This window comes from Mytilus galloprovincialis, chromosome 1, assembly GCF_965363235.1.
Source record: "Mytilus galloprovincialis chromosome 1, xbMytGall1.hap1.1, whole genome shotgun sequence".
Lineage (NCBI taxonomy): Eukaryota > Metazoa > Mollusca > Bivalvia > Mytilida > Mytilidae > Mytilus > Mytilus galloprovincialis.
The window spans coordinates 58,456,710-58,587,023 of NC_134838.1; the positions used below are offsets into that span (position 1 = coordinate 58,456,710).

Below are 130,314 nucleotides of genomic sequence, written 5' to 3' on the forward strand. Positions count from 1 at the left end.
ATACATGAGTCAATTGATGATTTCAGTTTTACTCGTTTATTGTTGATCAAGTTTATGCTAATCATTTTTGTCATACATGAGTCAATTGATGATTTTATTTTTACTTGTTTATTGTTGATCAGGTTTATGCTAATCATTTTTGTCATACAGGAGTCAATTGATGATTTTAGTTTTACTTGTTTATTGTTGAATAAGTTTATGCTAATCATTTTTGTCACACAGGAGTCAATTGATGATTTTAGTTTTACTTGTCTATTATTGATCAAGTTTATGCTTATCATTTTTGCTGACCTTCCTATCTTGAATTGTCAAGATAATAGGTGAATGTTTTAATTTTTGTCTTCTATGTTATAATAATCTCCTAGGATTTGACAATATTCTTTGTATTTTACCCTCATGTTATACTTTTCGCCATATTTGGGAAAGATACCAGAGGGACAGTCAAACTCATAAATCGAAATAAACTGACAAACGCCATGGCTAAAAAATAAAGACAAATAGACAAATAATAGTATAAAAGACCCAACATAGAAAACTTAAAACTAAGCAACACGAACCCCTCCAAAATCTGGGGGGATATCAGGTGCTCTGGAAGGGTAAGCAAATTCTGCTGCACATGTGACACCCATCGTGTTGCTCATGATGTTACAAACCCGGTAAATAGTCTAATTCGGTAGGTCACATATGAGGTGAAAATGGAAGTGGGTTGTAGTTACGACATAAGGAACATATCCGATATCAACTGTGAAACGGTTATTTCATAACGGTCAAACAACTCGTGATGGGGTCAGTAAATTTTACCAAGGAAGGATTTCAACTTCACCATTTGGAACTCTTGGTTTTATAGCTTCCTTGTGAGCAGCAACCCCTATCAAGGAAATCATAAAAGGAAATACAAGCCCAAGAATATCGCATCAACTGGGAGATATATGCTCCATATACAGGCGCTGCTGGAATGTTGCTACATAGAAATTCAACATAGTCACCAAATTTTGAATTATTTAGTGAGAGAACATCATCTATATAGCGGAAAGTAAAGTTAAAGGATATTGCTAACTTCTTATCTTTCTTCCTCAGAAGTTCCTGTTTGAAGTCAGCCTTATAATAGTAAAGAAACAAGGAGGCGAGAAGATGGTCACAATTGGTTCCCACTGGAATGCTGACAGTCTGTTGAAAAACATGTCTTCTAAACGTAACAAATATGTTGTCAATCAAGAAATCAAGCATCTTGATAATGTCAGTTTCAGAGATTTTTTTGTTTGAATCAGAGTGGTTCTTTAAAAAGTAGGATTTAATTTTCTGACCAAATTCTAATGAGATTTAGCATATTGGTTTCAAGGAAGAATTTTTCTAAAGTTACAGACATTATTAGACAACAGACGATAGCCTTTAGCAGTTCAACCTTTGGAAGTAGTAAATAAGCAGCCTGGTGAATCTCATTTAAAGTTTGTACGATCACGGGAAATAATTGAATTAAATCGGATTACAGACAGTCTACCCTCTCGGTGTTAATGATAATACAATGGGAATTTGCAATACATCAAGAACCGATTCTGTTAACATTTTGGAGATAGTTTCTAAAACTGTTCGAAAAAAAACGTTTTCATGGTCGTAGAAAAAATCGCAATCAAAGAAAATTTCGGACCAATCACACCAATATTTCGGACATAATTTCTATTTAAAAAAAGAACGGCAGACATTATCTGTTAACAAAGCTCTGTTCATTACCGATTAATAAGTTAAATAACATTTTAGAGGATTGCAACACAATTTCATATAGCAGTAATATCATCCACGACTCACTCCGTACTTACTGTTTGAAATGGATAAAACGGGAAAAAGCTGACAAAAAATCTTTGGACTCTTTTCTTAATTCAGTAATGAACATAGTTGATATACGTATTCAACATTTTAAAGAACATTTTACTCTTAACAATAACCACAATAAACCTATTTCTCGTATCAAACATAAACTAAAAGAACTAGCCAAGGAATTTGTTTTTGTCCCGGCCGATAAAGCTGCTAATAATATTATTATTGTTTGACGTAAATTTTACATTGAGGTTCTACAAAAAGAAATCACCAATTCACCAACATTCCAACTGACTCCATTTTCAGAAAACGACATCTGTAACAAACATAAACTTTTAGCTACCACTTTACAAGCAGAACCAAAAACAAGGAAAGTTTCAACTATGTATTGGCTTCCGAAGCTACACAAAACACCTTAAAAATATTGATTTAATTCGTCTTCAAGCCATTGTTCCACTACTAAATTATCTATTCTTCTTACCAGTACACTGCTGACATGAACTGTCATTGCATATGCAACTATTTCAGTCATAATTACGTTCGATAACTCTGCATATTACTGGTTTAATTAGGATGTAAAATTTACTGGTTCCCCTATGAATGGTTTAAAGAAAAATGAAAAATATAGTTATTTCACCTCGGTTAATTATGATATCCATTCGAGGTCTTCTTTTATAAATATAAAATAATTTCGTAATGAATTTCATTGAGAATAGGACACCACTAATTAATCTACATAGGTATTGTCAAGACTTACATATCGTGATCAGGTGCCATATTTGTTTTCTTTGATCACGTCGATGTTATGACTAAAATATCTCCTCAATCTACCTATGTCTTTGGCCATCATTATAGTTACAATAACGTGTCATATTTAATTGCAATATAAACAGTGAACTTAAATTGAATTATTTGCATGGACAAAATAAGTGTCGAACATCGTCTACGTTTGAAAATTATTTGGTTGCCATTTTTTTCAAAATAATATAAACAAAAACAGAAACAGCATGTATCAGCTATGCCTAAAGGAACAAATGTTAAATTCTAGAGGCTGCTTTAAGGTAAGACAATGACTTAAAACGCGAGCATTCAAAGTTATTTGATTTTCAATGTAACAATCTTACAAAATATATTTTTACCAAGTCGGCCCACGCTGTCAATGTGGTCGCCATTTTGAAAAATAATACCAGATTTTCTGAAAATATCTAATTTTCAAATCAATTTGGAAGGGACATAATAAAAAAATAAATTATTGCACCTACGATATTTCAAATATTTATGAATATAGTAATAAGAACATATTCCCACAATTATTCCATCTGTTTTGTTTAAGTCGCAATTTTATGTTTAACAAGACAGAAAATCAAATATTTATCGGAGTTGTATGATATAACATGGGAACTTATCGAGGCAACAAGATAAATTTTCAAAAGCATTTGGAAGGGAGAAGACCAAAAATTAAACTGTTCCAAAAGGCATAATTATCTTTCTAAATATATGAGGAATTAATATATATTCCCACACTTTTTGCATCATGAACTCAAAGTAATTTATTTTATCGATTCCTGAAAGCCCCTGTGCATTTCTATATATTTTACTTGGGCTTGATACGGGTGATGTGTGACGTCACGAAAGTCACGTGATGACTGCTATAGTTGGATATGATATGGTTATATTTATAAATTTACTGTTTACAAAATTTTGGAATTTTTTGAAATACTAAGGCTTTTCTACCTCAGGCATAGATTACCTTAGCTGTATTTGGCAACACTTTTAGGAATTTTGGTTCTCAATGCTCTTCAACTTCGTACTTTATTTGGCATCTTTAACTTTTTATTGGAGTCGAGCGTCACTGATGAGTCTTTTATAGACGAAACGCGCGTCTGGCGTATAAACAAAATTTAGTCCTGTATCTATGATGAGTTCATTTACAACCACTGGGTCGATGCCACTGCTGGTGGAGATTTTTTCCCCGAGGGTATCACAAGACCAGTAGTCAGCACTTTTTGTGCTGACATGAATTGTCATTGATATGGTTATATTTATAAATTTACTGTTTACAAAATTTTGGAATTTTTTGAAATACTAAGGCTTTTCTACCTCAGGCATATATTACCTTAGCTGTATTTGGCAAAACTTTTGGGAACTTTGGTTCTCAGTGCTCTTCAACTTCGTACTTTATTTGGCATTTTTAACTTTTTATTGGATTTGAGCGTCACTGATGAGTCTTTTATAGACGAAACGCGCGTCTGGCGTATATACAAAATTTAGTCCTGGTATCTACGATGAGTTTATTGGTAAAATCAAAAACCTGACAATAAATTGTTCAAATAAGGCCTTCGAAAATAGTGGAATTAATTACTTTTGGAGTGTCAAAAACTCGCTGGAAGTACTTGATAAATTGCATGCTTATATTGGTGGTTTTTAATCTGTTCAAAGTTTTGATTTTTCTACCCTATATACCACATTGCCTCACATTCTCATTAAGAAAAAATTCACACACATAATTAAATTGGTATTTAAAAAAGTCAGAATGTTCAAACTCTTTCAGGTCATTTTTTAATAGCAATAAACAAAAAAAAACTATGTGTGTCAATTGGACATGTTTTGATACTATATCTGCCCTTGAATTTTTACTAGATTACATTGTTGTTTGCTTTGGAGATTCCGTATATCGTCAGGTTATCGGAATTCCAATGGGGACTAACTGTGCACCACTTATTGCGGACCTGTTTTGTATTGTTATGAGTTACAATATATGACTAAAATCAGCAAAGACCCATTGAAACAACATCTGATACACAAATTTAATAATACTTTTAGATATTTGGATGATATTTTGGCTCTCAATATTGACGACTTCAGTATATATACTAAAGAAATTTATCCTGTTGAACTTACTTTAAGTAAAGCTAATACTAACAATGACCACTGCCCTTTCCTCGATCTTAATATCTATATCATTATCGGAGAGCTTAATACTAAAATCTATGATAAAAGAGATGATTTCTCATTTCCTACCGTTAATTATCCATTTTTTAGATGGTGACGTTCCCTTGTCACCATCTTACGGTGTTTATATATGCAACTTGTAGGATTTGCTCGTGTATGTAACAATGTTTTAGACTTTAACGAGAGTAATTTATGTATTACTGAAAAATTACAAACTAGTCAAAACATTTACTTAAATTTATCATCGGTATAAGGACACCATTCGTAAATATAGCTCAACATGCAGACTTCTATACGTTCAGGTATTTCGCATCAAATATTTTATGGAAATATTCTTTATAAAGCACAAAAATGTCAGTATTCAGCTCAGAAGCTAACAAAACCTTTAAATAGACTTATTAAGAAGGGATATAGTTACGATACTGTTGTCAGGTCATTTAAGATTGCATATTTTGGAATTAATATTGATTCACTAATAGGGTCTTTGCATCGGAACTAAACACATTTATTTAAAAACCAGTTGTTGGCATGACACTGGTTATGTTCTTCTCATATATGTTATGATGGTATGATACTAAACCCCTCATAGAAGGATTGTGCCTGATATTCATATGATGAAGACATAATCTTTCAAACAGTTTAATTGAAGTCTGGAGCTGGCATGTCAGTTAACTGCTAGTAGTCTGATGTTATTTATGTATTATTGTCATTTTGTTTATTTTCTTTGGTTACATCTTCTGACATCAGACTTGAACTTCTCTTTGACTGAATTTTAATTGCGTATTGTTATGCCTTTACTTTTCTGCATTGGCTAGAGGTATAGGGGGAGGGATGAGATCTCATAAACATGTTTAACCCTGCCGCATTTTTGCGCCTGTCCAAAGTCAGGAGCCTCTGGCCTTTGTTAGTCTTGTATTATTTTTAATTTTAGTTTCTTGTGTACAATTTGAAGTTTAGTATGGCGATCATTATCATTGAACTAGTATATATATTTGTTTAGGGGCCAGCTGAAGGACGCCTCTGGGTGCGGGAATTTCTTGCTGCATTGAAGACCTGTTGGTGGCCTTCTGCTGATGCCTGCTCTATGGTAGGGTTGTTGTCTCTTTGACACATTCCCCATTTCCATTCTCAATTTTATTCAAGTGATAGCAATAGATCATTTGGATCTATGGGCCTTAAAAGAGGCTTGCTATTAAGTCAAAATGTAAGTATGCATTATTCTTCCTCTACTTCGGATTGGAATTCTCAAAGGCAAATTTTTAACTTTCTCATTTCCCACCTACTATTATGAATGATCATCCAATAGAATAGTGTACTTTCCCTTTCCTGAAGTAAAACAAGGGAAATTCGTGGTGATGTTCCGTTGACATCTTTCTCAGCAAGAAAAAATCAGCAAAACATATGCAGTAGTGTCTTCTAATTTAATGATCCATTATTGTAGAGTGGCTGTCTCATGACCTTAACACAATTACTGCAATTATAGCATATCTTCTTTTAAATCATGAAGTCACAAGAAAAAACAAACGAACATTATAACCCAGTATATTATTTATTGTCTCTGATGAAGACATTACACAATAGAGAAAGATAGGTTATCATGAAATGCACCGGTTACTACATACACTCCATAGTAGTAAAATACTATTCAAAATACAGATTTTCCTGAGAAAGAAAAAAATATAGCTATTCCAGATTTAACTTAATTGGTGTGTAGTGCAGTAAAAGAGATTACATAACCATTGCTGAAGAGGAAACTATAAAATATTATATTAAAACATCCTTTAGTTTAAAAATAAATGTCTACATCATTTAAAATCATGCTTTATAAATTTATCTAATTAAAATGCCCTTGCACACACAGCTATCTGATAACTGAGATATTGATATTTTACTACATTTCTAATTATATGTATAATTTTCTAGCTGTCCTGATAAAAAAGTATACATACTTTACTCCTTGTAATAATTTATACATAACAGACACAACTTGTAATAAATACTTGCATAGATTTTGAAATAGAACTACCTTGTAAAATCTAAATAGGAAATTAAAATCATAGAAATCTTAATTTATCTTCATCAAATGTCTACTTTCTGCATCTTTTGGATATTTTATTATTAAAAGTTTTATAACCTGTTTTACAACTAATTATTGTTAAACAGTTTTAATTTTAGTCTACTTTTATCATTACATCTTAAAATATTCTAACTTATTTTTGCTCTGCATATGATAGATATATTGCATGTTTGACATATGTTAACTCATAATAGTTCTTTTATTCTAAACATCTTATAACCTTTTATTAGCTGTAACAGTTGTTTTAGGTGATTAACCATATTGTGTTATGTTTTAATGTAGTTAAACTTTTGTAACTGTTGTATAGTCTTCTGTGAAATGTCAATCAAATCTACAAATCACAAAAGTACAAGTTATAGAGGATGCTACAGACAGTCATATTTCACCAAGAATACCATATAAAACAAAAAGTTACTGTTACAGAAAACCAAGAGTACTATTCATATACTGTTAAGTAAAAACTTCTCCAAGAACAGGGCTTTGAATGTATAATCCAACATTAGAAAGACCATTTTTTGTTATTATTTTTACCAAGTTATGATGTTATGGTTTTAGAAAAATACTTTCTGATTCTTTAACTGATATACTTTTTATATAAAGATTGAAAGATAAAATGTTACAAATATAACTTAGCAAGTTGTTTGTAACCTTAAAATATATGAAAAATTCAAGGGAATGTTTGTGTTTACAATTTTTAATCTCAATGAATACAAAGTTTTGTTAGCTAAATTATTTGAGAGTTTGATTTCAGGAGAAAAGAAACAACTGTACATGTGAAAGAAACAAACAGATTGCAAATTCAACAAAAAACAAAAAATGACTAGAAAGATGAAAGAACAGAGAAAAAGAGGTATGTAAAATTGATGTGCAAGAATAACACTAGTGAGATAGGTGAACATATGTTTTATGAAATGATTTTAAAATCTTAAAAGTCTAACACATTCTACCAAATTAGTACTCGCTTCATGAACCATATTTTGAATACAGGTATTATTTAGGCATAAGGCAAACCAGTTGCAAATTATATGTTTTCTTATGCAAACAAATTTATAAAACAGAAATTTATCTGAACAATATAGCATGACTGTGTTACAAAATCAAATATGATAGTTTTTATTTACCACATCAGATTTACATCAACATATAAAATCTTTTAGTTTTATTTTATTTTTGATAAAAGCATAAATCTCTTGAAATGTAAAAAAAATTAAAAGATCAGTATCTTTATTCTATGATTTTATTTTTCATAATTTCTTTAAATCTTATTCTCTTTTCTCCTTTTACTTTGTTTGGCATTAAAAACTTCAAATAGTTTTTTGTTTGACATTAAAAACTTCAAACTGTTATTAGTTCACTGTCAATAACAGATCAGTGTGTTGGTTTTGTTTGTATAACAGATATATCAGACATAAAAAATAAATATATTTAACAGAGAATGAACAAATGAAAACATCTGTTGCTTCTGAAAGTGATTAAAATCAATGATATAACAATAAAGATAACAGTGTTCAGACTATCATCTCTTTACTTCTTAGGAAATGATTGTCCCATTAAAAAGAAAACAAATAAAATATGAAATGAAATGAAAAATGAACGAAAAAAAAACAAAATATGAAATAATTAGCAGCATATTATATGTTATTCAGTTCTCAGACAGGGTATATACTGTGACATTCCCGGCTTAGAGTTTATATCCCCTGAGCCGAAGGTGGTGGGGATATTAGCCCTAAGCCGGGAATGTCACAGTATATACCCTTTCTGAGACCTGAATTACACATATATTACGGATTACCCCTGACTTAATGTTATTTTCCAGTGCAGGTATTTGTTGACAACACATATATATTGAAAAACCCAACCTGATATGTTCGGCATACGTGAAGGATTTTCTAATTTGCTGTGAACATAATTTTATCGTGTATGTAATAATTTATAAGAACACTTTTAACATTAAATTTAAGTATTAAAAGTGTAAATTGCGTGATTTTGTATCAAAAATGTATTATTGACTGAAGCACGTCATTATTTTCCCTCAGTGAGCCTCTGACAGTCTGATAGCTTTTGACTACGTCACATAGTAACCGGTGTTATGATGACGTTTTTGAGGTTCCAATTGGGGACAAAAACGTCGTATATACCCCGGCAGTTTCCTGAATATATACTGACATCTCTGTGTTGTTATCCAATCACAAACCTCGACACATTTGTAATCCGTAATATAAATATATATGCTGTACATTTTCCTAACATTTGATTAAACAAATAAAACAGTATGCAAATTTCCCAAAAAATAATTCTTGGGTAGATAAATAAAACTTATTGACAGAAATTTATAATTCTTTTGGACATCATTTTGAGAAAATAAAAATAAAATTGGGGTACTTTCTTCAAATTAAAAAAAAATGCAACTTCTGACTTGCTGTAAAATACAGTTTTTACCTCCCCTTATTAAATAAAGCGTATTTGTACAAAAAGTGGTCAAGTCAATCATGTTTTCATGAAATGTCTGTAGTTCTGATATTTTTTTTAAAGACAGCTTTCAAATTTATTGAAAGCAATTGCATTTCTGCAATAATAAATTCTATTTCATCCAAATGTTTTCAGATTTCAAATCTAATGATAAAATGACAGATGTATACATAAAGATATTGGCGTATGAATGCTCTGTTTAACAGTGACTATCTACAGTAAAAAGTGAAAATAGGACAGATAGTAAAATAATAGTTCAATCATATCTTAAAACTCTAAGTTACACAATTAATCAAATTATTGAATGTAAAGGCCAAAATACTAGAAATAGCTTTTCTAGGTTGTTTTCTTTTTAAGGGAGGCTGGAAATTTGTAACAAGTTAAGATTTTGAAATTAAAATATTGATTTTGCTGCCAACACTCTAGAGATGAAAAATATTAGAGATGATATAACAATGAAATGGAACTAGTCTAACAACAGTTAAACTGGGAAAAAATGTATTGCTTAATTATAATTTATCTTAAAAAGTCTTTCATAAATAGAATCATAATATAATATTACGTTTTATCCCTAGAATGACTTCAGAAGTTCAATTCTATGAAAAAAAAGATGTATGTACAATGTATTTACAGAGTTCAATGAATAGTCAAAAGACTTAAACAGTAAAATATACATTAACAACTAACATTTATACAACAAGGACCAGAATGTACAAAAATACATGAACACAATCTTGTAAAATAAAAAATGTCATGCTTAATTTACCAATACTGAAACATAGAGTGAGAAACTAGTGAGATGATACAGTGTTCACTTATTTCCCATATAAAATTATAACCCAAAATCAACCTCGCCAATTTCACAAACAAATTGACTTACAGAAAAACTAAAAAATATAATGCTTAACAACTAACCAGATTTTATGGAAGTATTTATAACAATACTTTAAGAAATAGTTACTGGGGCCAAATTTATGGTTTCTTTAATTTTAATAATAAGTCTAGACTACCAGTAACAATCTGAAATATATCAAAGAATTCCAAACATTTACCATTGGTCTTAATATTTCTGTGAAATTAAATCTTATCTTGTATTTGTTTTAACTAGTGAGTAATTAGATGTTTGAAATAATAATGTTTCACAACTATAGTACTTCTCAATAACATGTTGCAAGGGATAATTAAAACAACCTAACAAAATAATCAGTATAAATACATAATAGAACTAACAATCATTTTTTTGGTCCTTCTGACTGTATGAATTGATGATTTTTACATTGATGATAATATTAACAGAATACACACATCTTCTGTCTACAGACATTGTCAACAAGATTAATATTTTTAAAAATACTCAGAAAATATGATGGTCCTTTCATAAAAAAACATGCTTCTGATCAAAATGTACAAAATGTAGTTAAGCACTAACTCCAGTTATATTTTCTCAAACATAGCTCCTCGTTGAAGCTGTGTTGTATTGCCTATTATTGCACATCAAACAAAACTTTTAAAACAAATTAATATGAAATCTACAATGCTTGATGCACTTGACTGTGGTAAAATTTTATACATTAAAATTATGCATATGAAGCACTGCATTCTGTTTTTAAATTAAAACTGCCCTAGAAGCTATGATTTCCAGATCTAAATATCTGCTAATTAAAATTAAAATTTGTAACACTTCAAATCTGCATGTCATCTGAATGGTCCAAAACAAGTAAACAATTAAAAGCTCTAAAAATAACAACAACAACATACAAACACAACATGTAAAGCACTAGAATAATAGAAGTTCTTAACAAAACATTTTTGATTAAAACTTTCCTGACACTCTTTACAAAAGATGTCCTATCCAGTTTAGATTTTTACAACCTTCAGATTCATTCTTTTATAATTAAGAGTTGTCCCCCTTATACAAGGCTGACATTGTAAATCAAAATCATAAAAAGTATTAAAGAAAATGTCAATCGCTTTCTTGTTTATGTATTAAATTAAAGCAGAACATTTACTCTAACAAATTGTTCTTATCAATAACTGTTTACAACTGTTATGGTCCTGTTCTTTATGATGCTATATGACTTGAAGCCGCTGACATTGATTCTTGTGCTTTCTGAAGCAAACTTGAAAATATTTCATGATTTGTAGGTACATGTGAAATGTCTTTCGGAGAATGCACAGAAATCTGATCCTCAGTTTTCACTTCAATCATCTCCTGTGAGATACTGTCTATTTCACTGTCATTCATATCTTCATCTTTATCAATCCTATCACCCAGATGACCCTCATTGTCATTTTCATTGTAAGCATCATCTTGAGCCTCTTCTTTCATCATCATGTGATATTCTTCCCTGAAAAAAATAAAATCATAAAAATAAATATTTAAATGAATCAAATCAAATACCATTTCTACTAAGTATGCATAATATTATATTGTTTGTTCATATATGTTTTATTCATTTATTTATGTTTTTAGTGGGGGTTTTTTAATGGGGGGGATTCAAAATGTTTTTGTCTTTCAATAAATCCATGTTGTGTAGTATCTACATTGTTTTACAGGAAGTTATTTTGTTCTTTTTCAATGCGACTATGATTAATATACAAAGCTAACCATTTCTTTTTCTCTTATTAAAAAACAAAAATTACTCAACCTCGACATATCTACATAAAAAATATCAAGATTGACCTATTTCACCACATCCTTTTCTCTATATTTATCAATGCCTACAAAAACTCCTTCCAAATGTCTTTGGTTTTTGTATATCATTAGATTACTGTCTCATTTATGTGTACCCAACACCTGTTTAAATCTTTATTTTTTATTTTTCATAATTCCTAAGGGCAAACTTACTCAGCAGATCGTGATATTAGTTTACTAATTGATTTATGGAAAACAAATAATTAGTTTTCTCAAATTCAAGAATCTTTCCCTTATAAGGAAGTGTCAAACAAAATCATTTTTTCTAATTAAAACAGCACATAATAAATATGTATTTCATTGTAATCAACAAATTACCAAATACATAGGTGCAGAAAAAATAACATAAGTTGACATATTAATAAGGTAATATAAAATCTGTCTGACATATCTAATCAATCTTTTATCGATACATGTCAATGTTTATATTATTTTAAAACATGTGCATGAGAAGAATTTCAATTTTGAAAAAGAAAAAAATTGACATTTATGTCACTAGGACTGTTAGATTTGTAACCTGTTTTACCAGGTGTGTACATTTTACCACACAAGTGTATTTATGTATTCATTTAATATTTCTTCATTACATTTAGTTGCAAATAAGGATAAGTATGAAAAGATGTGGTATGATTGCCAATGAGACAACTATCCACCAAACTAAAAACCATGGGGAGGTTAGCAGCTATAGGTCACTGAGAATTCACCAATAAGAAATGTTTTTTCATAATCAAAACAAGAATGTGTCCGTATAACACATATATACTGGTACTATCATTTTCCATGTTTAGTGGACCGTGAGTCAAAACTTAATTGGCATTAAAATTAGAAAGATCACATCATAAGGAACATTTGTACTCAGTCTTAAGTTGATTAGACTTCAACTTCATCCAAAACTACCTTGACCAAAAACTTTTACATGAATAGGAACACAGACGGAAGCAGAGAGCAAAAAAATCACAATGCTACTAAGTGGGGCATAAAAATATTTTCCTTTTAGTTGGATCGAAGTCTCATTGGCAATCATACCTCATCTTTCTATTTAATGCCATCATTGAATACAATTTTGACCTACAATAAACCAGAATTGTAGACTTATAAAGGACAGATGCACACACAGACACAATGCTCCATCTAAATCTTGCATATAGATGTTTTCTTGGTACTAGTACATCCTACCTGATAAGATAAATGTATTCATTTAATCATGAACTTAACAGGTATAATTCAACATCACACAACAACAAAATAAATTTGCTTACCTAGAAGGAAAATCAAATTTTGAAAGGCTTTCTGAACTGTCATTTCTGTTTGACTTCATAGAGAGATCTTCAGCTCCATCTAACGATTCACCATTGGAATAATTCTGATTGTTCATAAAGTGAATATTAGCTTGCTCTATTGCTGCCTGTTAACAGAAAATAGTCAAATAAAGCATATCTATTAAACAGAAATGTGTGAACAAAAATGAGTGCATATGGATTAAAATTAGAAGTTCAAATAAGGTGCATCTTCATTTAAAAAATGGTCTATGTAATAAACACAGAAAACCAAGGGAGTTTACTCAATACAAATTACTATAAACCAACTAGTTTCATGATCAACTTATTTTCAGGTGTCAAGAGATGGGACAAATAAACTTGTTGAGAACTTGTAACCAGGTGCTCCGCAGGGCACAGCTTTATACGACCGCAGAGGTCGAACCCTGAACAGTTGGGGCAAGTATGGACAAAACATTCAAGCGTGATACAGCTCTGAATTTGGATTGTGATCAAATTTTTGACATTACATGGGGTTTTTTTTTACACAAAACAAATGTCAAGATTTTACAAATCAATTAAAGATTTTTTCTTCAAACTTTTTAAATCTAAAATTAAATAGTTGACACAGCATAGGTTTCTGACACAGAATGAATGTGGTCTAATGAACTTAAAAGTTTTTTTTTGCCTTTGAGCAATTCACTATGCTGTTGAATATTAATCCTCTCAAAAAAATGTTTGAAGAAATTTTCTTTTTATTTATGAAATCTGAAATGAGAAAAATTTACCCCCCCCCTTTTTTTTCACATCCCCGTTTCCCTTTTTCCAAAACTGATATCAATTCAAATTTCTAATGGAGTTTGCAACAATAACTACTCTTTTAAATACATCATAAAATATTAAAATGTAAAATAAAGTGCTTGTTATCACTGAATGGTAAAGATTGGTTGGTAGTAAAAGTGAATATACATTGTTTATTGTATAAAACAATAAAAAAAACTTCATCAGCAACATTTTATATTGGCAAATTTCCAATGAAGTTATTTACATAAAGTTATTGGCAAATAAAAATAGAAAATGACATCATAGTCATGTCTGGCAAATGTCCAACATACATTATCTAAAAACATTTTAGATAAGATAAGGAAAAAAAGCTTCATCAGCAACATTTTATATTGGCAAATTTCCAATGAAGTTATTTACATAAAGTTATTGGCAAATAAAAATAGAAAATGACATCATAGTCATGTCTGGCAAATTTCCAACATATATTATCAACTACTATTCTATACAAAGAAAGATAACTCCAACTGAAAATGAATTGCTATTGCACAATATTGTGCAATTAGATATTTCTTGCTATTGTGCAATACTGTGCAATTGAAAATTTCTTGCTATTGCACAATACTTGATATGGAATCCGGATTTGGACCAACTTGAAAACTGGGCCCATAATCAAAAATCAAAGTACATATTTAGATGAAGCATATCAAATAAGCCCAATAATTTAATTTTTGTTAACCCTTTCGCCGATGAGTCCCTGTTTACCGGGATTCACGCTTCAGACAGCTGACGATGAGTCCCGTTTTACCGGGATCAGAATACATCTTTTATATTTCCCGCTCAAAACAGTGCAAACATGAGTTATCTTTCTTTGATGAATACCCGGATGAAAGTGTAAACATGTCGCTTCCGTTTGTTGAAAACCTTGTCAAAATCGAAGGAAATTTACGGAATTTACGAGAATTTGAAATGAGGGAACATTTTTTTTGAAAGAATATGGAAGAATTGAAGCCAAACTAGTATACTTTTTTGACATAAAATGTCGTTTTATGTACAAAACACTTGGAATGGACATCGTTCAGTGTGATTTAATTTAGGACCCTTTGGACCTTAATGTAGACCAATTTGAAAACTGGACCAAAAATTAAGAACCTACATACACAGTTAGATTTGGCATATCAAAGAACCCATTTATTCAATTTTTGATGAAATCAAACAAAGTTTAATTTTGGACCCCCATTTGGACCAACTTGAAAACTAGGCCAATAATTAAAAATCTAAGTACATTTTTAAATTCAGCACATCAAAGAACCCCAAGGATTCAATTTTTGTTAAAATCAAACTAAGTTTAATTTTGGACCCTTTGGACCTTAATGTATACCAATTTGAAAACGGGACCAAAAATTAAGAATCTACATACATAGTTAGATTCGGCATATCAAAGAACCCCAATTATTCAATTTTTGATGGAATCACACAAAGTTCAATTTTGGACCCTTTGGGCCCCTTATTCCTAAACTGTTAGGACCAAAACTCTCAAAATCAAACCCAACCTTCCTTTTATGGTCATAAACCTTGTGTTTAAATTTCATAGATTTCTATTTACTTATACTAAAGTTATGGTGCAAAAACCAAAAATAATGCTGATTTGGGCTCCTTTTTGGCCCCTAATTCATAAACTGTTGTGACCTTAACTCCAAAAATCAATCCCAACCTTCCTTTTGTGGTCATAAACCTTGTGTTAAAATTTCATTGATTTCTATTTACTTATACTAAAGTTATTGTGCGAAAACCAAGAATAATGCTTATTTGGGCCCTTTTTTGGCCCTTAATTCCTAAACTGTTGGAACCAAAACTCCCAAAATCAATCCCAACCTTCCTTTTGTGGTCATAAACCTTGTGTCAAAATTTCATAGATTTCTATTCACTTAAACTAAAGTTATAGTGCGAAAACCAAGAAAATGCTTATTTGGGCCCTTTTTGGCCTCTAATTCCTAAAATGTTGGGACCAAAACTCCCAAAATCAATCCCAACCTTCCTTTTGTGGTCATAAACCTTGTGTTAAAATTTCATTGATTTCTATTCACTTTTACTTAAGTTAGAGTGCGAAAACTAAAAGTATTCGGACGACGACGACGCCAACGTGATAGCAATATACGACCAAAAAATTTAAATTTTTGCGGTCTATAAAAACTAGGAAATTTCCTTACATGAAAATATAAAAAAAAGTGAGACAAATCACCCCCAAGCAGATTAATGATAATGTTCATTACATCCCAGCTCCTTTGTTCTAACAGGGGTGATCTGAGGTAGCAATACACAGTTAGGAAAAAAACTTAAAATTGACACTCATAATTTTTAAACACCCTCTTTCCCCTCCTCACTAACAAAGAAGGCTTTATACGTGTGTTATGCATGTATAAACTTATAGAAAGAGAATCTTCCATAGATTTAATTTCTAATGGTCATAAGGGTGAAATATAATCCCTTTTGGGTGTAACCATGACAACAATCTGCATTTCTTAGATACAAAATATAGCAAAAAAGGGGGTGAACATGTCACAAAAGTCTCCAAAATTTGGTCTAAAGGAAAATTTCAATCAATTACAGTGATATCTTTCCTGAATCCATAGGTTTATTTCTATCAAATGGTCCAAAAAAATCATATGCATTTCTGCTCGTTTTTCCATAAAATTGAATTGAAAAGATCGAGCGCAAAATCTTTGTTGATAAACACTACAATAATTTATGGACCTATGGACGGTACAGATAGGAAAATACAGACTGTCAATCATATAAATGGCCTATAAAACATGTTAAAAACAATCTAAATGATCATATAAACCCACTAAGAAGGCTATATTATTCTTCAATTATTTAAAAATCAATTTTATTGTACAAAACTTTCATATTTAAAAAATTCACAGGGGGCATAATGTGAAACTAAACTTCTAACTGTGTATTGCCAACTGAGCCGGATCACCCCTACCAGATCACCCCAGTTTGAGTTTCTTTGTTATGCATGCTTTCCTTTGTTCTGTAACATTTTGGTGGGAATGTCAAATCCACTATAAAACTTATAATTAATTATACGGAAAAAACTATCTATCAGAATTCAAGTAGAAAAAATCCAGTGTATATGCAGGGATTCAAACTCAAGACATTTAGCATATCAAGCCATGACACAACCACTACACCAGGACGACTGGATACAAACTGTCAGTAATTTAACATACTTAAAGGAAGCAAGATCTTTTTATAAGTGGGGCGAGTTGGCAGACCTTTATTCAGTGGGGTTTAAACCTTTTTTGTTAATAAGTGAGTTGTCAGACTAATTGTTCAATTGGATTTTACACTTCAAAAGTGGGAAGAGTTGGTAAACAAGAGTGGGGCGATTTTTTTTATAAAGTGGCCATATAGTGTAGGCCGATTGGCAAGTGGGGCGAGTTGACATTGTCTGATATCTACTCATCGTGTTCGGGGGTCATAAAGGGTATACATCATATAGTAATATATAAAGTATATTATAATGGTTGTGTGGTGTTCTTAACTCGATTTTATGAATTGTAGACTGTTTTTCGTCTAACCTAAAACAGCTGGGATGTAAAATAGTTATCCCATTCGGACTTGGTGTGTCAGTGTTAGATACCCCTCTCACCTCCGGCCATCGGGGTGATCTTACACTGACACACCGCGTCCTTGTGGGATAACTATTAAATGATAAAACAAAGGAAAAGGGATTTAAATAAAGCAAATTTGATTTGAACTTATGTAATAGTTTCAATATTGTATGTATGATAAAGAATGGAGTATTAAATTAATATAAGATGATTTATTTCAAACAAAATACTAATTCATAAAACAGCTGGTTTAAGTTTTTAAGTAATTACAAATATATATCACGCAAACACAAAGAGACCAGAAAAATTGTATTCTCTGTTTTAAATGTCATAGATGAAGGTTAAAGGCAGTGTGTCAAACAAAATCAGCATTATAAACAGATTCAGAACTTTCTCGGAATTCAGTATTTTTGTGATTTTACTTTTTTCAAGAATTGATAAAAATATCAAATGACATTAATTTTATTTTTTACCAGCTTTGTTTTATTTCATTAAGACCTCATTGTTGAATACATTTTACACTTTCTTAATCAGTTTTCCCCCAAACATAGGTAAAAATAAAATTTTGTTTATTGTATAGCCTTTTCTTTTTTTTAATTTTTAACATCATATTTGAAGAGGGATTATTTCCTCACTTATATCTAACTAACAACAGCAGACAACTTACCCTAAGACTTGCATTTAAACTATCACCAAACACTGAAGGATCAGATCCAGGACTTGGTATCTCTCTCATTCCCATACTCCTAAAATGATAACAATAAAATACTCTCTAGTATTTATTATCTTTTAATTTGGTACAAGTCCCTTAACATTTAATACAAGATGTGCAATGAACTGTTAAAAGATCTCCAGTTTGTCTACCATTGAAGAAAATAAAACTTATCAAACTTATTTCTTTACACAACAGAAAATGCAATGACAAAGATAAAAAGTGATCATTTGCGAATTTAAGCTATATCTTAGTAAAATCTGTATGAAGCAGTTTACCCTTTTTTATATTGAAGAGTGGACTTAAGATAATAACAATCTGGGAAGGCACAGATACCTCAATAATAACTCTTAAAAAAATATTCAGGATAAAAACAAAAATGTATTGCCAGTACACGGATGACCCATCGGCACTATCATTTTCTATGTTCAGTGGACTGTGAAAATGGGGGGAAATCTCTAATTTGGCATTGATATTAGAAAGATCATATCATAGGGAACATTAGTACCGAGTTTCAAGTTGATTGGACTTCAAATTCATCAAAAACTACTTCGAACAAAAACTTTAACCTGAAGCGGGACAGACAGACGAATGGATGGATGAACCAATGGACGGATGCACAGACCAGAAAACAATAAAATAAAATAAATGGGGCATAAAAAAAAGTAAAGAATCATGAAAATGCTTTAGGAAAAGAAGAGAGTTTTCAGTTTCAAAAGAGATTAAAAAAAAGGTTTTTTTTCTCAATGAAGAGCTTTTTTTTCTACTTGTTCAGTTACAATAAAATAAATAAAAGTATAATTTTGCAGTTCGTCTGGACATGTATTTCAATTTTTATTTATTTCAAAACTTTACATGCAGTATGCTCCTGTCAATGAAGATTTATTAAATATCACTCTCCAATTTTGTTTTATCCTATTCTTGTCATTTAACGGTTTTATTTGATATGTTTTTAAATGTATAAAAGAAAATCACACCAACTGAAGAAATCTCCATATTTATGCAACAATTTAATCATGTGATCAATAAGACATATATGACATACCCTCCCAATTTTTGAGGCCGTCTCTTGTAGAATTCTATTTCATCAACAGTCCAAACTGCTCCTTTAACATTCTCAACTCTCATAAAACATTTGTGAAGGCTAAGGTTATGTCGAACAGCATTCTACCAACAAAAGAGAAACCAAAAATTACTAAGCATAAGAGCATTAAAGTCAAATAATAAACTGTTATCACAGAGACATGTCTCGCCTTTTTGTAATTTTGATTATGCAAATGTTGAAATCCAAATAGTAATACTCTGACATCTTACACAAGTTATGCAAATATTCAAAGCCGAGTTATATGGCTAAACAATCTCCATGTAAATGAAATGTGCCAATGCTAATACAACTGCATACCAAATACCATTGACTTATTATAAGTCGTTCCCAAATCTAAATACAAACATTAACTTGTAAACTATGTAAAAGTTTCAAAGTCAATGAACCATGAAGAGGGGGTGAGGCTATATAATCTCCATGGAAACAATACTTGCAAATGCCAATAAATTTGCTTACCAAATATCATTGACTTAAAATAAGCAGTTCATCTTAAACTGATCTAATCACAAACTAATACATGTAAACTAAGATAAGTTTCAAAGTCATTAGACTGTGACTGAGGCCAAATATTCTCCATGGAAATGAGATGTGCCAAAGCTTGTACAACTGAGTACCAATTAACATTGGACTACCACTTAAGGGTTCCCCTTGAACTGACCTAATCACAAACTAATATATGATAACTTAGAAAAATTTTCAAAGTCGATAGACCATGACTAAGGGGGCAGAGCCAAATTATCTCCATGGAAACGAGATATGCCAATGCTTATACAACTTCATACCAAATATCATTGACCTACCACTTGTGGTTCCCCTTAAACTGACCTGATCACAAACTAATACATGTAAAATAAGCAAAAGTTTCGAAGTCAATAGACCATGACTAAGGGGACAGGGCAAAATAATCTCCATGGAAATGAGATGTGCCAATGCTTATACAACTGCATACCAAATATGATTGACATACCACTTGCCGTTCACCATAAACTAGACCTAATCACAAACTAATACATTGTTGACGCCGTCGCCGCCGACGCCAGAAACAACATACCTATGTCTCACTTTTTGACTCTGTCAAGGCGAGACAAAAATCAAAACATATGCCTGATATAAAGTCCAAAAAGCAACACAAATATTTCTTTCAAAATGTTAGTGGAATAAAACAAATAAATGAAATGCTACAAAAATTGAGAGCAGGTAAAACATCACTTTAATGAAAAAGATTGTATTGTTTATATAATTTTTGTTTACATTCACCTTTTTTATGGTAAGAAGAGTCATAAACATAACCTATAACACCAGCATACGTATAACATATCTTTCTCCTCAATTTACTGTACACACATTTTCATTTGATTTCAGCAGTATAACATTCTTAGATTCATTGTGAATGCTTTGTGTGTCACAAGTAAAGTTTCTCATTTATAAACATAACCAAACAAAATTTTCTTGGATTAATTTTAAAATTCATTGGTAAATTCAACTTTCTTCCCTTTATTGGTCACTGCTGTGCAATAATTTTAAATCTAACAAATCAAATAATTTTTTTTGCAGGAATTGTCCAGGACATAGTACAAATGCTTAATAAATCTTTATCACTTTTTTCTACATGACTTTTATTTTCCATGTTTATATAGCAAGTGAACTGTTTTATTCAATATTAATAATATATTTAACATACCTTCCATGTGGCTTCATTTCGTCTAAAATATGAAAATGTATTTTGGAACCACTGATAGATTTCATTTAATGTCAGCTGTTTGTGTTGAGATTCTATAATAGCCTAAAATATATAAAATAAAGAATTATCTCCCTTTGATCATATGATGTTGTACAGTGTACTGTTAAATAGTTTAAGATGCATTACTAACTACCTTTGTCAGATTTACTTGGAATAAATAAAAAGATTATAAACTATATAAAATTGAAAAATTTCAGCAAAATTAAATACCAAGACTTACCTGTCTTATTAAAGAGGCATAGGTAAAAGGTGGGCGGACATCTGTATTCTTGTAAAATTCTCGGTTTCTTTGGATTTCTAAAAAATAAAAAAATAAATATGCCTCTATTTAAAATGAAAAACTTAAAATTCATACTTAATTTCTCAGTCAATTCTATTACTACTTATCATTTCTATAAAAAAAAATCAGACAAAAGTTTGTTTTATAAAAATGGCACTTTGAATCTTGATTTTTTTTTTTTTTTTTTTTTAAATACAAAATTCCTCAACTTAAAATTGTGAGAATTACAGAAAATTCTTTGATGTTTCTATTGGTATGAAAATTTGACAAAAATAAACGCACAATCATTTTCTGAATACTCTCATTTCAAGGCACAGTAAAGGATTGAGTTAATTAATGCTTAACTTTTAAATTAATAAATTACCTGCTGATATTGGTAAATTACATTTATCTGACACTCGTCGTCTCATTGGACCAATACTGGTAGGAGTAGAAGGCTGTGACATGGAATGGGACTGAGGAGTGGGCGGTTTTGATATCGATGTATGTCCCATCTGTGGAGGGATGACAATCGGCAATGAGATTGGGTGGGATACCAATGACACTGGAGTAGGTGGTGCTGATGCAGACATGTGTAAACTAGGTAGGATCTTTGTTGGGCTTGTTATCACTGATGTCATCTTTGGAGGGCTTGGCACTGATAAGCTTGAAAGTGTCGATGTTGATTGTGGGGATGTAGGCATTTCTGTTGCTGCTGTGCTGATAATTACTGGAGCCCTCTGTAAAATAACAGATACTACATGAATTTCAAAACTATTAAGATATGGAAGGCAAATTGTAATTAAGCACCATAAAAATAAGGTTACTCAATTTGTTTGAAGGTTGTTTGCATAAATGCAAGTCAAAGTTTTGTCTGTGATTAAATATTATTCCTATTAGAAACCGTAATTTATCAAAAAATAGGCAATCACTTTGGTCATGTGGTTATCCTGCTGAAGATATATATTGAGTTACAAATTTTCTATTTAAAAAAAAAATCAATTAAAAATATTTCAAATAATATTTCAAATAAAATAAGTAAGAAATACTATACCGGCTTCTGAACTTCAGCCACAGAGCTATTTTTATCATTTGGTTTCATATGAAGATGTCTCATCATTTCTTGTAAAAGTTCTTTTTCTCTTGTTAACTGGAAATAGAAATCACTATTATAGCTTATCATAAAAAAAAACCTGAAGACGTAAATAAATACTCAAATTCCTGAAGCTTCTAAAACCACAAAATGTAATGTCAACTTCAGTTTTGGTTCAAAATCAAGATTTCCTCATTTAATACCCAACAGCATATTTGTGGGGTCCACTGCTTATTAGGCCCTGCTAATTTCAATATGGTTGTATTTTTATTTTAATTCTACCAATCTAATTATCAATTACATATTTTGTTATTCATGGCACAGTATTTGATCTTTTTCCATTGTTTAATTGCACAATTTATGGATGAAAAGAGTGAATGAATTCTGAATGAAACGAAACAAAATTTTAAGGGATAGACTGCTACAAATATTTTGGTTTAGACTCCCATAAATACAAGTGTCTAAAAATCAAAATTTAATTATAAATAAATAGTTAACTAACTAACAATGGCAAACATTTCATGCCTATTTAAGATAATATCAGAAAAGGAAAATAAATGAATGATTCCTATGTACTGTTTCAGAGTAAGAGGACTTTTGAACAAATTTTGATTTGACGAACAATTTTTACATGATGTGCTAGACCAATGGCAATTTGTGGATTATAAACTCTACCAAGATTTTTTATCTTAAAATTTATTCTTAATATTAAAGTTAAAAATACCTTTTCACAACAAAAGAAATAAAGTTAGAATCAGCTCTTTATTTGAGCCAAATATGTAGATCCTAAAGAAAAACAATACAAAGATTTTTTATAGCATCAAACAACAAGCAACATTTATTTATCAACTTGATCCTACTTAGACTTGTGTTTTCTTCCCACTCACAACGATTCCTATTGCAACAGATTTCTGTCATCTTCATAACACAGATATTTCATAAAAATCAATACTTCATCCCTGTTTATTTCTGTCTATATAAGTGCACCATCCTACGCAATCAAGTCAACATACTGACCTAAATCCAATATTTTTTCCCCAATCATGTTCTTAACACCTTGTGACACTATTACATTTGTATAAAGCCAATACATTCATGTAATTATCACCTGCCTATAGGTATAACATGTAACTACTGTATGTTGGAGCTATTAAATATTTTCCATTGCATAAATCACAATAAAAAAAGAAAATTAATGACAGTAAATACTGGCTCATCTTTGACCTTTTTTTTAAGTTGTTTATATACTAATTGCATTCACACTTTTTTTATATAAAATACATGAAGCCTACATGACAGAACTTACTTACTCAAAGACAAAAAAATTTAAAAGAAAATAAATAAATATGGATCAGCAGTTTAAGTAAAACCCAATTGAAACGGACCATTTTAACCTTTCAATTGAAATCAGAGGCAAAATCTCACTTCATTTCAATCATGTAAGAACCTATTTCTAATTCAATTCCAGAACTCTTTAAACATTTCTCACACTGTCCTTCGGCTCTCTGGTTTCAAGCAGGACAAGTCAAATTTAAACCAGATTATAGTTTAAGGTAAATAATTAACCCAAGATCACATACACATCTTTACCCTTTAGAATAAGCTAACAAATTTAATTCAGTACCAAAAGTGACAATAATTATTTCACTACAATCCTACGCAAATATACTTACCGTAGATAAAAAAAAATATCACTTAAATCTATTAATAGCATACTTTATTTCATTCTTGATTGGATAGATAATCCATTTTACTTACTGTACCAGTACTTCAAAATTCTCAAGTTTCTGGCCAGTATTTCTAAAGTTTTCACCGTGCAATGTATGTCAATGGTACAGAATAATATTTACAAGTAGAAGTGGAAAGAAACAATTGCATGTTAACAACATCCTCTTAATTCAAATGAGAACAATAAAGAAATATCAGGATGGAGCTACAATTGTAAACAAATTTCCTTTCTTTAATTAGAGGAAATACTTGAAATAAAGTAACTGATTCAGCAGGCTAAATAAGATACAATGACCTAAATATGATTTGGGGCATTCTGTTACACTACAAAAGTCATGTACTACTTTTACAGTGAAAAACCTTGTATGAACATTTGGTCAACTCTATTCTGTTCATCATAGACACTATTTCAAAAAGCTGGAATAAAACAAACCAGTAGTTGCACCCACGCAATGCTGTCTATGATTAGTGCTAAAAATGGATTCCAAAACTAAGCATCCTAATTTCATCAAGTAATCATCACTTCAATTACAAAATGAGCAGGTTAAACATATTGATATGAAAATTTTGGGAGCAAGTGATAATTATAATAGGATTTTTTGTATCTTACAAAAACATATTGGAATATGTTTGCAAAAATAGTGAAACAATTCATCCTGTATTCCTAACCACATGATGATTTAGAGCTTGTCATATTGTATAAAAACCTTCTTTTGTTGAAGAAGTTGATCTCTAGATGTCTTTTCTTTTTTTTTTTTGTTGATGGGTTTTTGCCTAATTGATGTATAACTAACATCTGATTTTTTCATAAAGAACAGAATTGATCATTTTCATAAAAAACTTTTATGTGTAAAGTTCAGAGGTTTCTGTGGTTTTACTTTCCTATCTAATTTATCCTACCTTACTGTACCTGGATAAATTGACTTCAAAATTGATATGCATATCAACAACTACGTGACAATAAGGAAATCTGAGACGTATTTTTTTTAGTTTACAAAGATAATATGGAACTAATCTAGTTTCATCTGATAGTACAAAAGAATTGACTTTTGCTTTCATAGAATATTAATACCTCTTATATCAGATGTATATGATGATTGCATGATTTGTTATTACAATATCAAAACAATGTATCCAGTTTCCTTTTTCTTAATGTAAAGGACTTTATATAAAGTAATTTTCAATGGTATCTGTAATATGCTTACTTCATCATATATCAGGCTATTATCATTGGATATGCTATAACTATTGTTACTGAACTTTAAAGATAAATGGCTTTTCCTTCTTTTTTGCTCATTTTACATATGAATTATGCATCAAAATATTTTAACAAACAAAAAAAAAAAGCAAGTGGTCATGATAAACAGAGCTAGAAATTCATGAAGTCTATTTTTGATGCTGATCCCTATTTTTGGCAGTCTTCCTTAACCTTGAGCTCTATTATTTTTTTTAATGATATTTTATAAATTTAGCTTATAAGATAAGTCTACAGGACTGTAAAACTATTCTTAAAAGTTGAAGGCTTTTGTAGATATATTTATACTGGGTATCAGAAGACATTTTTCAATTTATTCCATCTATAAAATTCTTTTTATTACTGTCATTTTGTAAGTATAGATTATTTTCTACATGTTCCAAGGTAATACTAAGAAGCAGATACCACTAATTCTTTTTTTTATTTGAGATGCATTTAGAATTAAGTAAGGTTGTAATCCATTATAACAAATTTAAGTACACATTCCCCAACTGCTTTTCTGCATTTTTAAAAATATTTATTTTAGGAAGCTATGGCCTTAACCTTATGTGGTGACCTCAAAATCAATACAGTCACCATCTCATTTTATGACTACTTTTCAAAGTAATGTTGCAATCCCCTGTGAATCTGGTTTAGCATTCATCAACAACTTTCCTGCATATTTGATTAATTTACAGTAACTATGATCTTGACCTTTGACATTGTGACATGAATATTAAAATTGTGATCTTCCTTTCATTATATATGATCTGATATCCAAACATATTTGTAACCTGAAATTCAGTATTTCAGTTATCATCCATCGTGACTGATGAATGGGTCAAACCAATAACACCAACTACTAAAAAACTTACCTGCATTGAATATGAATAACAACCAAAAGATGTATATACTTGTATTGGATATGAATAACCACCAGAAGATGAATGTACCTGTATTGAATATGAATAACAACCAGAAGATGAATGTACCTGTATTGAATATGAATAACAACTAGGAGATGGATGTATCTGTATTGAATATGAATAACAACCAGAAGATGTATAATACCTGTATTGAATATGAATAACAACCAGAAGATGTACTTACCTGTATTGAATATGAATAACAACCAGAAGATGAATGTACCTGTATTGAATATGAATAACAACCAGAAGATGAATATACCTGTATTGAATATGAATAAGAACCAGAAGATGTACATACCTGTATTGAATATGAATAACAACCAGAAGATGTACAAACCTGTATTGGATATGAATAACAACCAGAAGATGTACATACCTGATTGAATGTGAATAACAACCAGAAGATGAATGTACCTGTATTGAATATGAATAACAACCAGAAGATGTACATACCTGTATTGAATATGAATAACAACCAGAAGATGAATGTACCTGTATTGAATATGAATAACAACCAGAAGATGAATGTACCTGTATTGAATATGAATAACAACCAGAATATGTACATACCTGTATTGAATATGAATAACAACCAGAAGATGAATGTACCTGTATTGAATATGAATAACAACCAGAAGATGAATGTACCTGTATTGAATATGAATAACAACCAGAAGATGTACATACCTGTATTGAATATGAATAACAACCAGAAGATGTACATACCTGTATTGAATATGAATAACAACCAGATGAATGTACCTGTATTGAATATGAATAACAACCAGAAGATGAATGTACCTGTATTGAATATGAATAACAACCAGAAGATGTACATACCTGTATTGAATATGAATAACAAGCAGAAGATGTACATACCTGTATTGAATATGAATAACAACCAGAAGATGTACATAACGGTATAGAATATGAATAACAACCAGAAGTTGTACATACCTGTACTGAATAAGAATAACAAACAGAAGATGAATGTACCTGTATCAAATATGAATAACAACCAGAAGATGTACATACCTGTATTTCTAGTTGACTAACAACTTGCATCTGTACTCTTGCTTGAGCTGTACTTCTATCATCAAGATGGTGTTCTTCATTAATATGTCTGTAAAAATAGGTTTTTAATTTGTACAAAAAAAAGAGATAAGGGAGGATTGCCAATAAGACAACAACCTAACAACACATAAACAACTTGGATGACACAATACATAAAAAATGAATAACATTATTAACCAAAACATGTTTCATCTTCCTAATTTAGATAGCTGTGAATACATTTAAACAAAGGCTACACATGATCTGTCATCAACATCAATTCTTCAAGTGACAATCAGTAAAGATAATCACTTTATCAAAATGAATCAGGAGGATAGCAGTTTTCACTCCTAGTGCCTTACAGCATCAAGTGTGGTGATATCTAAATATATTTAATCATTGAATATCTTAGAAAAGTGCGGCTTATCCTGTGATCATATTTTAAAATACTGAGGTGAACATTAAGAATAGACAAGAGCAAAGAATTGAGACAATCCACCAAAAAGGGGCATCTGAATAGGAATTTTCTAGTTGGATCAATTAGATAGTACAAGTATGATGGGTTGAATTTCTTTTTAAATAATATTTATGTATCTAAATACCAGTCTACAACACTTGTGTTAAAACAAAGTGTTAATACTGTCATATACTACTACACAAGTGATGCTTTGAAAATATCCATGGGTTAATAGTCAAATAATAAGTAGTATCCTTATACTAGGAGATAAGTATATTTTATAAGACCAACTTCAAAGCTATTAAATAAACAAGAATTTCCCATATAAATGATTTTATACATGCAATTTCAACTGGAGTAAACATATACACAACTTGCTTAAGCCTTTATAATAAGACTTTTTAAAACAAGAATGTGTATGAATAGGACATTACAACTTTGTACTATCGCATTTCCAAGTTCAGGGAACCACAAAATCTAGGTCAAACCATAATAATTTGGTGCACATTTCATGAAGTTCATTTAAGTGTACATTATATGTTCTTTATAGGTACCAGTCTTGTATTACAACTCCAGTTTCCGGTGCATGACAAAACATGGAGGGAAACAAAATAGTGCATTTTTTTCTGAATTTTTTTCTGAACTCAATTTTTTTCTGTTTGATTATAGGTTTATGCTGAATTGAAACATATATATAGACTTTAAAAAAATCTTGCATCTTTTGGAGGATATCAATCCAGGAAAGTGGAAGGATGTCATGTTTACTGGAAGTGGTGCGGCCTAGTAAAAACAGCAAACAGAAAGTAGAAAAAAAATGTTTTGACTTCAGGATTACGTAACTTTTTATTCTTCGTGGCATGACCCTCTTTTTTTCCGATTAAATCACAATTTCACATTAGTACATACATGATATGAACATGAAAAAAATTTTCTATGTAGCATTTTTTATTTTTTTATTTTCAAAGATCAGCTGTTTTGCATGTAAGCCTATGGAGCAGTCAATTACAGGACTGCAACCTATATTAAGTACATTGGAAACAGATAGACAGCCTACTAATTTTTTAACTACAACTTTTTTTAGGATAACAACATCTATATTTAGGATGAATTATGAGTGCGTGATAAATGTATATAATAGCTTTGACTTTGACTTAAATATTAACCTGAAAAATACTTTGTAGTTTTCACACTGAATATCACAACCCGGCCATTTACACAGTCCCTGTCTGTATAATGTGGTAAATTTTGGTTCATCATCTTCCTCTTCTGGTGGAGGTCGACTTGGTTGACCTAAAGTACAAAATATATAAAATTTGATTTATTCATCTTATAGAAAAGAAAACTACCAGTACATATGTGGAAGATGATAGTGTATTTTCAAATCAAATGAATATCTGATAACAGTTGGTAAGCTTATGTGAAAATAAAATTGACAATGGAAATGGAGAATGTGTTAAAGAGACAACAACCCGAACAAAGAGCAGAACACAGACATAGGCCACCAATGGGTCTTCTTTTTAACAAGACACATCATTGTATAAATAAATCTGATCATATATAATATGATAAATTGTAAGTTTTACTTATTACTTCCTTCATCCAGAGATGTCTCAAAAAATTCCACCAAAGAAACATTTCAAATAGTTATTTGGAAGTTGTAAATGAAATGTGCTTTTTTCCTAATATTTTCCTCAACATAACATAACATAATTTTTCATATTATTCTCAATAACCATAAATATTAGCACATATGATTTTGAATTTCACCTGAGATATTGTGTTGAGACAGGTGGTTAGCTACACCATTGGTCCATGTGGGCAGTGCCTGAGAAGTAGGGGTTTGAGATCGGGTGGGGTTGAGACCATTAAAGTGAGCTTTGGACTCATCTTGTAGACCAGACTGTGCTGCCACTTCTTTCCATAATTGTTGAATCTCAACAGGAGACATCATCCCTGTAATTATAATGGAACAATATTATATCATTTAAGTTTGACATCAAATGAAATGTTGAGTACAGAAACGTGATATACTGAAACAACGTGGTGTACTGAAATGACAACCGCAAAACCTAAAACAAAATAAACCAACAAGGTATCTACAGATTAATTTGTGCCACCTTCAACAATAGACATGTGTCAAAACATTTGACCAATTAAAGGCTTACATTTACTGCTCGGCTGTGTCCTTGACCTTAGACCTAATAACCTTTAATTTATTAGGGGTCTTTTTCACTTCAAGCTGAGATTTGTGGATCAAAAGATATTGGATGGAAACAAAAAAAAATATTAAAATTTTCTATTATTTATAGGGACTAATTCCTTGATCTCTTACCCACTAACAAAAAGTCAAATGGTAAATTGGAGACTTATACTACCCAAGGAATATTTTCAAACTACGTTTGGGGAAGGTTTCAACCATTGATCAAAAGATATTCTTTAAAACCAAAATTTAACTATCTTTTATCCCCTTGAGCTTATTACATGTTCCATGAGTTATAAAAATAGATATTTTTTTTTCCATTTTACTTAAACAGAAAAATTCTGATCATAAACATTAATCCGTTTAATTTGTATAATGAGAGAAGAGGGGGTAGAACTACACAAAATAACTATTTCAGTCGGAGTTATTTACAAGATGTTATTTAATACGATATTCTTGTTATCCAGCCTGTATGTTTTCTTATTCCACAATCAAAATAGCTAATGAGTGAAGTTGAGTGAAACAAAAGATGTGAAAGCTTTTAAGATAATTCACAACAGATACTTTAATCCATATAAAAAATCTGCAAATCAACAAAAAACAAAGCCACTTGATATGTAAACAGACCAGAACATAATAAACACTAACTAGCTATGTTAAACCATTAATATGAAGATCTGTTCTGAATTAAGTCATGTGCAAATCCTAACAAATTAATAATAGACAATTTCCTGTTTGTCTGACTTCACCATCAGCTGTTTATGTGTATTTTTTTTTAGAAATCCAATTCAGTTTTCAAAAAGACTGTGTTGCTGATATTTTTTGTTGATATACTTTTCAAAAATCAAACAGGAACAAATAAAGGGCTTATCAAAAAAACAAATCTGCATATTGCCTTTTAATTCAAAATATAGTCTTTGACACAAACAAATTGAATAATCATCTTTTTTCAAATTGAGTATATTACTGAAAATTCAGATATTATTGTGAGCTTTTTTTTTATTGGAATAATGCAACATTATGAGTATTGCAACAATAAGAATACACAATCTGATTATATGACACATACACATTGCATCAGTATGTAGCTTCTTCTAAAATTCAAATAAGTAATCTTGCATTCACTTCAGGGAAACTGAAAATCTAGTCAATTAAGATCAATTAAGATTGGAGTTGAGGCACCTGTCTTGTGCCACTGTGTCTAATAAAAGGCTCAAGTGATATAATAGATGAACTGCTAAGACCATTTGGCCACTTGGGTCTCTTTTTTTACTATAGATATACTTATGAAAGTACAATAATATGTATAGCAATCTAGCCCTTTGAACCATATATATTTCCAATCCCACCCCACTTTTGATACACATCAATATTTTACAATATTCTGAACATGTTAATTGTTGCTATTCATTCTTGATCCTGTCATTTTATGCCATTTTCTCATTTCTTGTATAAATATTACATATTTTACTCAAAACTGATGGGAGGATTCCAGATCTATCAAGATTTGTTCCCTACAAAGAACCTTAACCCCAGAAGCAAGATTTAGTCAACTTAAAGAAAATTGAACTAACTAACCTGTTAAAAAACTGTAATAAGGATGCATCACTGGTATAAAATCTTTGAAAAAGGCAGACATTTTGAATACACAAAAGAAAAAAATTGTTTTAAAATGTGTTTACTTTTCTTTCCTGCATTATTTACTTGCTCTAAACAGGAAACTGTTTTGTTAGAAATTAATGGCCTTTGTATATGAAAACTTTGGTTGTGTACATAAACGTGTAAACAATCCCTGGGAATTTAATAAACTAAGTAAACAAACATCATGGCCACCCCAGGGTTGTTGTAAACAAACTAGATTAAAAATAGATCTTTTTATCTCTAAACAGCTGAAGAAATAAATAAAATTTATCTCAAACTTATTAAATGATCACCTGCAAAATCCATTGGACATAATTGAGTTAAACAGCAATTTACACCTAAAAAATATGTCAAATAACACTAGTTTATATTAACTACAAATAAAAACATGTGTTTCAATTGTATTTATACATGTATGTATTTACATAAAGTGTCATTAAAGTTTATACAACATATGTTCAAAATGGTACAGCAGCTGAGAACATTATTACAGTACAAATTTTTATTTCTTCAAAAGAAAACTTTCTGACCATAAAACAGTTTCTGAGTTCAAATGTGACAAATTTTACAAGGACCAATGCTTTCGTTAATTCTATTGATAACTTTAAAACACCTTTAGAATTTATTGCTAACTGACTTTAGTTTTAGCTGATGTAACCAAAAAATCAAGTTCAAAAATTCAAATGAAAATTCCACATCAAGATTCAAATTTAACTAGTGTTATATTTTGTAAAAAAAACCAAACAAGACAGCATTGACTTTTACAGACTAAGAAGTCACACTTCCTATCTGTATCCATACTTATTTTTTTCTAAATGTAATATCATTTAAAAGTTTAGAAACAAGTATCACTTGGAATTGTTTTTATTAGAAAACATTTCATTTGTTTCTCAAAATTAATTTAATATACCGCTTTATCTTATTATAAAATTCTAAAAGTAATCTTAAGAACAATCAAGAACAGTGAAACATGTAATATTTTCCCATTTATTTTTCAAACCCACGCAAATTAAAAATGATTTTATTAATGCATAAAGAAACACTGTCAATATTTGTTTATATTTTTCCACCAATTTATGATAAATTAGAACGAAAAGCTTAATTCAACATCATTTAATTCTTCTTCTAAAACAAATAACAGAGTCAGCACAAAATCAATAGGTCCACAGTCTAAAAGAAACACAGTTGTTTGTTTTAGTTAAAAGAATGGGAGCTTTTCATCCACATTGGATCACTATTTTGTTTACTCTTTTCTTCTGTTAAATATCATCAATCAACAATTTGTAAATACTCATTTCTTTTTAACTGAAGCCTAATACCCTTTAACTGGTATATATACCATTGTCTTAATTATATAGAAAAACTACGGATGATGTTTCTTAAAACTTTCAGTCAAGATTATATTGTGATTAAAAATGTATATTTGTTTTGGAATTTTTTTTTTCGCAACTCACTGCAAAGTTATGTCAAAACCAAGCTAAAATATTGTCATATATAACTTATTCATTAATTTAGCTCTTTCTAGTATTCCCTGTAAATACATGAAATCTTAATTGATTCAAACTAAAAACAAGTTATTCCCCTTCCTATGAATAAGTAGCTCTTGTTTAAATTTATAAGTTCATCTGTTTTCAAATTTATTTGCTTTACATTTTCCTCTAATTTCTATTTTTCCTCTTAAATCTATAAGGAAGAAAGGAGGGTTTCAGCCCCAAGAACATCCACTTCCAGAATCCAGATCAGTCAAATAGCTGTCCCTCAAGATTCAGGAATGAGTACACTACCCTAATGTTACTCTTTACACCTTAAAAGTCTGTTCTTTAAAAACAGTGTTTGTTAATGTAATGGACAGACTTAAAATACTTGACTGTTTGCAATATGTTACTTTAAAAAAAGTTAATCCATAATGTAACATCTTATACTATAGAGTCAGCTATCTCTTAAAAAGTATCAATGAACATTAATGGTGGAATTCATAATGTAACATCTTATACTATAGAGTCAGCTATCTCTTAAAAAGTATCAATGAACATTAATGGTGGAATCCATAATGTAACATCTTATACTATAGAGTCAGCTATCTCTTAAAAAGTATCAATGAACATTAATGGTGGAATCCATGGTGGAATCCATAATGTTACATCTTATACTACAGAGTCAGCTATCTCTTAACTAGAGGCTCTAAAGAGCCTGTGTCGCTCACCTTGGTATATGTGAATATTAAACAAAGGAAGCAGATGGATTCATGACAAAATTGTGTTTAGGTGATGGTGATGTGTTTGTACATCTTACTTTACTGAACATTCTTGCTCCTTACAATTATCTCTAGCTATAATGATCTTGGCCCAGTAGTTTCAGTGGAAAATGTTAGTAAAAATTTACAAATTTTATGAAAATTGTTAAAAATTGACTATAAAGGACAATAACTCCTTAGGGGGTCAACTGACCATTTTTGTCATGTTTGACTTATCTTTAGGTCTTACTTTGCTGTACATTATTGCTGTTTACAGTTTATCTCTATCTATAATAATATTCAAGATAATAACAAAAAACGTCAAAATTTTCTAAAAATTACCAATTATGGGGCAGCAACCCAACAACCGGTTGTCGGATCCATCTGAAAATTTCAGGGCAGATAGATCTTGACATGATAAACAATTTCACTCCGTCAGATTTGCTCTAAATGCTTTGATTTTTGAGTTATAAGCCAAAAACTGCATTTTACCCCTATGTCCTATATTTAGCCATGGCAGCCATCTTGGTTGGATGGCCGGGTCACCGGACACATTTTTTAAACTACATACCCCAAAGATGATTGTGGCCAAGTTTGGATTAATTTAGCCCAGTAGTTTCAGAGGAGAAGATTTTTGTAAAAGATCACTAAGATTTACGAAAAATGGTTAAAAATTGACTATAAAGGGCAATAACTCCTTAAGGGGTCAACTGACCATTTCGGTCATGTTGACTTATTTGTAAATCTTACTTTGCTGAACATTATTGCTGTTTACAGTTTATCTCTATCTATAATAATATTCAAGATAATAACCAAAAACAGCAAAATTTCCATAAAATTACCAATTCAGGGGCAGCAACCCATTAACGGGTTGTCCGATTCATCTGAAAATTTCTGGGCAGATAGATCTTGACCTGATAAACAATTTTACCCCATGTCAGATTTGCTCTAAATGCTTTGATTTTTGAGTTATAAGCCAAAAACTGCATTTTACCCCATTGTCCTATATTTAGCCTTGGCAGCCATCTTGGTTGGATGGCCGGGTCACCGGACACCTTTTTTAAACTACATACCCCAAAGATGATTGTGGCCAAGTTTGGATTAATTTAGCCCAGTAGTTTCAGAGGAGAAGATTTTTGTAAAAGATTACTAAGATTTACGAAAAATGGTTAAAAATTGACTATAAAGGGCAATAACTCCTTAAGGGGTCAACTGACCATTTCGGTCATGTTGACTTATTTGTAAATCTTACTTTGCTGAACATTATGGCTGTTTACAGTTTATCTCTATCTATAATAATATTCAAGATAATAACCAAAAACAGCAAAATTTCCATAAAATTACCAATTCAGGGGCAGCAACCCATCAACGGGTTGTCCGATTCATCTGAAAATTTCTGGGCAGATAGATCTTGACCTGATAAACAATTTTACCCCATGTCAGATTTGCTCTAAATGCTTTGGTTTTTGAGTTATAAGCCAAAAACTGCATTTTACCCCTATGTTCTATTTTTAGCCATGGCGGCCATCTTGGTTGGTTGGCGGGGTCACCGGACACATTTTTTAAACTAGATACCCCAATGATGATTGTGGCCAAGTTTGATTAAATTTGGCTTAGTAGTTTCAGAGGAGAAGATTTTTGTAAAAGTTAACGACGACGGACGCCGGACGCAAAGTGATGGGAAAAGCTCACTTGGCCCTTCGGGCCAGGTGAGCTAAAAAGTATCAATGAACATTAATGGTGGAATCCATGGTGGAATCCATAATGTAACATCTTATACTATAGAGTCAGCTATCTCTTAAAAGTATCAATGAACATTAATGGTGAAATCCATAATGTAACATCTTATACTACAGAGTCAGCTATCTCTTAACTAGAGGCTCTAAAGAGCCTGTGTCGCTCACCTTGGTCTATGTTAATATTAAACATTGTACACAAATGAATTCATGACAAAATTGTGTTTTGGTGATAGTGATGTGTTTGAAGATCTTACTTTACTAAACATTTTTGCTGCTTACAATTATCTCTATCTATAACAGTAGTTTCTGTGGAAAATGTTAGTGAAAATCTACAAATTTTGTGAAAATTGTTAAAAAATGACTATGAAGTGCAATAACTCCTCAGGGGGTCAATTGACTATTTTGGTCATGTTGACTCATTTTTAGTTCTTACTTTACTGTACATTATTGCTGTTTACAGTTTATCTCTATCTATAATAATATTCAAGATAATAACAAAAAAACAGCAAAATTTCCTCAAAATTACCAATTTAGGGGCAGCAACCTAACAACCGATGATCCAATTCATCTGAAAATTCCTGGGCAGATAGATCTTGACCTGATCAACAATTTCAACTCTGTCAGATTTGCTCTTAATGCTTTGTTTTTTGGGTTATAAGCCAAAAACTGCATTTTACTCCCATGTTCTATTTTTAGCCATGGCCGCCATCTTGGTTGGTTGGCCAAGTTACCGGACACAATTTTTATACTAGATACCCCAAAGATGATTGTGGCCAAGTTTCAATTAATTTGGCCCAGTAGTTTCAGAGGAGAAGATTTTTCTAAAAGATAACTAAGATTTACGTAAAATGGTTAAAAATTGACTATAAAGGGCAATAACTCCTACAGTGGTCAACTGACCATTTTGGTCATGTTGACTTATTTGTAGATCTTACTTTGCTGAACATTATTGCTGTTTACAGTTTTTCTCTATCTATAATAATATTCAAGATAATAACCAAAAACAGCAAAATTTCCTTAAAATTACTGATTCAGGGGCAGCAACCTAACAACGGAATGTCAGATTCATCTGAAAATTTCAAGGCAGATAGATCTTAACCTGATAAACAATTTTACCCCATGTCAGATTTGCTCTAAATGCTTTGGTTTTTGAGTTATAAGCCAAAAACTGCATTTTACCCCTATGTTCTATTTTTAGCCATGGCGGCCATCTTGGTTGGTTGGCAAGGTCACCGGACACAATTTTCAAACTAGATACCTCAATGATGATTGTGGCCAAGTTTGGTTAAATTTGGCCCAGTAGTTTCAGAGGAGAAGATTTTTGTAAAAGTTAACGCCGGACGCAGGACGACGACGGACGACGACGACGACGGACGACGACAGACGACGGACGCCAAGTGATGAGAAAAGCTCACTTGGCCCTTCGGGCCAGGTGAGCTAAAAAGTATTAATGAACATTAATGGTGGAATCCATGGTGGAATCCATAACGTAACATCTTATACTATAGAGTCAGCTATCTCTTAAAAGTATCAATGAACATTAATGGTGGAATCCATAATGTAACATCTTATACTACAGAGTCAACTATCTCTTAAAAAGTATTAATGAACATTAATGGTGGAATCCATGGTGGAATCCATAACGTAACATCTTATACTATAGAGTCAGCTATCTCTTAAAAGTATCAATGAACATTAATGGTGGAATCCATAATGTAACATCTTATACTATAGAGTCAGCTATCTCTTAAAAGTATCAATGAACATTAATGGTGGAATCCATAATGTAACATCTTATACTACAGAGTCAGCTATCTCTTAAAAGTACCAATGAACATTAATGGTGGAATCCATAATGTAACATCTTATACTATAGAGTCAGCTATCTCTTAAAAAGTATTAATGAACATTAATGGTGGAATCCATAATGTAACATCTTATACTACAGAGTCAGCTATCTCTTAAAAAGTATCAATGAACATTAATGGTGGAATCCATGGTGGAATCCATAATATAGGGTTATTGCATGCATTTTGGGGAATATTGTCCCGAGTAGAATTTTATATTGCACGAGCTTGTGAGTACAATATATGTTCTACGAGGGACAATATTCCCCAATATTCATGCAATAACCCTTTTATTGTATAGAAATATAATATTTGAAAGTAAAAATTGGTGTAAACTAAGATTTTGTCGTTGATGACGTCATGAATTTTGAAGATTTATTGCACTAGTGCAATATTAGAATTTATTGCACGCTAACTTTTGGTTACTTTCTGTGGGTAATATTATATTGCTATGCAATAAGGCCAGACTTTTTTTATCATCTGTTTAACGAGATCCGCCGACTCCACCTTTCCCGATTTTAGAATAAAAATAAAAGTAGTGCTTCTTACTTTTATTATTATTTTTCCCGCCGACTGTTACGAAATCCTCAGAAAAAAATAAAATGTGTTGTTCACGATACTCGCTTTCAGTCAATTTCGTTATCGGTAATATCTCATTTTTACCAAGTCAATAAAACAGCAATTTTCATTTAAAAGTAAAGAAATTCAAGGCATACACGATATATTTCCTTCTAAAAGATTTTTAAGCTGGTGGCATGCTTTTCATACTTGTTACACGAGAGCGTACATCAAATCATTCTAACTTTCGGCAAAATCAGTTATTACTTCATCAGAACTTGATGAAATTAGCCTAAAGTAAACTTGTCATCCATGTATTGCATTAGAAACGTCATATTCCTTCCCAAATAGCGTATCAAACATCGTTTATTTTTGTAAATTTTTCTTCATCCGACATTTAAATTTGTAGAACTACGGATCGGAATCGGGATTTCATCGGAAACGGACCCGCTATGACCGAAATGCGGATTCTTGCGATAATGACTACAGACGCATGAATGGCACTGCTGACAGACAAAAAATGATCCCAAAAGGGAAAATTACGCATTCCACACGCATTAACATACTTTTGGTTAGATCTTCTTGATTAATGTATATATTTCTATGTATAAGCATTGTTTCAATTTATAGGTTAAAGTTGCTTAACTCTGGGACTATTACACCAGAGACATATATACACATGTGTATATATGTCTCTGCATACACTAAGAGGTTCCTGACTGGGTGACTGGTATATACATATATAGTGTATATGCAGCGAGGTTGATATATTTGAGTGGTGCCATGGATCTATATTAGTGGAAATACAGAATAAAAAAAAACATAGTTTTTATGTTTATATTAATAGAAGGGTTAACCAGAGACATATATAAACTATATGTATTTATATTTCTCTGGGTTAATATACTGGTCTGTTCTCATTTCATTGTTCTTGTATTTTGATAAATTCTAAAAAAAAAAAAAAAAAAAAAAGTCACTAATAATGGTTTTATTTTTATTTTTAGTGTCGACTGGACCAATTTTGCACTTTTATTTTTTTTTTTTATTTCGCCCCCTCGACCCTAATCTTTTACAAATTTTCTCGTTAAACAGATAAAATAAAAAGTCTGGCCTAATGTAACATCTTATACTATAGAGTCAGCTATCTCTTAAAAAGTATTGATGAACATTAATGGTGGAAAGAACAAAAAATTATCTAATCAAAAAAGACACAAAATTATTCAAGAAATTGTCGGAATATGTACATCAGTTAAATTTCTCAGAAGTGAAATATTTGGTGCTTAATTATAACAGTGTTATTGCACATATATGTCAAGAATTCCTGTCCCTCAGTGTGACCATATCCTCCTAGTATACTTCTGGTAAATATAGTATATTGATCTCAAAAATATTCTTCAATGTAAGGGCAACAACATAACAAGTTGCTTTCTTTAAAAAAAGAAATGCAATCGTAAACCCAAATGCTTGTTTGGCATTATATATATATTAGATAATTGTTTAATAAAGATGTATTGTCTTATATTACTTTTGTTGTGCATAAGAATTAGAAACTGACATTGCCTGTTTACTTGATGTAATACCGGCTTCACACATCAACGTATAGATCCGACGTACGTCGGCCGTGGTAAAAAAATCATGCACGCTACCAATACGCTAGTAATTTTGATGCATTCGACCTGTCAATCATATCTGTATCGTGTGCACAACGAGCTTAAAGCGTGTATTGGGTGTGCGTAAAGCGTACCGAGGGGTTTCTCCTAGTCTTTCTACATTCCCAACTGCAGGTCTGTCTATATGTGAATGTTTGTCAATAAGTCTGTCACATTCGCCCGTCTGTTTACATGTTTACCAGTCCGTCTATGTCCACTGGTTCGTCTACATGTTCACTAGCTTTGAAATAGCTTTCGGTAAGTGCGATTATTTCAGTGATTTGTGTCTATTGTTTTTATGTAAATGATTATTGTGCACCGTACCCATATTTTTAGGGACGCGAATTGCAACTGATAATTTACAGTTTTTTCTTGCGATATGTTGTCCTTAGGGTTTCAAATTGATTCATTTGGGAGGGTTGGGTTTATGGCCACCACATTGTTTATGTGCCAATGTCCATTCTAAAGCCAGGAACATGTAGTACAGTGGTTGTTGTTCATAATTCATGTCGGTCAAGTTTTTTTCGTAAATTATTTTGTTATCATGCAGTAAGGCTGTTTAGTTTTGTTTGATTTTTGTTTTTAAATCTTAATGGTCGGGGCATTTAATAGCCGACTAAATAGTGTTTTTTTTTCATTTTTGGAGGCCGCTCGGTTGCCTTTAAAGACTTACTACCACGTCATTGTAACTCTGGTTGGTACTTGTATCATTAGTGCTGGACCAAGGTCGATCCTATGCACCTTTGAGGCAGGCGGGATATTTTGGTAGATCTTGTACAGCTCAAACTAATAGTAGTTCCTGTACTTCTATGTTTAGTCCCATGTTGCATGGTTGGAGAGGGTGTAATATCTTCTGTAGGTTTGATGAAGTTTCACCCGTATCGGACTTCTTCTCCTGAATGAAAGCTTTAAGGCGACGAGTATTTGTGTATGCAATGTGCCCTTAACGTGTCTCAAACTTATCTGTAGCGTTTTCAACGCTCGTGTAGCGTGTATATTATGTGCGTGCAGTTTACAGGTATACGCTTGACAAACGCTTGAGCTGAATGAAAGTTTTTATGTTCCATTAAAATTTTCCTGAAGTAAAAGCGTTCCCCAAGCGTATACCTTTGCATTTCGACGTACTTCAAACTTATGGAACGCGGGTTTAAACGCTTGCGTAGCGTTCCTTTGGTGAGAAACTAAGTTACGCATACGATGATACGGACTTTGTTAATTTTCTTTTTTGACTGATTGTTTTACATTGTCATTTCGGGCCTTTTATAGCCGACTATGCGGTACGTGCTTTGCCTGTTGTTGAAGGCCGTACGGTGACCCATAGTTTGTATTTCAGTGTTATTTTGGTTTCTTGTAGATAGTTGTCTCATTGACGCCAACCCATATCTTCTTTTTTATATTCGATATCTTATCGCCGACCTGGTTAAGTCTGCTAAAAATGCATGCATGATTCATTTTTAGGTTATCAGTCGTAGTTAAAGTGGCACATTTAATTCGTTGTTTCATTGAAGTATCATTTCTTACATCTGCATGGTCAAATGTGTATTTTTTTTAAATAAATTTTAGATTTAGATTTCAGTCACGGTTATTTTTTCCCCCTTCATATTGAATATCTATACTTATCAGTCGCATTTTAATGACGAAAAGGATTCAGAGGTTATTATGTGACCTCTTTGTTTTTAAAAAAAGTAAATAATGTTGCAATATTTAAACAAAAAAAATAACTTTAAATTTGCAATTTTAATGAAAATAAATACGGACATAACTTTCATAATTAATTTTAACGTTATTTACTATAAACGATTTTTTTTTGGAAAAATCCTCGTTTTTACACCTATTTGAGGCACGTATTTATGATTATATTTCCATGTCCTTGGTCTATCCTAGACGTAAAATTTCAAAAAGTGCTAATACTTTTTTTTAAAGATTTTAGTTTTAATTGTTCTCGTTCAAAATATTTTATTTTTTCATGTTCAATATCTATTTAATTTTATTTTTAATAACCATTTTTTTTAATTAAAGTTGCAATATTTAACCAAAAAAAATAACTGTTATTTAATCATATGCAAGAAAGACTTCCCTTTAATTTCAGTATAAAAAAATAAATAGCTTGCTTTTTACAACATGTACATCTTCACTAAACGTAAAATCTAAAATAAATGCTACTAAAACTCTTTCTAAACATTTTATTTTTAATTATTTTCGTTCAGAATATAAAGCGCATTGTTTACATGAAATCTTATCTCATATCTTAACACAGCTGGTTACATCGTTTGATTAAAATACTACGCATGTAGGTTAATATTAGCAGCTTGTAGTCGTGTGCAACAAAATATTATATCATAATAAATTTCAGATCATACGTAAAATATCTCTATAGCAACTTAAGATGCTAATGCATATTCAACAGATTAGTAAGCTATTGCGCATGTATTTGAAAGGTGGTCATAGAAAGAACAGAAGTGTTCCGAATAACATCCGGTGTTCCGAAAGACTACACCACTCGTCCAATATATACTGCGTAAACCCTCAGGGGTTTACGCAATAACATTCATAGGTGTACACTAATCCCCATGAAATAAATATATGGATCTAACCTTGGCTGACACCAACAAAAGGCTGGGCTAGACATGCTAACAAGAACTGTCTCTGTTGTAACTGTATTTGTTGTATCTGTTGTACAAGCTGTTGTTGTTGTACTGCCAACTGAGTCAGCTGTTGTTGTGATTTGCTGTTTTTCACTTTGTCTGGTTGCTGCATTAGCTTTGACTGTTGTAACATGTTCATCTGTAACTGTTCATTGAGTTCTTGAAGAACTTGCTCTTGGAGTTTTTGCTGTTGCTAAAATAACCAAAAACAAACTAAACATGAAGAACATCAACAACAAATTATATTTATGAAATAATGTAATTTAACATTGAAAGTAAAACACTCAAGGTACAATTTTTGCTTTGGACAATTAAAAAATTGAAACCTTTTAATAAAATAAATACCTTTTTCTTCTTACATTATTATTTTTCTAAAAGTTGCATAATAGATTCGTGTACACTTTGTGGCTTTTAAAAATATGTTTTAAAAAAAAAGTTTAATTAGTAAATATGCTTTATTTCGAAGGTTGCATACTCATAAGGACACCTTGATAAACAAAGAACCATTGCATGAGAAAGCTCTTTTTTATGTCTGGGTTATTTTAGTATTTCTTAGACAGATTTAGACATGATTGTTAATTTATACACCTATGGACACCAAAATAAATCTATCTCAAAATCAATAAAACAAATTATTGACAAATATTTATTTTTAAGATTAACAACTTTTTAAATATGTTTTAAAAAATAAGACCTTTCAAATGATTTCAACACTATCAATAGTAATGTCAGTTTTAAAATTCACCCCTACAGAAATATGAGTCAACATTTTGGATAACTATTTTGTGATTTTAAAATTCAAATAAGGTGCACTTGAAAATGGTCTCAACAAACATTATCTCAGAATTATTTTTTATAATTGACACCCACATCTTATAACTGTTTTGTCGTAATATCTGAAGCTTTGCAATAGAAATATAGAACTTGTTGTCAATATTACTTTCCATAACTAGATTGTCTTCAAGGAAAATTCCAGCTTTATTTTTAGGTCATCTTTAGTGTAATTGATGGCGTGGGAGTTAAAAAAAAATGATATAATGCAGGTTACAATCACTGATTTCATCAAAGTATTTATTACAATACATGCATAACACTCTAAGATGTAAGACATGATAACAGTTAATGAAATCTATCAAATATGTCCTAAAGGAAGGTGAAACAAAATACATATTCAACACGGTCATCAAAACAACAAATAGATGTTTATGTGACATCGGAAGTGTCTTTTTCCCTAGGCTTTATGTACTAACACTATTATCCTGAAGAAGATCAAGGGCTGTTATATTGTGTCCCTCTTGTCAACATTACAACATTTTCAACAGCTACCACTGAGGCATGATCATAATACATGTGAAATTCATGTTTCTTTTTGACAATTTTGATAATTGTTATATTAATATCAGCAACGAGGTTATAACCTATTAGTTGAAAATTACAAAAGTAATTCATCATTTGAAGTAAGATGTTCCTCTAAAATGTTTTGTTGCTTTTATTACATTATTTTTATGTAATTTATGTAAGGATATTTTTTCAAACAAATCAACATCACGCTTACACTTTAATCTAAAGAAATTTTTTCTGTAACTAGACATAAAATTTTCAAAAACATGCTGACATTAAATGTGAGTTTTGTTTTTTTCTTTTTCAGTCTATTGGAGCCATACAATTTTGTTTATCGTTTAAAAAAAACAGTATTTTATGAAATATTATTTAATTTTAATCAGTTATACTTTATTCTAATTGAAAACTCTACGAAAAAGAGTTGCAGTAAGAGAATAGCAATGAAGCATGTTATTTGTATAGAAAGATTGATATGGACTATATATAAAAGATTCAAATGATGGTGTCTTTTAACTCAAATTCAAAATTATCTAAAGCTGATAAGACTTTGACCTTTGATATAATGACCTTGCATTTGTAGATGTCTTCCTTTTCTCAAGGCATTTTACAACCAAGTTTGGTATAAGTTAGGTGTATGAATCCAAGATAGTACCAGAAAAAATACAGCTTTCACTAAAATTCAGCCTCTTTTTTTTTTGCTAATCTTTTACTTTATGTATTAGAAAAAAAAAGTTTTTCTGCCAATAGGTAATCTATGGGAACCTAATAGCATACAAAATTATAATATTAATAACAGACATCATTAAAGATACAGGAGTCCAATTGTTTTTTTTTTAACATTAATGCAAGGGAAAAGGTTAAAAGTAAATAAATGCCCATGCTTGCATAGAACATTATAGAGGGACATAAAAAACTGTTGAAGTGACACGACCCAAATTCATACTTCATCTGAGTTTTGTGGTAGTACTCATTGTGTTCAAATTTCATAACATTTGATTGAACCAAACTTCAGTTCAATAACAGAAACGAAAATCTTTAGCAATTTTTCATTTATAAAGCTGCTTTGCTTGGGAAAGATATAAGTGACACCAAAATTCAAATTGAATATGTGTTATGTGGTAATAAGCATTGTGTTAGAGATTGGTAACCAATTTTTGGAACTTATGCTTAGCAAATGAATAAACTTTACATATGTAAAAACAAGAATGTGTCGACAGTACACGGATGCCCCAATCACACTGTTATTTTCTATGTTCAGTGGACCGTGAAATTGGGGTTAAAACTCTAATTTGGAATTAAAATTAGAAAGATCATATCATAGGGAACATGTGTACTAAGTGTCAAGTTGATTGGACTTTAACTTCATCAAAAACTACCTCAACTTAAAAAACTTTAACCTGAAGTGTCATATATGCAGGAACAAACTAACAGATGGACGGACGAATGAACAAATGAACAGATGCACAGACCACAAAACATAATGCCCATAAATGTGGCATAAAAAACTAATTGTGATGGTTAATTTAATGGTATCCAGTGTTAAGTATTAACACTTTATAAAAATTCCATGTATTATTTATACTTCAAATTTTAACTTATGCCAATTTACCCAGAAAAAAACTGCAATTATTTTAAGGGACTTTGCCAAACATAAACAAATTTGCCAATTTCTGGAAAGCTTATGCAACTTATTGTTATATAAATCAAAGTATAAGCTGCATTCCTTATGTAAGTTAGGCACTTCTTCTGCCACATGCTGTTCAGACACAATTTGTAAGCCTATATCAAAACAAAATAGCTGCATGTAATGCTTCATGATTTATATCCTTAAATTATCAAGACATAAACTAGTCATAAGGAACAGCATACTAAATGTTGTACAATTTAAGGATGGAAAGACATTAAAGGGGAATAATGCCAAAAACATAATATTCAGATAAATATACAGCAGTCTGTCAAAAATTCAAAATTTCACTGACTTTCAATAACATTTTTAAACTAACAAGTATTTGTGTCATTGCTTAAAAAAAAGTAATTCATTTCTCCTTGAATTACAGTATAAATAACAATTTCTATGTCAAAGAGACAATACATCTTTTTTCACCACAGACATAATTGTGTAACCCGGTCATGAAATTCTCCAGACCATTTGATGGTTACTATCTTGATCTAATGAATGAAACAAGTTCACAAAAAACTCATAATTATGTCAGTACTTTCTCATTGTCAATAGCCTAAGGGTATCAGACAGGCTTTTGGCTATCAATCAACGGAGTGATCTCCCTTATTTTTCACACCTGTCAACAAGTAAGGCCATTTACCTATTGCTTTTTTAGCAACAAATATTTTTTCTAAAGACAGGTGAGATGATTTTTATGACCCAATTGAAAGACAAAAACAATGTTGATGTGCAGGTAGTCATTATATTGTTAACAACAAAGGCAATAAACAACATCTTTGATGTACACCTAGCGGTAAATGTGCCAAGGAAGGTGTAATCTTAACAAATAATATATAAGTCTGCAGATATCTTTATGCATGTCATGTATAATTTTATATAAGGATATACAAAATTTTGTACATGTCAAATTTACGAGAAACAAACAAGCAAGGGTTAATCTAACAGTTGTATCTTAGCACAATAGTTATAATATGTTATATAATATATCATACAAAATCTCCACAGCTAATCATATGCTGTTTCTTTTTTATGGAACAATTTGCTTTGAAGTTGCCAACTCATAATGATCGAGATGACACCATTTTAAATTTAACTTTCATTACTTTTTAAAAATATTATTAAAGGGTTGAGCTTTTGAAATCCTTTTTTTTTTTTTTATCTACTGGGCTCTAGGTAAATAGAAGAATCGTTAGCTATTTTTGAAATTTAATAATTACACTTACTGGTATATTACATGTATTATAAGAACCAATGAACATGGATAAAAATGTAGTTGTTACTATGAGGTGAGAACAAACAAATCTAAAACTACTTTAGGTTCAGATGTTCAGAAAGAATTCTAAATCAAACTTAATATATAGAAAACTTCAACGCTAGCTCAATGCTAGCAACAGTACCATTCTGGGAAAATCTTGATAGTATATGCTACTTCAGAGGGCAAATTTTGATATTACTTCAAGTAGAAACAACTCTTTACAGGGATTAAAATAAACCATAGAGAAACACTGACTTGACTTCAATAGTAACTTCTGTTACATTTTATATATAGAAATAGAATTATAAATAAAACCGACCTGATGTTGCATAACCATTGACTGATGTTGCATCAACTGTTGAAGTTGAGTTGGGTTAATAGCAGGAGTTGTTTGTTGCTGTAAGAATTGCTGAAGCTGTTGTGCTGTCAAACCATGCTGAGCAGCCATTGCCATCTGTTGTCCCAGTAATCCACCCATTCCCATACCTGTTTCTATGGTACTGTTTGACTTCACCTTTCTTTTTGCTGCCACTGGAAGATCATGGGGAGATTGATGCCCAGTTTCCTGGATTTTCAATAAAAAAAAAATTGACTGTTGACTGTTCAATTCTTAAATATTATACCCATGTTCAAGTGAAATAAAAATAAAATTTAATAAATCACAAATGGCAGTCAAGAGATATGTGCTCTGAAAATACAATATTTGTCTATATCTTCATTTCAGTGTGACATACAAAATTCTTTTTCATCCCACTTTTTAATAACTTGTACAATGAATCATAAATTCCAAAAAACTTATAGCAGTAAGTCACTAATACTACACTTTGGAAGATGAAATACAGGTTTGCTGAAATGACATTATGTGGACCTAATATTTTAAAAAATGGTGTAAAAACTGCTACTCATCAACTCTTAAGAATTAAATCCATGATAATCAACAGAAGGAAATAACTGTTAGATAAACATTAAGGATTAATTCGGGATGAAGGAAAAGAATAGTGAAAAAAAGATCAAGTACCTGAGATTCTTCTGTCATGTCACCATTTCTCAGAATTTCACCATTTTGCAAACTTTCTGTACTTTCACGAACCGATGTTAAGTTGATTGCCCCTTGATGTTCAGTTTTATCCATTATGCCATTGCTCTGAAATACAAAAAAAAAATCAAATCAAAATATTAATAATGAACATAGACAGACTAGTTACCACTGTATACTCAATGAATAAAAAGTATACTCTTTCCTTATCTTAGTATCTTCTAGTTAAAAAACATTTTTTACATACCATTTTTTCCCCTGTAAAATTTATCAAAATATTAAGGACTTGTTTCGCAAGTTTTGTTCAAAAACTTCTTTCCTATCTTGACTGTTTGAAATTCTAAAATAAGTTGACCTTGATTATCACAAGAATTTACATATTTTAAAAAGACAAGTGAAAGTTAGGTATAGTTTTCCAAATCAGTTATTAAATGCTGCATAGTGAATAAAGGCTAGAATAGTAGCAGCATATACGGTAGACTGCAGCACAAAAAAACACAAACCAATATTTGTTCAATATCAAGGCTCAATTCATCTGTAGGAAAAATTGAAGCCAGTTATATTATTGTTATCACTTTTAAGACTTAATTTCTGTTGTCATCCCTCTCCAAGATACTTCATTGAAACTAACAAACAAAAATCAAGATATCACCAAGGTCACAATTTGTGTAAGCAATATTAACTGATTGCTTTTTTAGTATGAAAACAAAAACATAATAAACTGTGGAAAAAAAGATAATGCAAAACAATCTTTTTTAACTGAAAAAATATTAAAACCATTGCATAATTTAATACTTTAATGTTGATAACAAGTCTTGTACAGTTATTACTTTACATATCTTAAATTTTTTAACCAAAAATAAAGAAATATGCAAAATGACAACACAAGCTCACATAACAATATGATATATAGGTCAGGCAAAAAGTGAAAAAATGGGCACTTTTATATTTTATTCATTCCTTTTTTTTCTTTTTTTGTTATTTAGTGTGACTGCATTGTCTTTTGTATGGGTATTGGACAGTATATGTGAATTGAGAAGAAAAGAGTACTTTCAATGATAATAGATATTTGAAGAAACTATTTGCAATTTTTTAATATACCCAGCTGACCTTAATTCTAACAAAATATAAGCAAATGAACATTTTGACCTTAAATTTAAACAGAATTTACAAACTTCAGATATATATTAAGGTAAGCCAATAAGCTGTTTAACAATAACCTATAAATATAAAAGTATAACAGAACAATACACATTTATATTTTGATCTGTTTTGTTTAGCAATAAATAAAAGTTCTAATTCAAATCTAATGAATGAATAAGGAGGTTAACTTAACCACACTAAGTAACTTATACCTCTGCCATTGTTCAAAAGAACATTTTCATAAAACTGTTTACGTATTAAATTCTCTTAATCGGGATTAATGTATATTCACACCTTGGAAATATTTGTAACAATTCCATGCAAACAATCTATAATATTAGATTTAAGTAAAAGGTAATGTGCTCAGTTGTGCGTAATGTCTGGTGAAAAACAATATGCGAATAAAGAATAAAGCCGATTCGTGTCAATAATAACATTCTTCTTGATTACCCTGGCTTTTTAACTAAGTAACAACCTTATAAATTATGTCAGTAGGTCAGATTCTGTTATAGAAACCTTTAATAAGAACAGGAGATGGTTATGACACAAACTGTGACATTTCAGGAACCCAAACAAATTAATGTAAATAAGTTATCTCCAAAGAAGTCCACATTAATCTGATCAATACCAAAAGAAGGGATTAATCCAGATGATAGAAATTAAATCTATGAGTTAACTATAAGACATGACAATGTTTTTAATCAATCAAAATTAACAGTGTAAGTAATAACAATATGCAAGATGATTCAAAAAAAAAATCTTGATTTTTTTTAATTTTTTTAAATCTTGAAAAAAAGCCAGTCAAGTCTGAAGCTGGAATTCAATATCAGCTAAAAATTATAAAAAATAATGTATAATGTTATCTTTATGAAATATGACATCAATCTTTCTGGAAAATAATTCCAAAAAAGTTTATTTGCATAAATTTTGCATATAGTTTTAAAAGTTCCATCATAATCAACATGTGTACTAAGTTTCAAGTTGATGTACCCAAAAATTCATTGTAAACTACCATGACCAATTATTTTAACATGATACAGGAAATACAGACTAACTGATTTTTTTTTACATATGGACCTACAGACTTGATCAGAATGCCCCTCAAAACTTGTTGGCACTGCCCCTGAAATCAGATGTGGGTCCAGTTTTTTGAAAAAAGGGGAGTCTGCAGGCCCAAACTATGCAACATTTAAAATGGAACAGATGCATAAAGTCGACATTAACCATAAATGAAGCTCCATAAGGAAAGCCTGGGCACCACTATAAATCCACCTCTGGAAATAATTTTTAAGAAACATTTTATAGTATTGTAAATGGTACTTTACACCTTTTTGATCATTATATAAATCTATCAACTATACTTTAGTTGAAATAAAATGACAAGTGACATAGCCCTGATGAAACACTAGGTCTGTGTCCTTTTTGGAATCCATGCAATTAGAATGATGTATTTTTTAAATCTTAGTTTGGTTATTCAACATGAATTTATAAGAGTTGAACATCCATAAAGTATTGTTGCCTCTTAATAAGTTGGAATTTGTTCGATATTAGCAAGGGCATTTAACACCAGACTGAATAATCTTTGCATTCTTACTGAATACAATGCGATGTCCCATACCATGATAATTTATCTGGTATACATCTTTTTAACTGACATGACAGTACACAACAACTTTATCCAAATCAGCATAATTTGTTCATATAAAATAAATATAAATGTCATCCCGATGAATATCTGACAAATAAAAGATCTCGGACAATAAAACAGTTTAATTCATAAATATACCAACTGAGGCATATATTAATTAATTGATAATCTAAAGTACTTTTAACATTAATATCTACAAAGTAATTGTTTTTGTTTACAATAGGGTTGGTAGATATAATGTGTGATAAAGAAAATATTATTGCTATTTCACAGTTACATATAAAAATTATTTATTATTTAGATTAATCTAAGTATTTGATCTTACTAATTAATCTGTTTAATCCATTTTTCATATAATATTTGGTCCTCATAAAAAGGTTTTATTTCTTCTTAGTGACCAAAATAAAAGACTCATTAATAATGGATAAATAAACATCTTATTGTAAACAACAACAAACTGATTAGGAAAAATTGTTAGGGCTAAAATGATGCCTTACTCAATGCATTAAAATCCAAAATGATGCCTTACTCAATGCATTAAAATCCACTAACAACCAGATTAATATTGAGTTATTATAAGATAACTGTAACCTCCTGAGCAATAGAAACTTGTTACTCTTCTATGTGCAGAAACAAAAGTATAATGCTTGCTCAATGCCAAATTAAATATTTTCCAATCAATGTGACAAAACAGTTTCTTTTTGTTTGTTCATAAAGCAAATTCTGAAATGATCTCCACTTAATATTTCCTATCTTTATTGAATTAAAGTGTTTCATCATAAAAGATAAAAAAAAAAAAAAAAGAATAATGAAAAAAATATAAAAAATAAATAACAAGAAAGAACAAAAAATAAAAACAACAACAAAAAACTATTTCTTTTCAACACGTTAACACGCTATTATGACTGAAAATATTTTTTTAACTCAACTCTCATTCAGGGCTCTGTCTCCAATTATGTATTCAAGACATCAAAATATATCAATTTTAATACTTTGAACATAAAACAGAAAGTTGATCTGTTGGAAAGGTTAATATACACAAATCAATCTTCCATTCAAACACATAAAAAACAAAGTATAAAATTACATTAATTTCTAATATTTATATACATTTATTTCCACTTTAGTGAATACTTTCCAAACAAATGAATATTATACAACATATTTATTTTGACAACAATTACCATTAATTCAAGCATTCCAACTCAAAAGTATGTAAAGAACCCTTAATGATTGTTTGTTATTGTTATAAAAATATTCCACCAATATAAGGTTTTCCCATAAGTAAACAATATAATGTTTTGTGTAATTCTGGGATCCAGTTCAAAGAACTTTTATAGAGTGAATGATTGAAGCTTTCCATTCAAGTTCACTTTTATGTTTCTTTCAATCCTATATTTCTGTACACATGTGGTAACTCTGAATTTTTCTGAATCTTGGATGGTTAATCAAAGACATTTCCATTATCTTTAAATCAGAATGCTGATCAACTTCATGCAATCATTTCAAAATTTTAATCAAACTTCTATTAACTACTTCTATCAAGAATTAACAAATAATATTCATATTTATGTAAAAACAAACTTGAATTAAATATTTTCTAGTATAAAAGACAAATAAAAAATGTATGTTTTAGATATTAACTGTACCCTCAGTAATCTTAATAAAATATAGATGTACATGTATAGGCAGACATGGATACCAAGTTTTCCTACAACCTACTTCTACCAAAACTAAAAAAAAATTGTTTGTTATGTTCTTTTGTTTTATACAGTAGTGATCTTATTTATCTTTTTCTCTAGGATTTCCAGCCTATATGTGCTTGATGAAGGAGCATCTGTGTTGCTACTAGCTGAGAGATCTGTACCATTGTTACAATCCTTACTATAAAGTCATTAGGAACTCACATAATATATATAATATATATATATTATCAACAATAAACTTTATAATTAGGTCTTTCCACTTTTCTGTGGAAAGACCTATTGTTTTTCTTCTGATTATTTTTTTTTTTTTTTTTTTTTTCTTCCGCCTAATTTTGTTCTTGCGATAAACATTTGTTTCGCAATATGTCGCTTAGATATTTGGTATATGATATCGAACAGTTTATGCGCTTTTGAAATTTACCCTGCGTAAACGAATACTTTTCTTTGTAGGAGTTATCTCCCCAAACACTGTTTTCCTTGTTAGCGCATCTCCTTCGCAACCGTAAAAGATTATGACAAATTTATTTTACAAAATTGCTCGTTATATCCTTCGCATGATTTGTCCTATTTTGACCGAAGCGATATGACCGCTCCATATGAGAGTTATTTCCCCTTATGCATCTGATATAAGTGATATGAATTTCTATCTTATAAATCATAAGTGATAGAGACCTAGGATTTTTTGATTTGAGGTCCTTGGTCCCAAAAAATGAAAATTAGGTCAAGGTCAAAGGTCAAGGTCATATTCTAATATTTGAATTTGGCTTATTTTCACTTATATCCAAAGACTGTATAAGATATCAACAAATTATTTTTACTTAATTGTTAGTTGCGACATGTCGTAAGATGTAAATTTTGATTGCAAGCGTACGTTGAATGTAAAAGGGAGTTTTCTCCCCTCTTGTATTTAAAAATACGCGTTTGGTGATATAACTCATTAACTAAATATAATAAAGACCTATGGTCTTTTGATTTGAGGTCCTTGGTTTATGACCTTGAAATTGATCTCAAGGTCATAGCTTAATTTGACGTTCTAGATTTTGACCTTTGCTTTTATTCTATATGTATACATGATAAAGATATACAACTTTTAGAAAAAGGTATCAAACCATTTAACCTTGTAAAAAACAACCGGAAGTGACCTTTTGTAAACCGGAAATAGCAAATTTTTTGTACTTTATTAATATAAAAGTATATAGAACCAGATATTTTTGGAATCAGTGTCAAGTAAATATTCAAATATAATCGGAAGTAACATTTTTCAAACCGGAAGTAACAAATTATCTCCCTTATTTAAAAAAAAATGTATGGAAACAATATATTTTTGGAATCAGCTTACCAGGAGCTATCATTTGACGATTGAAATGACATTTTAAACTTAGTTTCACAACTTTTCATATCAAAATACATTGTTTTGATGGAAAGACCTTCAATTGTTCTCTGAACAATTGGTTTTTAATTTTTAAAATGTTTTTATTTCATGACTTTTGGTTATGATCACTTTAGTCAATTTTAAGTTCTAGTAAACCTTTTTAAGTATATTATCATAAATTGAGAATGGAAATGGGGAATATGTCAAAGAGACAACAACCCAACCAAAGAGCTTTTTTAACAATAAAATGGTCATATTAAATAAATATTGCTTACATAAGCATAAGCAATTACTACGCCAACATGTCTATATTATCTGATGTAGTAGTTTCTAATTAACAAATATGGAAATTGTGCTATTTCAAGTATTAAAGAAAGCCGATTACCATCGATTTTATCTGATCATGATGATAACCCAAAAACATCCTGTTAACTTACAGAAAATATAGGTTATTTATATTTAATGATTTTTAAAATTAGTAATTTCTGGGTTGATGTGTCAATTTGATAACTTATTTTGTACTTTCAAATGACTTCAAAGGTATGTTAGCTTTTTTTTTATAAAGAAAATATTTGTTTAAAAACTTAATTGGATAGGTGAAGACGCGGAAAACAGATTTGTAAATGCATGGAAGGATGAAGGCTAAATCACAGTGAAAAAAATCCAAGAATAAATGTTCCAGTTAAATTTCTTATTTTTTTTCATGTAAAAAAATAAAATATTGAATGACCATCAAGTAACTTGTCATTGGTCAGCAGTCAGGTTGCAGTTTTAGCAGAAATACCTCGCTTCATCATGATGTGCTATAAAATCTCTAATCCTGCTCACCTTCTGTCTCCCTCAATTTGTTATCTCACAATTCTCACATATTTTCTCTAAACATTGAATTAGATAAAGTAACACAAAAAGGGTTCATTTCATTTTAAGATTCAATTTAAAAGTTAGAATAATGAAAATTAAAAGTTTTTACATACATAAAGAAAGTTTAGAAAAATTAAATTAAAAAAAAACAAAACATGAGGTCAGAAAATTCAAATACATGTATTAGATGTATTATATATATTGATTGAATAAATTTGACATACACTAATGGTTTGTCTGTCTGTAATGTGTGGGCTCATTTGAATGAAAAGGACTCTAGAATAATTGTCAGTTTCTTGAACTTCCTTCAATGAACACTCATTTACAATCTGTCTAATTTATACATATTGTTCTATTGGTAAATTCTAATGGATTAAAAAAAATTCTGAGGTTCAATATACATTAAAAATGTTGATAAATTTTGATTTTGAAGTGATTCAGTTCATCTAAATTCTGCTTATTATAAAAAAAAATGGCAAAACAAAAAGACAGAAAAAACAAAGTGTACTTAAATTACTTAATGCACATAAGGAAAGCATATCCTGTTTTATCAAACTCATTTCAATATAAATACATCAGTTTATGTTTTACATTGAACAGTCTTACATTCCAAAATATGTAAACCATATGGAAATGATAAATACATAATGAAAGCATGTTTCTAAACCTTTCAAGTGACAAACTATTAAGACTAAATTAGAGAAAACAGTAATATTCTGAAGCTGATGGAGTGCAATACTTCTCATTCTCTAAAAATAGACTATTTCCATTACGCTTCAAGTTAGAGCAATCAGTGCACAGTAAACATTTAAAGTTAAGAAGATCTGCATTTCATTAAATAAATAAAAACATGATGTAACATATGAAAAAGGACACTAATCAAAAGTATTTATAACAATGTCCCTGACAATCTGAAACTCCTTTAAAAGATAAAACAGAAATCTTAGTTGAGGAAATGACACCTGTTTGAGAAATTTGAAATCTGTTGACATAATTTTATCCACCAAATCCTACCTGCTGTCTGACATATATATAAAATTAGACCTAACTTACCTGTACTGAAGAAGATGTATAGTACGAACTTTTCCTCAGTCTTTCATCCAATCCTGGAGGTGACACGGAGTGAGACTTAATAGAATAATCTGTTTCACTCTCCCGTTCTTTCTCTACTAGACTGTTGTAGTAATACCGTGGACTGTGACGACTGTAGTCCTCCACCTGATTCCTGTGTCCTGTAGTTGTCAAGTCAATTTCTGTGGGTCTGATTTCCTCTGACATTTGTTTCGGAGGAGATATTCTCTGGAAATATTTGTCTTCTTGGTATCGTTCCATGATTTTTCTCTCAGCAAGTCTTGAATTCCACAGATCTTCGTCAAATCTGGTCATATGGCTGTATATATCAGGATGAAATAAAGTCGGAAGATGGGGAGGATGTGAATAGAATGGAGAGATCGGAGTATCTCTCATATACCTTGAACTGTCAAACTGAATGCTCATCATAAAATGATAATCCTATCTGTGTCATATGTTCAACTCCTGAACAATTATCAAGTCACAATTCAAAGAGTCTTGAGAATATATAATAGTGAATAATACAACTACAATCTAAAATAAAATTAATGAGCTAAACAATTATATGCAGGAAATGTTTTTTGTCTAAATTTAGAATCACAAAGTTTTTTCACAGGAAGCCAACTGAGTATCTATAATCCAAGTCTGTTGATTCTGATGTACTACAGTTTCTTATTAAATTGGCCCACTGACCTGGATACACCTACTTCATTCATAAAGTCCATCAGCTTCAGCAGCTTACAACAAAATCCATTAATAGATGTATTCAAACTGCATAATTACAAACAAATTTATTGCTGGAGAAACAATTTTTCCAAGTTACACCAACATTATTTTAATAATGTTCTGTGCTACATAGGTAAAAAATCATTAATAAAAATTAAAGTGTTTCCCAGTTCTCCTTTGCTAAACACAACCTGTCAATCAGCTGTTAGAAAACAACTGAAATGTAAACATACAAATGCTATTGGTTTGTTTCTACTGGGGTCATAGTTCAATATGAGGTAGTCCATATTGATAAAACACATGTTAAGTTGCTTATCATTGTGTTTGAAGGTTTAATGACCCATATAGATCACTCTGATTACCTGATCACATGATCATTATTATTACAGATACTTGTCAGATGACATAATGTAACTAGTAATACCATTTTCTTTTATTAAATGGACTTAATATTTTCATAAATTCATAATTTGACCAAATATATTTAACATGTGGGTCACTTCAAAAAATGGAAGAAAACACACTTTAAAATAAAAATAAAAGATTCTGATTGATGTTCCATTATTAATACAAGCAAGGATTTGTATAGTTAACTATACAAATCCTTGATACAAGTATTGTAGTATATAAACATTCATTGATAAAATAAATTTACTTCAATGACATAAATGAAGATGATTACATGTGTTTTGTCATGCTCTCATTTATAGTTAATACATGGGCATGTCTCATAGACTGTCATTTAAATTGAAAAAAATGATACATTTCAAATTAAACTATACACTAATACATTGATAACCTCAAGGCATAATTTTGAAACCTTTAAAAATAAATAAAAGATTTCCTTCTGCTTAAATAGAACAATCAATTGATGCCAATGGTTTATGAACATGTACATCCTCATATAATTTTTCAAAGAACCAGTGTAAAGTGAACATAATAACAATATATATACTTCTGCAATATCATACTGATTAACATATCAATCATACGGAATCGAAACAAAATACAGGTTACTGTAATGTGGGACTCTAGACATGTTTTAGTCACAGTAATAAAATATACAAATTTGGTAAAAATACAAAAAGAAAGCAAAACATAAAAATACTCACAAATATTTTTTTTTAATAAAACAGCTAGCAAGCAGCACTGATGCCATTGTGCATTTTCATTGGTATTAATTTTATATACAATTAACGCATTTGTACTGCATTTATTGCAATAGAAAATATTTAGTAGGAATTTCACTTATTCATTAATTAGATCTCATACATTACAATAAATAGCCTCCTTAGTGACATCTCCTAAGTCAATTGGATCTGATTTTTATGCTATGAATAATAATCCATATTAAAAATTTATACAAAAACTGGTTAGACAAATCCTCCAACACACTGTCAAACATTTTGAGACTCAATATGAATGAATACATGTATAACTTGAAATTAGGAAATACATTTAGAGGGTTTAGAATTTATGAAAAATGGTATTAAAAGTATAATATAAGAAAAAGAAGATGTGGTATGATTGCCAATTAGACAACTCTCAACACGAGACCAAAATTATACAGAAATTAACAACTATAGGTCACTGTACGGCTTTCAACAATGAGCAAAGCCCATACCCCATAGTCTGCTATAATTTGCCCATTATATATATAGATTCGGCATTAACCTATAACAATCATTCTAAGGTTAAAATAATAAATATGGACACAACACCTCTTACGAGTGCAGGTATTTTATTTTTCCAAATCGACATAGACATCAGGAACTACAATGAGAACTTTTCTTCCTGATGAATCAAGGTACCTAAGTAAATGCGATTTCTTTAATCAATAAACATTTTATAAGATATATCTGATCACTCAAATTATGAAAAGGTAAAAACATGGATAATGTTGCATTCTATTGGGTTTTTATGCTTATTTCCTCATTAAACTCTCAGTACATCTGTGATTTCAAAGAAATTAGATCTTCAATTTAAAAAAATAACTGAAATTAAGTAAGCAACTGCAACAAAATACTAACTTTTGATGAAAATGTTTTTGGAAGTAATTCATAAGGTGAAATATCAGTCAATTGTTAAAGCTAAAACTGTACCAACCCAACATACTTTTTATTAAGAAAAATACATGTACATGTATATCTTTTATCACTAATATGAGTCCAATTATAGTCTCATCAATCTAGATTATACTTTAAACAGAAGACATTTGAAATAAAATTATTTGATGCTAAAATGGATTTCTTTTATTTCAACGATAATTTCAGATTTCATTGGATTATTTCATACAATCCCAGAAACTATCAGGATATTTACTTACAGTTGTAAGAAACTTTTAAATACCATAAAAAAAAACAAAAAAAAAAACAACATTTAAACAATGAAACATACATCAAATAAATTAATTTATTGAAAAGTGATAATATGAAACATAAAAATTATGTAATTGCCTGATTCCATTCAATAATTTACAACATAAGGTCATAAAACATACATGATATATTAAACTACCAAGCAATGTTATTTTCATTAATAATGTCAGAACATTGTAAGGGAAATAACTCTAACAAATTTATACTACTTGAACTAAATTTTTGTCATAAGAAATTGTATGAGACACAATCTATAAAATAAGATTTCCATCCAGTAGGAGTAAAGAAAACGCTTTTGTATCTGTGAGTTGTAGATTAGGATTGAATTTTTTGGTGAGTGAATACAAAAGATTTTCAGAGAAATAATGTAATAAATCAAAATTTGATGGAAAAAAATTATTTATATAAATAGGAAGATGTGGTATGAGCGCCAACAAGACAACTTTCCATCAAAGATACAATAAATGAAAAGTAAACAAATATAGGTCAAAGTACTGCCTTCAACCTGGAGCCTTGGCTCACACTTAAAAGCAAGCTATAACCATCTCGGTACAAATGTACTAGATATTCAACACATCTGAGCAAATCTGATTCAGTTAACAATAAGTTCTAATTCAGTTAGCAATATTTCAGTTAACAACAACCTGATTTATGTAACTATTTACAGGTAAGCCATAAAGAAATTGGCTTTAAAAATGAAGTTTAATAGTTTTATTAGAATCAATTCTGTGATTAAACAACTCATGATGCCCATGGAAATATATCCAAATATATATCTAAAATTTTAAAATGTATTACATCTATTTTTTCAAGAAACAGCTTTGTTGATCATCTGCAAAAATTAGTTTAAGTCTTTCATAAATGTATTTTTGCATGTACCTTTTCATCATAAATGTATAAAATATTGAGAATTTTTTTTTTTAACAAAACAGTATTTAAGACAAATTTACTTGGGTTTTCTTGTGAAATACCGTCTCAATATATTTATATTTCACTAAGTCAAAGCAGAAGCGCCATTTCCCATGATGTACATTAGTTATGATTAGATTTAATTTTAAAATAGACTTAAATGGAAATCTTGAATTTAAACATTGCCATCTCAGTGAAAATTGGGTTGAATATGACCCTTATTGAACCATGTTCTTTTCAATAAGTAAAACTTTTGTATAAGTATTCCAAGAGATTTCTGTATTTTTTTTCAATTGGATATTCAATTCAGGTTTTGTCAAGCAAAATTATACAATAGTTATTTTAGGAAGATTTTTTGTTTATAACTAAAAGTCTGTGGTGCAATACATACTGCACATGATAACAATCTCAGTAACTATACATTTTGCAAGTATTCTTAAATTAAACCGGAAAATGGAAATAGTTCAAAAAAAATAATAAAACAAAAAAACACCAAATAAACTGAATTTATGAAATATGTGAAAAAGAGCTACTGGAGAAACAACACATCAAGCATTTATTGTAATTTGTGTACGAAAATATAATTAATACTTCAGCAGTCCTTCTGGGCATAATGACACATGGCTGACAAATATAAACACATATTTAGTTGTGTCAAAGTGTCAATAAACAAGAAATAATTTGTCACAATTAGCTTTTTCACTAGACATAACATGTGTCCCAAAAAAAATAACACTTGTTCAACGGGGAAAAAAATGTTGAGAAAGCATCTTTTTCAACAGTTCATGCATTTATTAAAACTACCTTCCAAAAAATAATCTTCACATTTTCCCTGAGCTTTTAGTTAAACCCATTTCATCTACATTCATTTACAGTATATATTGGATGAAACTATTAAAAACAAAGGTAACATATATACAGTTTAAAACTTTAAATTTGTATCATACAACCGTCACAGCACACAAGAGTGCCACTTCTAGACAAATGGATTTAGAGCAGCCAATCTTAGTTATAAATTATTTTAGAAAGTATTTTCTTAATTATATCTGGTTCTTGGGTTAATGTACTGAATGTCCCAATAATTTAGAAAAATAATGTCCTGCTTACTCTTATCATTTTAGAACATAACTGTATTTGATTACATCCAGTGGCAAACATTTCACTTCTTGTTGAGAAAGATTAAGATCGATATTTATGCATTAGGATTTATAATTAGACCTCATGAAATCTTGAAGAATCCTTAATTTTTTAGCAGCCAACTTTTTTACCCTTAAGCGAAAGGTAAAATTTAACTTCTTTTCAAAGTAATTGGTGAAATGCTTTTATAGAATTTTTTAAGAAACATTGGCTAAACAAAAATGAGGGACACTGTGTACCAGAAAAATCCATGAAAATGTCAGCATTGTCAGAGAAATCACAAGTAAGTTACTGTAGTACAATCTACTTTATGTGACATATTTTTTCATTATTAAACCCTACCTTTTTTTTTTTATTTTGTATAAAAAACTATGTTGTCAAGAAAAGGTCCAGATCAACTTTTCAAGGTCAAATATTATATATATTTGATTGTATGGGAAGCCATAAGAGACATCAAGAGGGAAGATAGTTCTAATGCATGGATGATGGACATATGTTTTTTTTTCGTTTATGAGATAAAAGATAGGCTAAAAGCAACAACAGTTACAAAACACAATGTAGAAAATCAAGGACTTAGGAAAAGAACCCCACCAAAAACCAGAGGTGATCTCAGGTGCTCTGTTGTCGTATTAAATCAATTGATTGGTATTGGGATCTACTGGGTGTGTATTCCTATTGAAGAAGATCAATCCTGTAAGTTTGTAAATAGAGAGTATATAACAAGAATTAAAATTAGAAAGATCTTTTCATAGGGAACATATGTACTAAGTTTCAAGTTGATGTGACTTCAACTTCATCAAAAACTACCTTGACCAAAAACTTGAACCTGAACTTCACACAAGCATTTTCTATGTTCAGTGGACTGTGAAAATGGGGTCAAAACTTTAATTTGGCATTAAAATTAGAAAGATTATATTATGGGGAACATGTGTACTAAGTTTCAAGTTGATTGGACTTCAACTTCATAAAAAATTCCCTTGACCAAAAACTTTAACCTGAAGCAGGACGAATGGACGGACACACAAACGAACGAACGGACCCACAGACCAGAAAACATAATGCCCCTCTACTATCATAGGTGGGGCATAAATGGGGCATAAAAATATATTTATCTAAATGAACTAACTACCTTTCAGCTATCTTCAAATCTTTCTTTTAAGTCTACTTCCATTCACTGAATGTTGTCCCTGAAATTAGAAAGTCATATCTTAATTACTGTCATCAACTGTTAAAAATTGCATAAGATACTCATGATACATCAGCTACCATGTCAATTGGATTGTTTGCTTTTTTTTTTTTAAATTCTTTGAAAATTTGTATTAAAAACAGAAGTGACCCTTTGTGTACATGTGATGCATACCACTTTCAAAGAATTCTGCATTTAGTAAACATGAGAGTTAAAAATAAAAAGGTATTCAAAAATTGTTTTGCTTGAAATTTTCTCAGCAGTAGTCCAAATTTTCGAGAAAAAAAAACAAACACTTTTTTATCGAATTTTTAACCCCATTCTGATGTAAACTTCACCTAATTTTACCGTCATAATTACAAATCATTTGTTCCTGAGATTTGGAATATTAAATTATTATTCATTAGCAAATTAATACTTTCTGAAATGCTATAAGAAACACCACTTTTTTTACAGGTAATAAATTCTCCTGAATCAAAAAACTGCAGATGAGTCATTGTAAATGATATCATTATGATATAAGGAAATTATTAGGTCTAAAACATAAATGATCTCGCAGTTTGCTGATTGACAAGCTAAACAAATTCAAGCACCTGATTAACAATAAATTTCAAATGGAATTACAACATGTCAATATATATTGAAAGTAATCAAATTTCATAAATAGAAAAATACATATATCACTCATAAATTTGTCAATAATAGGTCATATTATGTATTCATAAACATTCAACAAATCAGACTAAATTTTTAAATAATATTTATTACTATATCAAGGCTTTGGCATTAAAATTTGAATAATATTTAGACATCCATCTCATTAAAGACTGACACCCACTTGCAGTATGCAAATAAATCTGTGTGGGGATATCCCTCAGATGCACTCAGAACTAGGCACTACACAAGTTTAACAAAGGAAACTTTCACGGATTTCAAAATAAAATGCATCCTTTCTGAAAAGTTTTACACAACACAACTTTATTATAATTATTGACTCCATTTAGCAGGTATAACTGAAGTGTACCCTTTATTAGATTCTGTAGACTATTCCTCATAGAGAGTCATACAAGGAACAGTTTGACAGAGGAAAAGGTTTAAATCCGGTCTATGTTTTCATTAGTAATTTATGACTGAAGGCATGCACTGTGCAATGCATAAACTTTGCAACTTAATCATTGTTAATAACTTTGAATGTGTCAGTATAAAGACCACATCAACATTGTCTTTCATTGGAAAGTTGGTTTACCAGCAAATATGCATTTTTTTAAAAGGAAAGTGAAAGTTGGGATAAAGACCACGTGTATGTTTTAGTACTAGTATTCTATAAATAGTTCTCTCAAAATCTACTTGCCACTGACTTAATAAGCAGTTTAGGTAGAATATATCACAGCAGGATCACATGCTTTAGCATGTTCAATAAACCATACCAAACCCCCAATGTGTCATAATGAAAGAATAAATTATAAGTTATTTATCATTATAGCAAAGTTAAAATGTCTATCATCAAAAATTTAATGATTTAATATAAATAACTTGCATTTTTGCAAGTCAAATTTGTTCCAGTGACACAATTAAGAATTCTGGTGTATTTATAACATATTCATTTTTAACGACATCTAATATTGTTTTTTTTCAAAAGATATTTCCCATTTTTCCTTTCTAATGAATTTCCTTATACTATATCATCTATGGTTACATTTGGATATTTTAAGTGACACCTTGTTGGAAATTACAGTCAGTCTATGTGGTTTACAAGACTGAAGAGGAAAAGAAGAAGGAATCCTGTTAATAGTGTGATGAAATAAGCCCTATTTTAACAAAATAGTTCTTCAGGCCTGTTGTATTTACACATTTCATTACTGACATTACATCGGAAAATGGACTGACAAATTGTTTATAGTAGCACCTGCATATTTTGACAAATGAATGGAGAAAAGCATATGTGAGCACAAACACCATTGAGATATGTATGCATTTACTACAAAACACTCTATAACTTACCACCCTCCCTTATTTCATAAATGCAACTAATTAACACCTGTTTATATAATGGTATAAATAAATATAAAAAAAGTCTAATATTTTTTCAAACGTCTGCCTTTTAAAATCCATAAAAAACATTTATGCATGAAAATACAAACAAAAATCCAGCAGTTAAATCAAATTTTATTGGATCAATTATAGCAATAACCAGCTCATGCCCTTAGTTCTGTAAAAACTTTAAAATAAACAAACCTTGACCTATAAAGCTACATCAATAAATAATGCTCATGGGGAGAGTTGTTTACAATATCTTGTTTAGATTTTCCTCTTTTTTCCTAATGGTTTATATGCATGAATTAATAAAACTCTCCAATACTTGGAACATCAACACTATCTTATAACACAATTTTTGTAATTTAAAGGTTAGTAAACACAGAACCTCAATTCTTATTTTTTAAGATCTGTTCTTTACAACGCTCTAGAAATATTTATATGAAAGTTAATTAATAAAAAATTGCACTGATGAATGGGCATATATATATAATTTGCAAACCCACTAGCCACAGTCAAGTCAGTTATGTAGCTAAAGCCATATATAGTCTTTAAACTTGAAATATTCATGTATCTTTAAAAAAAATATCAATTCGATATTGTGTTTCAAATATTCACAGACATCTGAATTGAAATTTGGGGTCAAGAAATGAATGAAATATTTGACACTGAACATAAGAATCAAACATGGAACAAGGAATTAAATACAAAAAAGTCTGTAGTCTTTTATTAGTGTTTTGATCTGGTGTAACAGAGTTCAGTACAACAAATTTGGTCAAGGACAACGTCAAGGGCTTCTATTTAGTAGATATCTTGTATCATTACATGTGATCTTACTAATAACCAAAGATTTTGAGGAAAGGTAAACATGCTGCATGCTGCTGCATTTAAGTTAAGAGATTGTATATTTAACTTAATTGAAAAAACTACAAAGTTACAAACCTTAAATTTTAAGAATCAAATTGCTCTTGTGGCATGACCTTACTTATTGTACCAAATATTTTTTTTATATAGAAACAAAACACCAAATTCAGATGCTCATACCAGCATGAAAAGTGAAAATAATATTTAACAAGAATGTGTCCATAGTACACGGATGCCCCACTCCCACTATCATTTTCTATGTTCAGTGGACCGTGAAATTGGGGTCAAAACTTTAATTTGGAATTAAAATTAGAAAGATCATATCATAGGGAACATGTGTACTAAGTTTCAAGTTGATGTAACTTTAACTTCATCAAAAACTACCTTGACCAAAAACTTTAACCTGAACTTTGCACTATCATTTTCTATGTTCAGTGGACCATGAAATTGGGGTCAAAACTATAATTTGGCATTAAAATTAGAAAGATCATATCATGGGGAACATGTGTATTAAGTTTCAAGTTGATTGGACTTCAGCTTCATCAAAAACTACCTCGACCAAAAACTTTAACCGGACGGACGAACGGAGGCACAGACGGACGGACTGACGAACAGAGGCACAGACCAGAAAACATAATGCCCCTCTACTATCGTAGGTGGGGCATAAAAATCATTGGGGACAGTTTTATGCTACTAAAATGAATAAATATGTAACTTTCAATATGGAAAAGCTAAAAGAATTGTATCAGTTGCCTGATATTTTTGTTTACTGTTGTTGGTAAAAACAGGCAATCTGATTATAATACAATTTGAGGGTCTAAGCTATGGCCTATGCTAAGACAAGCTTTTACACAGGATCTATATTTTAATTAGATTGATAGTCACTGTTAAATATAGGCACATTCTTCCTAGACTTTGGGCAATTATCATACTGTATTTAAGAACAGGTTGATATCTCATGACACTTGTTTAATCCCCAAGTCAGCAGCCTCTGGCCTTTGTTAGTGGCTTGTATAATGTTTAATTTAAGTTCATTTGTAGGTTTTGGAATTAAGTATGATGTCCATTATTACAAAAATAGTACACATTTTTATTTAGGGGCCAGCTGAAGCATGCCTCCAGATGAAGATGTAAATTATCAAAGGAGGTTACATAAGATTTAAACTTCATGGTAAAGTGGCTTCATATTGGTGAAGGGCAGTAAATTTTGAACTGTCACTGTAAATAGAGGGTGTGGTTGGATATGGGTACTTTTTTTTGCTACAGACCACTTTTTGAAATTGTTGCAATCAATCTGTAATTGCAGAAACTTAAGCACTCTTTTAATAAAAGTTTTTTTTATATGTCTCTTATGTATATATACATTATGCAAGTTTTCAAAGATTTTTTGGTTGCTCACATTTTGCTGTCAGGCATTGAAAGCTTAAAAACTGCATTTTTTAAATGGAAAGAACAAGTTCACAGGTCAGTTCAAATAATTTTATCATTAAATCTTATATATATAGAAGTGAATTATACTTTTAATTATTTGTCAACTGCTTTGATGACCTAGTAAGTACGAGCTTATAAAAGTATACAAATATATATGGTAAAGTATAAATACCCTTAATTATTATTTTCATAAAGGATATATAATCCATAGATCAATCAATAAAAACATAGCACAACAAATACCCATAAAATCCAGGTCATTGATTGTTTACAAAATCGGTAAACAACACACTTCGACATTATTTATTAAAGCACATAGTTACAGGCTGATATATGAACAAGTTTATAACACTTCAAAATTTAATGTTTGTCGTTTCTCTGTTTCAATGTTCTAAATAGGGTAATGTTTATATTTTAGGCCACAGGTATTCTAAAATACAATTGTCAGTCAAAACTTATCTTGTCCTAAATAATCCAATGCATATAATTTTAATAATGAACCTTGCAACTCTATTTCATGATTATTCTTAAGTTACCATTTGTCATGGATTCAGTATGTTTTAACATGCTGATTGTATGTAAATTATTTATACATGTATTCTAAATTATACAATATTCTCCCATTTTTGTGCAGAAGGCTCTAGGCTTAAAAAGCTCATTATTTCAAAAAGAAATCTTGCAAATTTATACATAAATATAAAATTGAGAATGAATACCACATTTTGTCTATTTTTTTTTAATTTTAAATTTAATAAACCATTTGCCTCAGAAACATACAGGAGTATGTAGAAATGGAGAAAACATCAAGCAGAAAACAAAATCCAAAAAGAATTATGAGGTCATTTAAAAAAAATACCAATAAAGGAAACCAAGACTGTATGCTGACTTCTGAACTTCTTGTAGATTTTAGTGAAATTGGGATGCAGCCTTAATTTAATTTGGCAGTTATCATGTCTCTTTTAATTCATATAAACTAGCATTCTGTGAGTATTGCATGGCATCAGTTGTACATAGTCCACTACTGGTTAAAATATCATTGTAATGCAACAAAATTCTAACTTGATCTATAACTTGTCATAATTATTAGTGTAAACTAAATCAAATAACAAACAACCTACCACTAAATTCTTCAAACAATTTACTAAAAAAAAACTTGTCATGTTAAAACAATATACCAAATATCAAATCGATATCTTCAAGCAAGAAGAAAAAAGTTTGGAACTGACAAATGGACAGACAGACGGACAGAGTGCAAACCTAAAGTCCTCTTTGACTTCATTGGTAGGGGACTAATTAAATCAAGATTTTTGTAGAAGTCTAGAGTAGATGTAATTTAGTTTACTGTCAGTCAGTGAATGCATTAAAACAAAATATTTTGCAGGAATTAATATTGTATCAACACTGCTAATTTGTAAAGGAATATATTTGTACATTATTTTATTTGCTTCATTTTTCTTTATCAAAAACATATTCATTTAAAAAGCTGTAAATGAAATAAATATATGTGTCCTTAGTTAAAACATTATTTGGTTACTGGTATGAGTAAGTTTTCCATTTAGTTAAAACAAATAAACCGAACCTAGGTGTTTTTTAACGAAAAGTAAACAAACATTTATACCTGGGACAAACAATGAGGACTAGGCTGTTTACCAGGTCGCATCAAGGCCTTCTTCAACTTTCAACCCAAGTCTGCTGATCTAAAAACAAAAAGGCAGTAAATTTGTTAAAAGTAAACTGGATGAGTCTACTCAAAAGAACAATAAGTTTACTGAAGTTTTATTATTACTGGGTACATGAAGGCTAGAATTTTTATCACACACAAAATACAAATAATTTTCATAACTAAAACATTCTAAAAAACTGGGCTTGCCTACAGACAAACTGAAAGAATATTATTTTCACAGTTTTAACTCCAGTAACTTTATCTTCAGATAAATGTGTGAATATGCAATGATTTGTAAACAGCATTTGTTTTTAAAATGAGATTTAATAAAAAGTAACACATATTATCTCCCCTGTGTTATCACATAATTTCACCAAGTATGCTGTCAGATTGAGAACTTTTTCAATTTTTTCTACACAAGGGGAGAGAAATTAACAATAGGCATTTACAATATTAAGGCATTTACATATACACAAAGTCTGAAAAAGCAAACCTATACTGTATTAACAGTAAATAGTTATCAAAGGTAAAATCACAAAAATACTCAACTCTGAGGAAAATTCAAAACGAAAATTTCCTGATCAAATTGCAAAATCAAAAACGAATGATTAACAATTGTCCTATTCCTGACTTGGTACAGACATTTTCTTATGTAGAAACTGGTGGATTACACCTAGCTTAATCTCTCAAAAGCTGTTTGATTGACAATGACAAGCCAGGAATTTTTAATTTATGCTATTTTTAACAGAAATAATTTATAACTAAAATAGAATTAGTACGGCTGGTTGTACAGTGGGGATAACATTATCATAATTTTAAGACTTCACCTATGTATAACTTACATTTTAGACATTTAGTCCCAAATATATTTGTTTGCTTAGCTAGATGCTACATTCATGATATTTCATAAGGGTACCTCAATTTGTGAGAATAAATCAAACTATAAAAATATATGTCTACTACGCAAATTCTGCTAAAAATGTAGTCTTTCTTTTCAAGCACATAATCAGAAATTACAAAATAATAAGTGAATAAATATGCTCGGGGCAACAAACAGTTTTTTTCTGGACTGTATAGAAGTATAAACAAAAGAATCCATTGTGAAAGTATTTAAGCATTTGTTTTTAAGTAGTGTCAATAACTTGACATTTAAACCATGTTAATGAAAAGATGCAACATTTCCCTCTTTGCATGTATTATAATTGTCGATCAGCAAGACTTTCTTCCCTTTTGGGCAGGACTTAGACATATTCAGCCAGGGGGACAACTGGAAAGCGACCAAGCAATTATCCCCCCTTAAATCAGAAAAATATTTTGGCATAAAAAAATGTTTAAAAGTCTTAGTGTTATGCATCACTTTAACTCAAAGCCTGGATCTGCAACCATTTATACATGTATCATCCCAGTGCTATTTGCAATTTGAATTTTAAAAATATATTTGTAGCTCTCAATTCAACTTTCTGTTCAGTGACTAGACTTTTGTTGAGTTTAAGTGTTCAGCAATATTCTCAGTAATTGCACAGAAAGAAATGTTTATATACCCTCAAAATACAAAAATCCTCCAATTCATATTAAAATACAAGTGTGTTACTTTAATATATATATGTATGCAACAATGCCAACATGTCTTTCCAGAAGAGAAACAACAGGGTCAACTAGGAAAAAAATAATTTGGGACACCCTCATAAATGTAATACGCAAACACATACACAAAAAGGGGGAACCAACATTATACATGTATATTTGAGAAAATAGTTGCATTTAGAAAATTGTATCATATAACTTTAAATAACTTAATTCCCATGACTTAACATGATGACAAACATACTTTGTATGCATTATTTTTACCTTTTAAAACTTTCAAAAATATGTGGCTCAAAAATTATACATTTCCACCTTTCCCCCTTTTTTCTTTCCTGCATATTATTTTTACCTTCTAAAAAATGTGCAGTAGTGATGTTATCTGTATTTTTAATTTAATAAAGAACTCATGCATTAGCCAATATGTTTACAAATCTATTATTGGTTTCAAATAGTTAAAAAGAAAAACTATTTGGATATTTATCATTTAAAAATGCAAATTTATCAATTTTAAGAATATCATAGTCTCTCAAACTCATAATTGATTACATGGGTTAATCAGTTGAAAGCTTCATTTGCTATGCAAAATTGTTTACTTAGGAGGCAAGAACAGAAGAAATCAGGTTTGAAAATTGTGGTGTTAAAATATTAAAATTGACCATGACAGTCAAAAACTTGTGATGATTAATAATCTTTAACGATAAAAAAACAATTATTTTCAATTCTTACCTTTAAATACCGCTACTGTTTTAAATATACAACAGATATTCGATATTATCAGCAGACAAGAAAGACAACATTGGGCGGGCGAATTACATCGGTAAATACAAACATATTCTTGCGCACAAACATCTGTTTATTTAAATAGACCCGCTCTTATGTGGTTGATTGAGTATTTTCGTATGATTTTGGTAAAGTGCAATTAAATATGTATGGTTATTTTTTAGATGAGGATATGATTCAATTAAAAATAAATTATTTAAATATAGAAATCAACTTTTCTTTTGGATGAAATCGCAAAGATTTTCCAAGGTGACGTCACTCGCACCTGCTGTGTAAACATAAACTTACAAACAATGGCAGACGAAGCCAAGCTTACCGAACCAGTGTTTTCTTTAAATTGAACAGCATTTCTTTGTTTGTTTGTTTATTTTATACGCCCGATTACGCAGCAATGTGCTATTTGTGATAAAAAGAATGAGTTTTCCAAAACTTGTGCAGAGTTTGCACTGCTGCGAGTGCCGAGTCGTTCTCGTAACTCTACGGCTTTTGTCAAATTTCCTGTCCTTTCACATTGATGTATATTATGACAGCGAAATAAAAAGCTATGACAATTATTATTAATGATTTTGATTTGATTGATATAGTCTCATAAAATTAATCTGCCCTTGAAAATATTTTTTAATTTTCACACGTGTAGCAGACGAAAATAAGCGGAAGTTGATAGTTACAAAAAGAGTCATAGTCGGCATTATCGCGAATGTTTACGGATTATCTTTAGCCTTTGGACTATCTTTACCTCGGTTCTAGCTCAGTTTTGATTACTTACAATGATTGGGTCAGGATGCCAGGCTATCTTGATCTACTTTGAATTTATTAATCAGAAATAACAAACCACCCCTTTCCCGTAATGCAACAATTACCGAATTTATATTTTATATTGTATTGGCCTACTATAAAATATGCTTAACTTGACTACAATTATATTTTTCAAATTATAATGTAGAAAAATATAGAAAGTCAAAGAGTTTTACTTAAACCTGCTTTGAGCTAGCCTTCTGTAGTTGCGAAATCATTAACAAATATGAAATTTGGAGTAACAAAACGGGGAGCATACGGCTAACAACCCATTCTTTTACACTAGCCAGTAAAACTTTTTTCCAATGAATACAAGTTCTGTCATGATGTCTATACCTAGCTTCACATTAAAAGTAAAACAAAAATAATACACAGTGGCGTAGCTGGGTCATTTTTACGTGTACGCCCGAATCTTGGCGAGGGATATGAGGGGTGCCAACCGCTCAATGTTAAAGCACCTGCTGGTAGTGGGTTCGAAAGGGACGAAGCCCCCTAAAGCTATCGAGAATGAGATACTGTAATGATTCCTGTCAGTAAAAAATCATTGATAGCAACATACTTTTGAATCTAAATGGTTTGTTTGTTTTGGTTAAATCTTGTGATATGTAACTTATTCATCGTGTTAAACTGGAAGTTAGCCTAATGGTCATTGGTTTTAGAGAAAACGTCCAAACCAATATTACTTTTAAATAAGTTTAAATGGTGCCGTGAGTGAGCATACAATCCACAAAACGTCACCTTTTAATAAACACGAAAAAAAAAAATTTCTAAGAGGTGCAATATAAAAAATATTCTGGAACACCTATGATTTCTTCTTACAAAAAGTGAATCAATTTATCGTTCCTTTAAAGGGATTTAAAAAAATTCTAAAATTTTCTTTTGATATTTTTTTCTTGATCTGGAATATTTCACGACAATCTATGAATATTTATAAATTGAGCATGTAAAACAATTAATTGCGTAAAAAAGAGTCCGGCTATCCGGCTGTCTATCAGAAAAGAACTGAAAAATGAACGAAAAAAATGCTTTCAAAATTTTAGCTTTAGACATACAGCCCGTAACAGAGAAGTGATCGAATTGATGTTTCTTTACCATCAAAATTTGCTACGTTATCGACAAACTTAATTGAGTAGTGACCGAACTATTGGTACTTTAACGTTAAAAAGATTGACAATGCTGACAAACTTTCATGTGTCGATAATCAAGTTTAATACCGATAATATTGAAAATAATTCTAATAATATGAAACAAAATATGTCCATGCACCATTTCGATTGGGCGAAAAGTAGTCATTTCTTCAAAGTCAGAACAGAAAAAAAAAAGATTTATGGAAGGACGTCTTGATAGTATTATTTCCTTTACAATTTTACCCAAAACTAAAAGAAATATACTGGTAAACAATTAAAAAGGTGTTTGATAGGAATGAAGTCCTTTATTTTTTCGGACTACAATGTGTACCGTATGTGTGATGGATTTGAATTCAATCAATAACTTTGAAATGTTTTCTCATATGTATACACAAAAGGGAGGGCTGGTATTTGTACTTCTGTTAGAATATGTTCGTCCGTTTCACATGCCAAACTTTTTTCTAGTACAGTTTAAACGGGAAAATTTTGTTGACATCTTTTTTTAATATGACAAAATAACGAGCAAAACTATTTCTTGCAATGGCACACACAGAGAATATTTTTTTTAGTGAAAATCAGTAAAAAAACATTTCTCCAAAATATACCATGGCCAGGACCTGACAGTTTTTAGCAGTGTACAAATGAAAATCGTCCGGAAAACTGCGCTTGCTGTCATTTTGAGGGATCATGCAACATTTCACCTATTACCCATAAACAACATAGGTTCTCAATTACTAAAAAAAGTTCTAAAAGATAATTTCAAATCAGAGTAAACATATTAACTTCCTTGTATCCAGTCGAATTTGTCTATAAGTTACACAAAGCTGGTTCTTAAAACGTTTGTATCAGGGAAAACAGTTTTCTTTGACTTTTAAAACATGTAGGGGAAACGGATTTCCTAACCATTCACATATAATATTCCGTATTTCTGATTTTTTTTTTTCGAAAACGTAAATTATACGACTTTTTTTTATGATTACGTGAACTTGTGCCATTTATTTTTGCTGGTCTTTAGGAAGACAATTTACAATTGTGCAGTGAACGGAGGCACTTATACATAACCTTATAATTCTGTTTGGAAACAAAAATAAATTCCCAATATATAAATATACATGTATGAATATACATGTATTATATGTCGTGTACATGATTGGATTTTGTAGATATAACTACCGCACAGAAAAAGTATCATGGATTTCGAGGCTTTCATATTCAAGGTTTTGAATTCTACCCTTGTTGAAAACCTGTGGAGACCTCTACAGTTCCTTAAAACATCAATTATTTTTTTGTTAATTGAGTGCCGTCTCCCAGAACATGCTAACACTTAAAGTCATATCTTTTCATTTTCATATTTTTTCCCTGTTTGTCTCTGTTGTCTTGATTGTTGGAACGATTAGTGGTATCTAACAATATTTATGAAAACTTTCTGAGAATTATGAATATTTCTTCTCTGTCAGATATGGATCATTACCAATGATAAAATGAAATGCCGTACATCACATCTTATAGAGGTTTCAATTTCAAATATTCGTCAATAACTTAAGATATAGAGCAATTTTGTCTTCAACATTTTAAATGTTAAAGGGTACATTTGTATTTTTTACTTCGATTTGAAGGAAATTTATTTCAGTTTTTTCTGTGACAAAGTACAAGCATGTCGGTATTGCAACAATGTACGATTGACATAATCCCGGGGACATAATAAACAGATAGGTATGAAAAAGAAAAGATATTGGGTATTCTGTATCAGACGAAAGAAAAACTATTACAGTGTTGAATCCCATAAATATTCACAGTGCAAGCAGTATATAATATCTACATTGAGCAAATCGATGAGGTCATGTTTATTGTAGAAACGATGGATGCGACCCCGATAAAGTCATGATCAATGTCATCGATTCGCATGACGAAGCCATTGTTTATGACAGAACACACATTCTAGATTATATATTTTTGTTTCCGTCAGTTCGAAAGTATTCAACTCCTTTGTATTTCATAATATGTGTCATGAACAAAGACATATGTTCGATTGAATAATGATTTCCTCGTAAAAAATGATAGAAATTTCGGAGATCCCGTATTTGATTCTTTACCGTTAAAATGAAAATCCCAATGACAGAGGTTGATTATACAAATACTGTGTTAAAAAAACTTCGACTTAAACAATGAAAACTTACACGTTGGACATGAAATATTTTGTCGATGAAGAAAATTAAATTATGTCACTTCTGAAATAAGTTTGTCGATAACGTTACTTATTCTGACGGTAAAGAAACGCGAACTCGATCACTACTCTGTTACGGGCTGTAAGTAATAGAAAAAGCTTCTTCGGCATTTTCATAAAATTCGATGAAGGTTCAACAAGTAGTTAATGTAATTGAGAAATAACAAAATGTAAGCCAAACTGCGACCACTTATTAATTGCAGAAAGAAATATATTTTGTCCTTAAAATGTCGGGAAATTAAAGATACAATTGCATTATTATATTGCTCTTGCATATCGAATCTGAGCAGATAGTGAATTGCTTTAAATATAAGAAAAGTATGTAGAATTCATAGTAGATTCAGACTTTTACAAAAGATTCGAACAAATATATTAAATGATCTATTTCAGTAAATTTAGTCCCTTTTTATTCAAAATTACAATCCATTGAAGAAAAAAAAGCACAAGGCTGATGTTCTCTTGACCAGTTTTTCTTATTCTATGTCGAATATTTGTTTTATTTTCAAAATGCAAGTGTACGTCCGGGCGTTTTGACGTAAACCGCGTAGCTACGCACATGATTTAGTCTTGTTTTTTTAATTTTGTACATATTGTCAAATGATTTTGTTACTTTGTTTGCATTCAGATTTGCATATGACCGTCAAAACTATTCCCGATACATGTCAGTCTATTTGCTTCATATGCAAAATATCCATCCTGATGCGCATGAATATCTTTCATCTGGTTGTTTTTGTGTTCAGAGAAGCTCTCATGGATTTTCTAGATCGCCAGTTGACCAAACAATAGAGCAAACATTGAACAGAGATACAAAACAAGAGGTGGCATTGTTGGTTTCGGTTAAAATCAAAATTTTACTAAATGTTGGTTGTTAAATGCACATGAAACAGCTTCAATATCATTAAAATGTCGAGATTTGGCAGGAATTGTTAACCCTGAAACATCCGCACAAAAAGAACTTGAAACACTCAAATGAAGCGAGAAGAAACTGACTATTAAAATTGGTTCAGACACTGCAAAGGTGGACAAATCCATTTGAAACATCTAAGCAGTTATTTGGCTTTTCCTCGGGTACTGTTGTTTCTTCGAAAATAAGGTGCGACCTTCCAAACGCGTATGAAAAGGGAAAGTCGGCATCAGAAAATGTCATTAATGAACGGCTTATTCAAAAGTCAACCAATATCTTCAAACAAATCAAAAGACAATCATTGCTTACATTTTCAACAAGGAAATAAAAGGTTAACAGTTAATGGGTGTTAAGAACAGCATCATATTGAAAGCAGATAAAAATCTTTTTGGTAGCCTGCCTGTCATAGCCCAGACTAGACAGTTAGATATACGAGAGGTAGTCCAGTTTTGATTTATGTCCTCTTCCATGGTCTCTTGCAAACGTTGATGATACACCTGTAAAGACAAATAAATCTGTCCTAGGTGGTCTTTAAGAAAAGGACGTTGAACAAATGCAAGCCATTTCTGAGGAAAGCATGTCGATATTTGATGGTACGGCAGTTATTCAATCAGGGGTGTGGAAATGCTATGCCCGACTCGCCCGACTCGTACATTTTAACACCAGGACAAGTAATTATTTTTATCTTGGTTGCCCGTGGACAAGTAAAATAATATACAAGACAAAGTTCAAATTCAGCAAAAATATAGGATTAATTTCAAAACGTATAAAGATGTTTAATTTATGTAAAAGAAACCAAGTAAAAACATATATTTAAAAGTATAAACATCAATGTTCATGACGATAAATATTACATAACTCCGGAAATAGATCGATTACCAAAATGAGTAAAAATAAGTATGCAAACCCGAGTCGCGTAATATTGAGTTCGTGGTCTAGTGGTTAAGACCGATGGCTACAGTGCTGAAGGTCGCGAGTTCGATTCTCACTCGGGGTGCTAAAAATATCAGTACATCAGAAGGGTAATTTTCACCCTCTCACACACATCTCTGGTACCCAGACCGGAGTTTAAACTAGAATGGGTACTTTGGGGGCCTCGGTTGTTCAAAGTTGTCCCCTACTTTGACCTGGAGATCAATCTTCTGATATCTCTCTGGTTTGTCTGTTTCCACCGAGTGGCCCGGTGGTTCTCTCCGAGTACTTCGGCTTCCTCCACCATAACAGACTTCCCGGTGTCCTACACGCTCCCTTGGGCGGTGTTGGGTGGGGATTGTTCTGGTGGTGGGATAATATTGTAAAGGACACATCTCCATTAATCCTTAGGGAGTGTACATGGATCCACTGTACCCTTGCAGTCAATCAAGGGGTGCGTCTAAATTGGCGGAATCTCGAGTACATACATACATACATTGGCTTTGTCCATTGACCCGCCGGGATCGTCGATTATGTTTTATCTACTATTCACCGGAAGTGTCATTTCTTAAGAGTTTGAATCGAGATTCAGATTGATGAATACTTTTAAAATAAAACATCGGGCAAGCAAGACAATAAGAATGACGAGTCTAGTCGAAAGCATGAAACGCAAACGGAGATGGTCAAGGTGTATATGAAAAAAATACGGAAGCGAGAATATCAGACATCGTGAATATCAGATTACCCCTTGGAAAGAAATTCAGATAATAAGTTTTGTGTTTGTCTTATTTATAGATCAAAGGCAACCTTATGTGTTGTCTAAGTGGTAAATAGAAGTGTTCAACTACCAAGAAAAAACCAAGTGTGTCAGTTGATAGAAATAATTAGTTAATCTATTATTTAGTTTCCATTTCACTCACTATCCTCTAAATTTAGTATATGTAGTGTACCTACTGGCTACAATTTTTATTAAAAAACAATGCTGCAAACTTGTCCTTTACATGTCATTTCATTTAGTTGATTTGCTTTTGAGTTTCTGTACCATTGATGTAATAAAACCATTTCCAACATTCCTAAATTTTTACACATATCAGTGGCGGATCCAGAAATTTTCATAAGTGGGGGCCCACTGACTGACCTAAGAGGGGGCCCGCTCCGGTCACGCTTCAGTGATTCCCTATATAAGCAACCAAATTTTTTTCCAAAAAGGGGGGGGCCCGGGCCCTCTGCCCCCCCCCCCCCTAAATCCGCCTCTGCATATAAACCAATTGATTTCACTGATTTGTTTGGGATGCAAAACCGTGCTTAGAATCATATATTAGCTAACAATAAAATACTACAATATTTATTTGGACCATCAGGACAAGTAACTTTTTTTACGGACAAGTAAAATTTACAGTTTTACTTGCCCAGGGACAAGTGCTCACAACAAATATTTCCACACCCCTGTCAATCCTTTACTAGGATACCAAGTACTTTTTCTGATTTGGCAATTGTTGTTTAATAAAACACCCTTTTAGTTTCAGAAAGAGCTCCCCGTATTGATTTTGTCACTGATCAGCATCCCACAATATCCATAAAAAATTAAGAACGGGATCACAGGTCCTTGGGAGGTCAAATCATTACGTCAATTTCTAGATCAAAACAATCTTGTCCTCGGCACTTGAAGAAATTTTTGTCAGTTGGTAGACTAAGACTAATACTATTAGTATAATAGTCCCAGTTTATTTGTATCATATGGAAGTATGTGCCACAAAATATATGTTGAAAATGAAACAGTGACAAGTATAGAATGCATTGAGCTTCTAAGCATACAGGAAGAAGCCGACACAAAGATGTTTCTTCATGCAAAAGACGTAGCTGACAAAGGTTACGATTCCATTGGTATAAAATCGTCTGACACGGATGTGGAAGTATTGGGCTGCTATTTTCAGAATTATATCAGTTCTAATATTATTATTCCAAATGCAGATTAATAGATGCGCAATTATAATCTACTGCCCCCAACAAAAGATGCAATGTTAAAGCACATCAAACAAGCCAACTTTCAGGCAAAGATTTGGAAATCTGCTCTTCAACACAACACTGTTCCATCGCCAAACAACCATGGTTGGATTGTTAAGAACGATTTGATCAGCATCAATTGGCTAGACCAACCGCCAGTATTAGATGCTTTATTGATACTGGTAAGCTGTTCATGTAAAGCTGGTTGTGCTACCAAAAGATGTTCATGTGTTCGACCAGGTTTATCCTGTACAGATGGCTGCAAATGTACGAATGCTTCTAGCAACAAGAATAATCAAATCGTTGATATGGCTGACGATGACGACGAAGATGATGAAGATGATGGTGATGATAATTCGGTAGAAAATTAAGATGATTCTATGGATTGACCTTCTTCATGACCTTAAAATGTGGTGATTCTTTTGCTACACGAACTTTAGTATAGATCTTGAAATCCTGACAATTCTTTTATTTTTTTTAGTACTATGTGTGTTTTTAATGACTGTGATGTACATTGCTTATGTTTGTGTTTGTCCTTGATCAGTCCATGTTTTTTTCTCTTTCTTACCTTTGAATTTTGTTCAACTGCCTTTAGTTAATTGATGCTCTATGTTTCAATGTAAAACATATACCTTTTGTTATCAAGAAAACTAGTATGTATGCTTTGTTTCATTCAAAATCATGAATTTTGGATATTACCCTCCCCCTTTTTTTCTTGGTCCTATACGATTTAAAAATTAAATAAAAATTAGCCTCCCGGCGTATAAATAAGATATGATTTGTTCAATTTGATAAGAGAAATAGTACCGAATACTTGGTTACATTTTCTTTTTTCTGTATATATGGGTTAAACAGAGATTTTGATATACTCTTAAATAAGACCCCTTTTAACCCCTTTTGGACACTTTTTCAAAAGTCTAACACCTCTTCAAGTATTTCTTCAGACAATACTCTTTAGATTTATACAAAAACAAAAAGCGGTACCCTGTGTGTAACACAGAACTGAAATTTTACCTTACCAGCTGATGGATGGACTAATATTCAATATCTCGGTTTGTTTATGAGCCACTCAACCAAATGTTCTGTTGATACAAAATTAAAGAAAAGTCGCGGGTTGACTGATGTTATACACTTGATGGGGAAATAATAGTTTAAACATATTTATTTATAGTGGATTGGGAAACTAGTTTTGCAACTTATATTAATCCCTTTCCACTTTGTGGGTGCGAGTGCTGCCTTGTAGAGGCATTAGCCTGCTCTTTTTCGAAATCTGCAAGGGTGTCTTTAACGTGCAAGAGATATGTCTCTCTCTTAACACGGGTCAGCCATTTATCGTCCCCTTCCGACGGACTATCATCGTTTCCTCAAGACCATACTCGCAAATGGTGTCAGGGAAATAATATCCGATTCACATAAAAAAATAAAAGAATAGAATATGCTTTATTCTATAAGATGAAGGGCAGCATGATTGTTTTCAATCCAGGGACTCTTAGTTAGTTGTACTTGTATATAATAATATGATATTCAAAGATTCTGACGACATCCTCACGTCACCCTTCTTACATCTTTCGGCTTTTATTCTCTGAGTACTATAGTTATGTTGTCGTATTTTCAAAACTGGTTCGTTTTTGTTTTACAAGAAAATGTCATTGTGAAATAAGGTATCTAGAAACCTTAAATTCAAAACTGTCTTTTTTTGTTTAAATTCGCTACTGCACTCAATAATAAAGCTTGTAAGTTCCTTTATTGGTAACTTTTGTGTGCATAAACCAGGCCATTAATTTTCTCGTATTGTTTTAAATTTGTCATTCAGTCGATACCTTTAATAGGTTGCAATGAGGTATGGGTTTTATTCATTGTGAAGTATGTACGGTTACTGATTGCTTACTTCAACATCCTTGGTTTCTGGTGTAGAGTTGTCTTATTTGGCAAGAATAATATAACACATCTTCTTGCTTTTTTATTCACAATAAAACAAAGTTATCAGCTTTTATAACGGAGTTATTAATAATAAAAAAAAATAATGAAAACTGCATCAAATTTATAAACAAAAAAATCTTTGTAAATTGAAAAAATTAAAAAAGAAGACATGGACGGACAATACAGTTCTGAGTCCTATAAATAAACAATGTCGAAAGCGCGAAATATTTTTTTTCCGTTTTCGCGTTTTCTTCTTCGCCTATTCGACCTTAAGGTTTCGCGTTTTCGACTTGGCGTTTTCGTGTTTTCGTCCTTTAGAATATGTAGGACTAAAACACGAAATGGCCTGAACCGGCCACCATAGAAAAATGCCTGTACCAAGTCAGGAATATGACAGTTGCTTTTCATTCGTATGATGTGTTTCAGCTTTTGATTTTGCCATTTTGGTTATGGACTCTCCGTACTGAATTTTCCTCGTAGTTCAGTAATTTTGTGATCAAGTTTACTTTTTCATATCCTTGAATCAACTAAATATTTTAAAATTTGTTATATGCTTTTATAACGAAAACGTAAAATAGAACATATATATATATATATATATATATATATATATATTTCGCTCGAAATCTGGATTGCTTGCATTTTAAGTTGAACCAAACTTGACAAACTGTTCTTATCTGAATGAAACATGGCTCTAGGCAATTTGTGCGAGAAAAATATTTGTATGCCTAAACTCTGGTTTGTGTCATTTCGGGTTTCAGACTGGTTCGACACTAAGGAACTGCAATTCTGATTGAAGTTTTCTGATTTTTACTTAGAAATAGTACGTAGTAATATCCTTTTTTGATTTTGTCTCGCGAAATTTGAAATAAAGCACAGTATCAATTTAATTTACCCATAATTAGGAACTGTTCCCATGCACAATGGAGAACAAAATTTCACCCGAAAATAGAAAAAATGATAGATATTTAATCACTTTTATCTTGCCAGTATATCAATTATGCTGAATTGAGGTGGTATTTGGAAGAAGAAAATTCTGATCCCGACTTTATGTATACACACAGAGGCATATGACTAGTATAATGGTATAGGGTATCATATAAATCAAATCAAATCAAAACAAATAATTTTATTGGTGTAAATTCCTTTACAGAAATGATACCAGCTGACATTTACAAAATACAAATACAAATACAAATACAAAAAGAAACAAACAAACAAAAAAACAAAAAACAACAACATATTTTCTCAATGATAAGAGATACATATTTTATTTCTACATTGCGTATATGTCATATACGTCTAGGGCTGATTCGCCCAAATCTATGTTTTTTTTATATTTTCCATGAGAACTGAGGGTCAAGTTAAAACGCTCCCCCTGAACACAGATAGTTGTCTCTAAAACTGAAAACCTATATGCTTTAATACAATGTATATATTATATATAATTCAACAAATTCTATAGACAACTGCACGTGCTCCTGATCCCATCCATCCCCACCCACCGTCTAAATTTGCATTTGGCTATTGAACATGTGACATACTATATTGAACTGTAACATAATATATTTAACTGTGACATAATATATTGAACTGTGACATAATATATCATGAACGGTGAAATAGTGAACTGTGACATATAATATATCGAACATATTTCACGGCCGACACTCGGCTAACCGAGAGATTGGTCGGTTAATCTATATTGAGTATGTGGCTATATGGGCGATTGGTCTGTTAATCGGGTTGGTCATACGTCTGTTAAGAGTAAAACGCTTAATTTAACGTTATAAGAACCAAATCAAAAAAAAAAGAAAAGTGTCTGACAAAATGATATCTATCATAGAACATTTTGCACTTGTAAAAACATTTCTTTTTCACGGAAACGGAAAGGAGCGAATGCAGCTACATTTGGTTATTTTAAGTTTCAATTCATTTTATTACGTTTAGTTCCTTTCTTCATAAGTGCAGAGGAGAACTACAGTTGTCTATGGTGGCCGGTGAAGTCCATTCGCGTTTTCGCGTTTTCGCCTTTTATATTCTATAGGGCAAAAACGCGAAAACGCGACATCGCGAAGTGGAAAAGGCGAAAATGCGAAATCGCGAAGTCGAAAACGCGAAACCGATTTCGCGTTTTCGACTTCGTAATTTCGCGTTTTCGTCATATAGAATATGAAAGGCAGAAACGCAAAATGGCATTAACCTGCCACCATAGTTGTCCGCATGTAAACTTCTAGAATTTGTCACCAATATAAGTACATCTCAATCCGTTACTGTATCAACAGCCATCGGTGTTTCATGTGTGTATTCTTAAAAAAAGTATTATTTTTTCTCTCGTTTTAGCAATGTATCACTCTCTTGTGTCCTTATCTATTATTCTATGATTCTGCGTTTCCATCCAGATTCTCGTGTATACTATGATGGTCCGGATTGGGGGTATTGTTTTTTTCTGTATTCTTTAAATTGTTATGTCATTTTTTTCTACATTTTATTTATCTTACTTATAATTCTTTCTTTATTTTTCATATTTTGTCATCCCAATATATTTTACTTACTGATGTTTAGTTGCATTACGACGTTTATCTCTGATTTATATACTGGTTACCAATGTAGATGACAAATCTGTGTCATTCGTGACAATTAAACAGAATAAACATGATATATGCGATCATTCTTGGATGAAATTAATATTACTTTAGTATTACACCTTTTGAAACCATTTTTATCAATTTTCAATTTCATGTGTTGTTTCCGTATATGTTATGTTTCATTGCTCATGTGTCGTTTTCGTATATTTTAGCCGCTCGTCTTGAGCCTACCCATTTGATCCGATAATACCCCATATAGCAATGAAATTATACATGTACCTGACTGTATTGCGATTCATAACTCTTAACAGACCAATTAACAGACCGGGTTTTATACATCCAACCCATTAACAGACCAGGTTTTAAATAAAGATTGATTTATGTCACCAAAATGCCTTTCTTTTTTCGATGTTCAAAATATTGAATGCAAGTAAATTTAACCAATGTGTCATTTTGTGTACATTTTATGTGTGTAAAATGTGTATAAATTTATTGATGAGTAACCCGCCTTTTCATTTTATAGATCGTACATTGAAGCTAGGAAAATAATAATTACACCACTGAATTCAGTACATTGAATTGTTTTGTTAGATATGAATACTTTTTATGATGAAAATATATTTTGAAAGTTATACAATGAAACATTCTAAACTTTCAATGATTTTCTCGATAACACCTGATTAACAGACTTTAGCCCAACCCGATTAACAGACCAACCGCCGATATAGCCGCATGCTCAATATAGATTAACCGACCAATCTCTCGGTTAGCCGAGTGTCGGCCGTGTATTTTATACTATTTTCAGATTGAACGATGAAGGTCTAGTTTAAGATATTGTTTTTTTTTAGTTCATTGATAAAACCAATGAGTTGTATCAAGGATTTGTATAGTAAGTCTTACTTTGCAAATACGTCTTGATTGCATGTCTAGATAGACTTAAATTTAACCTACTCGAGCAATAAAATTGAAGACTCAGTATTCTGTGACTCAGCTCACTGTGCGCTATTTTTAAACTGTATATACTCCATCGGTCTTATAAGTAGTCATTACATTCAAAGATCAACGAAAGTGATTTATGAAGAAAAGTTGTCATGTTTCTTGTCTTCTAAAAAGAAACTAAAACTATTAGTAGTGCACCATATATGGGAGATACATCCATAGGAAAATTAGAAGACATAGATGCAAGTGTTGCATTCCCCATTCCTAAGAGGATCCAGTCATCGAAGATTGTTGAAATATTATTTTATGGTAACAGCATCATTATAAAAGGATAACTCACTATTAATGAGCGTTAAAGATAAACTTAAGACTTATTTTAAAAGCAATCACTGTATTAAAGCAGAAACATTGTGCTTACAAACACAAAACAAGAAGCCTAGGTCCACACAGGTGAGCTAGGACTTATCCTGTTATCTTAGTCCTTTAACATATGACTTCGCATTCTTGTTCAATTTTAATGTTTTTATACTGATATTTTCATATATTTTTTTTTGGCACATTGATAGTTGGGTAGGAGAAGATCCTCATTATTGGATATACTTGCATGACAATATAAGAAGATGAGGTATGAGTGTCAATGAGACAACTCTCCATCCAAGTCACAATATATAAAAGTAAACCATTATAGGTCAAAGTATGGCCTACAACCCAGAGTCTTGGCTCAAACCAAACAGCAAGCTATAAAGGGCCCTTAAAATATTTCTAGTGTAAAACTATTCAAACAGGAAAATCAACGGTCTAAGTAATCTGTATAAAAAAATGAGAACAGAGGACAATATATAAACCACATCAACAAACCACAACTACTGAAGATCAGATTCCTGACTTAGGACAGGTGCAAAAAAATTGCAGTGGGTTTAAACGTTTTAATAGTTCCAAACCTTCACCCTTTAGCCTTACCTGAAAAAATAGTGTAACATCACAACATAGAAAGACACACTATAAAATATCAACTGAAATGGCTCAACTCAAAAAGATGTAGTAACACAAATGAACATACACATAACGAATAAATTTGATCTATGATTACATCTCTATTTATGGGTTTCCAACCATCCCTTAAAATTAGCCATTACCAAAAATTGGCCACATTTTGGGAATTACATTTTACAAGTGTAAGAAGTTAAAGTTTTATTTCCATTTAATAATGGACTTAAAAGGAGCTTCAACCAATAATATTGTAGAAAAAAAAAACCACAACATTATTATTAATATTATATATGTACATTGTATGTACAAATGTACAAACAGTATGACAGCTCAATCAAAGGGCACACCCAAAATAAAAAAAAGCATTTAATAAATTGGCAAAACAGTGGTGGAAAAAAATTTACTGTTACATGTAAAGGTAACATGGGACAGTGCTGCATGGCAAGGTGCATTATAGAAAATGATAGATGCAAATTATATGTGTATGTGGATCATGGTGGATAAACAGTAGCAATTTGATTAGATATCATAAGAAGATGCAAAATACTGGCATGTTAGCAATATAAAAATAAGAGATGTGGTCATGGTGGTATGAATGTGAATGAGACAACTATCCACCGAACTTCAGAGCAAATAAAGAATGCGGTGGAATTAAACATATATGAGAGTGCTCAACCTTCCCTTAACCTGGGACAGTTGTGTAACAGCATTAGCACAGTATAAGAACATGCTATAAAAATCCATTGAAAAAGGCTTAACTTATGAGATTGATGAAGGAAAAAAACATCAAACAAAAACACAAAATCATTTCACATTCAAAACACTGCAGAGAGATACATCTTTACAGTACACATTCCTTTCCTATGCATATTAAAACAGGGTTTTTGCAATATCACTGTGCTTAAACGGCTGTGGGTAACTTAAGTTACTTAAGTTACCCACAGCCCAAGATGGCGGACTCTAAACTCGTTGATTTTTAATTCATACAAAATGTACCTTTTGCGACGTTTTTCATGCAGAATGTAAATATTTATAGGATTATGGAATAAAGAAATAACTAACAATTACCATAAACTTGTTAATATAGAGTTCACTAAAGCGCAAGGCCGAACTTTACAAAATACATAAGACGTCCGTAACTTTTTGATCAAAATTAAGCAGACTGTCCGTAACTTTATTTTCAGATGTGGGTAACTTTTGATTTAAAATTTTAAGAATTATAATTTCAACAATTAGAAGACAATTAACATCATATTTGTAACCTTCATGGCCGTTTATACTACTCATTCACCACCAAATGTGATTTTATTAACGCATCATACTTACACCACAGAGGTTTTATGTGGGGTTTGTGGTACTCGATCCTGGTTATGGTTTGAACTTTTATTAACTGACATGCGTCTTATCGACGTTTTCGATTCGCACCATGGCTTTGTCATACTCTTCAATTTTGTTAGTTTAATTATCTGTTTGCGGTTTATTTTCACCTCTGTTTCTTTTTATCATGTTTATGTGTATTTTGATGAATACTCTTTGACGCGGCTCGGTATTTATACATCCCACCAGTAAGTTATAGTGTTATCTTTTTTTGAATATGTTTCCTAGTATGTTTTTTTTTCTCTTTGTATGTTACCAGGAATTGTTAAACTATTAAATTACCCTGTTGTCTTAGTTATTTATATTTTCATATATTATTTCTTATTGTTACACTATGTTGATTGCTCTATTCCTTTTATTTCACTGAATTTTAACTATTGTGTCTTTTAGTTTAGTTCAATTTAATGAAATTTAATGCAACTTGCATACAAGTGAAATATGCAGCTAGCTTTAAAACTAGGTCTTATACATTTTTACAAAATGTCCTTTCTTCAAGTTTTCTCATTTACTGCAAATCTATAAAGTTCGAGCATCGAATGCAACAGGCCACTATAAATTCTAATCGAATCGTAATGTCATTGGACTTAGAATTAAGTGATTTTTTTTTTAAATCAATTGAAATGAATGTCTTTTGAATATAATCGTTTTTGGCTGAACCTTTGATAATTGTCATGTGATTGAGCAATTTTGCCCCCCCCCCCCCCCCCCAAAAAAAAAAATAATCCCAGATTTACACATGATCTACTCTTGTCATTGCTGGCAGAAAATCAGTTAGTGCATACACGCCACATGCATGTGTAAAAAATACTTGTGTAGTCTACTTGTTCAAAAATAAAAATCAACAGTGATGTTTCAACAGATTATCTGCAATGGTAAGAGACCACCCTCCGAACTGGGCGATTTGGGTATCACGACGTTATAAAAAATCAGAACCGAGTTTAACAGATTTATCGTTATTTTTTTCATATTATTCTCAATTTTGTCTTCCATTCTAATTCAAATGAATTATATCATACTAGAGATCTACTTCATTTCTGATTATGCATGTTATGTATTCGATGCAATCTCTATCATAAGTAAAACATTACATCCACGTATGTCGATTCTTTGAAAGTTACGGACACTCCTATTGGTATAATGAAAAAAGTTACGGACAAGTTGTTTTTAAGTTACGGACAGCCTAAGCGTTTTTTCAAATCGTGCTGTGATCGTTTATTTTGTAGAATTTTATCACCTGTTAAGTTTAGGGGTTTCCCTAAACGATTAATACAACTTTTTAATTCAGTGGTTTAATTGATGCATCCATGGTATTGTTATTCTATAGAATAGAAGTCCCTAACCGACGCAAGGCGGCTCCATCTTGGGCTGTGGGTAACTTAAGTTACCCACAGCCGTTTAAGCACAGTGAATATAGTACATGTAGTCTGGAAAATAATTTTTTTTACAGTTTGAAAGTGCTACATGTATATTCCTACACATTTTATTGAGTGATGACAGGATATCCTATCTAAACACTAAAAAAATGGCAATTTGTATTGCTATTTAGATTGAGTTTTACACATGTTGTAAATACTTTGATATTTAGTGTATGGTATTGGTATTGAAACTGGTTTCTTGTTAAGATTTCATGCTTGTACTATTATTTTTAGTAACCAAACATTTACTTTTATTCACTATAGACTTTCACATAAATGTAGAGTGATTAAAATCAAAATAAACAAAAAAACACAATCCTTTTATATATTTTCTTTTCTTTAATCAGGTACATCTAACTTGTGGTTTGTAGCAATATTTAACATGGCAGGAAGTTCTTAAAAACAGGAAAGTACAAATAACTAAAGATGGATAGTGAAAAGGAGGAACATCTCAGATTAGCAGCTATTATCAAAGGTGTACATGCAGATTTAAGAAAAAAGTACAAGAATGGTAAGGTACTTCTACTGTCCATCTCTTGAGAGGCAAGGATTTTTTAGTGTGACAGAACATAGCTTGAACAAAACTTTTTTTATTAAATACATGAACCAATTTTTTTTTACAAAAGATATATTAATCCTAACGCTTCCAAGCAAATTAAGCAGATTTATGTTTTTCCCATACTATAATTGCCCCTTCAGGAAAATTATAATTAATGAGGTTAAGACTTTTTGACTTTTCAATTCTATGGTCTGATTTATATATAAAAAAAAAGAGTTAATGAAATGCATATTTAATTAAAAAATAACTATATTGTTTTCAGTTGCATGACATGTGCATATATACATTTGGATTGAAAGCTAAGTAAATAATATGAATGTATTTTTTGTAAAGGTTCAAATGATTTGGATGGAATATGGAAAACTCACTGTTCTGATCAGTCAGTTTTAAAAGAATATGCTGATGCCATGTATAATCTATCTTGTAACCACTGGTCAAAACTACCTAAAACCAGAATAGATTGGTGTCGTGAAACAATTATGGAATATTTCTACAATGATGGATTGAAGAAAGCACTTGAAAAGGAACAGAGAAGAGATGCACACAGACTGAAAATAAAACTAGCCTGCCAAGACAGCAACTTGTTAGATAGATCTGACGAGAATAGAAAAAGGATTAGTGAAACCGATAGCAGAGCAGCCTCAAATTTAGTCAGTGATGTACAAGCGGAGGTATTGTCTACACTAGATTTTCAGTAAGTCACCACTATAATCTCAATTGTTTGTCTATCCATTTTGGAATAAAAATTTTGTCTTATATTTCACCTGCATGTGCATCTGTATTAACCAAATGCTTTAAAGCAAGCATATAACATTCTTTTAATATTTAAACAATTGAGTGTTTTGGCTCACCTTGATTTATAGTACCAGTGGTCTGGATAAGCAATAATTGGCTAAATTACCAGTAGGTTTATACAGGGAGAAACTCTTGCTTGTCTTGCTTGCAACAAACGTGGCAGCATGAGCAACCTCTTCGTAAACCATTTGTACATTTTGTATAAAGCGTTATATTTTAGAATATAGAATACTTTGTAGCTTCATACTTATAATTGAAGATGCCTTATGTTCCAAAGTTTTTTTCTGTTGACCAAACCTAGAAATCAGCATCAGCAATCACATGCTAGACACAGGGTTCTGTTGAAATCTTAACAAATTTTTATGAATATATGATTTCAAATTTTCTTTTGATAATGAGAAACAATGTTTTTGACAATCTAAACTAAAACCAACAGTTAAGCAAAACAACCAGCCTTTCAATTGGACTTAAAACATAAATCAAGGTGACCCACATCTAAGATTGCCAGGTGTGTAATAAGGATACACTGTATGCTTTCAAGTTATGCAGAAGTAGTCTAATGTTGGTAGTTTTGCTGATTGAGGATAATAAAGTACATAACAGAAATAATAGGTCACCTGAGGGTCTTCAACAATGAGAAAAAAATAAACGAATTTAGTCAGATATAAAAGGGACCTAACTTGAGTAAGGCACATAAAGAATGTGGCAGGGTTAAACATGTTTGTGAGAGCTGAACCTAACCTGGGATAGTGGTGTAACAGCACAGCATAAGAACAAAGTTTAAAAATCAATTGGCATTACTCTTAGGGCTATTCCAGAAAAAAATGTATGGGGGGGTTGGAAGGCAGTTTTTGTCAGCACCCGCCACCCAGACAATTGTAATTGAGTATTATAGTGCATTATAGTGTGAAAAGTTGCTCTGATTCCCATCACCCATGTATTATTAATATAATATGCCTTCCAACCCCCCCATACATTTTTTTCTGGAATAGCCCTTACATATTATCTTGAAAAATATTTTAGACAATTTTATTAAATAATAGTAAAAATGATCACCCTTTCTATCTGTCTGAATTTGGTGTAATGTCCAGTTTCAAATCAAGTTAGAATTTTGGTCTGATCTGATGATTTCTTTTGCAGAGTTTAAAAAGTGTCATCAACCATTGTCAACATTAGAAAATACACATAAATTATAGTTTTTTTTTGTTATGCTTGAAATTTTGTTTTAATATAAAATGTGTTAAATAATTTAGACTATGACAACTGATATCTATAAAGTTAGCTTTTTTGTTCCAGTACAATGAATTTTTAAATGTTAGGGGACTATATATTTAGATGCAATACTCTCAAATGCTTGTTAAATTCAAGTAACCAAATCTATTTGTATAAGAAACTGGCACTGCAATATTGTAGAATTAAGTAGTGTGATAGTGATATTGAAATCACCAATAGATGATAGGTTCTTTGTCCTACTTTCTATCACCCTCAGTTTTGCTGCTAAATCTGCCTTTCATCAGTGATATTTTTTTCGGCTTTTTTATTTGGCATTGAAGTAAGTGAGTTGCATCAATGATATTGAGCTTTTCCACTAATAGCTGCCACTGTTGAATTTATAGACCAAGGCTCTTAGTCAGAAAACTTTACTCATTACTCAGAGTACAAAATGTGTGCTTGTGACACTAAATCCAGTATTTTGATTGGTTAATTTCGGAGTCTGAGTACAAAAATCATGTTACAAAGTTTTATGACCACAAGGCCCAGTTATAGATTTAAACATTAAAAACTACAGGAGTTGATATGTAATGGGATGGTCTGTGCAGACCAATTCGAAAGATTAAATTTTTGTTCTTCTGAATCATACATAAATTCTTGATTTGTTTATGACTCATTATATACCTCTGGATGATATTAGATCATAACCTGGCACAGATTTTCATCAATTATAGATTTTCAGATAACAGTGTTTACAAGTAAACATTGCAAACATAAAGAAGTTTTCTGTTTGTTTATTTTTCCACAACAGCAAATGGCATTGTATAAATTATTGACTTGCTACAAAGTTTTTGTGTTTGATGAAATGCAATTATATTTTGTAGGATCCATTACATGTATGACAATAAAAAATTGTCTTTTCTTACAATTATTAAAATGGGTAAATGAAGTTTGAAAAAAGCCATTTTTGGTCATTTTTGTGCATGGGTCTTGTAAACGGACAATTAATAAAAATATTATGTAAAATATTTTTGTTAACCATTCCAGAAAATATTTCGAATTGAATTGCGATATGAGGCTTATTTAATTTGGGTTTGATTATTTGCCTGAAATAAAATAGTTTTGACTTGATACAAATTTTGAAAGTAATGGTATGGGATTGTAACATTTTTCCCCATGCACCATATTTTCCAAAACTGCTTCAACTACTATTTAATTATTAATTGTTGTTGGCTTGCTGTCCATCAATATATTGAAACACTCAAATTTATTAACCTGATAAATATTTAAATGGCTGATGATACTAAAAATAGCAAAATAAAAAAGATCACTAGCTAAATATCACAAATATACAACAATCATCATTTGCAGTATGCCTGTCTGATCAGAACAAAATTGGTATCTAGAATTACTGCATTAGACTTTTGTTTGGATTGATTTGCATTCTGCATACAGCTGCTAGAACATTGTTTGCTTAATAAACAGATTGTCTGAACTTTTGTTTACTGTTTGTATGATTTCCTTTCCAGAAGAGTTCTAAGTTGGTTTGTTTCCATAGTAACTGCAAGATTGAAGAATTATTCCATCTGTGCTTAATTTTAATTATCTTTTATCTGTTGATTTGTTTAGAATTATGACACTTATGAAATGTTTTTTTATAAGAACAAATATTACATGCGGAAATCATATATTGATAACTCATCTATTTATATTGACATCTGTCCTAGTTTAGAAACCAAGATCCTCTGACCTGATTTAAGGAGATAGTCTAATTAGTATAATTTTTATTGGATTTGAAAGCAAACTATGACAGTTCAATTTACTTTTATAATCTTTCTAGTTACAGTTTCAAAACTTTGGATACATTAAACTTGCATAATGCTAGACTGATGAGACTTAAGGTGTATAAACAAATACATATGAACTGTTGCCTTTAAAGAAATGGTGAATGAAATCAAGGTCTTTGGCAGGTATTAGACTGGTCACAGAAACCTTTCATATTCAATACCAAAACTAATTCAATGAAATGACAGAATGCACTATTTCATTAAATTAGAATTGAATGCCTCTTTCTGTTGTCTTTTGAGTGTTAGATATTAGTCAAATTACATTTAATATAATACATAGAAGCTGTTTATACAAAAAAAAATGTCTATGGTCAATTATCATACATCCTATAATACTAAGATAAATTAAAAACCGATTCTTCAGAGAACAATTGAAGGTCTTTCCACCTCGATAATAAGAATGAAATTTAAAAAATCGATGTTAGAAAATGTCACTCCTTGTTGATGTAATTTGGTTCTTCAAATTGATATAAAAAAATAAGATTAATAGGTATATGCAGAAGACTTAATTGTTTTATTATGAACAGAAAATAATTTTTAGCAAAGGTCCAAATCTAGAACGTCAAATTGACCTTTGATCTTGACATCAATTTCAAGGTCATAGATCAGTGATCTCAAATCAAAAGACCCCAGGTCAATCATTTGTATGGTTGTGGAGAAATACTGATTTCAAATACATAAGGGGAGAAAACTCCTATAAGGGTTAACCAAAACACTTTGACTGAAATAGGTTGAAGTTGCGCCTTATTGTAAACAGTTATTTGGCAAACACATCATATCATTTACTGTCACAGTTTCTGTGGAATAACGATAACAAGCAAAATTCACAAAATTTAGAACATGACCTTCACCTTTGACCTTGACCTCAATTTCCTTCAAATGGACCAAGGACTTCATATCAAAAGACTGTAGGCCTCTACGACTTATAACATATGAATTTATCCAACAAATCGCCTATCTTAAATTTTAAAGGGAAATAACTACCTAAGATGTCTTCCGATCACTCAAGTAAAAATAAACCAAATCATTCTCAAGAGTAGACAAACAATTTGGCAAAAACAGTTTACTAAAATCTTTTACGGTTTTAGAGATATAGCGATAACAAGAAAAAGGGGACGCGGGGAGATAACTCCTATAAGAATAAGTGTTCGGTAACACAGGGTTAGTTTTGAAACACCCATTACTGTACAACATCTTTGGCCAAAAAATCCATTCGATAAGACAAAAAAGCATCTCAGACGGCAAATTTCCTGAAAAATCATCTACTGTGGATTCATTATTATTCTTTGGATACCAATTTTCGTGGATTTCGTGGGAACTGGTGAACCACCAAATTAAATGTTAAACGAATACCCAATTTTCTAAAGGCTTGTATGGGGATTTCCGCAAAACCATGAAATTAAATATCTAGGAACATATTAATTTTCCTTAATCCACGGAAATTGGTACCCACGAAAATAAATGTGATAGTTTTTCATATCATGCCACTTGACTGAAAATAGTTTTTCTTGGTTGAGGTTGTGTAAAGTGATAACACTATGGGGTCATAAGTCTATGTCATTGATGTTGCTATTGAAGGATAACATCTTTAAACAGATTTTCAATGGTCTTTGGAACTTGAGGATGTTTCAAAGCGACATCTCATCTCAGGACTGTCCCCTGTGATGAGGCTGTATCTGAGAAACATCCTCTTGTTAAAAAAACCCATTGATATTCTATAATTATCTTAGGTTATTGCCATATGCAATTGGTACTGTCTGTCAAATTATCTCTTAATGCCAGCTTGAAGAAAATAAAACAATCACCAAATGATGAGGCCTTAAGAAAAACAATTTCATTTAGCCTTGAAATTATTTACAACCTTTAATGGTTGTTATGCTGATAGATTGTTAGGAATAAAAAACCACAGAATGAAAAATAAAGATTAACGGTCTTGTCAAATTTCATAAATAAATATAAATTGTATGTAAAATGGCATGTATTGAAACACTAAATGTTTTCATTTTGTTTTGATACCTATGTGGTAAATAGCTTTGCTACTCGACAATGAAAATACAAAAATGTTATTTATTAAACCTAATATCTAACATGTTTGTGAAATTTATATGAAACCAATCAATATCTATAAATTACTTTGATGGTTTTGTCAGGAATATCAATGATGGTTTATTTTTGTTTGCTGATTACAACAAAGAATATTTACAAATAATCTTTGTGTGTTTGTTGATGCTCCACATCAAAAGTGTACTGATATTGGGTATTGACTGAGAAAAAAAAAATAAAAGGTCAAATGGTGAAATTAAAAATAGAATTAAAAAAAAAGTATTGGAATGTTGTTACAGTAACATACATAATACATTGTACTTAACAATAAAATACTTGAAATTGATTTTTTATATCTCGTATATTATATATATATCAAGTGTTACATTTTTAATTAAAACCTTTATACTTTCAAGTTAAAAACAAGTTTTAAATGATCTTAAATCTTTGATTTTAACTTTTGTCCACATTTGGTGACCTTATAACGTTATATTTAGTTGAGAAAGAACCTTGTTATTTGTCTAATATTTATTCTTTTAATAAGTACAACTGTTTTTATTAATCCATATGGGGGTTATTTGCATATACATGTCTATTATCTGTATAATTATACATACAGCTAGATCTGAGAAGTTCAGGAAAAAATACTAAATAATCAATTGTTATGCAGCAAAGATTAACACTTTTTTCACTAATTAAATTCAAAAGAATCATATCCTGGGGTTCAGGTCATAAAACTTTGCTCAGTGCTCAGAGTACAAAAAGCATGCTCGAAACATGAAATCTAACATTTTGATTGGTTGATTTTGGAGTATGAGTACAAAAATCTGAAAGTGACTTTAAGGCCTGATGTAAATATTCAATGCGAACACAATAAGAAGACCAAACAAACATGAAAAAATTAAGATGACCAGATTTTCCCAATATCTTAATATGGTTTTAAATTTTGAAGAAAAAAAAATGATTGATAGGGTCGAAAAACAAAAAGAAAATTTCTGACTCAGACAAAAACTATAATCCCCCTGGAAGTTAAATGTTTTTTCCATAAGAAAATAATAAAAATTTTACCTAGTTGCTTTACTGCAGCTTTGAATGCCTCTTGGTCATATATTGATTTTAAATTTTTTGGAAGCACATTCCAATCTTTGAGGTAATGGGATAAAAATTAATAAACTTTGCTTAAAATTTGTGAAACAGCAAGACACTAAATACAGATGCCAAGTTCTAATATAAAAAATACCTTTGACCTATAGTATATTAATGTATGTACCTTAAAAGTCAAAAGTCTCTAAACCTACTGAGCTCTACCCCATAGCCATTACCTTTGTTAAGATTTCAGTGCTACATTGAAGTAGAAAACGTTATACCTGCTATGCTAAGGAAAAAATAAATCCTCTTTTTTCGAGAATGTAATGTTTAGAACAGGTTTAGAAAGTCAAATGTCAGATTGGACTCAAATATGTTTGATAACGTTATATATTTATCTTTTGTTACTAAAAAAACATATATTTTATTTTTAAAGCTGAATTATTCAAATCCTGATGAATCGTAATTCCTATTGATTTCTCTATCCTTGTTGAAATTAATTAAGGTACAATACATCAAAATATAACATCTATGGAATTATCAGTTGCTTCAGCCCTGTTGTCAAAGCTATAAAATTGAAGCATTTATTCTTGATAAATATTTTCATTTGTTACAAACAAACATTTATTTGCAGCCAAGTTGGTAAAGTTATTGATCAGCTTGGTTTAATGTTGTTTACCCCACTGTAAAAACATTTCAATTTGTTTGGGTAGAAAATAAACATGGCATAAAATCAATAAATGTTATTTGTTTTTACAAAATAAATCAAGATCATTCCATCAATCCATGTTGAAAGTTAAGCCTTTATGTGAAATTTGATAAAATTGTTCCTATAATTCAAACCTCATTTATTAGATGGTATTTTGGCACTTCAATTTATAACAAAAAGCTATTGTTTATGTTTGTAACAACCGAGTGCCAAAAGCCTGATTGTATAGCTTTGTAGCAATTATTCAGAACTGTATAACAAGTTCTTCGAAAGTGAGAAAATAAAAACACTGGTGTTAATTTTTTTGTGTGATATGCTCCAAAAGGGATCCAAAAGGGAGCATAACTAATTGTAGAGTTGTCATACTTATATGTTGAGCAAAAGACAACATGGCAGTTGCTAAATCTATTGTCTTTTCAGTAGAGTTGAAAAAAGTGTTGACTAATGTGTGATGTTTCTGGCTGCAGCAACATGGGCTTCAACAATGTATAAGTTTTTGATTAGGTCAGTTTATGGGGAACCACTAGTCCAGCTGTATTAGAATTGGCACATCATATTTCCATGGAGATAATTTAACCCCAATCCCTGAGTCATAATTTATTGACTTTGAAATTTTTGCTTAGTTTACATGTACATGATTGCGATTAGGTCAGTTAAAGGGGAACCACTTATGATTAATCTACGGTATTTGGTATTCAGTTTTATAAGCATTGGGATGTTTCATTTCCATGGTGGTTGTTTGGCCCTGCACCTTCCGTCATGGTTCATTATAACTGAATGTTTTGTATAGTTTTCATGTTATAGTTAAATGCCAATTTAATCTCAAATTCCTGAATCATACTATCAAAATTACAGAAGGGCAAGACATATCTCTGTGTCAACATTTTATTCATTCTTTTTGAGGATTTTCCCTAACATATCATAAAACATAGAGGAGCATAGTCTCATATTAATATTTGTTTTATTTATTTATTCTAGGAATTTAAAGTTTTCATTTCACATTGTGTAATAAACAAACTCCTTAATATTTCTTGTGTACTGTGACTGCATGCAGTATTCAAAGGGTTTAATATGTATGTTGTTCAAATCATTGGCTCTTCCCCTGTCTCCTCTACTGTTAATACCAACACTACTGCTAGACTTTGATAAGGATAAAACAATGGGTCAAGTTATTTAGATTTTAGACATTAACAAGGTGTATTATGTAAATGCCAGACGATGAAGTCACATCTTGGATTAAATAATTAGGTCTTTCCACTTTTCTGTGGAAAGACCTATTGTTTTTCTATCCTTCGCATGATTTGTCCTATTTTGACCGAAGGAATATGAACGCTCCATATGAGAGTTATTTCCCCTTATGCATTTGATATAAGTGATATGCATTTCTATCTTGTAAACCATAAGTGATAGAGACCTAGGATCTTTTGACTTGAGGTCCTTTGTCCAAAAAAATGAAAATTAGGTCAAGGTCATATTCTAATTTTTGAATTTGGCTTATTTTCACTTATTCCAAAAACCGTATAAGATATCAACAAATTATTTTTACTAAATTGTTAATAGTGAAATGTTGTAACACGTAAATTTTGATTGCAAGGGTAGGTTGAACGTAAAAGGGAGTTTTCTCCCCTCTTGTATTTAAAAATATGCATATGGTGATATAACTCATTAACCAAATATAATTAGGACCTATATATGGTCTTTTGATTTGAGGTCCTTGGTTTATGACCTTGAAATTGATCTCAAGGTCATAGATTTTGACCTTTGCCTTTACCTCCTATGTATACATGATAAAGCCATGAGACTTTTGGCAAAAGGTATCAAACCATTTAACCTTGAAAAAAACAACCGGAAGTGACCTTGTGTAAACCAGAAGTAGCTTTTTTTTGGACTTTATTAATATAAAAGTATATAGAACCAGATATTTTTGGAATCATTGTCAAGTAAATATTCAAATACTCTCGGAAGTAACATTTTTCAAACCGGAAGTAACAAATTATCTCCCTTATTTAAAAAATATTATATAGAAACCATATATTTTTGGAATCAGCGTACAATAAGCTATCATTTGACGATTGAAATGACATTTTAAACTTAATTTTTTTCAACTTTCATATTAAAATACTTTGTTTTTGGTGGAAAGACCTTCAATTGTTCTGTGAACAATTGGTTTTTAATGTGGATTATTTCTTTGTATTATGGATTGAGGAAAAATTGTATTTTGTTGATATTTGATTAAGTGTGCATACGGTACATCCTGTAAGATTGTTATTCATTCAAGTATGACGTGCTTCTTTTGCTTTGTGAATAATCCCATGCTCTAAATCCAATAAAATTTGTTTGCACATGCATATATTGACTACTGCAGAATAATGAGTTTATCAAATGTCATGCATTTGATATATTTCATTAATTTAAAACACTTCCAAACTCTTAAATGGTGCACATGTTGTTGCTTATTCATTTGTTATGACTGTAATGTGTTGCATTTGGAAATTGACATATTTGACCTAGATACGACAACCGTTCATGCTGGCTGTTCAAACTCCTCCCTCTGAAAAATCACATTGCTAGGCGTTTGCTGGTTTACAAAAAAAGGGAGGTTCATGGAAGAGCCTTCAACACGCTACACTTATAGCAATCGGACATAAAAATTACTCTATTTGTCCTAATCAGAATAAAAATAATTGATGCAAGATAGTACTTTATTGTAGTTTTAACATGGGTAGGCATTATATTCGTGTTATTTTAGTCCTTACTATCGCTCGGGCAAAAATAAGGACGAATATAATGCCTACCCATGTTAAAACTACAAAAAAGTATAGCTTGCATCAATTATTTCTTAATTTAACTTTGTGGTTCACCATGAAATCCAGGAAAATTGGTTTCAAACAAATAATAATAATTCAAAAGAAAGGATAAAATTTATTGTTAATTATGTATATATTGTATTTTATTTTAATTAATTGAATAATACATTGTAATTAGGAATTGTAAAAAATCTTGATTCTTATTAAATCTAGCAAATTATTGTCTAATGTTTTTAGAATTTTATAGAGATATAGATTTTTGCCTTCCTCAAATGTTATATTAACCCTGCTTTCAGTGGTATTGCATCATACAAGGATAATTTCTAACATTTTTGGCTACATTGTACAAATTCTAGTATACAAATGAGTTAATTAAACATATTTTTATTTTCAGGGAATCACAAATAGAAGGTAAAATCAGATTATTAGATGTAGGAAGTTGCTTCAATCCTTTTGCCCGTTATGATGATTTCCTGGCTGTTGGGATAGATATTGGTCCCGCTACTTCAGTAAGTTTGTCATGTTTACCTTATGATCATTTCCTGGCTGTTGGGATAGATATTGGTCCCTCTTGTCATGTTTACGTTATGATAATTTCCTGGTTGTTGGGATAGATATTGGTCCCGCTACTTCAGTAATTTTGTCATGTTTACGTTATTATAATTTCCTGGCTGTTGGGATAGATATTGGTCCGCTACTTCAGTAAGTTTGTCATGTTTAGAATTCAACATTAATAATTTTTAAAGTAAAGACATTGTACTTTTAATCTTTCTTTTTAGCACCATGGATTTTTTTTATAACAGATACACATATACTGTTGTTGTTGAGTTATTGTGTCTGGTTTTAATAAATATAGAACAAAGCGGTATGGGTTTTGCTTATTGTCGAAGGCCGTATGTTGACCTATCATGTATAGTTGTCAATTTTGTGTAATTTGGTCTCTTTTGAAGAGATGTCTCATTGGCAATCATACCAAATCTTCTTTTATATAGATTCCCTTATTTATTGTTTGAAGCCAGACTTAAAATGTTATTTCATTTTTATGAATTGACATTCTGCACTAATATTTGTTTTTTATACTACCGCAACAATTTTTGGCGTTTGTATAATGCTATGATGTCATCGTTTTCATTTGGAGACACATTTGGTTTCCGGATAATAACTTTAGTTTTTAAGTGAATGGATCTCTATGAAATTTTACAGAAAGGTTCAATCAAAAGGAAGGTTGGGGGTTATGGTACCAACAGTTTAAGAATGAGGGTCCAAAAACCAGAAGTTTTGTTGTTTCCAGACAATATCTTGTGTGTAGGTGTATGGCTATCTCTGAAATTGTACCACAAGGTTACCTATCACAAAGGGAAGGCTGGGATTGAGTCTTGGTGGTTATTGCCTCAGACATACAGGAATTAGGGGCCAAAACAAACATTTTTCTAGTAAAAAGACAAAATTAAACTTGTGTTAAAGTGTATGGATTTCTCTAAAATTGCACTACAAGATTCCATACTTCAAAAGGCATTCTGGGATTGAGTCTTGAGGGTAATTGCTCCATTGTTTGGGGCTGGGGGAGTCAAAAAGTTTGGAGGGGGGGGGATTTTTTTTCCATTTTTTTTTCTTCAAATTTCATATTTTGATAAACTGAAAAAGGATTGAGATGTCTGAAATGAATTTGTTTTAGATGTGATATGATTGCCAATGAAACAGCAAAGACCAAAGACAAAAGCACAAGGATCCTTCAACAATGAGCAAGAAAAGGTTTTCTCAGGTACTACTGAACAGAATGAATTGATGTTTGTTCAGCAGCTTATAAGTGATGGTTTGTAAATTTTAGCTATTTTTGTGATCATGTATACCCCTTACCACTTTCAATTTTACCAAAAGGAGTAAGAAATGCAAATATAAAACTAACAATAAAAAATAAGCACTCTACTCGATAATACTGGTATCATGTAGTACAAAAACACTTGTAACATTACTGGTTTTCTTAATTTTATCAATTATTCTTGATTTACTATGAGGTAAAGTTTCATTTTAATTTTTAATTTTTTTTCAGACAAAAGTAATAGACCATAGTTATAATCTCTTGACATCAATATTTACCCATAGTTCAAATAGAAATTTGATCTTTTGTCGATAAATAAATCTTGGGGGGATATTATTTGTTTGTCCCTTGTGCAAATAGTTATGGCTAACAAAAAATGCAACATATCTATTTCTCATTTTCCATCATTATATGCATTAATATTTTATATCATGTCATTTTCTAATCTTTTATCAAGGACAATTGTGTAAGATTTGATCAAAATTTAAATAAATAATTGCCTTTTTATTTCATTCTTTTTATACAGTGAAATTATATTTTTGGATACAGTTTGTGCTTGTTGACAAGTTATAGACGATTAAGTGAAAAATATTTTATAACAAAGAATATGTGAAAGGAAAATGACCTCGTCAAATATATGAAAAGGAAATCTGCAGACGATATTGTTGGGAAAATTTTTTTGTTTGCATAATTTGGACGAAACTTTGTACAAAAATAATTTGAAGGGTTTTGAATTGTTTATTTACCTCAGCAAAGAAAATAACAAGGTCTCAATCTTTTATAATTGTAACATATTTGATAAAATTGTTTAAATTAAACAAGGCTAAATTAGAATTTAATATGAAGCAATAGAGAAAAATGTTTACTCCCATGAAGAATTGATATTGAGTTAAAAAGAGATATTTAAGGAACTGTCATAGGTCAATGTGACATCATTGAATACCTTTTTTATTGATATTTTAAATTGTAAAATGATTTAAGTGAAAAAGATTATCTACTAAATCTTAGGTTAGATAAGTATATACTTCATGAAGTAAATTCTATCGATTATAATACTATTCACTGTAAGAATAATATCAAATTATTGTCATTTGATAATAAAAGTTGTTGTCAACTTGCATTCAATTGTTTGTGAAAACCTCCCAAAAAAATATACCAAAGGTTTTTATAGACTTTGCATACAATTTTTACATGTGACACACAAATTTGAAGAAAAAAATATTCATTTCATTTTTAAATAGAATTGATTAAATTGTCTCTTACTCTGAATTCCTCCAGAATCAATCGCTTACTTTTTTTTTAATTTCATATTATTGGCAGATATTTTCTTTAAGTTAGGGTCAACAAATTCTTTGGTGCTACTATTATTTTTAATGAAGTTCTAGATGATAAAAAGTATGCAACAATCAACAAAAATTTGACTTGAATCAACCTTTTGCATGTGGATTTTCTTATAATCTAGCTTCTCACAGTACAAGCTGAATTATAAATTGACAATATTTAAAAGTTTATGTTTAAAGTGAACCATAATATCTAAATAGTATTCCAAATATGATAATCTCATAGAGACCAATAAAAAAAGAGATTGTAATAGGCGGATCCAAGGGGCCCCCCTTTTCGTGGGAAAAATTTGGTTGATAATAAAGGGAATCATTGAAGCATGACTGGAGCGGGTGCCCCCCCCCCCCTTTTAGGAAAAGTTCTGGATCCGTCACTGATTGTGTTATAAATGCCAATGAAACAACTCTTCACTAGAAACCAAATGACACAAAAGTTAGCAACTTTTATATTCATGTTACATTATGGTTTTGTTTAATTTCAGAATGTTTTATGTTGTGATTTTCTACAGTTGGAGACTACTAGTCCTTTGGAGATTGACATTATAAAGTCATATTTACAGAATTTAAAAAGCCCTGTGACTGAGTTACCGAAGAACAGCTTTCATGTTATTGTATTTTCTTTATTATTGGAGTATCTTCCTTCTCCAGATCAAAGATGGACATGTTGTCTGAAGGCAAATGAGTTACTTAATACCAATGGGCTTCTGCTAATAATAACACCAGATTCACATAAACAGCACAGAAATGCAGCCATGATAAAAAGTTGGAAAGAAGCTATAGAATCTATAGGTTTCAAACAGTGGCGTTATGTAAAACTCGAGCATCTCCACTGCTTGGCATTTTGTAAAAGTGCCAAGACAGAAGAATTATCAGTAGATTTAAATGTTCCTTCAGGCATGCTGTATATTCCACAAGATTTTCATGAGTTAAGTGACAGCACTAATATGTGTGAGTACAGTGAAGAAGATGAGAAGTTTTTCATGGATTCTGCTGGTGAATTACCTTGCTTTCATAGTTTTGATGAAAATTAAACCAATATATAAAACAAAATTTTAATCATACATGTATAGTTTTATTGTATCTTTGCTCTTTATGCAAACATCAAAACGATTTTCTCTGACAATTTTGAATGACCCAAAAATCCAGAAAAAATGATTTACCTAGGCTTATGGTATATTAAAGGGATATAAGGAATAACAAAAAAATGTTTGACTGTGCTTAATACACCAACAACCAGCATCTGTCTCCAATGCTCCAACAAAAGACTTTACAAACAACACATGGTTCAGACTAAACACACATCTACTTTTGTTTAAAAGTCATGCACAATAAAACAGCCCAGCTACCAACAGGATGGCCACTAACTTGAACAGGAAAATAAGATCTGGCACATAATTTTAAAAAGCATGGTTAAAATGACTTATGCAGCAAAAGAAAAACAATGAGACAAAAAAAACCTCAAACAGTTTTCACAAAAAGAAGAGGTCAAAGATGCCAAAGGAACATTCAAACTGGTAGGTGAATAAAACTGACAACGCCATGCCCAAAAAATTCAATAACCAAAAGACAATCAATTGTACACAAAACACAACATAGAAATCTGAAGACTGAGCAACACAAATCCCACAAAAAATCGGGAGGGGGTGATAGCAGATGCTCCTAAAAGGTAAGTAATGGAAAAAAAGCAGTATTTGTTTAAAATTATCACATTATCATAAGAAAGAACCATGTTATGCACTACATTATTGCATCAGTAATGAAATTTAAAATGTATGGTATAGGCTTTGCTCATTGTTGAAGGCTGCACGGTGACCTATAATTGTTAATTTCTGTGTCATTTTGATCTCTAGTGGACAGTTGTCTCATTGGCAATCATACCACATCTTCTTTTTTTTATATAAATGGGGAATATTTCAAAGAGACAAGTTAACCTAACCAAAGAGCAGTTGAAAACAGCCAAAGGCCACCAATGGGTCTTCAACACAGTGAGAAAATCCTGCACCTGGGGGCGCTCTTCAGCTGTCGTATAAACAAAAATGTGTATTAGTTCAGTTATAATGGAAGTCATACTCAACTCCAAATATATAAATTAACTAAAATTAAAAATCATACAAGACTAACAAAGGCCAGATGCATGCATCAGAAGGTAAAAACCTACACAAATATTCAAGTTATAGTTTACACTTCTGTGATATTCTGTCAAAGGAACTCCTTTTACAGCTGGCTGAAACTGTGCCAACTTCACTATGAAGCTTTGTAAAAATCTTATCCTGGAATAGAATGTTCATATGCACTTTTATTTTTTAGCAAAGGTCATATTATAGGGTTGTGTGCATATTTACAACATTTATATGCCTTAAACCTCAAAGAGGTAATACTTATACTAAAATTCTGCACTTCCCCTACCTTCACTTTGAGTCATCCTACAAATTCAATTTGTCTGCTATCTAACAGTATTTATACTGGTAAAAAAAGGTTGTGTCTCTAAGAGCTGAACATTGAGATTATTATATCTGGGAACCAGAAGTAAACAAAACAAATTATATGTGAATATCAAATATCTTCCCATATGAGGAAAATCAGTTGTATCTACAAATTGCAACCTAGAATGTTGAAAATTCAAGATGGTCATCATGATGTGACATAAAGTTATAAAAGAGGGGCAAAAGATACCAGCGGGACAATCAAAGTCATAGATCCGAATTTACTTATCATTTTCCTTCTTACCATGATTTCTTCGTTGCAACTAAATAAAGAAGTAAAAATATATGAATGCATCCCAATCAAAAACAAATTAGGCAATGAAGTTACTGATTACTTTACTTTTACAGAAGTCTCTTTGGTTATGATAATTAATTCCATGTGAAGATTTGGTCCCCTTGAAGCAGAGACTAAAAGTTAGTTATATCTGGTCTTTTGGACAATAATAAAAATTAACTACACTAAAAGAAAGTTCTTTTTTTAATTATAGTTATCAAAAGTACCAGGATTATTATTTAGTACGCCAGACGCTCGTTTCGGTTACACAAGACTCATCAGTGACGCTCATATCAAAATAGTTATAAAGCCAAACAATACAAAGTTGAAGAGCACAAAGGATCCAAAATTCCAAAAAGTTGTGCCAAATACGGCTAAGGTAATCTATTCCTGGGACAAGAAAATCCTTAGTTTTTCAAAAATTTAAAGTTTTGTATCAGGAAATTTATAAAAATGATCACATAATTGATATTCATGTCAACACCGAAGTGCTGACTACTGGGCTGGTGATACCCTCGGGGACGAAACGTCCACCAGCAGTGGCATCGACCCAGTGGTGTAAATAGTTATCAAAAGTACCAGGATTATTATTTAGTACGCCAGACGCGCGTTTCGTCTACATAAGACTCGTCAGTGACGCTCATATCAAAATAGTTATAAAGCCAAACAATACAAAGTTGAAGACCATAAAGGATCAAAAATTCCAAAAAGATGTGCCAAATACGGCTAAGGTAATCTATTCCTGGGACAAGAAAATCCTTAGTTTTTCAAAAATTTAAAGTTTTGTATCAGGAAATTTATAAAAATTACCAAAAAATTATACTCCTCTTTGGTTTAAACAACATTTAAACCAAAGAGGAGAATAATATTGTTTGCTAGATTCTTAGCATGACTTGTATTTACCTTTTGATTTTAATAACTGTAACTTAAACCATTACTTTATTTTATTCTTATTACATGTATATATTCAAAATAGCCACTTTGAAACATTTATTTTGTTATTTATTAAACTGTCAAAACGTTCAATTCCCTGTAATAAGCATCATTATTCTTAACAAAGAAATGTAATTCTGGAGGACAAGATAGTTAAAGTGAAATGTAATTTAATATTCACTTCTTCTTTGTGGGAGTAAAATTTTATTTTAATTTGTGTTATCTTGGGATAGAAAACACAATCAAGTCAATAAATAATCTACCACAATCACCAATATGGGTTTATTAGTTATACTTCGTGATTTTTTTATGCTATTTTTAAATTAAAGAAAAGCGATGTCTCCCTTAGATGCAACAAATATTTATATTTTCTCTTCTTTGTTTGGGGAATTATACTAAATTGTTATGAACTCTTATAATTTACGATATTTCTATAAATGTTTACAACCACATTTGTCAAAAGGCCTTTTAAATTTCAAGTTTCATTTTTACTGAAAACAAAGTGATAGAATCGTTAATTTCAATACCAGTGTGGTGTTACAAAAACTGCAATTATGTATTTAAGTATTTACATTCAAAATAAATAGAAAATGAAATTATCTCAAATTACATTCACTTGCTTTTGATAAAATCAAATGCACCTCCCCAGTGCAGTCTGTAGTTGGTACAATTAGATACTACTATTAAATGTAAGGAAGACTGTCGAAGGTTAATTTGTTAAGTCAAAATACATCTGCTTGGTTCATTAAAGTGCATTAAAAAGAGTATCCTATATAACTTGGCAACCGGAGCTGGTCACTTTTTAGCTCACCTGGCCCGAAGGGCCAAGTGAGCTTTTCTCATCACTTGGCGTCCGTCGTCCGTCGTCGTCCGTCGTCCGTCGTCGTCCGTCGTCGTTAACTTTTACAAAAATCTTCTCCTCTGAAACTACTGGGCCAAATCAAACCAAACTTGGCCACAATCATCATTGGGGTATCTAGTTTAAAAAATGTGTGGCGTGACCCGGTCAACCAACCAAGATGGCCGCCATTGCTAAAAATAGAACATAGGGGTAAAATGCAGTTTTTGGCTTATAACTCAAAAACCAAAGCATTTAGAGCAAATCTGACATGGGGTAAAAATGTTTATCAGGTCAAGATCTATCTGCCCTGAAATTTTCAGATGAATCGGTCAATCGGTTGTTGGGTTGCTGCCCCTGAATTGGTAATTTTGAGGAAATTTTGCTGTTTTTGGTTATTATCTTGAATATTATTATAGATAGAGATAAACTGTAAACAGCAATAATGTTCAGCAAAGTAAGATCTACAAATAAGTCAACATGACCTAAATGGTCAGTTGACCCGTTTAGGAGTTATTGCCCTTTATAGTCAATTTTTAACCATTTTTCGTTAATTAAAGTAATCTTTTACAAAAATCTTCTCCTCTGAAACTACTGGGCCAAATTAATCCAAACTTGGCCACAATCATCTTTGGGGTATCTAGTTTAAAAAATGTGTGGCGTGACCTGGTCAACCAACCAAGATGGCCGCCACGGCTAAAAATAGAACAAAGGGGTAAAATGCAGTTTTTGGCTTATAACTCAAAAACCAAAGCATTTTGAGGAAATCTGACAGGATAAAAATGTTTATCAGGTCAAGATCTATCTGCCCTGAAATTTTCAGATGAATCAGTCAATCGGTTGTTGGGTTACTGCCCCTGAATTGGTAATTTTGAGGAAATTTTGCTGTTTTTGGTTATTATCTTGAATATTATTATAGATAGAGATAAACTGTAAACAGCAATAATGTTCAGCAAAGTAAGATCTACAAATAAGTCAACATGACCAAAATGGTCAGTTGACCTGTTTAGGAGTTATTGCCCTTTATAGTCAATTTTAACCATTTTTCATAAATTAAATTAATCTTTTACAAAAAGTCTTCTCCTCTGAAACTACTGGGCCAAATTAATCCAAACTTGGCCACAATCATCTTTGGGGTATCTAGTTTAAAAAATGTGTGGCGTGACCTGGTCAACCAACCAAGATGGCCGCCACCGCTAAAAATAGAACATAGGGGTAAAATGCAGTTTTTGGCTTATAACTCAAAAACCAAAGCATTTTGAGGAAATCTGACATGGGATAAAAATGTTTATCAGGTCAAGATCTATCTGCCCTGAAATTTTCAGATGAATCGGTCAATCGGTTGTTGGGTTGCTGCCCCTGAATTGGTAATTTTGAGGAAATTTTGCTGTTTTTGGTTATTATCTTGAATACTATTATAGATAGAGATAAATTGTAAACAGCAATAATGTTCAGCAAAGTAAGATCTACAAATAAGTCAACATGACCAAAATGGTCAGTTGACCCCTTTAGGAGTTATTGCCCTTTATAGTCAATCTTTTACCATTTTTCATAAATCTAAGTAATCTTTTACAAAATCTCCACTGAAACTACTAGGCCACAATCATCTTTGGGGTATCTAGTTTGAAAAATGTGTCCGATGGCCTGGCCATTCAACCAAGATGGCCGCCACGGCTAAAAATAGAACATAGGGGTAAAATGCAGTTTTTGGCTTATAACTATGAATTCAAAGCATCTAGAGCAAATCTGACAAGAAGTTAAATTGTTAATCAAGTCAATATCTATCTGCCCTGAATTTTTCAGATGAATTGGACAACTGGTTGTTGGGTTGCTGCCCTCCAATTGGTAATTTTTAAAGAAATTTTGCCGTTTTTGGTTATCTTGAATACTATTATAGATAGCGATAAACTGTAAACAGCAATAATGTTCAGCAAAGTAAGATCTACAAATAAGTCAACATGACCTAAATGGTCAATTGACCCCTTAAGGAGTTATTGCCCTTTATAGTCAATTTTTAACAATTTTCATTAATTTGGTAAATATATGTAATTTAAATTTTTACCAAATATAGTTCTCTGTTACTAATGGGCAAAGTTCATTATAGATATAATTGTAAGAAGCAAAATCGTTCAGTAAAGTAAGAACTTCAAACACATCACCATCACCAAAATACAATTTTGTCATGAATCCATTTGTGTCCTTTGTTTAATATGCACATAGACCAAGGTGAGCGACACAGGCTCTTTAGAGCCTCTAGTTTCTGAATCTTCGTATATAAGTCGATTGCAAACTCGAGATTATGCATGTACCTCAATTCTTATTTTATACCTGAAACAGCTTTACTAAGTTTACTAAATGTTAGACTATACCATTATCTTGTCACTATAATGATGTGTTGTAGTAGTCTCAGCTCATGATTAGTGTTTACAGTAATGACCACAAACATACAATAGTAACAAACTGATAAACATTATTTGATTATTTAAGTTTATTGATGCTTGCAGTCCAGTGGCAAATACTACATGCAAATTCAGGACAATATCGTGTTACTATACGAATAACAAACCTATGTTATTCTTAAACATCAATTGAAGACCGGACTGACTACGAGCTCTTGAACTGAAACTACTATAATAGTATAGATTCAATCTTGAATGATGACTAATGATTATGACTGAGAATCCTGAAAGACAAATTTTAGAGCCTAGCCGAATATTGGACCTACTACTTCATTCGGGACTAAAAGAACATCTTAACAACCTATGCCAGTTCAATGAGACAGTTATCCACCCCGGACCAAATGATGTACTCTACCTTCAACAATAAGTAAAACACATACTGTAATGATAACATTTATATATGAATTATTCCCTTCCCCACCTTTTGTCCAGTTTCAATTACCTTTAGCAGGTTACATTTTTAACTGTTGAGGGTATTTTCCAATACTTTTTATTTATAAATTACACGGTGTCTCTATGCGTGTGGGAAAAAACATTTATAGCCTTCTTCGACTTGTACAAGAACTTGTAAGCTTTTAAGTAACATTTAAATTTAGCTGGGACTACTTTTTTAGTTAAGTAAATATTGTCTGACCCTACTTACTGAGGTTAAAATTATAAATTTGTTTGTTTATCAAATTTTGCAGAGAGAATTTAATATTTGTATTTGTTAATCCGTTACCCGATAGCAGATGGCAATGAACAAACATTTCTTGAGGATATCAACGAGTGTACCAGTATATCATGATTAAGCAAAATATTGTTCTTATACTATCAATCTTTGCTGTCGAATTGTAGCTGAAAGCTACAGCTCCCGATAAGAAGGTGTGACCAATTTTCTTCTTGTGTTTTTTTTTACTTTTTAGAACTTGAAATAACTTAAAGAATAGATTGGTCTTTAACTAAGTTTACAGATATAAAGAACGTCTTGAACCAACATGATGTTGTTAGTCCTAAACATTCCTGTTGAAAACAATCATATTTGTATGTAAATTTCTGCATTTATTTCCAATTTGTACCTGTATTAAGATAATACGTAACCTTTCTTTATCAGAATTTTGGTATAAATTGGAACAATCTTCCTACCAATTTCTGAGCTGCATAAAATTGCCAGGCTTAATAAAAAAAAGATGCACTTTTAAGCCTAGTATATAATCAATATACTGCATGCGTGGCGAGGTTCAAGGTCAGTAAATAAGCATCTTCTCAATAGTTTTCGCCATGGGCGATGCTTATTTATGCCTCATTTATGGGCATTGTGTTTATTGGGTCTGTGTGTACATCTGTCCGTCCGTTCATTCGTTCGTTCGTTCCTTCGTTCGTTCGTCCGTCCGTCCGTCCGTCCGTCCGTCCCGCTTCAGGTTAAAGCTTTTAGTCGAGGTAGTTTTTGATGAAGTTGAAGTCCAATCAACTTGAAACTTGAGTACAAATGTTCCCTATGAAATGATCTTTCTAATTTTAATGCCAAAATAGAGATTTCCCCCAATTTACACGGTCCACTGAACATAGAAAATGATAGTGCGGATGGGGCATCCGTGTACTGGGGACACATTCTTGTTTTATCTAACTTGAGAAACTCCTATGCAGTCACCAGCATGTCACCTGTATCCATTGTTGATCATCCAATTTATTCAATAGGTTAATAATTTTGCTATTTATTAATATTCAATCATGTAAATATTTGCGGATCCCATTTATCTTCAACCTTTATATTGATGGTTTGCCTATCACACCTTTTATAATTTAGGATAATCTATCCGAAAAAATGTGTTGTTGCGTACATATTTGATCATTTTCATTTCTTACGACCGATTGGTGAATTGCAACTAATGTCAATATCTTGTAGTACAGATTAAACGGGTGTGATTTTCAGATAATTGTTAATGTAACTAGCTAATTCAAGGATGATATCCATCGAAACCTTTCAGAGATTCCAACTATAATTTCGGGGTAAACTTTTCAATCAATCAAAACCTTTAGTTAGTTTTCTTTTCCCTAATGCCTATTCGTGGTCACCGTGACAGTTTTGTTGCTTATGTTCGCATATACAGACGCCTATTATGACATCTATATAGCAAATGTTAAAAATCTGTTTTGGTGACCGTCTTGAATCTGAGCAATGAAGACGATGTTTGTTTTGTTTTAAAGTACTTGCAGTGATTTTGTGACGAAGAAAAGCATTACAAGAACTAATACCTTGCTTTGTATTTTGCAATCTTTTTGCGATAGATTCTTAAAAAAATGTTATTGTGGTTTATATAGCAAGCAGAATCATAGCTGATGAACCCGTAGCACTTAGGTCCTTCTGATATTTTTTCATAATTTGCAAACCATAATCCGAAAATGCTACAAAAACCAGTAGAGTAACAGTTCCGCAGCTAGCAGAATCATATTACATGTTTATGATTATGCCTACTTGTCTAAGTTCAAACAAAATTTACTTACTTTTATTTGATTACGGACTTTCCCTTTTGAATTTTCCTTGGTGTTCAATATTTTTGTGATTTTAACTTTTACTTACTTACTAAGTTCTTAATTGTTTATGAATAAAAACATTTATTTCTGTTTAATTAGAAGAGAATCTGTACATTGAGGAAGTTGAGCTACCAATATTCCCCGTCACAACATTTTCGTGTATCGTTTTCATAATGTATTTTGTGAATCTCCAATAGAACCCCTTTGTATACACAATTTGGACTCCTGGAAACATAAACACATCAACAAATATCAAAACATAACCAATGTTTACTTTTCAATCAAGACACGCCAAACCATTATGGTGCATCTCGATTTTTATATTGCTAATGGCTATGTAGTTGACACTACGGATTTATTTCGTCAATATTGTGTCGTCTGTGGATTAATTTTGATTACTTTATTTCTATTTACACTATATGAATACGATATACAATTTCTGCAAAGTAATATATTTGTATTTATCTTCACACAAGGAAAAACTTTTAGTGTTTACAAATTTGTTTTTTTGGGTAAACATTGTCTGTCATTTGAAGAGCCTGTCAGCCTGTTGTCGTGTTTGTTTTTCGTGACCAAATGCATAAGTCTCATTTGAGAAAAAAGTTTAATTCAAGGAGCGACAACCGTCAAAACAAATTTTTACATTGCATCAAATAATTGTAGGTCATTCTTAGTACGAAAAAAACTTACTGTTTATGTTCATGCTAAGGACGAGATAAAAAGCAACTAACGTATCTTTAAAATGACGAATGGAGTTCCATACCATTTACTCTTATAATGACTAAAATATTATCTTAATCATGGTAATTGAAATTTCGTAAATTTGTACATTTCTGATTTTTTTAGTTCACCTGGCATTTTGAGCTATTCTCATCAAATGGGGACAGTCGTCCATTCTAATTTTTACAAAAGAGTCTAGAACTTCCAAGTCAAATTCAGTCGAAATTGACCACAATCATCATTTGGATAGTGATCCGGCGGCTTCGGCGGCGGCTTCGGCGGCGGCGTTAGCTTACTTCTTAAAAGCTTTATATTTTAGAAGGTAGAAGACCTGGATGCTTCATACTTTGTATATGGATGCCTCATATTACGAAGTTTCCGTCAGGCACATGTCCAATGTCCTTTACCTCATTTTCATGGTTCAGTGACTACTTGAAAAAAAAGTTAAAATTTTTTGTAATGTTAAATTCTCTTATTATAAGTAATTAGGATAACCATATTTGTTATGTGTGTACCTTGCAAGGTCAGACAGTTTTCACTTGACCTCGACCTCATTTCATGGATCAGTGAACAAGGTTAAGTTTTGGTGGTCAGGTCAAAATCTCAGATACTATAAGCAATAGGTCTGGTTTATTCGGTGTATGGAAGGACTGTAAGGTGTACATGTCCAACTGGTAGATGTCACCTGACCTTGACCTCCTTTTCATGGTTCAGTGGTTATAGTTAGGTTTTTGTGTTTTGGTCTTTTTTTTCATACTGTATAGAATAGGTCTACTATATTTGGTGTATGGAATGATTGTAAGGTGTACATGTCTAGCTGGCAGATTTCATCTGACTTGGACCTCATTTTTATGGTTCACAGCGGTCAAAGTTAAGTTTTTGAGTTTTTGATCTTTTTTTCTCATATCCGCCGCCGGATCACTATCCCTATGTCGAGCTTTCTGCGACAAAAGTCGAAGGCTCGACAATGATGCACATGTTGTTACTAATTTAGTTATCATGACTGTAATGAGTTGCATTCCGAAATTGACATATTTGCATACATGTGAACCTCCCGACGGGAGTACAAAACTCCCGTTTTCAGGGGTCCCCTCCCGTCCTCCCGTCGAAGAGAAAAAAATCCCGTGTAGAAAAAATTTCATGAATGATAATTTTCAGTCGCCATTTTTACTATTTTGTTTACAAAATTTATCATTGAGATCGTAAAAACCCGAGATTTTTTAAGTCGTAAAAACAGGAGGTTTATCGAACGTATCCGGTGTAACTGACATTACCTGATTACGCAACATGTGGAGATTTTATTTCTCGCTAAAGGCTAATTAACAAGTGATAATAGTTTGATTGAACAATCATAAGGTGTTTGTATATCAATTACTCGATGTGGCTTCTGTTTATGGCACACGCCAAGGATGATTAAAGGCAAATACCGATAAATACCGGCATTGATGGAAAATGGAATGTTGTTGTCCAAAAATTTATCGGAAGTTTTTTGATGCCAAGAAAAACACTTATTGTATATGAAAATCTCGAGATGAAAATACTGGAAAAAGGAATGGTTTCAGCCTGAGGTTTCAGCTCAATGTGAGCTGTTTGCTACACAAGCTGACTGAAAAATTATATAAGCAAATTCATTATTTTGTACACCATTATGTGTTCAAAATGCCAAAACGACAGTTATCTCCGTCTTCAAAGACACCAGTTTCAAAACAACAGAAATATTTGACAAAGATCAACAATGTTTGTTAATTTATTATTTATTTATTATGTAATAAATGTATAGCATAAATCTCTCTTATATCTCAAGCCAATGCCAATGAAAAACAAATAAAAAAAGATTCTCATCAGCAATCAACAATGTAAAACAAAAGAAAAAAAGATTCTCATCAGCAATCAACAATGTAAAACAAAAGAAAAAAAGATTCTCATCAGCAATCAACAATGTAAAACAAAAGAAAAAAAGATTCTCATCAGCAATCAACAATATAAAACAAAAGAAAAAAATATTCTCATCGTAAAATAAAAGAAAAAAAGATTCTTCTCAATTATTCCTTAATATATGCAGACTTTAACTAATGCCATTCACAAGGAAGATTGAAGAAGAAAAAAAAACATCATACGGTTAGTTTTACGACGAAAAATATGTCGATAAAAAACCTCCTGATCTGAGGTCCAATCTCCTGACCAAAATTTCCAAATCTCCTGATCTGAATTTTACAGTCCATCACATGTATGTATTTGACCTAGAAACGACAACCGTTCATGTATTGTTGGCTGTTCAAACTCCTCCCTCTAAAAATCACAGTGTCAGTCGTTTGCTTCTTTACAAACAAAAATGAGAGGTTCATGGAAGAGCCTACACAAACGATCTACACTTATATTATCAGACATAGAAATGACCTTAATTGACGTAATCAGAATCGAAATAATTGATGCAAGCTATACTTTACTGTAGTTTTAACATGGGTAGGCATTATATTCGTGTTATTCTAGCCCTCACTATCGCTCGGGCAAAAGTAATCAAGAATATACCCATGTCAAAACTACAATAAAGTATAATAGCTTGCATCAATTATTTCTTAATAATATATAGTATCATTTGTCACTTTGGTCTCTTGGTAAGAGTTATCTTGTCGGCAACTATCAGGACTACATCTTATATTTTATTATTTTATAAGACATGGCGCTAAAAATAGAACAAAGGGCTATAGAAAGAAAGAACAAATGTAATAGAAACAGAAAACGTTCACATTTAAAAAAATATATATAAGAAAGACAAAGTCGACAATACAGAGTAGTATATCATCTTAATGGTAAGTTCCTTTATTTAAATATACTAAAATGACAATAATGAAATGTAAACTATTTGCTTATTCTGCAGAATATACAGCTTCATCGGATCAGGGTTTGGTCTTATATAAACAAAAGTTCTATAAATTAATCTGACCCGTCACTGCATATATTGTTTAGCACCATTCCTTTAATAACTGCTATGAAGTTCTACTGTATTTTATTAAATTATATAACCAGGAAATATATATAGGCTATGGGAAAGTCTAAGTATAAAAATATAAATCAGACACACTATTCAGTAAAGTTCATTCATTTCCTCAAACAGTTCTGCAGTCATTAATTCTCCCTTATCTATAGAAGTGAATTAAATCACTAAAGTCAAATATTGTCAAATGTTCAGTCCTAGCAGACCTCCAGCAGCAAATACTACAATTAAAAGGAACACACAACTGTGATGTGGGGTATGGAAAAAAAGAAATCATCATGCATAATGATTTTTTTTACCAAATACTGATGTCTGCTTGTATGATGTTATGCAGTCTCGTAGAAGAGGGGCGAGAAATACAATAGGAACAGTCAAATTCATAAATCGAAAATAAACTGACAACGCCATGGCTAAAAATGAAAAAGACACACAGACAAATAACAGTACACAAGAAACAACATAGAAAATAGTTTCATAAATGAAACTCTATGTGAGCGGTAAGCCAAGATACCACGGAGCGTTATTTACCAACGTATGATAACCAATGAGTCAATTATCTACATTAGTCCAGAACAATTTAAGGCACTGTAGGTCACCGTTTCAACTTTCATTAATGAACAAAACCTATATGATATAGTCAGCTATAAAAGGTCTTGATTTAACAACATCGGAAACAACTCAAGAGAAAAAGAAAACAGTTTGATCAAGAACATATTTATTGTTAGATATACTGTTCCCAGGCGATTTGTGACAACACAACGCTTCTTGCTGATGCTTGGTGGCATGGGAAATTTATGAAATCATAAAAGATATATCTGAGTAGTTTAGTGAATCTTATTGCAGAAAAAAGGTAATAATTCATGACCATTGTATTTATAAGATTACTTATCAACTAACAATGAAACAAAGTTGGAAGAATTTAAGCTCCTGAGAAAAACCAGTAAAATATAAACTAGAAAAAGCACATCAAAACTATATTTAAGAAATCAGATGAAAAAGGAGAGAGAAAAACAACATATTGTTCGAAACAGGTTTGGCAATATGTTAAATCAAAGAAAAGAGACTGCTATGGTATAGCACCAATTACATTGTAGTTCAAATGGAAAATAGACGAAGAAGGAGAGAGAAAAACACCTATTGTTGGAAAAAAGTTTAGACAGTTATACATTGAATCAAAGAAAAGAGACTCATGTGGAATAGCACCACTTATAGTTCAAATGGAAAACCAATGGCAGACAGGAAAGGTAAAGCGGAAGCACATAGCCATCAATGTGTGTCTGTTTTATTGATGAAAACTCATTAAGTAGCACATCACTTAACATAGACCATCTAGAGATAACAGTACAAGGAGTACGAAAACTATTAAGTAATGTCAACCTGAAAAATGAAAAATGGACTAGATAACAATTCAAACAGGGCCCTACAGGAGTGTGCTACAAGTTTCTCGCCATACATAACAACAATATTTAAGAAAACATGATGAAGGGTCAGTCCCAAAAGATTGGATTACAACTATCACCACAGCACGATTACCAACATGGCTCTAGACAGAAAGGAGCATGCGAATCTCAATTAGTAACAACAATTGTAGATAAAGCAAAACAAAGAAAGATCTAGTTGATATGCTTATATTAGATTTCAGTTAAGCATTCGATGTAGTGTCTCACATAAAGCTCTGCAGAAATTAGAGCACCACGGAATAAATGGCATACATGAGTGGGTAAAGGTCTGGCTCATACAACGACATCAGTGTATAGCAGTTGAAGGAGAAACATCTACAAACGCCTTTGTAAAATCAAGAGAACCCCAAAGTACAGTTTATGGCCCATTCTTGTTTTATCTAACTTGAGAAACTCCTATGCAGTCACCAGCATGTCACCTGTATCCATTGTTGATCATCCAATTTATTCAATAGGTTAATAATTTTGCTATTTATTAATATTCAATCATGTAAATATTTGCGGATCCCATTTATCTTCAACCTTTATATTGATGGTTTGCCTATCACACCTTTTATAATTTAGGATAATCTATCCGAAAAAATGTGTTGTTGCGTACATATTTGATCATTTTCATTTCTTACGACCGATTGGTGAATTGCAACTAATGTCAATATCTTGTAGTACAGATTAAACGGGTGTGATTTTCAGATAATTGTTAATGTAACTAGCTAATTCAAGGATGATATCCATCGAAACCTTTCAGAGATTCCAACTATAATTTCGGGGTAAACTTTTCAATCAATCAAAACCTTTAGTTAGTTTTCTTTTCCCTAATGCCTATTCGTGGTCACCGTGACAGTTTTGTTGCTTATGTTCGCATATACAGACGCCTATTATGACATCTATATAGCAAATGTTAAAAATCTGTTTTGGTGACCGTCTTGAATCTGAGCAATGAAGACGATGTTTGTTTTGTTTTAAAGTACTTGCAGTGATTTTGTGACGAAGAAAAGCATTACAAGAACTAATACCTTGCTTTGTATTTTGCAATCTTTTTGCGATAGATTCTTAAAAAAATGTTATTGTGGTTTATATAGCAAGCAGAATCATAGCTGATGAACCCGTAGCACTTAGGTCCTTCTGATATTTTTTCATAATTTGCAAACCATAATCCGAAAATGCTACAAAAACCAGTAGAGTAACAGTTCCGCAGCTAGCAGAATCATATTACATGTTTATGATTATGCCTACTTGTCTAAGTTCAAACAAAATTTACTTACTTTTATTTGATTACGGACTTTCCCTTTTGAATTTTCCTTGGTGTTCAATATTTTTGTGATTTTAACTTTTACTTACTTACTAAGTTCTTAATTGTTTATGAATAAAAACATTTATTTCTGTTTAATTAGAAGAGAATCTGTACATTGAGGAAGTTGAGCTACCAATATTCCCCGTCACAACATTTTCGTGTATCGTTTTCATAATGTATTTTGTGAATCTCCAATAGAACCCCTTTGTATACACAATTTGGACTCCTGGAAACATAAACACATCAACAAATATCAAAACATAACCAATGTTTACTTTTCAATCAAGACACGCCAAACCATTATGGTGCATCTCGATTTTTATATTGCTAATGGCTATGTAGTTGACACTACGGATTTATTTCGTCAATATTGTGTCGTCTGTGGATTAATTTTGATTACTTTATTTCTATTTACACTATATGAATACGATATACAATTTCTGCAAAGTAATATATTTGTATTTATCTTCACACAAGGAAAAACTTTTAGTGTTTACAAATTTGTTTTTTTGGGTAAACATTGTCTGTCATTTGAAGAGCCTGTCAGCCTGTTGTCGTGTTTGTTTTTCGTGACCAAATGCATAAGTCTCATTTGAGAAAAAAGTTTAATTCAAGGAGCGACAACCGTCAAAACAAATTTTTACATTGCATCAAATAATTGTAGGTCATTCTTAGTACGAAAAAAACTTACTGTTTATGTTCATGCTAAGGACGAGATAAAAAGCAACTAACGTATCTTTAAAATGACGAATGGAGTTCCATACCATTTACTCTTATAATGACTAAAATATTATCTTAATCATGGTAATTGAAATTTCGTAAATTTGTACATTTCTGATTTTTTTAGTTCACCTGGCATTTTGAGCTATTCTCATCAAATGGGGACAGTCGTCCATTCTAATTTTTACAAAAGAGTCTAGAACTTCCAAGTCAAATTCAGTCGAAATTGACCACAATCATCATTTGGATAGTGATCCGGCGGCTTCGGCGGCGGCTTCGGCGGCGGCGTTAGCTTACTTCTTAAAAGCTTTATATTTTAGAAGGTAGAAGACCTGGATGCTTCATACTTTGTATATGGATGCCTCATATTACGAAGTTTCCGTCAGGCACATGTCCAATGTCCTTTACCTCATTTTCATGGTTCAGTGACTACTTGAAAAAAAAGTTAAAATTTTTTGTAATGTTAAATTCTCTTATTATAAGTAATTAGGATAACCATATTTGTTATGTGTGTACCTTGCAAGGTCAGACAGTTTTCACTTGACCTCGACCTCATTTCATGGATCAGTGAACAAGGTTAAGTTTTGGTGGTCAGGTCAAAATCTCAGATACTATAAGCAATAGGTCTGGTTTATTCGGTGTATGGAAGGACTGTAAGGTGTACATGTCCAACTGGTAGATGTCACCTGACCTTGACCTCCTTTTCATGGTTCAGTGGTTATAGTTAGGTTTTTGTGTTTTGGTCTTTTTTTTCATACTGTATAGAATAGGTCTACTATATTTGGTGTATGGAATGATTGTAAGGTGTACATGTCTAGCTGGCAGATTTCATCTGACTTGGACCTCATTTTTATGGTTCACAGCGGTCAAAGTTAAGTTTTTGAGTTTTTGATCTTTTTTTCTCATATCCGCCGCCGGATCACTATCCCTATGTCGAGCTTTCTGCGACAAAAGTCGAAGGCTCGACAATGATGCACATGTTGTTACTAATTTAGTTATCATGACTGTAATGAGTTGCATTCCGAAATTGACATATTTGCATACATGTGAACCTCCCGACGGGAGTACAAAACTCCCGTTTTCAGGGGTCCCCTCCCGTCCTCCCGTCGAAGAGAAAAAAATCCCGTGTAGAAAAAATTTCATGAATGATAATTTTCAGTCGCCATTTTTACTATTTTGTTTACAAAATTTATCATTGAGATCGTAAAAACCCGAGATTTTTTAAGTCGTAAAAACAGGAGGTTTATCGAACGTATCCGGTGTAACTGACATTACCTGATTACGCAACATGTGGAGATTTTATTTCTCGCTAAAGGCTAATTAACAAGTGATAATAGTTTGATTGAACAATCATAAGGTGTTTGTATATCAATTACTCGATGTGGCTTCTGTTTATGGCACACGCCAAGGATGATTAAAGGCAAATACCGATAAATACCGGCATTGATGGAAAATGGAATGTTGTTGTCCAAAAATTTATCGGAAGTTTTTTGATGCCAAGAAAAACACTTATTGTATATGAAAATCTCGAGATGAAAATACTGGAAAAAGGAATGGTTTCAGCCTGAGGTTTCAGCTCAATGTGAGCTGTTTGCTACACAAGCTGACTGAAAAATTATATAAGCAAATTCATTATTTTGTACACCATTATGTGTTCAAAATGCCAAAACGACAGTTATCTCCGTCTTCAAAGACACCAGTTTCAAAACAACAGAAATATTTGACAAAGATCAACAATGTTTGTTAATTTATTATTTATTTATTATGTAATAAATGTATAGCATAAATCTCTCTTATATCTCAAGCCAATGCCAATGAAAAACAAATAAAAAAAGATTCTCATCAGCAATCAACAATGTAAAACAAAAGAAAAAAAGATTCTCATCAGCAATCAACAATGTAAAACAAAAGAAAAAAAGATTCTCATCAGCAATCAACAATGTAAAACAAAAGAAAAAAAGATTCTCATCAGCAATCAACAATATAAAACAAAAGAAAAAAATATTCTCATCGTAAAATAAAAGAAAAAAAGATTCTTCTCAATTATTCCTTAATATATGCAGACTTTAACTAATGCCATTCACAAGGAAGATTGAAGAAGAAAAAAAAACATCATACGGTTAGTTTTACGACGAAAAATATGTCGATAAAAAACCTCCTGATCTGAGGTCCAATCTCCTGACCAAAATTTCCAAATCTCCTGATCTGAATTTTACAGTCCATCACATGTATGTATTTGACCTAGAAACGACAACCGTTCATGTATTGTTGGCTGTTCAAACTCCTCCCTCTAAAAATCACAGTGTCAGTCGTTTGCTTCTTTACAAACAAAAATGAGAGGTTCATGGAAGAGCCTACACAAACGATCTACACTTATATTATCAGACATAGAAATGACCTTAATTGACGTAATCAGAATCGAAATAATTGATGCAAGCTATACTTTACTGTAGTTTTAACATGGGTAGGCATTATATTCGTGTTATTCTAGCCCTCACTATCGCTCGGGCAAAAGTAATCAAGAATATACCCATGTCAAAACTACAATAAAGTATAATAGCTTGCATCAATTATTTCTTAATAATATATAGTATCATTTGTCACTTTGGTCTCTTGGTAAGAGTTATCTTGTCGGCAACTATCAGGACTACATCTTATATTTTATTATTTTATAAGACATGGCGCTAAAAATAGAACAAAGGGCTATAGAAAGAAAGAACAAATGTAATAGAAACAGAAAACGTTCACATTTAAAAAAATATATATAAGAAAGACAAAGTCGACAATACAGAGTAGTATATCATCTTAATGGTAAGTTCCTTTATTTAAATATACTAAAATGACAATAATGAAATGTAAACTATTTGCTTATTCTGCAGAATATACAGCTTCATCGGATCAGGGTTTGGTCTTATATAAACAAAAGTTCTATAAATTAATCTGACCCGTCACTGCATATATTGTTTAGCACCATTCCTTTAATAACTGCTATGAAGTTCTACTGTATTTTATTAAATTATATAACCAGGAAATATATATAGGCTATGGGAAAGTCTAAGTATAAAAATATAAATCAGACACACTATTCAGTAAAGTTCATTCATTTCCTCAAACAGTTCTGCAGTCATTAATTCTCCCTTATCTATAGAAGTGAATTAAATCACTAAAGTCAAATATTGTCAAATGTTCAGTCCTAGCAGACCTCCAGCAGCAAATACTACAATTAAAAGGAACACACAACTGTGATGTGGGGTATGGAAAAAAAGAAATCATCATGCATAATGATTTTTTTTACCAAATACTGATGTCTGCTTGTATGATGTTATGCAGTCTCGTAGAAGAGGGGCGAGAAATACAATAGGAACAGTCAAATTCATAAATCGAAAATAAACTGACAACGCCATGGCTAAAAATGAAAAAGACACACAGACAAATAACAGTACACAAGAAACAACATAGAAAATAGTTTCATAAATGAAACTCTATGTGAGCGGTAAGCCAAGATACCACGGAGCGTTATTTACCAACGTATGATAACCAATGAGTCAATTATCTACATTAGTCCAGAACAATTTAAGGCACTGTAGGTCACCGTTTCAACTTTCATTAATGAACAAAACCTATATGATATAGTCAGCTATAAAAGGTCTTGATTTAACAACATCGGAAACAACTCAAGAGAAAAAGAAAACAGTTTGATCAAGAACATATTTATTGTTAGATATACTGTTCCCAGGCGATTTGTGACAACACAACGCTTCTTGCTGATGCTTGGTGGCATGGGAAATTTATGAAATCATAAAAGATATATCTGAGTAGTTTAGTGAATCTTATTGCAGAAAAAAGGTAATAATTCATGACCATTGTATTTATAAGATTACTTATCAACTAACAATGAAACAAAGTTGGAAGAATTTAAGCTCCTGAGAAAAACCAGTAAAATATAAACTAGAAAAAGCACATCAAAACTATATTTAAGAAATCAGATGAAAAAGGAGAGAGAAAAACAACATATTGTTCGAAACAGGTTTGGCAATATGTTAAATCAAAGAAAAGAGACTGCTATGGTATAGCACCAATTACATTGTAGTTCAAATGGAAAATAGACGAAGAAGGAGAGAGAAAAACACCTATTGTTGGAAAAAAGTTTAGACAGTTATACATTGAATCAAAGAAAAGAGACTCATGTGGAATAGCACCACTTATAGTTCAAATGGAAAACCAATGGCAGACAGGAAAGGTAAAGCGGAAGCACATAGCCATCAATGTGTGTCTGTTTTATTGATGAAAACTCATTAAGTAGCACATCACTTAACATAGACCATCTAGAGATAACAGTACAAGGAGTACGAAAACTATTAAGTAATGTCAACCTGAAAAATGAAAAATGGACTAGATAACAATTCAAACAGGGCCCTACAGGAGTGTGCTACAAGTTTCTCGCCATACATAACAACAATATTTAAGAAAACATGATGAAGGGTCAGTCCCAAAAGATTGGATTACAACTATCACCACAGCACGATTACCAACATGGCTCTAGACAGAAAGGAGCATGCGAATCTCAATTAGTAACAACAATTGTAGATAAAGCAAAACAAAGAAAGATCTAGTTGATATGCTTATATTAGATTTCAGTTAAGCATTCGATGTAGTGTCTCACATAAAGCTCTGCAGAAATTAGAGCACCACGGAATAAATGGCATACATGAGTGGGTAAAGGTCTGGCTCATACAACGACATCAGTGTATAGCAGTTGAAGGAGAAACATCTACAAACGCCTTTGTAAAATCAAGAGAACCCCAAAGTACAGTTTATGGCCCATAAATGTTTCTTTTATATATCAATGATATTGGGAATGACTTCAAGTCAAATTTGCGTCTCTTCGCAGATTATAGCCTTTTATACCTGGCAATGTTGACTGTAACCAATTACAAAAAATATGGATAAATTGGCCGACTAGGCATGAAATTCAATGAATCAAAATTTTATATTCTAAGAATAACCAACAAGAAAAATCCTATCAGACATAACTATCACATGCATGGGAAATTTGTTTAGAAAATGTAGACCAAAACCCATATTTAGGAGTTCAGTTCACCAACAACCTGAAATGGGATATGCACATAAAAAAATGGGGATGACTCCAAGTCAAAGTTTCGTCTCTTTGCAGATGATAGCATTTTATACATGGCAACATATTGCAATGGTGACTGTAACCAATTACAAAAAGATCTGGATAAATTGGTCGACTAGGCATCTAAATGACAGATTAAATAATGCATCAAAATGTTATGTTCTAAGAATAATCAACAAGAAAAAAATCCTGTCAGACACAACTAAAAAAAATATATCACATGCATTGCCAACTTTTAGAAAAGGTAGACCAAAACTGTTAGTTCAGTTCACTAACAACCTGAAATGGGATATACACAACAACAACAACACTATGTTTTCTGAGGAAAAACAAATTCCCAGAGGAAATTAGGAAGGAGCATAGCAAGCCATTGTTCGAACAAACGTTGAATATACAAGCAGTGCCTGGGATCCATATCAGGAAAACCACATCAAATAGATAGAAATGGTGCAAAGAAGATCAGCACGTTTCATAAAACATCAATTCAGCAGAGAACCTGGTTCATGATTACTATCATATATATTCTGAATGAACTAAAATTACCATCATTAGAGACCATAGGGAAAATAAAGGTTTTTCTTGTTCCACGAAGCTTTACACCATAAAATAACCATAAATATTCCAGATTGTGTAAAACAACAAAGCAGGACAACACGGCAATATCACCAAAGTGGTGGAATTACTGCAAACACCACCAATGTCCCCAGCCGAGGCCATCCGTCATCATGTGTTTCGGCCCCTAACTCGGTAAACTCTCAGGATTGGGTCCACAGTGGTGATCAATCACTGCGCATTGGTGGTGGGTTTTCAGCTACTACTGTCTCTCTTCATTCATATCCAGCAAGACGCTTTCTCTGCTGCTTGGCCCAGTTTCTGAATTGCTGTTCTTCTTTGCCGGTCAGTCACTCCTACTGCAGAAAACAACCGCCACACTAACTGTGCAGGGAAGCCTCTGCAGCCAACCTCAACAGCAAAGTTCATGTATGCCATCCTCTATCTCTGCACTCTACCAACAGTTCATCGTCCTTTGCTCTCTTCCTTTCATTGGCTTCGCCACATCTCTCCTCCCAGGGAACAGTCAGCTTTTTTACTTTTTTTTACCTTTTTACTGCCGCAAGACCAGAGAACTTTGATTGGTCTTAGGTTCGTCGGTACAATGTTAGGAAATTGCAGTTTTCCCTAGATCTCTTCTAAGTGCCAGTCTCTCGCCTGATTTAACATTCCTGATGTGTTCTGTTTACTTTTCTGACCTAGTTCTCCTCCTTTACAAACTGGATCTGGACAGGTTTGTTTCTTGCGTGTTTTGCATCTCTTCTCTGTTTCTCTATCACTTCAGCAAGTTCCCGGAGTACTTAGTTGTGTCGCCATGTATATCTACCCTGTGTAAGAGCGGTATTGCACTCTGAAAGTACATGTTGTAGTGTTCCTCTGTTTCCGCAAAAGGAACAATCTGGTGTTTCTGAAAGTTTCCACCTGTGCAGATTTATAGGTGTTGGTAGAAGGATATGTAGTTGGTACTGAGGATATCGCCATATTTCTGACCATGTAAGGGATCGTTGTTCTAATTCCCATCCCTACAAATCACCTTGGATCCCTAATTCTACTGTCTTTGCTTGTCTGTTCTCTAGATTTTATCACTCTTTGAACTAGGCTTCGTCTCTCTTGGGTGTTAGCATTTTTCCAGTAGCAACTTTTTGATATTCCAAGGACCTGTCCTTCTACTGCCACTGTTCCTACGATGTCCTTATACCTTTATCTACTCTCTACCTCTGAAACTGCTTTGGCCACTTTCGTCTTGTTCTTACTTGGACACCTGCTGTTCTTACTTTGTCATCTCTAGATTCTTTCAAAGTCATCACAAGGCGAGTTTTGCTTAATTTTTCCACTATAGATGTTAATGGAAACTGTACCTTAGCGGTCCTGTTGTACAGTCCTACAGTTGTAAAACTTCGAGGGACTTCTAACCATTTCCTTAGATGTCCGTTGATGATTCTTTCAAGCTCCTCGACTGTTGTTGATGTAATTTCATACAAAATGTTAATGTCTCTTCCAAGACCTTTAACACCCTTCTAGCCTGAAATGGGTATCAGTAGTAATGGTCAAATCGATCATGAACCCTCTATTTGGTGGTTGCCTAATGTCGGTTGATGCTTTTATGCCTCTAATTTCGCTCTCTCTAGATTTTATCATCATATCTATTCCCATGACAAACAAGATAACTGAGATGGTACATCCAGTAACTATTCCTTTTTTTTAGTTTCTGCCATGTGGTTGTAAATATGTTATTAGTAAATCGCGGCTTAATACCACTGAGATAATTTCTTAATACTTTCTTAAAGTGGTCTTGAATATGGTAATGCTCCAGTGACTCCTGTATTGTGAGGAATTGTCAATCTCCGGCGCAAAGATCATATCCGTTCCATACATGCTCCGCAATACTACACGTAATATGAGTGTAGTGTTACGTAGTATTGAATGGAACGGATATGTGATCTCTGCGCCGGAGATTGAGGAATTTTGCCATAGACGTTGGTTAAATCTAACCATACTACTGTGAGATCTTTCTTGTTCACGTTGGCCTCTTGAATCAGTTGTGAAATAATGCTTGTATGTCAATGCATCCTTAGAATCCTGGTACTCCGTCCTTCTGTACCGAAATGTCTACATAGATGTTAAAAAAGAGGGACGAAAGATACAAGAGGGATAGTCAAACTCATAGATTGAAAATAAACTAAAAACGCCATGGCTAAAAATAAAAAGACAGACAGACAATAATAGTACAGAAGACACAACATCGAAAACTAAAGAATAAGCAACACGAACCCTACCAAAAACTGGAACGCAGTTTCCAAGATGTTCCCACTGCCTTTTGACGCTGTGTGACCCTGATAAATCTTTTCCTACTTCCTCTTTTGTACTTTTTACTGATTCCGCCTTTGTTCCGTCAAGTGTTGCATTGGTAAAATTGTATGGGTTGGCAACAAACATTGCTCTCTTCTTCCCTCTTTCTCTCCTTACTTTTCTGATTCTTTCTGCTCTTTGTAGATTGTGATCTGTCATATATGATGCCATCCTTCTAGCCATGATAGAGAAAAAGTTCTTTCCTTATACTTTTAGGAGGGAGATAGTTCTAAATTGTGGAATAAAACACCCTTCTGCTTCTGCCAACATAATGGTATCTTTCCTTTCCTCCACACCACTTTCAGTAGTCTCCACAGGGGTTGCAAAATCTTTGGACACTGCTTATATACCTGATACGGGATGCCATTTGGTCCTGCTGATGGATGCAGACCTAGCTTTCTTCACAACATCTGTTACTTCTTTCTATGACAGTTCCTTAATATTCATTGGTATTTCTGGTTCTAGCACCTTTTCTATCCTTTCTCAGTTTCAGAGATGTTCCCACTGCCTTTCTCTGCTGTGTGTCTCTGATAGATAGTTGGTAAACGTGTATGGGTTGGCAACAAACATTGCTCTCTACTTCACTCTTTCTCTTCTTGCTTTTCTGATTCTTTCTGCTCTTTGTAAATTGTTTTTTCTTTCCCTCAGTATTGATCTTAGCTCATTCACTCCTTCCTTCCAGAGAGCCGTGGTGTAGTGGTTAGTGCATCGGACTACTAACACAAAGGTTCCTGGTTCGATTCCCGTTCGGGATGAAAATTTCAGGAACTCAATTTTCGGCTCTCCCTTGACACCATTTGCGAGTATGGTCTTAAGGAAACGATGCTAGTCCGTCGGAAGGGGACGATAAATGGCTGACCTGTGTTAAGAGAGAGACATATCTCTTGCACGTTAAAGACACCCTTGTAGATTTCGAAAAAGAGTAGGTTAATGCCGCTACAAGGCAAAACTTGTTTCCCAATCCACTATAAATAAATATGTTTAAACTAAACTCCTTTTTTTTCCTCCCCATTTGCGCTTCTATACTGCTTTGTGACATCATTTATTTCGGTTCTGATTTTTTGTAATTCTTGTTGACGTCGGCTATGTTTGGTGTTACCCTGAGTGCCTTTTCTTGTTTTGGTGTTACTACCTCCAAATCGTTTTTGTCCTACTACACATACAATTGTTGACATTGATGATATCTTTCTCTGTACATCTCCGGTTAGTGTGTTATTTAAGATCTTGTCTAGGTCTTCATAAAAAATCTCCAATCTCCTATCATCTTCTAGTGGCCATTATATCTTTCTTTCCTGCTGTCTGATCGGTATTGTCGTTTTCTGTTGGTTTTGATTTCCTTGTTCATCCTCAATGTTGATCTGAGTAGCTTCATGAGGTAAGAGGTCCTCAGCACTGTGGTATGCTTCCTGGCTGTGGTCCTCCGTCTTCTCATCAGTGATAACTGTGCGTTCCTTCTGCTGCTTTCCAGATCCACACTTAGTTTTTGCCTGGTGTATATTTAACTTTTTAAGTTCTTGCAAACCTTTCCACAATGACACTTTGTTTCTGCCGTTGTTCCAGTCAAAGTAAGTTGGATTAGCCGAGTTGTTACCGTTTTGTCCTGCTCCATGGGTCTCTCATCCCCCTCTCGGAAGACCCTGGGGATATTGCTCGTTATTCTTTGCTGTAGCTAGGTATGATATAAGATACCTTATATATCATATGAGATATATTGACGTTACAATATAAGTAAAATAGCTTGACATACAGAGGAGCAAACCAAAAACTAATGTCAAAGAAACACGGAAAACAGTCATCAAAGGAAAAAGACAAACAAAAGTCCTCAGAACTAGATGTATGTAAAATAAGGAAATATGGTATGATTTCCAATGTGAGAACTATCTAACCGAGTCCAACTGAAGAAGATTTTAGCAACCAGGAGAATTCAATGATGAGTAAAACACATATCACATCGTATGACAAAATGTGAAACCGAAAAAACAACAACTTGACTAAACAATAGATGTAAACAAATATGATAGACATCAACCAATAACCAACAACCACTGAATTGCTGGTTCCCAACTTGGACAGACAGATATATGCATATATAAGATGTTAAACATGTTTGAGAGATCTCTTTCCCACCTGTAAATTACATCAACCTTGGACAGTATTGTTACATCACAAGATAGAACAAACTGTATATCAGTTTGAAATGGCTTGATTCTTCAAATTGGCACTATTAAAAAACTCACACACAAAACAACTACAAATGTAACATAGATGAGGGTCTACTAATGGGGTCCTTCATTTCTGTTTTTATGCCGTTTTTCTCTTTTCTTTATATTCTAGCACCGAATTATTTTCTGTCCTTTATTTTATCTTATTTTTTCCATTTTTGTTATGTCATAAATTATCTTGGTCATGTGCTAGGTATCACCTGAATCAACTTGACATTAAAAATATAAGAAACAAACATGAATTAAGTGTGACCTTGGACATCAGAATGCAACCTCGGGGAAAATTCATTGATGTGAACTTTTGAATTTGTGGCAACATTTCAGCAGAGCCAGAAATATCTCCAAGTTTATAATGTATTTAAGAACTTGAGGTTCCTTATATGATTTCATGGATTTATAATTAGGATATCCATGTTACAGATGCAGAGGATATGTTCTTATTGCTGTAGCCACATTTCTACCCCCCCTTTTTTAGTGTAACATCACTGAACGCTTCTTTGCCCCAAACTAGTACTAGCCATGGGGCAAACAACCAGTGCACATGTGGACTATGATATGCTTACCCTTATAGAGCACAAAAGATCATACTTGGTTTTGATGGGTTTGGTGGTACTCTCTTTAGTTTTACAGATAGTGTTTTGTTTGCCTTTTATATAAAAAAGAAGATGTGGTATGGTTACCAATGAGACAACTCTTCACAACAGACCAAATGACACAGAAGTAACAGTTATAAGTCACCAAACAGCCTTCAACAATCAGGAAAGCTCATACAGCATAGTCAGCTTTTAATGGCACTGAAATCACAAATGTAAATCAATTCAAATGAAAACTAACAGCATAATTAATGTGCAAAATGAACAAAAAAAAAATAGGTAACACAGCAACAAAAGTCAGTCATCGCTTAGGTTTCTTTCGATTCTGAAGTCGAAATTCAAACGGGATGTAATGCGACAATACTAAAACGAACAATTCCGGACTCATTTTTGGGATTAGTTTTGTTTATCAAATTCACAGGAAATCATCGGCTTTTTAATATTTACGAAGAATATCAATGAAAATAGTTGCACTTGCTTTATTTAGCATGAAATTATTTTAAATTTACGATTTAGTGTTAAATCTGCGGAAGAGAATTTCAAGCATGCGTATTACATAGTAAACAAAGCATGTGTGTTAGTAGTGAAAAAATATTTTTTTCTACGTAAAATAAATTAAGTTTTAATTTAATTTTAAATCATAATTGACAATTGTCTTAGCTGTTAAGTAATTAAATAATGAAGCCAGTTTGTATGGAATTTTAATTACTTTATAATATTTGTTCGGAGCTTGTGATTAATTACCAGGTGTGAATTAAAATCACAGGTAAAGAGATAAGCGATCATTAGTCAATAGCTCCCCGAGGCATTACTATAGTTATTAGGAGGATTATAACACTTTATTGGAGTGGCAGTTTAATTACAGGAAATCGATAACAAACCAAAAATATGTTCAAAATGGCGATTTTGAAACTTGATCTCAACGAAATGACCGAAATTATTACTGTTGAAAAATAAAATTTGACCTAAATCCCAATTAAAAGTTTAGGACATTAAACTTTAAGTTTAGGACAAGACTGGCAAATATGACCGTTTCCGGACCCTTGGGACTCAGGAACCTCTGGCCTTT

At 31.6% G+C, this 130,314-nt stretch overlaps 2 protein-coding genes across 7 annotated transcripts; one reads left to right on the forward strand and one right to left on the reverse strand.

Moving 5' to 3' along the window:
- Window positions 1-6,294: 6,294 nt before the first annotated feature.
- LOC143079514 (forkhead box protein P4-like) lies at window positions 6,295-70,347 on the reverse strand. Of its 2 annotated transcripts, XM_076254899.1 has the most exons (17): window positions 70,240-70,347; window positions 67,885-67,963; window positions 61,881-61,938; window positions 47,783-47,908; window positions 47,084-47,329; window positions 42,437-42,680; window positions 29,743-29,928; window positions 29,139-29,265; window positions 27,501-27,588; window positions 22,536-22,631; window positions 21,867-22,221; window positions 21,443-21,519; window positions 21,163-21,264; window positions 19,422-19,543; window positions 18,332-18,410; window positions 13,265-13,410; window positions 6,295-11,658 (listed from the first exon to the last, which is right to left on the reverse strand). In XM_076254899.1, the coding sequence occupies exons 4-17, from the start codon at window positions 47,894-47,896 to the stop codon at window positions 11,373-11,375; spliced, it is 2,268 nt and encodes a 755-aa protein (XP_076111014.1). In that variant the 5' UTR covers window positions 47,897-47,908; window positions 61,881-61,938; window positions 67,885-67,963; window positions 70,240-70,347; the 3' UTR covers window positions 6,295-11,372. The 2 variants fall into 2 exon arrangements, with proteins under 2 accessions (XP_076111014.1, XP_076111006.1); XM_076254891.1 differs by lacking the exons at window positions 61,881-61,938; window positions 67,885-67,963; window positions 70,240-70,347 and adding an exon at window positions 55,584-56,515.
- On the forward strand, window positions 61,420-102,766 carry LOC143079586 (S-adenosylmethionine sensor upstream of mTORC1-like). 5 transcript variants are annotated; one of them, XM_076255030.1, is made up of 5 exons: window positions 61,420-61,444; window positions 87,836-87,999; window positions 88,381-88,741; window positions 98,941-99,055; window positions 102,188-102,766. In XM_076255030.1, exons 2-5 carry the CDS (start codon window positions 87,915-87,917, stop codon window positions 102,734-102,736), a joined length of 1,110 nt encoding a protein of 369 aa, XP_076111145.1. In that variant the 5' UTR covers window positions 61,420-61,444; window positions 87,836-87,914; the 3' UTR covers window positions 102,737-102,766. The 5 variants fall into 5 exon arrangements, with proteins under 5 accessions (XP_076111145.1, XP_076111127.1, XP_076111120.1 ...); XM_076255012.1 differs by lacking the exon at window positions 61,420-61,444 and adding an exon at window positions 83,916-84,015; XM_076255005.1 differs by lacking the exon at window positions 61,420-61,444 and adding an exon at window positions 84,023-84,156.
- The last annotated feature ends 27,548 nt before the right edge of the window (window positions 102,767-130,314 follow it).

Bases quoted from the DNA above. Each gene is read 5' to 3' on its own strand.
- LOC143079514 (XM_076254891.1), bottom strand. From the start codon at position 56,030: ATGATGAGCATTCAGTTTGACAGTTCAAGGTATATGAGAGATACTCCG. The intron at 22,222-22,535 runs GTATAGTATTTC...GTTATTTTACAG, and splicing joins TGGCTGAAGTTCAGAAGCCG to AGGGCTCCAGTAATTATCAG. The intron at 13,411-18,331 runs GTAAGTTGTCTG...TTCTGTTAACAG, and splicing joins GTTTAAATGCAAGTCTTAGG to GCAGCAATAGAGCAAGCTAA.
- LOC143079586 (XM_076255030.1), top strand. From the start codon at position 87,915: ATGGATAGTGAAAAGGAGGAACATCTCAGATTAGCAGCTATTATCAAA. The intron at 88,000-88,380 runs GTAAGGTACTTC...TTTTTTGTAAAG, and splicing joins AAGAAAAAAGTACAAGAATG to GTTCAAATGATTTGGATGGA. The intron at 99,056-102,187 runs GTAAGTTTGTCA...GTTTAATTTCAG, and splicing joins ATATTGGTCCCGCTACTTCA to AATGTTTTATGTTGTGATTT.